Source organism: Candoia aspera, chromosome 2 (genome assembly GCF_035149785.1).
Source record: "Candoia aspera isolate rCanAsp1 chromosome 2, rCanAsp1.hap2, whole genome shotgun sequence".
In the NCBI taxonomy this organism is placed as follows: domain Eukaryota; kingdom Metazoa; phylum Chordata; class Lepidosauria; order Squamata; family Boidae; genus Candoia; species Candoia aspera.
Window position 1 is genome coordinate 169,927,256 of NC_086154.1, and position 144,179 is coordinate 170,071,434.

At 40.3% G+C, this 144,179-nt stretch overlaps 1 protein-coding gene across 1 annotated transcript; it reads right to left on the reverse strand.

Moving 5' to 3' along the window:
* Positions 1 to 13,156: 13,156 nt before the first annotated feature.
* On the reverse strand, positions 13,157 to 49,329 carry LOC134492512 (cysteine-rich protein 1-like). Its single transcript, XM_063296683.1, has 4 exons — positions 49,269 to 49,329; positions 25,689 to 25,783; positions 18,233 to 18,287; positions 13,157 to 13,487 (listed from the first exon to the last, which is right to left on the reverse strand). Exons 1-4 carry the CDS (start codon positions 49,309 to 49,311, stop codon positions 13,417 to 13,419), a joined length of 264 nt encoding a protein of 87 aa, XP_063152753.1. The 5' UTR covers positions 49,312 to 49,329; the 3' UTR covers positions 13,157 to 13,416.
* Positions 49,330 to 144,179: the final 94,850 nt, after the last annotated feature.

Here is a 144,179-nt window from a genome sequence, read left to right on the forward strand (position 1 = left end):
TCTGAATCCTACGGTATTTTTCTATTGGGTGTTTCTAATAAGAAGCATACATTGGTTTAGAAATCTATCATGTTTCCAATTAAGGCTGTTCCTATTTTTTTAAAGGTGGAGTAATATTTTCCTTTGAGAGCAATGCTACCATGCTGATCATATCATTCCTAGAACAAAGCTAAGCACTGCTGTTATGTGAAAACTCTGAGACAAACCCACAAAAACAACATAACTTGCATTTCAGAAAGAAAATTCCAGGAGTACCATTTCAAGATTTTTTTAAAAAAAGCTTTTGTTTATTGATAAGATACAGTAACCCTGCTTCATCCTGTTGGTGCATGAGGCCAGGACTGGCTATGCAAGGGTGCACAAGCTTTGAGTGACATAACAAGGACCACAGTTCCCCAGATGAACAAAGCATTAATATAATGTAATGAATGCATCAATAAAATTAAATTTAATTCATTAGCTAGAGTTAACATGATTTCACACACATGTATTTAGAACTGTCCCCCTCTATGGCATTAAAAATTACAATTCAGAAGCAAATTTTGGAAGAGCTCCAAAGCCCACTCCAAGGGATTGGAGGGCTGTATGTGGCCCTGGCCACTAGTTGCCACTGTTTAGATCCCAGCCAAAGGCCACTCTTAGTCCTCAGACATCACGTTAGCAACAAAGGCACTTTGCCCAGATTTGTGAGCAGCATATACTGTAAAGTGATTGTTGCAGTAAGTTATTATGATTTTTTCATTTTCTTCCTTGCTTCTTGTGTTTATCAAGAGGTTTATCTCATACAGCTAAAAGCACAAGTAGAAATGTATGGAACATGTTTAAATTACAAAACAGCTGCTTTCTTGCATTTAGACTTTATGATATATGGGATCATACATCCCCATCTAACTGTCATCACCGCAGCAATGCTGCAAGAAGATGCTCAGAAGCGGCTGCTCCCACTTTTTTATTATTATTAACTGGAACATTTTGGATCATCTAAACCCAATATGCTGCATTTATAAAGCTGTCACAGTTAGGCTTTGAATATGATGCTCAGAGCTGGCAAATTGAAACTGGAAGAGATTGCAAATTGAAATCTCCCATTTTTCTCCTTGCAGCTTTGCTCAAGAAGCAAATAGGATGGAATCCCAGGAAACCAACCAACAATCATAGTTTGTCATGCTTGAATACTGCCAGTGCATATTAAAGGTCATAGGCATGCCAGAGGATTGTTTCCAATGAAGGATACCCTATACTAACAGGGGTTCAACCATGTTTATTGGAAAGAAAGGTAACATGCCATAATATGATGGGGGGGGGGGGGAAGACACCACCCTCCTGTCTCTGTCAATCATATAAAAAGAAAGCAGAAAAGACATATAGTGTATCAGAAATCCTATCTGCTTTGCCACATTACAATATTAAGGTGATTTAGAAATATTTCCTTTTTTCTTGGAAAATGGCTAAGCTATCCTTGAAAGGTGCTTCTCATTATCACAGCCATCTTAGATTGTGTTTGGGGGGTGGGGGGAGGTGAGAGGAGAAAGTCAAAATTCCCAAGAAGGTTGAACTATCCATTCATACGGATCCACAACCCTAAATGCATATACTGTACACACACATGTACATACACATAGACGTCTTTCACATAATACAGCTTATCTTGGGCCGTACTTAGGTCGTTGGGAGCTAAAGGTTTTGAAAGTGAACTGAACCATAAAGTAAGTTGGATGGAAACTAGATTACAACCATCAGGAACTTTTCTTGGGGATCTATTTCAGGATTGTTGTAATGGTAAAGAGACAAGTTAGGAAATCAGTGCATAATGTTGCTCTGAATTTCTTGGAGTAAAGGGAGCATAAAAATATAATAAATGCAATGGGTCAGTTCAGCATTTTGGAAAGAGTTAAAACACTGAAACTTTTCTGCTAGATTGAGTCCATTAATACTGGATTCTACACCAGTAAAAATATATTGCCATATTATGGACTTAAAACAGAGATGTTCTGTTCTGCATGGATGAATGTGGAAAGCATATAAACAATTTAAGGGCAAGAAGGGTGAGACGATTTCTTAAGGGAACACTCTGAAAATACCCTTTTTTGATTCTAGTTGTTGACACTTCTCTGCCGAGAATTTCCTTTGCTCTGTGTTTGCTTTCATCCATCAGTCATGGATTCAACTCTCATGACTCTAGATATAGGACTCTAAGAAAAAAACCAAGAGCTTCGAGGTAGGTCAGGCCAATGGCGTCATTTTTCAAGACAAAAGTGCAGAAGGAAAAGCAAGAGGCAAAACAACAGAAGGCAAATCTATTGGCTGTCTTGCAGGGGTGATGTGGAGTTGGCCAGTTTCAAGTGGCAGCTTGAAAGAACGATGCACTGAGATTTGATCCACCCCAGCTAGAAGAAATCATAATGAAGAAACCAGTGTTTTTTTTTAAATCTGTCATAGCAGAAAAGTGGTTCTTTGTTGGGGCTCTTCAGAATACACCCCACCCCCCAGTGCACTATCTGAAAGAACTTTCTCAGAGCAAGGCAAGGACTCCAACAGGTAGATGTCATGCTCTTTAAGTGGCACCAATGTTAGCAGTGGCTTCCATCAGTGGGGAGATGGCAAGGACATAATGTGCCGTCTGAATGGAGCCTTAACTTGCCTTGTAGGTGAACTGTCTTTGCCCTTTTTACTTTAAGGTATGGAGGTTCTAGGGCATGAACAGCTTTGATTGTAAAACCCAGCTTGTTGAATTGGGCCCAGAACTGGGCCTCACTGTAGTTGGTCCTGAACAACAGATAAGCAACCTTTGGTTGGTGGGCATGTTTGGAATTTTGAGAATGTCTCATGAGGAACATGTATGCTCACAAAATAGCTACTTTAGAGGAGAAGCCATTTATTCATAAAATACCTGACAGACTGATAGACCTAGTTAGTTCCAAAATATCTATTTATCAAAAGGTAAACTTTGAGGATATTTCTGACCACTGCAGTTTGTCTTTTTTCTGGGCAAGCAGGCATATTTCCAAAGTAACCACGATCTACGAATGCCTCTGTAGATTATGTGAGGACCAGAAAACTCCCTGGAAATACAGATGATGCTAGAGGCTGGGGTTTGTTTTACAGCCTGCCTACTTCTCGCTTAATTAATTTTTTAATTAAAAGAATTTTTAAAAAAGAAAAGGAAATGGCAGTTCAGTGAGGGAATAAAGATTGGGGCCTGTCCATGGCCTGCAGCTACCATGGGTAATTACAGCCAGGAGTTGATTGAGAAATGCAGGCATATAAATACATAGCATCCCACATTAAGCAAAAAATACTCCTAGCTCATGGCTTTATTGATGAATCACTGTTAACAAAAGCTAGATCATAAAGTTTAGACTGAATTGCCAGACATTTTCTCCCCAAGGACAAAAAAAAAAAGTCTGTAGTCAGGCATCCCTTCCCTTTGGTGTGCTGAATACCTACCTGCTCTCACTTTAAAACCTACACGCACACACATGCACACACACACAAACAGACCTGTGATGACAACAGGATAGATTTTCTGTGCTTCTTCAAAATAAAATGCATTTTCAGTTCAAAGGGCTGATAAACAGTAATACTGTACCCTCCAGAGACAGTGCCCATGATCAAATCATAGTGTCAGAAAGGGTCTTATAGACCAATAAGTCCAATCTTCTGCTCCGTACTCCCGTCTGTGTTAGATTCTGAACTAAAACATTAGCAACTGGACATTCAGAATCTTTTCATGTGTGGGATAACGTACTAACACGAGTTTCAGAACAGAAACATGTTGATGGGGGAAAGCAGAATTTCACTGATCTTGACATTAATCATATAATATGTTCATTGGGGACAGGGAACAACTGCCTATTGGATAATGGGCAGGTACAACCACAAGCCAGGAGGAGCCCCATGGCCTGTGCACTGAGAGTCTGGATGAGAAGGAGCCATAGTAGGCTTCCAGGTTCAACTAGCTTTGGGGAGATGGGCGGTGATATAAATAAAATAAAATAAATAAATAAATAACTTCCCCATCTCTTCTCTATAGAAGATGTTGCTCAGTTGGTCAGTTACCGTGACATGACTGTTCAGCGGAGGGCCAAGATCGGACCAAAACAAAATGAAGAATCATTGTTGGTGGTATCAAAGTCATTTCTTTCCTCCCCTCCCCTCCCCTCCCCTCCTTCTTCAACTTTTTCTTTTTTTTTCTTTTACCTTCCCCTCCAACTTGAACACCTAGGGATTTGGATCAGGTTTGGGAAATGGCTCCAGAAAGACAATTCTTTATATATATTGCAGGTATAGCAGAGAAAAAGATGACAGTGGGGAGATGGATAGCCTTCTAGAGAAAAACAGACTTGGGGGGGAGGGTCTTTTTACTTTTTTCCTTTCTTGTACTTTTTTCTTTTTTTCCCCTTGTATTATCTTTTATTGTTGTATCTAAAACTTTTAATATAATTATAGAGAGAAGCAGACTGGCTCCTGAGTTTCTTGTACTTTGAAGAAAGAACTCCAGCCCCAAAGCTTAGACATACATTATTTAATTACAGATTCTCCATTTCTGATTTTGATTCTACCCCAAAGTCTCATCAGAAACTGTTTTGAAATTCTCTGTTCTAAAGCAGCTTATAAGTATTTTGTATGGTGGATCCAGTACAGAGGCCTTACAGAACAATTGCAATTGATGTTACTTTAGGAGAATTAACTTTTGATTTTTAATACAACATCTCATCAATTTCTGCATCCTTTATTCTTTTTTCTACTAGGCTGGAAGGCATTTGCAAGGAAGAGCAAGACTGTATAATAAATCAATGTGTTTATTAAAACTAGTTCTATACCACTTTACAAAGAATCCAGAAGTGGTTTATAATTTCTCAAAATAAAAACTAGAGGAAAAAAAACAAAATTTAACAATCCGGTATATGACAGATAAGTTAATGGCTAAGGAAGGCCAACATAAAAAGCACAGAAAGCCATCAGCATTGGGGACTTGTGTTGCACAGAGAGGAAATGTCACCTCTTTACCTCAGAATATGCAAAGGTGGAAGATGCTTTTGAAGATAATCTACAATTCTATCTTGTCATCTTAAGGGAGGTGAGGTTGGAAGGAAACATGGTGGCATGCCTGGAGTTGGACGAGTGGAAATATTCTTCATCTATTCACCCGTTCCTTGTTTTTTTTTTTTTTTAAAAAAGTCAAGCTCAATTCTGGGAGCCCTTATGAATGTGGCCATGTTATTTTCTTGACAACACCGCAAAAGGGGGTTGCCGCTGCCTTCTTCCACATTGTTTATTCAACTTCTGTAGCCTATAGCTCTGAGATTCTCTGGACTTCTCCCATTCAAAGACTAACCTGCCCCAACCCAGAATGACCAGGAAAGCCCTGGTGTTTCAGACCAAAATTTATAAGGGAGGTGGTGGTGATGGTTTCCAAAGCAGGACAGGAGATGGCAATAAACTAGACTATTAAGTTAAACAAAAATCGTGGAAAAAAAGAAATGGCAAACCACTTCTGTACTGTTGCTAATTACTTGGATGTGTTTCTGAAGTCATTAGGAATCCAGCCTGACTTTTTTTTACAATGAATGGATAAAGAACATTTCTATTTGTGGAGTCCTTGGTGCTCTCTGAGCCTTGTTGTTTTCTTGCAGACATTTCATTGCCGGAATGAACAATCTTGGCAACATCTTCAGTACAAAGAGGGAGTGGGCCTTGCTCTCAGTTTATATACTGTGGCTTGCCCTGCTTATGTTGGTGGGGGTGTTGTTCTCTCCTTTGGAGTTCTTTGATTGGGCTGTTGTTTGCTGATTGGTTGATTGACTGAGTTAATAGTTCTTTGATTAGGGTGTATTGTGCTGTTTGATGGTTCATCTGGTGTTAATCCTAGTGTTGATTTTTGCCTATCTGGGTGTTGATTGCTGGCAAGGGAATATACTGGTGTTTTGGCTTTTCTATTGTCTCTTTTGAATGGTATGTAAATGTTGTTTACCTCTATGTGTCTGTTGATGGCTGCTTTGTCTGAGTGCCAGGCTTCCAGAAATTCTCTGGCATTTTTGGATTTGGCTTGGTTTAGGATGCTGACAGTTTCCCAGTTGAAACTATGGTTGAGTCTGTCCATGTGTTGTGAGATTAAGGAGTTCTCATTGTGTCTTCTGACTGCTAGTTGGTGTTCGTGGATGCACTCTGCTAGTCTTCTGCCTGTCTGTCCTACATAGTGGCTGTTACAGTCTTTGCATTGTATGTTGTGAATAACTCCTGTTTTTTCTTCTTGGACTATTGGGTCTTTTGGGTCGCTTAATATGTTTTGAAGAGTTTTAGTTGGTTTATGTGCTACGGTGATGCCATGTGGTTGTAACAGTCTGTTGGTGGTTTCTGAGATGTTTCTGATGTATGGTAGTGTTATCCTTTTAATAGTTTCTGTTGGTTGGGTTGTAGTGGGTTGGGTGCTGAGGCACTTTTTGATAAAGTTGAGCGGGTATCCATTTTGTTGGAAGATGCTATACAGATTATCTTTTTCCTTTTTCCGGTGTTCTAGGTTGCTGCAGTGTGTAAGTGCTCATCTGAATAATGTTCTTAAACAGCTTCTCTTGTGGGAGGTTGGATTGTTACTTTGGTAGTGGAGCATTTGGGTAGCTTTCCTGTAGACTTGTGTTTCTAACTTGCCATCATTTCCTCTACTGATGAGGATGTCCAGGAATTGTAGTGTGTTGTTGTTTTCTTCCTCCCTTGTGAATTTTATTCCATTACAGATGTTGTTGATGGTTTTGTGGGTTTCTTCCAGTTGTTTCTTTTGTATTATGACAAAAGTGTCATCTACATACCAGATCCTATTTCTATTTGTCACACTTCATGCATGTCATCGTGCTCTCTTCCAACCTCCCCTCCCAGCGATGGAGTGATTATTAAGCTGCCAGGCCAGAATTATATATTACCTTTCGAAGCATCTCCACATTTGCCCATTCAGAGATAAAGAAGTGGAATCTCCTGGCTGGAAGTTATAGGGGTTGTAGTCCAGTGCATATGGAGTGTGTGCAGATTGCCTACCTCACTGAAGAATTCATAAGAAATCCCCATTCCATCTAAAAAAGTAGAATCAGTACCTTGTGCTTTCCATATAGGTCCAGGTGTATAAAAGCAATGGTTATAACCTTATTGCTTGTTCTATAAAAAACGTTGTTTATATTATTCTTCCATTGTCCCTGACTGATTTGTTAGAATGTCCTGTGGCTTGAATAGCCCCAAATCAATTCCATAATAAAATAAATTAACATCATTTAATCACTCAGCTAAATTATCCTCAGAAAATTATTGTGTCACCATAATAGAGTCTCTCCTTGAAGAATAGCACCTTAGAAGAATGCTTTCAATAATTCCTCCCATACAAGTTATATGATGTGCCATAATTTAACTAATATGGTCACAGAACAGATAACAGCAGCACTTTAATATTTCATACTGTTTTTTCAATACCTTGAAGGATCCATTGTAAAACCAATTATGACTATGTTTTTATTAGTATTTATATTCCTCAGTCCACAGCCATGTAAGTATTTTTAAGCCTCCCAAATTAAGCACCCTTCAAATCTCTCAAATAAGCACCCCACATTTATTTATTTATTTATTTATTGGTTGCACTTCTGTCTTTTCTCTTGAGAGCTCAATGTGGCATGTGGGGGGACTTTCCAAATTTTTATCCCCCAACAGCCATATGAAAGCCACCTGGAGTCACTGGCTTTCGTTTTAGGAAGGTCGCATAATGAAAAAAGAAAGTAGGATAGAGTATATCTAGCTAACCGGTTTGAAAAACAAAGAACTGATATAGGAGGAGATGCAAAATACTCTTCGTTGTCTGTTCTCTGATATTTATTGCTACCAATCATGTGATAAATAATCCTTTTCCTAGACACATGAGAAAGAGAAGAATAGGCTCTTGTTTCAGAATTTTCTTTGATATCTGTACAATCAAATTAACATGTAGGCCCTTTGTGAGCAAGAACAAACTCAGTTACCCAAGACAACCAAATCACTTCCCATGTCCAATTGTGTATATTTATTAAAGAAGCAAGCACAGGGCAGTTGTAAAATAATGCAGGCAATATGCTTAGCAAGACGTTAAGATTTGTTATTGATACACGCAAGGTCAAACAGTGAGTGACTTGGTTAGTTAGAGGTTGCAAACACAGGTAGGGAATTTCCTTCTCTTATTTAGATTTTACAGCAAAGTGCTTGGTGCCTTTGTCTCATAGTGTTAGTTCAGAGGCCTATTTCACTGTTTATAACAAGAATTAAGACCAGAATAAGGGAGGGCAAAATTTTGGTGGTCATGACAGCTGCATTCTATCTTGCATGACATGCTGAATTAAAAAAGCAATTGCAGGCAGGAAAAAGTGGGCAAGGTGTAAAAGGAGAAGGTGGGAGGAGGCCTGGTGTATGTTTAAAAGGACATGGTATTTTCAACAGGCCCAAAAGATGGGCATGAAATTAAAAAGCTTAGGAGACAAGGCTGTACATACTTGCTTAGATCTTGGTCTCCACTGCTGCCCAATATACTTTTTCTAAACTGAAGATAATTTTTTTTCAAACCAGCTACATATAATTTTTTAAAAATATAGCACATTTATTATATTGCATCTTGCTGAGGTATGAGAATATGAATTTTAAAAGCTAAGTAGATCAATTCCAAAATATTCTGAAGTTTAACAGCGTGTAAGCCTTAAATACACACAGTATTAGATAGTTTTGTTGACTTTCCCCCCCCAACCCTTAATCCTTTCAAATGTTTAGTCCTAAACATTATCTACTGTTTCCAAGTGATTTGGCACTGAAATTCAGCAACAGTTTGTTTCCAGTGACTAATGAAGGTTTTGATAGCAAATGAGGAATGGCCCCCTTCAACTGCCCCAAATCTTTGAGGAAGGAGAGGGAGACTGCATGCAGGCCATTGGTGGCCCCTCCTACATTAAGAGACTCCCCAAGAAACAGTTAGACGTGATCTGAGAAAAAAGCAAGGAACAATTTCTCTTCTCTTCCTTTTAGTGGAGAATTTGCATGGAGGGAAACTCAAATATGCAGCTCTGCAGCTCAGTAAGAAGGTACAGCATCATTCTTTGCAATATATAGAGGAGATGTAATTTTGAAATGATCTGAGAAAGCCTGTGGTAAAGCAATTTAAGGGATAGAGACTTCTAAACCTTTACTGGGCCCGGGGTCTCAGAAATGATATTGGGATAAAACTGAAAGGAGCTTGCATGCACCAAGGCTGTTGCTCCATGTAGTTTATGGAATTAGATTCAAGGAATAATTGAGCAGCTTAAAAACAAACACGAGAGCCATTTGTTAATAACCTTCTCCCACAAGTGGGCGACAATTCACACCAGCCACAACAAAGTCCCCAACCTGTGTTTATATGATTAGTAAGTCTTCTTTGGCGAGGGAGAGTACTGGGGGAGCCCAAATGCTGGATTCTCACATTTCTTTTAAGGTTATAGGAACAGACAAGCTTATTTTCCTCAAGGGAATGATGTGGATGTTATGAAATCACAGCAAATTGCTAGCTAATTGATTCATTATTTATTTGTTTAGACTTTGGCACCACCCAACTCCAGGCCAACTGTGGGTGGCCATAATATAGCAACGATACAAAAAGAACAAAATAAATAAAAAGGCAATAAGGAAAATAAACAAAAGGACAAACCAGACAACTAACATTGAAACTTATTATTATTATTATTATTATTATTATTATTATTATTACTATTATACACAACAATGTGAAATCACAGCTGCCAGTTCTTTAGCTGGCGTTGGCCTTCATTCGCATCGAGTTCTTCCCAAGAACCTAGGACGTTGTAATGTATCAGCACAGTATATGTGCGGATCCAAGCAGTGTGGCCTTATGTAAATGACAGATGGAAATTTGTCAATGCGCAGATTTTCTAAGTGCCCTCCAAGGTTTTTTGAAACAGCACTCAGTGTGCCAATAACCACTGGGACCACCACTGCTGGTTAATGCCATAATCTTTCAACTTTGATTTTTCAGATTGTGATACTTTTATTATTATGGTTGATTGCATCATCAGCCAGATGTTTAGCCTGGATTTGGCATTTTTGTCCACCTATCGAGTGCTTCACAAGGACCTGCAACAGGCAGCTGTTGTTGTTTAATAATATTAAAGGTATCATTGCAGAATGTAAGCTGTTCCAAGTAACGCTGTCTTTTGCATTGACTGATGGTGATTTTGTCAATGCCGATGGTGTTCAAGTGGTGCTCCAGATGTTTTGGAATCGCACCCAAGGTGCCTATTACTATTGGTACTATTATTATTATTGTTGTTATTGTTATGTAAGACAAACATATCTAACAAAGATATGTCCATCCTACCTCAAAGCCTGGGAGAACAGCCAGGTCTTTAAGGCCTTCTAGAATGCCATCTGGATGGGAGCCACATGGATCTCGGGGGAGAATCTCGTTCCAGAGGGCAGTTGTTGCAAGAGAGAAAGCACACTTCCTGGGTCCTCAAAGATGACACTGATTGAAGGGACTCAGAGCACACCCACCTTGTTATCTATCTATCTATCCTGCCCATCTCCTCCCATCAGGGGACTCTGGGCAGTTATTACTGGCTGGGCAGAAACCATGGGAGACAGGCATCCCTCAAGATTATTGCTGTCTCTTATTTTGCTTGAAATGTTCTTGGCCACAGGTATCAAAGTCACTTGAGCAAATCTGCAGCCATGATTTGGGAAGAAGAGGTGCCCTTTGGCTTAGGTAACAAAACGTCTTGGTCTGATCTTGGGAACCAATCATACCTGCTGAGCTTGAAAAATGGGGAAACAATTAAGGATTGCAGGTCTGATGAAAACTGAGAAGAATGCATAACTCCCTATTACTACAGAACTGGCAAGACATTCTTGAAAAACATTCCAGTGTAATGGACCTTTTAACTAGGTTCCTGTTAGAGAATGCTTTGATATTGCCACCTTCAAATGCCATATCCAATGTGGATTCATTGAAGAAGGATAAGTATAGAAAAATTATATAAGTGACAAGTCATTCATCACATTTTACTCAATGTATGTGTTTTCTTCCACTACCCTATCATCAAGCTTATTTTGGTAAAACTGGAACACAAAGTGGTCACTTTCTACTTCTTGATTATTGGTCGTTCAACAATGTGGTCCCATTCTTGTTCACCAAATTGGGACTTTGTTTTCAAGATTTCCCACCAGAATCCCATCAGTAGAGCTATCTAATGATCTCCTAACATATCTACAGTGCTGTCGTGGAAGGCAAAAAATGGCACACAACTCTGGGGAGGAAGATCACACTCTTTATTGGGATAACAATTGCTGGGTTTCTACTTGCAAAAGAGAAATGGAGAACAATGGAAAGGTAAGACCTTTTATAAGAATTTTGAATTTTGGAGTGGGAAATTCTAGGGCTCTGATTTGCTATCAAGATTTTAGGGTGATAGAAGGAAAATCAAGTAATTTTTGTCTATGTAGGGAGATCTATTTTATTGTTAAGGAAAACCATACTTTTTAGAGGTGGCAGCAGTGCTGTAAATAAGTATTGTACAGTATCCTCGCTAAGGAATGGTGGAATGTTGATGGGATTAGGCTCATGTCTCCAATTTACACAAAATGTTGCAGTTTTACTAACTGACATTGTTGATCTTTTCCTACCAGGTCTGCCTCAGACAATTAGATGGGGCTGGATCTCTGCTTCCTCTAGTCAATTTCATTCTGCTTTTGTTAAGGTGAGCAATATTCCTTTCTTTTTGGAAAGGAAAAGATTAGAGGACTTTATTCTGGGAAGGAAATAGTTTCCTTAGATACTACAAGATTATGCAAATGGGGAAGCTGGACTTGGTCTCTGTCATGTACACAGGGACAGAGGGAGATATCCTAAAAATAAATTCTCTTTTTATTTCAGCCATAGCAGCGCAAAGCTTCTTCATATTCCACTTAGACCTTTCAACTGCAAAGAATCTACCAAACAACCATTCTGATTCATTGCTGCACTTTTAAAAATCATATCTGTGGTTTTTATATGTTTGTCCTCTTCTGTTCTCATGTACTTCTGAGAGGTGTTTTTCCTTTCTGTCATTATTTGCGGTCCTGAGAAATGTCTTGGAAATATAAGAGGGAAAAAAATCCAGGGTAGTAGACTGATCCTATCACACAGAAACAAAAGTCAAGAGTTACATTTTTGGAGAAGTTTACATGCATTCATTCATTTACGTAAGATGGTCATGTAGATCTGGTCACCAGAAGTAAGTGTTCAAAATATTTATATCTATCTATCTATCTATCTATCTATCTATCTATCTATCTATCTATCTATCTATCTATCATCTATCAGCTCTAAGAAGTCACCAGAAGTAATAGTAAGTGTTCAAAATATCTATCCATCTATCTATTTATTATAAAGTTATGACTCAGCTTTCTACTTATTTAAGCACTCAAGGGGGTGAACAATAGATGGATTGATCAAAACTCACTTAAAACTCCAAAGCAATCAAACCATATTAAGCATGTTCCATATAGAAAGCACACTACTCTGTCATGGCATACCATCTTTGAACTTTGATTTGCTGATTGAGAAGCATCTTGACATAATACATGAAAACAACTGCAAAACATATGTTATTATTTGTGTTGGAAATGTGGCTTAATTGCTGTTAGTTCTTTATATTGAAATGGAGTTTCATTATATATAAATCAAGGATTATCTTACAGCATAATGCCTACGCTTTAGGATTGCAGGCATTAAACCTATGATTCCTATAACGGGTTGCTAACGACAGAATGCCAATTGTGTGAATTAGGCACACCTTTTAGGCAATGGAGAACTTGCTTTAGTATATACTTATTGCTCATTTTTACCCCAAAGCCCTAGGACAATATTGCATGAAATATTAAACATATATCAAATGTGAAAACTCAATTCATGTTTTCCATTGCTAGCACGTATATAAATATGCCCATGACTATCTGGGTTGATTGTGAAACTGGGCCAGTCCTGCTCTATCTTATCTGTATTAAAGATGTCCATTCTGCTTTTTTGTTTGATTTCTGAATACAAGATGTAATGTTTAATAAAGTGCACAAAACTGAATTGTTCATCAAAACACTGTATATTATCAATGAATACCAAATGCACATATCAAAGGATAGTTTCCATTTTCCAATGTGCACACATTTTGCAAACATCAACTATAACCTACTGAAATGTACTTATCACAGATGCTATTTGAATCAGCTCTAGCATTAACATTCTTTCGGAAACTGTCTTAACTTATTTGGACTCATATTTATATCCAAGCAATATTCTTTCCCAATTTAAAGTCCTTTAAATATGAACTTGGAATATTGTTTTATAAAATGCTACTTCTGCAGCATCACAAAAGACAGGCATCTAGCAGGTTTTCAGATTTCTGCTGGAACTCTGGAAGAAGAAGATGCACCAAAGGATGAATGGGATCTTGAAGGTCTTGCTCCTTAAAAAAATATTTTTAAATGTTAGGGATCGATGGATAGATAAAGAAAAAACTGCATTCAGCCTTCATATGTTAGGCAATTAAAATACAGGAACATGCCAAAAAAGATGGTGTACCATAAACTTCTATATCACTTCCTTTGACATTTTAATCAAAATTTCTCCTTGCTAGGAAATTATACTGGCTCAGTTTTGCAGAAGGTTTCCAAAACCTAATATAGGCAAGTACCAGGTAAAAGTGAAAAAATAATGACATAATTTCTATAATACAACCTCCTGGTCCTATAGTGCAGAGGCATGTGACTAAAGGTATCAACTCTACCCTGCCCCCATTTTTCAAAGCCAGTTCAGTCTCACAAGTGATACATAAAATCAAACTTTATTGGAAAAAATATGGATTTTATTTAGGGATAAAATGCAATTCACAGTTCATAGGGCATCCAGTAGCTGCAGTTAATTAACTGAATTAAACAAAGAAAATATAAGGCTTCCAGTAGACTATGTTACTGATCTGTTCCAAATCATCCATACTTTAAGTTTTACATAGCACAAAGACTTTTCCAAGGAAACATAATGATAATAAGAAGTCTGAAAGAAAGAGATATCCTAATGTATATGTTTTTTCTTGCAAGCTTTCATTTGCTGCATTTGCAGAGAGAAGAGTGGTAAGACAAAGCTTCAGTTCTTGGCTAAAACTGCCTGGGTTCCAAAAAGCCAAATGACCTCTACATAGAAGAGAGTCACAGGAAATGTTACTGCCATCTGCATTTTTGCAACCCAGACCTGGTATAGGTTTTGCAGCCCATATTCTTAGTAGTACTCCTATACACAAGGAAATATTTAGCACATGATACTAAATCAAAATGTAGGAAGCTTGTTTTGGATCAGTACAATGAGTGGACCCAATCCATTGTCCTATTAAACAAATCATGGTTAAATAAACTAGACAAGCCATTATTACTCAAATCATTTGAGGGGAACATCTCACACAGTTGTAAGGTTTAAAATGTTGTATTAGGATAGTTTCTCAATTTAGCCAGTTTAAGGCTCATGAAAAATATGCACACATTTGACATTTCTTGATCTCATCAGGTAAGACTTTAGAGGAAGCAGTTCAAGAAGAACGGAAATAGAAAAGTTATATGGAGACAGAAGTTATGACTCCCACTGTTTGAATCTCAAGATATTGCTGGGGAGGAGGGGAAAGAGGAGACTATAGATATTTAAGTTGAACTCAGAAAAAGGAAACAAACATTTCTTGCAGTTCTGAAAATATGAAGTCCAGCTATAATTCATTGGATTATGGGAATTTTTGCATTCTCCTTGGACATTTTCTTAAGATTGGCTTTTCTCTCTGCCCAACTGATTTTTGCAATGATTAGTCAGATGAAGACATCTGGAGATCTTGAAAGATTGCATGTTGTTGTGTGGACTCATTAAAGTATTACCCTTAAGATGGCCAACCTATTGTGGTGGTAAAAGGTACCCACCCACCCCACTGTAGACATGTAAACTGCTTAAAGCGCCCTTGTAAGAAAACATTCACAGCAAGCTGAAGTGACCCTGAGTGGCTAGAGGGAGAGGATTCAGTCAGGAACCTGTGGCCCAGTAAACCAAACTGTTTTTATTCACTGATCATATCTCAAAGATAACATGGCTAGCATGCTGACCTAGTAAAGGTAAAGGTTCCCGTTTAGTCGTGTCCGACACTAGGGGACGGTGCTCATCTCCGTTTCATGGCCAAAGAGCCAGCGTTGTCCAAAGACACTTCCGCGGTCATGTGGCCAGCATGACAGTCATGGAACGCTGTTACCTTCCCGCAGAAGCGGTAACTATTTATCTACTTGCATTTGCATGCTTTCAAATTACTAGGTTGGCAAGAGCTGGGGCGAGTGCAGGAGCTCACTCTGTCATGCGGCTCTTGGGTCTTGAACCACCGAACTTGCAACCTTCTGGTTGACAAGCCTGGCGCCTTAACCGCTGAGCCACCACACCCCCATGCTGACCTAGTAGGAAGGGATAAATAATAATAAAATCACATGGATGGGTTTATCAAAAATATTCTAACATCATGCTGTGATTTCCACTGTGTCTGCCTTTGTCTTGCCTTTGCAACGTAGTGGGCCAAAGGTACGTAAGCCCTGGTTCTGCTTTTGCTCATGAACGCTAAGCAAAGTGTCAAAGCTTTGCTGGGGGTCCAGTATATATTGTATTATTGATTGTATGCAAATAAAATTATGTTGTATCTTCAAGGTGATTTGGTTGTGCTAGATGAGCCAGATTTTGGCCACAACACTATAGACAATCTAGTGGCTATTCTTGCTTTCTGTGTGACTTGATCCTAGTGCTAATTTGAAATGTGTTACGGTTGGTAGGTGCTGTACAAAAATAATATTAAGAGAAACAAGGCAAAGCATCTAGAAGACAGTATGACAAGAAAAGGCAAAAGGTGAGCACAGAAAAATTTAGAAAGCAGAAGGTAGTTACACTTTCCTTAAATAATTAAGAACTGTTAAATAGCCACGAGGGTGGGAGCAAAGGAAGAAACAAAACAGGTAAATAGAATGATTAGGCAAACTTAAAAATCTCCAGAGAGGCCTTCCACTAGCATAGAAACAAATTATGGGTATTAATGATAGATTTACACTGAAGCATCTTTGAGCTTTTAGCTGTGCTTTTACAAAGAACAAATTGAGAGACTGCTTCTTTAATGGAGTTGCAATCTAAAAAAGATTTGGAAAAATTATAATGAACTTTGATCTTGTACTTAAGGGCATAAACTGGAATGATTTCCTAGGACTCTAGGAAAGTTGAATATAAGATCCTTATTCTCCTAAACTGGACAAGAATCTCTTTAATTCTGAGATTAAATTCAGTTTATTACAGCATAGTAAAATGACCTTGACTTGATTGATCAAATTGATCAAATGCCAAATTCTACTCTCTGGAAGAAGCTAAGAATATGTTCTGAAAAGGATCCATCATTGTTTCAAATATGCTCTCTTTGCAGCTACTAATTTGTTGGACTGTTGGAATGTAAGATATTTTTCTTCATAAAATGGATCCTAAGCAATGGAAAGAGAGGGCAAGTACTGGGCTTGCCCACCACCATAACCAGAGAGCTGCATATCTACATATCTGGAGTTTGGAGAGAGCTTGCTGAGTAAGTGGCAGGTCCATACCCTGAATGAAGAACAGTGAATCAGCAGTTCCTTCATTCTCACCTTTTCATCCCAGCTTCTATGGACAAAAGGAAGGATGGCATTGGACCATGCTAAAATAAGGATGGGAATGGTTTTTCCTAACTTCTGTGGATTAAAAAGGCTTTTTAGTTTTCATCTTTACAAGCAGAAGTGTTGCTGAAGTGAAAGAATTAGAGCTACTCAGATGCTGCAGACCTTTAAGGAAAAGTTCCAGGAAATCAGTATAGTTTGGACTAATGATGCCGAACGGTGAACTGCCGATTAATTCTCTTTCCACCCAACAGTGGGGACAAGTAATCCAGTCACCTGAAGCAGATGACACCATTCCTAATTGCCCTCCAATAAAGTCTATAAGGCAATCAAAACAATGCTTCCCTTGAGCATTGAGTTAACTTCATACTTATATTTGCCCTGATTCAACTTTCATTGGCATGCAGCTAATCATGCGTAAGGGCTGGCCACCCAGCTTGGAAGGTTCAAAAGATGCACGCCACAATTTAATGGACATGGAGAATATGTTGCCTCCTGAACTTGTTCAGCAGTGATTACTTGAGAGGGGGAGCATGATCACACCTGTCTTCATGTCTCCCACACTTGCACATTTGAGATCAGTGAAAAATGGACTTACATGTGTACAGTTGCATGTGAGTAAGGCTCTTCTTCACAATCCAGAACTCTATGATTGCAGAGAAAATTCTCTACTATGGTCTTTTCTTACTAATGTTGCCAGGATAAATATAAAGGCTGTAGGGATGATAACTACTTGGAAATCCAAGTAGTTTCCCAGTCATTTTAGCTAAGAGCAGTTCTGAGGACAAGCAAGCAACGGCAGTGGCCATTTTGGCTTGCAATGGTAAAAGTCACAAAGATTTAGTAAAGCCCTTTTGATGCACAAATAAGCCTCCTGTTTGCAACAACATCTGTTAGAAGCTAGCTGTCAATCAGCTTTTAACATTCAACAACATTTTCTCTGTCCTTCTTGCTGGAGGTTGAAACTTGGTGTCTGTGCATGTGAACATTTCTGATAATGGGAATTTGACCTGAGCAATGATAATTGAAGCAGGTTTTACTGTATAACTATAACAGAAGATTTATTTACAGGAAATGCATTATAAGGATGAGCAAAGCCCAGCACCCAGCTAGAAGAGAATCTAAGAGCATACGCTTTATGCATTTATGCCTGGGAACAAAAACAGAAAGAAGTAACCTGAGATTAGCAATCTCTTAGCCAGAGAGGAAGCAAAATAATAGACGAAGAGGTGACACAGAGGAAATCCTGAAATCTCTATTTACCCCCTACTAATAGTTTGTGGTCAGTCAGTGCTATTTAGTTTGGACCTAAAACCAGGCCGAGAACTAGGGTCTGTGTCACCCAGGGCAAACTTGGATTCTGCACCCATTTTGGTGCCCCCCCCCAGCGCGGCACCTGGGCACACGCCCCGCTTGCCCACCCCCCCAGTTGCAGCCCTGCCTAAAACACTTCTGCTTCCCCTGCCCTCCAGCATTCTATTACAAGCAACTGGTTTCCAGAACATAAGTTTACCTCTTGGTCCAAAACGCTGAAGATAGCAATGGGTGCAATAAGGCTTGTCATCATACTGTGAAAGTAGAAGAGAAACAGGATCAGTTGTTGCATATTTACTAAAGTTACCCATTGACTGTGGCACCACATGCAAATACTGCATGGTATCTGAGGATAGACAATAGGATCTTGATCATAACTGTTCCAAATCATTGGAATTTATATCACGTCCCACTGGGCTAAAAACAAAATTACCATTTGAAGGCAAAAAGGGAATATGAATCAGTCTGAATCTGAACAAAAATGTCTGTGATGTAAGAGATGCCCCTGCTGGAATTCTGGCAAGAAAGATTGGTTCTAGTATTATCCATGCACACACTTGCTATCCATCTGCTCAACCTGAGTAGGATGGATACATTTGTCAAGTCTGATCTCTTTCAGTTTCTCAGTGTTCCACTCTTTCATTCTATTTCTACATCAGTATGAAGGTTTCTCTTTTTAAAAAAAAATCTGCAAAAAACAGTGCACGTTATAATGCACATTTTTCTAGCAGACACTACTTGAACCTTTTCCTCTGAATAACTCATACACCTGCCAAAAGATGCTTGAGAGTTTAAACTGACCTCTCCTACTCCAGACACTTTGAAGTCCACCCAGGCTTCATTTTCTCCTTGAAGTCTATTTTCCTTAAATCAGGTAATTTAATTTTTCCATTAAATTAAATAATTCCATTTAATTTAATGGAAAATTAAACATATGTGCCAGTCCGACATATTTGGACTTTTTGGGGAAAAAAAACAATCAATGAATTAGCAAGACACCCCCTTCCACTATTTCTTATTATTAACATTTTCTCAGACTCCTGGAATGTATCTTGAGTCTAAAACCATTTCCATGTGGGGGATAGAGGAGATCTGCCATTATGCCTCCCCCAAATGTTCTTGTTAAGGGGATTTAAATTCTGGCAAAGATGTGGGTGTGATCATGCAGAGTAAAACACATGGCTGTTGTTACATAGGGGGAACAGGATAAAAGCTGAGAACTTAATAAGGAGTTCCATGTGGGAAGTTCAAACAGTTATGACTGAGATTGTAGTTGTACTTTAGTTTTGTATTTTATTTTCCCTTTATTAGAAGAGTTTACTCTGAACTTATCACAATGCTAAAGTCATTGTCAGTTCACTCCCACCCATTTGCCCACCCAGGATAGCCTGTTCTTCAAGGTTGAAATACACCAGAGCAACCTGACCTCTCTGTATGTTTTGCCCATTCAGAGAAATGGTGTTGGTGCTGGTAGAATATAGTGCTTAATTTATAAAATGCTGGCCAAGACTGAATCCTGAGTTAAAGTCTTACCATCATCTATACTACCTGGATGTGCTGAATGAATGAATAACTTTATTGATTAGCCAAATGACCATATCAGAGAGTTGGGCATCAGCCACTATAAAATATAAAATGTGATACCATAAAACAGCTAAAAACAGTAAAATTAACTAGAATATACTATGTTGAGATAAAATACGATAAAATACGGTAAGATAAAATAGAGATAAAAATGCAGCATGTGATAAAACAAGTGATAAAATACAGAAACAATGTGAGTTTAAATGAATTCGTCACCTTTACATGCCACCCCAATGCATTCTATAAATTGCATTCTCAGTTGGACAGCCCTAACTATAAACTTAACAGTTCTATTGACCACATACGTATTTGTGCCCTGGAGGAAGTAACATAGTCTTTTGTTACAATCCCAGTATGTGGTTCTGTCAATTAGTGTCTGAAGGTACTGAGCCCTTGCTGGGGCATCTAGCTGGCAGTTAAATAGGACATGTGCAATGTCTTCTACTTCGGGTGCTCCACAAACACATGTCCTCTCAAGGTAAGGCACTTGGTGGAATCATCCATATTTGACCATAGAATCTAGCTGCTCAAATCTTGCTCTAGTAAGAGCTCTCCTATGGTATTGAGTCAGACCCATTGTCAGGTACTTTTCTATTTGAAAGGACAGTTTATTCTTGGCCAGCCATTTCGACGACCTATTGTGTGCAAGTGACTCAATGTCTGTTTGGGCATTAACATCCAAGACTCTTTGTTTGAATATTGCCTTGGCCTGGTCTCCGGCTGAAAGTAAGTATTGTGATGAAAAGCCGAGGAATGCGATAGTTTGGAGGAGTTGGTTGATCCATGTGGAGGGTGTGGATGTGCTGAAATTTCTTAGTGATGAGGGAAAAGCACTCTTCACAATCTCAGTAGTACTGGGCTCAACTATAATGGGCTGTGAGAATAACCGTGAGGGACAGGAGGAAGAGACATACCAAGACTACAGTCAGATAAGAGAAATCTGAGTCCAAAGCAGAAATGTAATTTGAGAAAACATCTCAGACTTGACCCTCCCTAGTTCTCTTTATGATAAAGGCAGGGAGGGGGGAGGCACATTCAGATTTGCAGGGTTGATGTCAGCCCTTCGGGGTAGACAGAGAAGAAAACCAAAGTTATGAATGCTAATACTACTTTTATTATAGGGTTACAGTAACAGATCTTGCAAGTCTGAATGTGCCTCCCCACTCCCTGTCTTCATATCCTTGTAGTTCAACACCATCATTCCTCTCTGGCAACTAAGCCAATTTAGTTCCATTTTGGCTACAGTGGAAGAGGAACTGTTTCAAATTTGTTTTTCAGTTGGAAACTCTAGAGCTTTGGGGAAGATTTACTTACTGCATTGTCTCTCCCTAGTGCTATCTACCTGTCCTATTTGATCCGGCAGGAAAGGCATGCTCTGGGTCCTGTCTGCAAGGAAGTGCCATTTGGTGGAACTGAGGAAGAGTCTTTTCTATCATGGCATCCTACTTCTGGAACATCATTCCGGAAGGAACATCATTCCTCTGGATTGATGATCATCCCACCCCTGCTGGCTTTTCACAAACCTTAAAGACTTGGTTTTGCCATTGAGCCTGGAGCCCTGACAATGTGGGTGAGCCCATTTCTTGGCTGTAGTGATTGGGGATGATTGTTCCTGCTTTTGCTTACTATTTTTTATTTGCTTTTAATTGTTAGCCATCCAGAGTCATGTATTTGAGATGGGCAGCCATACAAAGGCAATAAATAAATAAATAAATAAATAAATAAATAAATGAATGAATGAATGAATGAATGAATGAATGAATGAATGAATGAATGAATAAATAAAGTGATTTTCCCATTGGGGGGTGCTTCTCACTTCATCCCTTCTCTTGGCTCCTGAGCTTAGGAGCCTTAACAGGTCTTGTAAGGAAAAGACCGCTTAGGAGCTTTGCCTCTCCTTCCCAGCAAAGCAGACAGGGATGAAAATAACAGTTTCCACCTTCTCTTCAGTGGTGGACCTCCCCTTGCAAAGTGCCAGACTGCTTTGTTTTTTCGTTTCTTCTCTCCCTCCCGCTGCCTTTATGTGGAATGAGGATGAAGAGATTCTCGTTGGTGCAAGTTGTGCAGCAGCTTAGGGCAGATGGTGATCTTCCCTCATGCTCAAGGTTTTGGATCAACAGAAGGGAATACAAGCGGACCATGTTTAAATTGCTTCTGAGGAACTGTGGGAGTTGAAATGGAGGTGCCCTTGGTTTCAAGAGCTGATCCCTGATGAATCAGTCTGATCCCAGGCCGAGAGCTGATCTGCCGGACAATCATGTTATGCAGCAATTTCTGGGCTGTACCATTGGGAAGTCAGTGTTTCGGGATATGAAACTTCATGAATTATTCCTAAACATCCAAATCATCATTGATGTTAATGCACGATTGAGAAACAGTCTGGCCCAACCCAAACAGTTCAAGAATGCGTGCTGCTCTGGACTGTATTTCCTAATCCATACCAAAGAAAATAAACGATGGGGTCACTGAACTCAGCTTCACATATCTTTTTTTTAAAATAAGGCATCACTAGAAAGTTGTTAGGAGATGCTGCTTAACAGTGGCCATACATCGTCCATAAAGTCTTATATATAAACCCCATCATAAAAATGAAACTGACAGTAACTAATAAAAATCCTTCATCTGTTTGGACTGTTGTTTTGTGTTTTAGTCACTAGATGGCATTGAGATTAACTATCTAGCCAGAGTCAGGGGTGCAAGTCTTGGAAAGAATAAAGCTCTTTGTCCAGCTTCCCATGGGTATAGGTACTTGTGTTTAAGACTTGACCACACATGACTTGGGTGTTTGCATAAGTTTACACCATTGTAGAATCCTGCCTTTTCCAATCTGATGCCTGCAGAGAAACTGAGACTGGAACTACAAAACTGCCAGCTGGCTGGGAATTCTTAGTGTGACAACTTAAGCATCTGGAGGATGCCAAGCTGGGGAAGGCTTGGAAGGAACAGTAAGAAGAAACACAGTTAATTAGCCTTCAAAGACAGGTTCCTTTCTGAACATAACTCTTCTACTCCAGGTCCTTTCTAGCAACATCTCTGCTTTGTAATTTGATCATATCTATGTTATTCCAGATGAGCCTAGGAAGCTACATTAGACCAACTCAGTACACTGTCCTCCTTCGTCCATTTCTAACTCTGATGACAGGCAGAATCTCTCCAGAGAATTTTTGCAGTCCATTTCTGAAAACTTGCTTAGATGTTTTATCTCTATCTTCAGTGTTAACTTTCTGTACATTTAAAGTGCCCTGCTAAAATGTGCAAATAACATCTCTAGCTTAAGGCTGTTAATCATTAACAGGATGTGAGTTTAACCCTTTCCTCCCTTGTTGCAATTCTAATGAATCCCTCCACTGAAACTGTTATTTGCATTGGGAGGACTCCCATCAAAGTTAGAAGTGTAAACTAATAACTTCGAAGGAGCCATTCTCTTGAGCAAATCACAAAGTTCAGGGTATGACCAGTGAAGCAACCAAGATGGCAAAAAGGCTATTCATAACCATCCCAAAATCAGCTAAATCTTGGCTGACTGTATTTCCTTGAGACAAAAATGGGACATTGGGATGGCAAAACGGGACGGGGTTAAAAACGGGACATTGGGATAGCAAAACGGTGCAGGGCTGGGCGACAGGCTGGATCGGCAGGCAGGAACGTCTCTGGTTTTCTTGGGCTGGGAATCTTCAGATTCCTTCGTTTGCAAGAGGCAAGGCTGGGCTGGAGAGTCTAGTGAACGGTTGTCCCCAACAAGCCGTTCCTCCTCTGGCCGTGCTTTTATGTTCTTTTCTTCCCACCGTTTCAAGGCAGGAGCCAATCAGCTCGCCCTTTGATCACTGCCTATCAGCTGATCCTGTTTTTTTCTTTTTAGGTTTCCCGCCAGGTTGAGCTCTGCAGCTTTTTTTTGCGTTCTGACAGGTTCAAATTTTTAAGTAAGGTTTTTAAGAAAACGGGACAAAATGGACATTTATATTAAAACGACGGGACGGTCTGGAAGTGTTAAAAAAATGGGACTGTCCCATTCAAAACGGGACGTATGGTCAGCCTAGCTAAATTCTCTTAGGGGACGTGCATGGATTCCTTGGATTTTGGTCACTGTTTACCCAAACGTGTACTAACAGAATCAACAGACTTAAATAGCCTACAGAACAAAACAATAAAGGGAACAAAAGAATGCATTTTGTGCATCTTCAGGCCTTCCCAAATAGATGTGCTATGATTCCATGAATAATAGTAGGGTTAGGCTTAACCCTAAAATTAATAGTCTTAAATTTAGAGCAGTGTTTCTCAAACTTGGCAACTATAAGGCATGTGGACTCCCAGAATTCTCCAGCCAGCCTACTGGCTGAGGAATTCTGGAGGTTAAAGTCCACATGTCTTAAAGTTGCCAAGTTTGAGAAACACTGCTTTAGAGCTTTTTAATGAAGAAAACAGACTTGAGGGAAAGTTGTGAAAAGAAAATTTCAGGAAGATGGTCTTACAATTATATATTTTTGTGCTCAGTGGGCATATTTTTACTTCTCTTCCCAAACCGTTTTAAATGTGGCTGAAATGATAGTATTTCTCCCCTTGCTGTGTCAGGGCCATTTTATACTGTATGAATTGTTTGTGTATCCCAGGCAGAAAACTTGATTTAATGCTGCCAACTGGATCAGACATTCTTGAGGAAACCACTTTACAGTGACAGTGAACTTAATTTGCTGCTTTGGGTTCACCCTAAAAGGAAGTACATTGGAATCAATTCTCCTTTCCTGTTCCCCTAACAGAAGGAGTCAGTACTTCACAGTTCCCTTTCCTGAAATGAAATGGTTTCTTGGTTCTGCTCTCTTTTCTGACCAAGCAATAAGAGATAATCTATTGTTGCTGCACTGAAATTTCTCCATCAATGCCTCCAGCTTAGCATCACTGAAAGCAACATAGTATTATCGCTAACTTGTGTCAGTTCCAATAACTATGCCATAACCCAACAAGATAATTTAAGAGGAAGACATTAAGGTTTTAATGGGTGCAAAAGCCTCTCTTGCTAGAGGCAGCTTGGATACATGGATTTAGTCCATGCACCTTTTCCATTCATTATTGTTATATTCCAATGGGGTGATGCACCAGACCAACCTTGTCTGGGTGTGGAAGCTAAGCAGGAGTGGCCTCCATTACTACTTGGATAGGGGACTACTAGGGAATCCCAGAACTGTAGGTCAGATGGGAAAGTTAAAACAACAACAACAGAAAAAGGCAAACCATGTTCCTATTGCTATCAAAAAACTGCATGGTTGTTTCCATATAGTTACCCGGAGTTGAGCTGTCTTGAAGGCATCTTTACCTGGCTTTCATGGCATTCAGATATTTGTCACGGCATCCACTGCAGTGATTGAGCAGAACTGGAGATTTCAAGCCCTCCCCTCAGCTGCCAAGCCTGGTAGGCCTTTACTGTAAATATCTCTTTCTCTATGAAATCAAGTGCTCGATAGTCCATCACAGCTGACCTGCCCACGGAAACCTAACTAAGAAACATGAATCTGGGGAGGGGGCTCCTTGAAGGAACGAGTTGGACAAAACATGTGGGAGTTGCCACAGTTCTCAAGACGTCCAGCTGGATTCCAAAAACCAAAGGAAACAGGCAGCCTGAGAGCCACCTAAGGGGGAGCAACGCTTACATCTCATCAAGCATCCCTTTACTTACTCATATACGAGTGAGGAATGAGACAAAATCTCTCCAGCAAATCCTGGCATCTTGGCCAAAACTGACTGAGCTTCTGGGTGACATACATGGGGGTTCTTTCGGTACACAGAGATGCAATGTATGCACAGATACAAACAAACCAAGGTTACCCTTGCACTATATAAACCTTCCCTCCCCCCTCTCTTGCACAGCCACATTCCATCCTGCTGGATTCAAGCCAGCTCTAACCTATGTGTTCTCCTGCCAGTGCCCCCTTCCCTCTCCCCAGCCAAAAGATTAAAGCAGCCTTTGCTGGCAAACCAGTTCCAGGCAGCCTTTGAAAATGGAGCCCTCTGTCAGGAGAGACTGCTGTCAGGGTGTGACGAATTACAGGAGGCGGCAGATGGGATGGTTTGCTCTGTACCTCAGCATGCTGGCCAGGACTGAGTTGCCGTTTGCACTGGTGGCACTTCAGGCAGAGGGGGTGGTAGTCTTTGCCCAGAGATCGCTTCCGCTCAGCTGTTAAGAGAGGGAAAAGGTAAGAGCAATTGTACAACTCCAGGCACCTCTTCAAGAGGAGAAGGTACGTGGGTTGCAGCCTTGATCTGCAAAGCTCCTTGCCGGAATTTCAGAGTAAACGGAGTTGTAGAATCTTTTAACACAGGGGCAATTGGCCTTTTTTCCTCTTTGTCTAACCCCACACGTTTCTGTTTTATCATTCTTTTCTTCAGCTCTACAGACATATTAAAATCGTATCTGTTTAATGTGTCATCTGTGTTGTCCAATTAAGGGCCCGTAAACTTTTGAGGCTTTCGAGGATACTTCTCTACATGCTGCAGGAGAAAAATAGCTTTCTTTACAGAAGGAAAGAAAATTCATAGGCAACATTAAAATTTTAAAAGGAAGGCTGTATTTTACACCTTTGCCATTCCATGTGTGCAGCCCAGCTGTGATAGCCCACCACCAACTGACGCTGCTGAGCAAAACAGACCCGATCTGCAGCAGGAGGAAAGGGGCTGTTTGCCACAGATCATGGACCCAAAGCCTCATTCCAAGAAGTCATAAGAATATGGGAAGGTCCCTGCTGGCTCGGTCCATCTGGGTCACATGGTTGCCAATTTTGTGCATTCAGGGTAAGCACAGACCGAAGGAATAATCTTCTCTCATAGTGGGCTAGAAAGCCCCCCAAAGGGCCTACGCTGCTTGGATGATATAGCCAAAAAATAAAAGGCAACCAGGCAGATGGACTGGACAGAATCAGGACCCAACTGATCAAAAGCCACTGTTGCCATTCTGCCTCCCTCTTTGTGGAGCATGGACTGGCCAAGTTGGGGCCACGTCATACAGTTCCAGCAAAATACTTGGCATATTTATATGTAAGTATTGGTTTTCAGGTAATGCTACCTTCCCATCCTGGTGTTACCCAGAAGCATTAGGCTACTAATCTCATGCTTTCCATGCATGCTTCTTGCCATTCTATGGCAGATGAATCTCAGAGTAAAGCCTTTGAATTTGGCTTTGAAGCTTCTTTCCACCACTACCACAAAAATCTGCAATAACACTTTTAATGTAGTTGTTAGCTGACTGTAGAAGCTGAGATTCAAACTACTGCTTGGCTAGAAGGCTCATGAGTAACCACAGAAATGTGGTTTATGTGATACACAGTACTTTCAATTTAGGAACAGATTCTGACAATACGGTTCATGTATCGTATCATTTCTGAAGTTCACAGAAATGTCTTTTGAACATGTACACCAGGGTTTCTCAACCAGGGTTCCATGGAAGCCTAGGGTTCTGTGAGAGGTCACTAGGGGTTCCCTGGGAGATCACAATTTATTTAAAAATTATTTCAAATTCAGGCAAGTTCACATTAAAGAGGTAAGTTTCATTCTTTATTTTTAGCTTAAGAACACCGTTGATGCATATATACAGGCCTACACATGAAATGAATATAATCATTTTGTAACTTCTGGCCTATATTTGAGCTTGAATATGCAGGGGTTTCCTGAGGCCTGAAAAATATTTCAAGGGTTCCTCCAGGGTCAAAAAGTTGAGAAAGGCTGATATACATAATACTTTTTGAATATACTGTACATTTTGATTACACAAGTTTAAGCATGCTTCATAATCTTTTTTTAATAGAAAAGAGGATAATCTTGTATGCAGTCCCTATGAATGGCTGCACTTTGAAGTCTTTGAACTGGCCAAGCCACTCTGGCACTACAATGCTTCGACTCTACCCAGTTGATCTCTGAAACTCTGAAATGGGTGACTGTCTCCAAATCCAGGTTTAAGGATAGCTGGAGACCACTGGTGTAATCTGAAAGGAAAGCCCTGATTCACACATGCAAAGAAGGCACCGAGGCCATCATAGCAGCCATTTCCAATTCTGTGCAGTGTTCATTAGGATGTTCAATAGATGAAGGTGAGAGGAGTGACTGAGAGAAAGCATGAAAAGCACCACCAAATCAGGAGCCATTGCAAGAGCCAAGAGTGCTTGTGTGCCTTGCTCGCAGAGGGCTTTAAGCATCAAGCAAGAAGAGTCAACTGTCACTGCAACAGACTAAGTCCCAACCTCAGCCCACTGTGCTATTGTGTTGACCACTGTGCTATGTATGTGCAACTGCTTGCAAGCAATGAGAGGTTTGTGGGACAACTGTGCCACCCACACCAAGGATAAAAGGGTCTACATCCTAAGCAATGCAAGCAATTCTTGGTCTTCATAAAAGATGTCTAGGGGATCCTTACTGCCTTAGGACCATGTTCTGGACCCAGTGCCCTCCAGATGTGCTGGACATCAACTCAGGCCAGCTGTTCTACAATTTTTTGCAAAGCAATGTAGTCGGGACTATTATACCCTTGCAGTTTATCGTAACTCAGAGGGTTTATGTTCTTTGCCTCGCTGAGCCTCTGGGGGCAATAAATGTAATACATCCCTTCTATGGGATAAGTTATATACTAAGGTTAATGGGGTTGAAAGAAAAGTAGGATTGCCCCAGTGGTTGGGAAGGAGATTAAAAGGTGGTGCGTGATTGCTCTCTGCCTATCACACCCAGCACCAAGACCTGCAGCACAGATTACCTGCCTTTAGCCAATGCATTAAAGGATACATTCAAAACATAGGCAAGCTGTGTTATCGACAATTATTTTTCATAGAATTTAAAACCTTAAAGAAAAGGGTGAAAGAAATTCCATCTGTTTCCTTCCAAGTTATTTTTATCTTTCAGCTTGTGCCTTCCCTTGGTAGGTACTGCCTCTGATTAATAATGGAGCCATCTGATACTAGAAATAAATCTGTCAGCGTTTTGTCCCATCACCTTCCTTCCAGCAGGATGCACTGGGACTTATTAAATGCATGATGCATCAGTCACACTTTAAAACCACATTCCCTCCGTTCGTTCAATTGCAGGGAATGCTGCAGTCCTCTATATTCAGCACAGTCTGTTCTCGCCTTTGGGAAAAGGCTGTTCTGCACAAGCTAAATGTTGCACTGCCCTTGTCGAGGTGAAGCATTAGTAAGCATGTGAGCATATGCCCTGGAGAGAAGCTCTTTTGCATCAAGAGTCTGTAGAGGGCTCCACTTCCTATCAAATAAAATCTAACTCAGCGAGCCGCGCAGGAGCTTCACTTCCACCATACCCATGAGCACCACAGCTTGATCTAAACCCGTCTGCTCCTGCAACAGGGAAGGAGGATGATCTGGGATTGTAAAACTATTTTCAAGTCTGACCGTGATATTTTTAAAAACTGAAGTTGCAATGCAGTTGAAAAGAGCAATCCTTTGAGGGAGGGCATGTGTGTGAGGGTGGGGAACCAGCTAGTTGTGTAGGACAGTGAAAGCCTATCAAATACTGCCTTATTTATCATATACCTGATCACTGGAACTACGAAATTCCTAGATTATAATGTAGCAGAGTAGAAAATAATCCAGTAAGAGGAACTGAAATTGCTCTCATCAGCCTTTTCAAGAGAAAGGGGAAGACAGGATTCAGAGCATTATTTCTGTACCTTTAATCGCTGATGGGTATATTTTCTCCTCGCTTTACCAGCTCATGCCAGCTAGTTTATTTTAATGCATCTACTGCCCTTCCTGAATTTGGTTAAGTGCCACAAATTTTAGCACAGCCCTTCTGAAACTAGTATCCTCCAGATGTGTTGGAATTTAACATACAGAATTCTCTCTCCTGACCATTTATTTCAAAAGCAAGAGATAGATATAGATAGATAGATAGATAGATAGATAGATAGATAGATAGATAGATAGATAGATAGATAGATGATAGATAGATGATATATAGGTAGAGGTGAGAGAGGGATTCTCTCATAAGGCACGTATACACATACTATACACATACACACAGACACAGACACAGACACATATATGTGTGTGGGTATATATATATGTTTGTGTATGTGTACATAGACTGTATGTATATGTTTATTTATATACACACACACACTATATAGATACTATATGTGCTATATATACTATATATAACATAACATAACATAAATATAATATACAGTGTGTATGTATATACACACACACACATACATACTGTATATACAGTATGTGTGTGTATGTATGTATGTATATATATGTGTGGGGGTATGTGTATGTATGTATGTGTGTGCGTATGTATGCATGTATGTATATGTATATATATATATATATATATGGAAGAATTCAAGCTGCTGTACCCTAAGACAGGAGAACTGCACCACAGTGAAGGCCCTTGAGACTGCTTAATGTAGCATTGCAATCAATACCGCTGGACTGCATCTGGCTTGGCAGACACTGAACTGTACAGGATTATTGCAATCTATCTCAGGCCAGGCAATGAGCTACAGAGAGGATCCCTTGGTGTGGTGTGAAATGGTATTGTGTTAAACCTGGAAATGCGGAAAAACTGCTTACTGCATGGATCTACCTAGCATCACCTAACAGATACAGTAGTTGTGGCAAAGAAGATAATTCACCGAAGAAACAGCTCCAGAGGCAGGCTGAGGTTTGCAGTCTTAGTAGAAGAATGGTGCCAGATGGCAACAATGATGGAATGTGTGGATGGGTTTACAAAAGGCCTGGCTAACAATTATGCACAGGTGGCCCATTCACCTTGGTCTTGCTGTGAACCGGACCCTGAATGAACAGCCATTTCGATTCTGAATTTAAATGTATAGTTAAATGCCTGTTTCTGCAAATCCAAACTGGAAGCCATGTTAAGTTTGGGTAACACAGTAACCCTAAACATTTAGTTAAGGAACTATATATTACATACTTATTAATGAGTTTTATTTTTCAGTGTATTGGATGAACACAACACATGGAGGAGTCAAAAAAAAGCACGGGGCACCCAGAAACACAATGGTGCAACCTGGACCATACCCTGCTTCACATTCTTGCTGCATCTACAAATATTGCCACTACAAGGACTCATAAGAGTTGCTTGTTTGATCAGCTTTTTCCAGGATATACTGGTCTACAAAAAAATAAAATCTTGCGACTGAAACAGGCAGGCAGAGATTGTTCTATTAGCACTATACCAAGCTGCTGTCCCTTTTGATGCATTATAACTAGATACGCTTAAGACACAAGAGAGTCAGTGTGACATAGTCACTGATACAAAGTGAAACTGTCGCAGATCACTGATTCCTTTAATTCATGATGGTCCATCCAACTTTCCAGGATCTTGGGCAGATGCTCCTCTTTTTTGATTCTGCTACTTGAGCTTCAACTAGCTTGCCAAAGTCTAATTAGGGCTACAGTCCTAAAACTTAACTAGTAGGGCTTGTGGTTTTGATCTGGAGATTCAGCGTGAAGGCGAATGATCAAAGTTTCAAAGCATCTTCTGAAGCAATATTTAGAGCTGTCCAATCAAATCAGACACCTTCAAATTGATTTGATTTGAATGTCTTTCACAAGTGAATTTGCTCGAATCCAATCAACCCAATGAAGATCAATTCAAAGTGTCAAATCAAATCAATTTGATGCTTTGAATCAACCCAGTGATCCCAGATCTGAGCGCAGAGGACCCCCAGCTGACAAAACATCATAGTCCAAGGGACAAAAGTGTCAATATTCCTTTATAAATGGCAGTGAAGCTGGACTTGTGAATTTGGAATCTTTATGAGGAGGTTGGGATGTTCAAGACTCTTTTTTTCTGATACTTGAAAGAACTTAAAAGAGCCAGTTTGGGCTAGTGGTTGAGGAACCAGGCTAGAAACCAGGAGACTGTGAGTTCTAGTCCCACCTTAGGCATGAAAGCCAGCTGGGTGACTTTGGGCCAGTCACTCTCTTTCAGCCCAACCCACCTCACAAGGTTGTTGTGGGGAAAATAGGGGGAGGAAGAACTGACTATCTGACTGTATATATCTCATTTGTTCGAGTGTATTTCGATGGACAGCCAAGTTTTTTTTTTAGTTTTCTATCATGACTTTAGGTATGTTCGCCACTTTGAGTTATTTTAAAAATAATAAAGGCAGGATAGAAAATTAAAAAAAAACTTGACTGTTCATCAAAATGTTGTTGTTGTTTATTCGTTTAGTCGCTTCCGACTCTTCGTGACTTCATGGACCAGCCCATGCCAGAGCTTCCTGTCAGTTGTCAACACCCCCAGTTCCCCCAGGGACGAGTCCGTCACCTCCAGAATATCCTCCATCCATCTTGCCCTTGGTCGGCCCCTCTTCCTTTTGCCTTCCACTCTCCCTAGCATCAGCATCTTCTCCAGGGTGTCCTGTCTTCTCATTATGTGGCCAAAGTACTTCAGTTTTGCCTTTAATATCATTCCCTCAAGTGAGCAGTCTGGCTTTATTTCCTGGAGTATGGACTGGTTTGATCTTCTTGCAGTCCAAGGCACTCTCTGAATTTTCCTCCAACACCACAGTTCAAAAGCATCGATCTGCCTTCTCTCAGCCTTCCTTATGGTCCAGCTCTCGCAGCCATATGTTACTACGGGGAACACCATTGCTTTAACTATGCAGACCTTTGTTGTCAGTGTGATGTCTCTGCTCTTAACTATTTTATTGAGATTTTTCATTGCTCTTCTTCCAAGGATTAAGCGTCTTCTGATTTCCTGACTGCAGTCAGCATCTGCAGTAATCTTCGCACCTAGAAATACAAAGTCTTTCACTGTTTCTACATTTTCTCCCTCTATTTGCCAGTTATCAATCAAGCTGGTTGCCATAATCTTGGTTTTTTTCAGGTTTAGCTGCAAGCCAGGTTTTGCACTTTCTTCTTTCACCTTCATCATAAGGCTCCTCAGTTCCTCTTCGCTTTCAGCCATCAAAGTGGTATCATCTGCATATCTGAGATTGTTAGTGTTTCTTCCAGCTATTTTAACTCCAGCCTTGGATTCCTCAAGCTCAGCACGTCGCATGAGGTGTTCTGCATACAAGTTGAATAGGTAGGGTGGGAGTATAAAGCCCTGCCGTACTCCTTCCCCAATCTTAAACCAGTCCGTTGTTCCGTGGTCTGTTCTTACTGTTGCTACTTGGTCATTATACAGATTCTTCAGGAGGCATGCAAGATGACTTGGTATCCCCATACCACTAAGAACTTGCCACAATTTGTTATGGTCCACACAGTCAAAGCCTTTAGAATAGTCAATAAAACAGAAATAGATGTTTTTCTGAAACTCCCTGGCTTTTTCCATTATCCAGCGGATATTGGCAATTTGGTCCCTAGTTCCTTTGCCTTTTCTAAACCCAGCTTGTACATCTGGCAATTCTCGCTCCATGAATTGCTGAAGTCTACCTTGCAGGATCTTGAGCATTACCTTACTGGCATGTGAAATGAGTGCCACTGTTCGATAGTTTGAACATCCTTTAGTGTTCCCCTTTTTTGGTATGGGGATATAAGTTGATTTTTTCCAATCTGATGGCTATTCTTGTGTTTTCCAAATTTGCTGGCATATAGCATGCATTACCTTGACAGCATCATCTTGCAAGATTTTGAACAGTTCAGCTGGGATGCCATCATCTCCTGCTGCCTTGTTATTTGCAATGCTTCTTAAGGCCCATTCAACCTCACTCTTCAGGATGTCTGGCTCTAGCTCACTGACCACACCGTCAAAGCTATCCCCGATATTGTTATCCTTCCTATACAGGTCTTCTGTATATTCTTGCCACCTTTTCTTGATCTCTTCTTCTTCTGTTAGGTCCTTGCCATCTTTGTTTTTGATCATGCCCATTTTTGCCTGGAATTTACCTCCAATGTTTCTAATTTTCTGGAAGAGGTCTCTTGTCCTTCCTATTCTATTGTCTTCTTCCACTTCCGCGCATTGCTTGTTTAAAAATAATTCCTTATCTCTTCTGGCTAACCTCTGGAATTTTGCATGTAATTGGGCATATCTCCCCCTATCACTGTTGCCTTTTGCTTTCCTTCTTTCTTGGGCTACTTCTAGTGTCTCAGCAGACAGCCATTTTGCCTTCTTGGTTTTCTCTTTCTTTGGGATGTATTTTGTTGCCGCCTCCTGAACAATGTTGCGAACTTCTGTCCATAGTTCTTCCGGGACCCTATCTACTAAGTCCAGTCAGTTAGAATTCAGGGCAAGCCATCTAACATCACAGTGATCCAAATATACGCCCCAAGCACAGATGCTGAAGAAACTGAAGTAGAGCAGTTCTATGAGGATCTGCAGCACCTACTGGACAACACGCCTAAAAGAGATCTTATTTTCATCACGGGAGACTGGAATGCTAAGGTGGGCAGTCAAATGACACCTGGAATTACAGGTAAGCATGGCCTGGGAGAACAAAATGAAGCAGGACATAGGCTGATAGAATTTTGCCAAGACAACTCACTCTGCATAACAAACACTCTCTTCCAACAGCCTAAGAGATAGCTTTATACATGGACTTTACCAGATGGACAACACCGAAATCAGATTGACTACATCCTTTGCAGCCAAAGGTGGCGGACATCTGTACAGTCGGTAAAAACAAGGCCTGGAGCTGACTGTAGTTCAGATCACGAACTTCTTATTGCACAAGTTAGGATCAGACTAAAGAGATTAGGGAAGACCCACAGATCAGCTAGTTCATCAAAATACACTCGAACAAATGAGATATATACAGTCAGATAGCCAGTAGGGGTATGAAGGCTATTCAGTATATTATACTAAAGGCAGAGGTCATAGGTATGCAATCAATGTAATGAGCTCCTGCGTCTCAAGAACTAAACTCCTTTCCTTAAGGCCAAGATAGCTGATTTGGAGAAAGCTGGGAGAGGCAGAGAGGTTGGTGACGGGGGCTTTTGGAGGTCAGCGAGTAGCATCCCACTCACTTGTAATGCCTTGACAGACCTGGAGAATGAAGCTGATGATGTTTAGGAAGCTATTCTCCCAGGCTCTGGGACAGAGTGAAAGCTGAGCTCCTGCTGGATTCAGATATATATTGTTTTGGAGGCCATTCATGAGTCTTCTTTGTGTTTCATTTTTTTTTTAACTTGTAATTGTAAACCACCCAGGGTCTTTGGGAGTTGGGCATATAAATAAATAAAACCCTTGAGATAGAAGAATGCCACAGAAGGAAGAGGGAAAGGGTCTTGTAGGAGGCACAAAGTCTTTGGGGGATAAACAAATATCCTTTTATACTAAAGATATACCTCTGGGTGGAGAGATGCTCCTAGTATTGGGGGATTTGATTATTCAAAGCATATACAGATGGGTGTGTGACAGGTATACTGAGCGCCTGGTGACTTGCTTGCATGATGTAAAGGTTGCACACATCGCAGGGTGTCTAGACAGTCTGGTAGAAAATGCTGGGAATAAGCCAATGCATGTTGGCATCAATGTTGTAAGGAAAATAATCAGGTTGTTCTGAAAGGAAATGTTAGGTTGCTGATTAGGGTGCTGAAATCCAGGGCTACCGAGGTGGTTTTCTTGCAAAGATACCTGTGCAATGTGCATACCTGGGAAAAATGGTTACCTCTATAAGGCATTGGGAGGGACCTTTTGGGGCAAGTTAGGTTTGTACAAAAAAAAAAAATGGGTTGCATTTGAATCAGGAAGATACTAGACTGCTGGTGTATAATATTTAAAAGGGAGGGCAGGAATCAGTTTAAATCAGGATGTAAGCAGAAAAAAGAGGGTTAATATATATTTTTTTCTAACTGTTCAGGATGAGGCAGTGTAGATCTAAGAAGTAAGCTGCCCAGAGTCCCCCTGTGAGGGGGAGATGGGCGGTGAATAAATTCATAAAAAAATAAAAAAATAAAGTAAGTATAGCTGAGCAAGAAAACCACAAAGTCACAAGGGCAAAAGTGCACGTCACACATCTAGCAACCACTGCAGAAACTGGATGAATAGAAATCACCAACTGGTCTAGAGTTATCTCTGGAAATAAGCTGTATAGGAAAGACTGGGAAAGGAGTATTAGGGATGGAATATGTCAAAGAGAACACAGAATCTCATGAAGGAAAAATTACAAATGGAAGGAATTCTTCCACTGAATCATTGCAGGTGCCCATATTCATCCTCCATAAGCAAGTCCATATTAGAGACAGTGCTTTCACCAGTCTGGCCAAAAAGGTAACACTGACCGACAGGTGGAAAATGAATTTATCTGACAAAGAAACAGTAATAGTCCTGGGTGATGCCAATCAGCCTCACAGGCTGGAAAAATGAATGTTCTGGATGGGACAAAGGTACCAAATGTCTACATAGCCTACGAGCCAAAAATGGGAGATGTACGATGAGATTTAAGTAATATCCAGAATCCTAACTAATGCCCAGAATCTTGTTCAAGACTAAAAGGTGGAAATGGTAACCAGTATTCTATATCCCTTAACAAATCCCAGTAGTCACGGTTTACTTCAGAAGAGGAAACACCCTCCCTCCCCCCCTCCCCCAGAAAAGAGTGGATTGAGGAAAAGGAAAGTTGAAAGGGGGATCTGAGAAGGTCCATTTGTTCCATAATGGTTGAAGGTTATTCAAAAACACAGTAAGAGAATCTCAGTTAGAAAGTATATCTCAAATCAGTAAATATTCACCAAGGTCCAAGAAAACACCAGAGACCAAAAAAACACCAGAGTGATTAATGAACAAGATCAGAGAAGTATGCTCAAACAAGAACGGAAATGACCATATGTTCTGGCAAGGAAGATATGCAAGCAATACTAAAAGGTGCAAAAAAAGCAAAAACAAAAACAAAATCTATGAGGAGACCATAACAGAGTCCATTAAGAGAAACAATAAAAAAAAATATTCAAATATATTCGGAATAAGGAGTGGGGTCCAGAGAGGTCATTTGGCCACTGCACATTATGGGCACTTAAAGAAGAATAAGGAAATACTCAAGAAACTGAATTCTTTGCCTTAGGCTTCCTGCTGAGGTTGTAGGATAGATGGGTGTATCTGAGTTGGCTTTTTCAGAGGAGGTCAGATGAACTGAGACAAATGAAGGCAACAAGAGATGAAGTTCTAAGCCAAATTGACAAACTAAAAATAAATAAAACCCTGGGTCCAGGCAGTTTCCGCCCAAGAATTTTTGAAGAACTTGGATATGAAATTGCTGATCTTTTCATAAAAACATGCAATCTCTTTTGAACCTTGGAATCTGTTCCCAAGGGCTGGAAAATAGCCACGGTGATTCTGATTTTTTTTACAAAGAGATCAAGGGATGAATAACAAAGGAAACTATAGGTCAATTCTCTTCTGGAGAAAATGATTGAAAGTATTATTAAAGAAAAAATAAACAAGTGTAAAAGAATAAGCCTTACTAGAAAGGACCAACATAGCTTCTGCAAAGATAAGTCTTGCTTACTGATCCTGAAATTTTATTGAGAACGTCAACAAGCAAGGAGACAAAGGTGAACCAACAGATATTGTACACTTGGACTTTCTAAAAGCCTGTGGCAAAGTCCTTCATCAAAGGCTCCTGAGGAAACTCAGTTTTCATGGATTTATTTATTTATTTACTGCATTTCTCCACCTCCCATCTCATGCAACGACAACTATGGGCGGTTTACAATGAAAAGAATAAGGATCCATTATAAAATATAAATATGGGTAAATGCAGTATAAAAATATAGAATATAAAAAATATGAAGTCCAAGACGGTCTTAATGAAATTTACCGGAGCCGCATCATGGTACCAGCCACCTCCACGACTGACTCTATGTGCTCTGATGGATTTGGCAGCTGATTAAAAAACACAGGAAACACAAAGTAGAAATAAATGGGCAATCCTCACACTGGAAAGATATGAAAAGTGGGGTCCACAAGGGATCATCATTCAGACCAGTGCTTTTAAATGTATATACAGCATAAATGATCTAGAGTTAAAGCTGAGCAGTGAGAGGCCATGTTTTTTGATGATACCAACCTGTTCAGGATGGTAATCTCAAAAAGAAATTGTGAAGAGTTCCAAAAGGATCCCTCCAAACTCAGTGATAGAGCTTCAAAATGGCAAATGCGGTTTAACTGAAAGGGTGTAAAGAAATACATGCTGACACAAGAAAATCCAGCATTCACCTATATATTAATGGATTCTGATTTTGACCAAAAGGAAACTTAAAGTCATAGTGAACAATTCAATGAAAATGTCAGTCCAGAATGCAACTGCTATAAAAAGGCAAATTCCATGCCTGGAATCCTTAGGACATTTTGCACACTAAAAATAAATACACCAATATAACAATCCTCATACAGCTCTACGGTGAGATCAGACTTGGAATGCTATGTACAATTCTGGTCACTTCACCTTAAGAAGGATATATAATAGAGACAGAAAAGGTGCAAAAGTGGGCAACCAAAATAATTAGGAGGCTGAAACAGTTCCCCTAGAAGGTAAGAGTACCACAACTGGAACTCTTTAGGTTTGGGGAAAAGATAAAGAAAAATCTGCTACAATTATGCATGGCACAGATAATGTGGATTGTGAGTTCTCTCTTTCGCTCAAGTTAGATCTCAAGACTCATCTATTGAAAAGAAATTCAGGGAGATGCAAGACCAACAAAAGGAATACTTTTTTACATAGTGCATAGTTAAACAGTGCAATTTGCTGCCAGCCGTTGTGGCACTGGCAGTCACTTTCAATGGTTTTGAAAGGGCACAGGACAGATTCATGGAGAATCAAGCTATCAGTGGCTATTAATAGTGATGGCTGTTTATTATCCCCTGAAAAATAAGCTGGATTGTTCCAACAGTGGAATGGGGCAATCATTCTCTAGCCCAGACCTCTGAACTTCCCAAATACATCTAGCTGCCCACCACGTGACACTAAATTCTGAATTAGATGGGCCAATGGCCTGATTCAGGAGAACACTTATAATTTTATAATGATTCCAATTGGAAAAAGCCCAATTTGCGTTGGTCTACTAAACACACTAATTAGGAGGTATGTCTCACTACTGAATACATGAGCATAGGATTGCACAGTGCTCCCTAACATCAGTATTCTGTCAGCCTTCATCATGTTCTCTCTCTCTCGACAGTGTGGAACATCATGTTGTAAGGATTATTGAGATTATTGAGACATTTTTGAACGCTTGAAATACTTGGTAAGTTATTATGTGTGATAACTTATCCTCAATAACAGTACGTTCAGACACCAAATTTACATATTCCCAATAGATGCTTTTTAACACACAAGTAAGAAAATTTGAAAGCTGCAATTCTCTACAAACTGATCTGCCAACTGGTCCTATTAAATGTAATGGGGTTACTCCTGAGAATTTATTTATTTATACATACATACATACATATACAATTTAGGTGCTGACTGACTCCAAATTACTCTGGGTGGCTTACCCTTAAAAAAACAAGAACAATAAAAAATAAAGAAACCGGTCATTTGCATCCAGAAGGTGAACTCCCTTTAACAAACAAGACATCCTACAGGGACTCAGCCACCATCCTGCCCCAAGGCCTGGGAGAACCACCAAGTCTTCAGTGACTTTCTGAATATTATGAGGAAGCCATACAGATCTCTGGAGGGACGCTGTTCTGACATATAGGATTATGCTGGAGGTCTTCTTAATTATACTATGATGTTTTAAATCAGGATTATTACTTAGGAATACAAATCATACAGACCATTCAGGAATTAGAATGGACTGAATCCCTGTCAGGATTATGAGGGACAAGAAGTTGTAAAAGTAGTTTCTTGTGCCATTATAACCAAATGTTATTCCTCACTGTACGTCTCCTATACCATCCTACTTACGTTCAATATACGCATCCCTAAACTAGAGATTATTTATGTGCTTGCCTGTTCCAGAACCCTTCAGACATCACACTGGTTTTAATAATATATCCTGTGCTAAATCATGTTAATTGACAATGTTGGTTTTTAAATTTCAGATTTGGCTTGGTCTCTGCAGTATAGGCTGAAGCAAACTTGGCTGAAGATTGTAACAAAGAAGCTATGTTCACTGCTCAGCTTTTCACTTGCTAATCACTTTTCTTTTAATGACATTGTAAACTTGGTATCCTATGAAAAAAGTGCCCATAGTCATAAAATACTGAAATGTGAAACAGACAAAATAATAAAGGAAACAAGTTGACATTTACAAATGATGAAAATAAAGTGTTCCCTGAGTGCATTTTCCTTTGTTCAAATGGCTAATATCAACGGTCAGTTTAGTTAATTTCTTCTTCCTTTCACTCCTCTTGTCACCCTAAATATTCTCCTGTCACTTTCCTCCTTGTAAAGTCAAAATATTGGCAAGCCCACAAACTTCTTAAGGTCATGTTGTGCCCATAAGCACTTATTAATGGAAGGGATTTCACAGCCAGGGCTCATACCCACACAATCATTTCTGACAGCATTTAGAATACCATTAGTAGGCCGTCAGTATTAATTACCTGCTCAGAGTGTTTACTTGACCAAACAACATAGCAGTTATTAACAGAGGTAATAACTACTGCAATGGTAGGGAACCCATGTGTGTGGTTAGTGATATGAAAATACTGCCAGTGGTAGCCATTTTGGTAACCATCAAGACTTAATTACGGCCAGTGATTTAGGAACTGGGCCATTAATTTCCATACCTGCAAACAGGTTACTGTAATTCTATCCGTTGTTACCCTGGCTACATTTCTTACTGTGCTGCACTTTCAAAACTTTGTGAGTTTGCTCTCAAGACCTCTGTTTTAAACAAAAAGAAGGATTTGAAAACTTGAAATGCAATTGCTAGAAAGAATCTTCCTGAAGGCTCCATCAAGAGCACCATGATATCTCAACTGGGAAACGGCTCATCCACCAGGAGCATATAAGGATTCAGTGACATATAATTTAAACGCATATCGTCATCATACAGCCTGTGTGCAAATCTGTGTCCGGTGAGTCTTCTTCCATCACCCCTATGTAGCCTTCTCCAGTCCAGTGCCCTCCATCATTCTTGATAAGAATTCAATATATCTGAAGGACACCAGGATAGGAAAATGGATGTACTGTAATTCTTTACCAATACAGTTTCCACAACATCACAATAGATTCTCCATGTGGCATGTTGAATTATGGCTCCCACCATTGCTAGTCAGAGATTATAGGATATGTGTGGTCCAATAACATCTGGAAACCAAGATGGTGAACCTTAGATCTAAAGGCAGCAGCTCTTCCTTTCCAGGTACCTCAGCAGGACCTCAGGGTTAGTAACAGAGATGACAGAAAATGCACCACAAGACCAAAAATTCAGTATATGGCCAGAGTGCTACTCTGTTTATTGCTGACTACTAAGAAGATATCATTTTCTCTACAGCAACACTTAAGGCAGGAATGGAGAATGGGGTCAGTCCTGCCGTATGGGTCAGTCCTGCCATATGGCAGAGAGAGGCTGATTTTGCCTGTCATAAAAGGGCAGGAAATTGTTCATTATTTAATGTATTAATCCTCCAAATTTATGGCAAGGAAAAGAAGATGTGGGATGTTCTTCTGCAAGTACCAAAATCTATCTGGTTTTGAGTAGATGGCACTCCATTGCCTGCTCTAGTTCAGATAGCAAATGTCTTAAGATATTCCCAGGAGTGGGCCACCAGGTGTTATTGGACTACAATTCCCTAGTTAACGTGGCCAATAGTCAATAATGATAGGAGTAGTACAACAGCCAAATATAATTGACAGAGACAGGCTTCCATCCTGAATTTAAGTAAAGGGTTTAGTTCAGGATGGGCAATCAAGCAATATGAAAAATGGGCAGGGTTGGCATACATGAAGGCAAGGCCAAGGATTTCTATATGTTCCTGGAGTTCTGAATGGGGGTCCTTGCTTAGTTAACTATGTTAAGACAATTTAGGGGTTACATTACAATTTCTGTATCTTTCATTTCTCAAAAAAGCAAGAAACCATGTGGTTGATTTTAAGCAATTGTGGTTCACGGTTATTATTTTCCAAGGGGTCATAAAAAGGTGATTCAAGAATCCATAGTTGCCTGTTGCTGGCCTTATTCTTGACTTTTGTTGATTAGCTACTTAGGAAAATGCTTGAAAAGAAAAAAAAAGTGTTTTGTTTCAAACACAAAACAAAGCATCTCATCTGGAGTGACCCAGTCAAACATTCAAGCTGGCTATCTTCCAACAGAAAGAAACTCTAATCAGTTTATGTGTTATGTTTCATTGAAACAAGACTCAAAACATTTTGAGCATTGGCCATAAGAAACCATGGAAACACAGAAGAAGTATCTTGTTCCCTTCTTTTCTCTCCAGAATTACAAGAATAGATATGGTAGCAGTTCAGCCTGGGTGCTACCACCAAGCCAGCATGCAGAAGAATTGGCAGAGAAAAAGAAATAAAATATTTTTGAAACCTCCCATCACGAAAGCATTTTTTTTTCAATCTCCCATCTTGTTTTCCTTGAATCCAGATACAAGGATATCTTTCTTCCTGTGTCCCATGGGTACTATACTAATTGAAAGAAACATGTAGAGAGATTACTAAACTGGTTCACTTTAAAAAAAGAGAAAGAACACACAGAAACTACAATTTCTCTCACACACCTTTCAAATCAATTTCCTCCTCCAAGGCAGGAGATGGATTCCAGTCAGTCCATTGACACAGACAGGATTTCTTTAAAAAATAAACAAAAAATCAAAGCATCCATGGTGTGTAGAAAAATATAAAACAAAACTTCATAACAGTTAAATAAGAACAAAGCAAAAATAAAACAAAACATTAACCCTGAACAGATTAAAAGGCTCTGGAATAGCTTTGTCTTCAACATTGTTCTGAACACACTTACGAGGGATCATTCCGGAAGATCGGTGTTGCCACCCAAAAGAAGCACCTCCTTGCTTCAGCTTCCTCTAGTTCCTGATGGTGGAGGGCTAGGAATAGGTTTCCCAAGATGATGGAATACTTGGCCCAATTCGGACTGGAGCAGGTGGTCCTGTAGATACCCAGATGCCCAGATTTCCCATAATAGAAATAAAGCAAACCTCTTCTTAACCAAAGCTGGGTAAGCCTAAAGCTATCTTTGCTGACAGCAGGACCATGATCTCATTGCAATATTTAAAGGTTCACCTGCAAACTTAGTTTTGAGGGGGTTCCCCCCTTTTTGGCAGTTTGGTACTGGCTGGCTGCCAAAAAAAGAATGCAATTTCTGCCTGGTAGAAAAGAAAGCTGCTGCCCAGAAGAGAGGCCCCATTCCAGGAAACAGAAATAGTAAAATAAAATAAATAAATAAAATAAAATTAAATTAAATAAATAAAAAAACAATCCTCCCTACCAGCTTTTATATCTTAAATGTAAATTACATTTTCATCCTCAGCAGCATGCAGAACACAAAAGTAATCATGGGTCACGTACAAACTCTTACTCAGCAAAACAACTCTTCTTTTAACATGCTGAGTGGTTCACATGCAAACAGGTCAAATCAACAAATTCGAACATGCCCTTGCAAGCAAAATGCACCATATCAACAGCATGCAAGAGTGCACAGTCATTTTACTTAGCAAGCCAACTAGCACAGAGTCTTTTACACTCTGAAGTTTCCCCAGATAAAAAGCCATGAGAGAATACACAGTGCAGTGATGGATGAAACTAAGCAACCCTTTCCCAAGCCAAACAGAGTCTGCTTTTTCAAACACACCCAAAGTATAAAACTCCAAAAGAATCAATGTTTAAGCAGCTGACTGAAGTCAAGCAACTACGCAAACAAAAATACTACATTGCTGGCTTGCTTAGCTAAGGTATTTGTGTGTACTCTGTGCATGTTTTTGTTCTGCTGATTGTGGCAGTTTCATAGTATCTTTGAAAATGTCGACTCACTGCATTTATGAAGCCATCTTGAATCTCAAAATCAACAGGAGTCTGGAGCATGCATGGAACGTGAGCAGACAGACCTAAAGCCAGTTTTACATTTACTTTCCATTTATTTTTCATCTGAAGGCCACGTTTGTTTGTTTTTTTGGATGCCTTTGAGTCAAGTTTTGATTCTTGATGACTGCCTGGACTAGTCCCTGAAGTTTTCTTGGCAAGATTTTCAGAAGTGGCTTGCCATTGCCTCCTTCCCAGGGCTGAGAAGGAGTGACTGGCCCAAGGTCAACCAGCTGGCTTTGTGTCTAAGGCTGGATTCCTGGTTTCTAGCCTGGTGCCTTAACCACTACCATACATACATATATAACTTCACACACAAGAAGTCCAACTTCCCCATATGAATCTTTATGAAAAACCAGCAGTTTGGACTTGTTGGTTCCAAAATGGCTCCCTTATTGTGCCATGTGTTTTTCAGGGGCTTGCTGGTTTGCTCCAAAACTCCACCCCTTTCAAGCTTAAGCCAATAGGAATACGGACACAGCCATTCTTCTGGCCATATTGGCCCAGGCAGGAAAATTCAATTCAATTCAAAGCTGCCCAGACTCACTTTTTTAATAAGATGGGAGGTATATAAATTTAATAATAAATTAATTAATACATAAATAAATAAATAAATTTAACACTCCAATTACAAGAAAAAATAAAACTTCTAATGAAACATTCAAAACACTTCTACTTGAAACAATTATGATTTCTTTCAAACAGTTCAACCTGCCTTGTTATATTTGAATCAAATCTTTTTCCCACACATGAAGTCACTTGAAGCAGCTATTTTAAGCTTGAAACGTTTCAAGTTTGAATTGTTTTGCACATTCCTTTTGACTGCCATGCTCCATGTGCTGATGGCTTGCTTTTCTCTACTCTCCAGACAACACTCATTTTATGTCATCTTCAGATTACCTATCAGCAGCAAGAGGTGGTCAAATAAATATTGATATATTTGTCTAAGTTCTATTTTTCTAACCATTTTTAAGTGAACCTGGACCCTGGGAATAATTAGAAGATGAAGGACCATTCACAACTTCTAATTGGAAATCAGTCTCATAACTCTCCTCAACCATTTTCTGTTTTACTGCCTAAGACGATATTCACTCTACACAGAAATTATACTAAACAATATAGGTGTTAGCTGTGAAAATTCTAGCTTGTGCAATAATTGCAATTGATTTCATCAAGCACAGTGGAAGGAAGGAAGAAGGGAAGGAAGAAAGCTTGGAAAGCTTGTTGCATATCTATAATTCGGAAAGAATTTGAAACAGAATTAAAATACACAAAATGCCAGTAAGAAAATCTGCTGTAGACAGCATATCTATATGGCATTGCATTGCTCTGGAAGGGGAGCCCAACAGTTGGGATGCGCATGCCCTGAACCTGAGGCAGGCCTAAGCATACATTAAAAATGAAAACTGGTTAATACAGATGCAAACCAGATTTTCTGGAATGGTGATGTGCAGGGCCGCAACTAGGGTCTGTGTCATCTGGGGCAAACATGGATTCCACACCCATTTTGGCGCCCCCCTAGCACTCATTTTGGCACCCCACCAGTGCTCATTTTGGCACCCGCCCCACCAGGGCGGCGCCTGGGGCACATGCCCCAGTTGCCCCCCCACCCAGTTGCGGCCCTGGTGACGTGCGCTACCTGCTTCATTAACTTCCCTGCAGGTATTAAAATAGGGAAGAGTAAGACTCTGAGTGACTCTCTGCTAGGAAAATCTGCACAAAATGGATAGCATAATGAAAGAACAACTGCAAGTTGGTCATCCCCAAATTCATTTCTCCCTTATCTTTTAATCTGTATTCCTGTTGCTCATTTTCAAGCATGTTTGCTTCTTGCTTCCTGAGCTGTGCAAGACTCTAGGCAAGAAATTTCCTTTCTGGATCTGTACTTCTCTTTATGTTGCATTTGTTATGTTTTAAATGCTGTGGCTTCCTCGCTTAAACTCCAATGGTGTGGTTGCCTTTAACGCCCGATATAGTCCTCAAGCAAGCAGGCGACCAATCCCAGAAGCAAGCAGATATTTTTTTAGAGCATTATTTAATTATATAACACTCTAGTATTATTTAATGGTGGGGGGAAATGGGTGACGGCAAGCTTGTATAAAGGGAGATTATAATTAATAATTCAAGAAACAGAATGAAACGATCATCTGCAGAAGTTTTTAACCAGGAATGGGCAAGGGTGTCCTTAAAGGTATATGCAAGTGTTGAAGAAATTCAAGTCTATGCTTTGTTTATGTGCTTTGGCAATGAGTTTCTTTGTTTGTTTGTTTGTTTGTTTGTTTGTTTGAAAACAAATTGGTGGCAGGGAACAGGGACATGCCGAAGTTGGGAAAGTCCCCAATGCTCAACAGATTAGGGCAGTATTTCTATGGAATCTGTCAAAAGATTTTGCAAGCTTCAGCAAAGCCTGAACATATTTTTATTATACTACTCCCTTCTTTATCAGGGCACAAACTGGTTTTACCTTCCCTCTCCCGGGACGTGTAATTTGCTAAGCTCATCACATAGTCACATTCCTTCTCAAGAACTTCAGAGAACTCAGCATGTTTTAGGATATTCATCTGGACAGAGAAAAATGGCTCCACTCAACTCACTTCCCCACAGGCCTTGAATTGATCTCAGAAGTCCTGTGCAAGAAAACAGCTGAGAACTGAAGAGTGATCACCTTCTCGGGAGAGGACCAGATGTTTAAGGAAGTATCAGAAAAAAACAAGAGCACACATGTTCAGGAAAAAGGGTGATCAGGAAGAAAGAGAGGGGTGCTGGCTCCACTGAAGGCTCCAACAACTGCATTTGAGGGATTGAAGATGAGAGAGGAGAGGTTTCCCCATGTGGTTTAAAAATTCTGAGATGCGCTTTCATTGTATGGGGTGCATCCCCCAAGAAAGGTAGCAGCCCAGAATTCCAGTTTCTAGAGGTAGTTCTGGGACAACAATGTTGTCAGTGGGATCATGGTTGTAGAGTATTTGTTAGTGGAACACTTTGCTTCTTAGTCTAGGCCTCTGGCAGGAGGAAGACAGTAATGCAGAACTCCCTTTGACCCTCCTTGCTGGAAAGAACTTGTTTTGAGAGTGGTGAGCTGAAGGACAGCAACCTCTGGCCCCATCCATCAGCCAGGAATCCAGTTGCTCCTGAAAAACTGCATGCCATGCCTCCCAGGAAGTGTACCATGGCAACAGGGAGACCAGCCTGGGTCCCCTCATTGGCAAGCCAGGGAGCAATGGCTCCAATGCTTGTTCTCCTCTTCCCTCCACATTCACTTCCCTTTTGTGCCATTTTATTTAGTTATTTATTTACTAATTTATATGGCTGCCTATCTTAATGGAATAATTCTAGGCAGCTAGTAGACCATGAGCTAACTGTCTGTTGCACTGTCTGGAGATATGGGAGATGAAGACTAACGCTTCTGGAAGGCACTAGATAAGAGAAGGTTGTTCTATAGTGGCTGTCCAATATTAACACAATGATTTCCCCAGGGACAAAAGAATTGCGGTTTCAAACAGAATAAATGTGACACCTTCAAAACTAGGCTTGAAGCAAAAAATCAGGGTATTGTAAAGGCTTCCACTTGAAAGAAACATCCATGAAATTTTGAAGGGGGCAAACTGGCTTTACACTGACCTTTAAAGTTACTTTTAGCGTGCTTTTTCATGATGTTAATATTTCAACCATGTTTTCTGCTGTTGTGGCTTTATTGTTTTGCTTTCGGGGAAGAACTGCATTGCCTTCATGGCTTTTGCAGCTGTCATGCTCATAAATAGATAATAATAATAAAAAAGTATCATGAGACAAGAGGAAGAGTGGAGGGGATGTGCATTCCTTCTGAAAACAGAAAAGACACGGTTGCCTGTTTTGGAGGGAATGTGTAGACCCCCTGCAAATTTGGAACCCCTGCAACAGTGGCAGCTGTGCTTCTATGAAGCCAAAAATGATCATCTGGAGTCCATGAAGCACATGGACAGACTTTTCCCAGATTTGTTGGAAATGGATCCAGATCCATGTGGAGATACCTCTTCTGCTGCCATCAGTGGGAGAAAAAGAAGGGGCAGGGACTATTTTGTCTCCCAAAATGAATATCCATTGTTCAGGCAGAAAAGGAAGAATACAGTAAAGAATACAGCATGTAATGAAACCACCACAGGTTCTACAATGGAGTGCAGAATGTCAGATATCTCAGTCCAGGTTGGAAATGGAACTAAGCCATTTCTAGTATGTCCTGGGGGCATCTTAACACTGTAGACCAGGCCTGTCTACAAAGGCTTAGCACAACCTGCCTAGCTTTGGAAGATTAATAGCCATCTCTCAAAAAGTCTGCCTTAAAACATATGAAGTCAGATTTGGAAGGTCCGCCCATCCCAATGTGTAGTTCTTTCCTTGGAAAAGTTAAAGTTCACTACAAACATTGTAGCTGAGGAAAACTATAAATTGGAAAGAGGGAATTGTGTTTCCATAGAGCAGGACCTATTTAAAATGGGGATGAAAGCGACAATTGACCCAAGTCCCAAACACGGAAGAAATCCTACCCAAGGTATGTTTCAGGACTTCAAACCTTTAAATGAATCAAGGTTTTTCATATAAGGCAGGAAAATAAATCACTTAAAACTGAATTCCAAGGGTTATTTCATTATTTTGGGTTTCAGTACTAGGATGCTTCAATAGACATAAAAATAGTGGAAGAAAAATCACATTAACACAGAATGCAGTAGAAAGAAAGAGGGAGGGAGGGATAGGCTCAAATGAACTTCCTGCTCCCAGGCAGCTTCCAAAAATCTTGCCATTGAGGGAGAGCAAAAGTTTCCCTCCATGCCTCTTCTCTGTCTCCACTGAGCCCTCTTCCAGTCCTTGCTGAAATATCTACAAAACGTCACCCTAGGAGAAGGTAATGCAGCACAGAGTCTTTAGCTAGTCCCATCACAAACACTGGCTTCAGCGTGGAGAGTCCAACAGAAGGCAGCCCCATTTTGTTCACCATCATGACAGGGAATGATGGGAGCCACAGCTCATCTGGAAGACACTAGGTTGGGGAAGACTGTTTTATGCAATTCAATTTCAATGATAGCTAACTTTCATTTAATTTCCTGAAGGTATAAAAAAGTTCTCCCATGGCTTAAGTTTCTTTTGATGTAAAGGGGACAGCTCTAGGGAACAGTTTTTAAAGAAATCATTTTCAAACATACAGTAAAGGGGGAAGAAGGGGAACCCTATGATGACAAAGCTGACCAAAATTAAGGTCAGATGTTAAAGGAACATAAGAGTCAAACAACCGGGTAATTGGGATGAAACTGTGTATAATTATTTTGAGGGACAGTCGTCTGTAGCTGTTTTCTTGTTCAGACCCCCTTCATGCAACGTGTCTAATTTCAAGCTCCAGAAACAGTACAGGCAGAGTGGCTCTGGCCATCGTGACGCAGGCCTCAGAAGAAAAAGGTGAATATTTCCTGAATTAGAAGAAGGCATCTCAAATATTTTTGGATCCCTCTTTTATGAGAACATTTGTGGCAGATCCTTTTGTAGTACATTTTAGGCCTGTACAGTTGACGTCCCAGACCAGCACATCTGGAAGCCAGTTTCTATGAAAGCTTATGCTTTCCTAGCCGTTCAAATAAAATAGTTTCTTCTGTGAGCAAAGTTTTTAAAATGGGATCTTCAGGCTATTCACCATTGCTAGAGCATTCTCAGCATCCAGTGTACCCACCTGAATGGATGAGATCTGAATTTTGGAAGAGTTACGAGGTAAAAAAAGACTTACCAAAGTAGACAGGCTTTCCACACGTGGGGCAGTAGGAAATCATTGTCCGCCTTCCTTCAGGCCCCACTCTCCAACTAACACTTCTTAAATAAACAGCATTTTGTTCATGTGAACAGACAGGAAAAGCATGGTTGGGTGAACAGGGTGGTGCTACATTCCGCTTTTTCAAAGAGGATGTTGTGGTTGCTGGTAAATGTTGCATGTGCCAGTGTGGTGTGGGAGGAGGGGATCAAGTACTTCTTATTTAAAGCATGATTTTGCTACAGCTTTATGGTCTGGTCTGGCAATCTTGGGCCTTTCTCCCACTGCTTATTTTTTATCTATCTATCTATCTATCTATCTATCTAAATTTATTTATTTAAATTAAAATAATATTAAAATATTAAAATATTTTATTTTATTTTATTTTTTTATTAGCACTCTGCCCCCTGAAGGAAACTTGTGTGGTGTCCAAAACAAAACAAACCAACAAACCAAACCTGAAGATACCTTCCTTAAAGCAAGAAAATAAAAAAAGTTAAAATATGATAATTAAAACACATCTCTTTTAGAAACACTCTTCTGAGAGGAATTGTGCTATCAACCCATCCTTACCCATCCTTTACCTCTTATTTCAGGGCACTGGCCACAGAACTATGTCCTTTTCAGGTGTCAAACGAATCAAGATGGCCACGACTGCTTAGTTGAAGCCCCACTCCTTTTTATGTGCATCATGTGTACGATCACACATTAAAAAGGGGTGAAGTTTTGATCACGGCATCATGGCTGTCATCTGGACTTTTTTTTAACCCATCCACCCACCCTGCAAATGTCCCTTGTCTCTTTCTTCTCCTCTTCTTCTAGTTTCTTCTCTCCCTGTGAGGCACATTCTAAACCAAGTTCTTTTAAGCTCTGGTCCAGCCTAAAAGAACAGAACGAGACAGGGTGTCAGGCAGTATGTGAGAGGAAGAAACAAGACTTCAGCCTTAACCAGTGAAATCTGAAAATGGTGTGACCTTTCTTGACCTAGTTCTGGTTTCTTTGAAAACCACCTTGACTTGTATGTCCCAGTGCAACTTATGCAAACATTCTCATCTTCTAGACCAGGGTGGGCAACTTCTGGCCCATGCAGCTCCCACACCCTCCAGATGATGGTAACAAAATGTGGTTGCTTCACATTCTTTCTTTTCCTCATCATCCCCCTCCCATTAATGTGAGAATCTACTGGAAATCCACCTTCTTTTAAGCTCTCAGTATGGCTGATGTACATCTGATAGTTCCCTATATAGAATGAAACTGGTCATGTGTTGCCTCCTGAAGGTCAATATGACTAAAAATGCCATTACATGAGGTCACATGGTCATTGTCCTGCACCCTCACCAGAAGCATCCATCCATTCAGAACTCCATTCTCGAATGGGGGTGGCTGGAATGTCCCCCTGTCAACATCACCTACAGCCTATGTATTTACAAGTTCAGCCAGTTGTCTGCAATAGTGCCTCCCTCTCTGCATCCTATGTTATCACTGTAGCTGAAAGAACCCTTCTGTAGGACCTTTCCCCATCTTTCTGGGACATGGAAGCTGGGAGGCTATAAGACTGTGGCTAATTACAGAATCTCTTTCCATCTCATAATTGTTCTTTTTTTTATGTATGAAGGGATTCTAAGTTACCACAGAACATATCAAGCACCACGGGAGCCCAATTAAAGCTTTTCTTCATCACTGATTTACCAGAACAGCCTGACAACCTGGATTTCATACCCTGTCCCCATGAAGCTACCCTTGACTCATTCCAGGCCCTGAGTTACACAGCCTTATCCTGCTGTTTTCCATACTGCAAAACACAGAGTGAAAGCAGTCAGGGCAATGCATAATGATGCCAGCAGTTCTTTATGGTGCTACGGCAACGGCTGGATTCCAGCAAGGTTTGCTGCTGTGAAAAGGTTCTTCATATGTCACAGCAGAAACAACCAGGTGTCTTTAGCCCCTTAAAGGTCATTAAATCAAATACGGAACAAACTTTATGGACTAAAGTCCACTTTGCCAGAAACACTCAGACTGAGTGATTTTTATAACAGATTCACCAGGGGGTTGCCCATAAATGTCATCATGCCCAACACTTAGTTTGGTGAAGAATATAATTCTCCTCCATGCCACAGAACTCTATGAGCAGCTATACTCCACTTGATCAATAATCAGCTGTAGCCACCCTACTTGTAAGTGGCAACCAGACAAAAGGTAAAACTGGCAAATGCTAGCCCCTGCAAGGAGCCAATAAAACACCCAAACAAAGTCCTGTGATTTGCATATGCTGCAATGAGAGGAAAGCAGCAGCTGGTTACAAAGCTAATGAGCCATAGTTAGATAATGAAAATCCGTTTGCTCTCTCAGACAGTATAGCTGAAGTCAAAGTAAACTTGCCACCTTACGTGATTTTTTTTTCTTCCTTTAGGTCTTGGCCAAACGTTTATTTTTCCAGATAAAAGGCTGCTAGAAAAGCCAAAGGAGATCAGGCATCAGAGAATGGTGACCAGCTGCTTCCTCTGATGTGATGGGACCTAGCAGCAGAACCATGATCCTAACAGGTAGATTAACCTCTGCCCCCAACGACATGATTTTCATGATCTTAATACAAATATTTACTCCTTACTGTTTGCTCCATTAAGAAAAACTGGCTGGTTGTCTGGAAGAGGATAATAGCAGATTTGTGGGGAAAGGAAACATTTCATTTTGGGGGGAAGAGAAAGTTAAGACAGGCAGAGACCCCTGAGGCATGATTCAATTTCCTTCTCCCCCATGCTCACTGGGAAGGCCTGATCACTGATTTTCCGTATCAAATTAATTGGTTCTTTGCCCTGCTATATATGTTGCTATATAATTTCCAATTTTGTCATATTTTATGCAAAACTCTTGCTTCACTTGGACCAGAGGATGGAGTAGCATGACCCTGCTTTCCTTCAATCTTTTATACTGTAGTTTGCAGAAAATTACCTTCTACTCTGGATTTTTTTTTCTTTTTGATTCTTTCTCATTTCGTACAATGTACATGTAAAAATATGTTTCTGATGGTGTGCTCACTAATCTCTTACTTTAGTTAGTGAGTGATAGAAATGGGGCATCCAAAATATTCCATGCTTTTCTAGGTCTTTTATGTTACCTCCATGTTAAGAGTTTGCCCACCCACCTTAGCAGATATCACACAGATTGACATGAAATTGCTGGGCCATAGGGACGTTTCACACTTTATGCAAAGGCAACTTTTGATTTGCTACCGCATATACAGTCTTGAAAAACATCACTCAATCATGGCTTCTTGAAGGATACCTGGTGTTTCACAGAGACTTTTTTTTTCATTCAGACCTGGTTGTTTCATTGGTTTCTTTGTCTGTTTTGCAGGTTTCTTTTTTTAAAAAAATCCTAGCTAGCAGTTTAAACATTTCAGAAATGCTTTGATACTTTCTAGTTGAATGGTATAAGACTAAGAGTCTCCCTAATTCTAGCACAGTGCTGTAACTAGTAAACCACAGTAATGCCCCCCAAAAGTGAATTATCTTGCTAAGTTCATGGACAACCTAGTCTAGTTTCTAACTTCTGGAAATGACTATCTTAGCACATTTGGAAGGTCACATCCAAGAAAGAAACCAGGGGTTGATGCCTGCTGGATCAGACCAAGGGCTTCTCTAGTCCAGCATTCTGTGACATTTGATGTTGGCTTGATTGATGTATGCAGCTGAATTCCCTGTAGTAATTGGGAATGGCCTTGAAGGACAGGAGGAGGAGCCGCTACCAAAGCAATAGTCAGATAAGCATAGCTTGAGCCCGGTCCAAGAAAATAACTTGAGGAAACATCTCAGACAAGACCCTCCCTAGTTCACACAAAGTGGGAGGGAGGGGAGGAAGCACATTCAGACTTGCAAGATTCCATTAATATAACTGTTCTAGTAAAACTAGCCCTGACTTGAACAGCATTGGTTTCTTAGTCTGATCTGCCTTGTAGGGCTGACATGCAGCATTCAACCAGTTGCCTTAGCTACTCACATTCCTAGGAGCTGTGTCTCTCAGACACACCCTGCTTTGGCACTGCAGGTCATCTATGGCCATGATGCTCCCTAACCTCTTATAATCTTGGGCCTCGCTTTTCTTTTCTTTTCTCCTATAAGAAATATTCCAGAACTGGGCAGAAGCGATGTTGCGCACTGGTCCTTCCGGAGCCCAACCAGGCAGAAGGCCTGCCTCTGTGGCAAGTCTAGCTCTGAGTAGAGCGAGGCCAAGTCAGACCCCTGTGGGCTGGAGATCAAAGAGGAAGGTGACATTTTAGCAGGTAAATATTTTGCCAGGGAGAAACACTGAATATACATGGGCTGCCCCTAGCTTCGACCCTCCTGGGAGGATGGCTTGATTGATATATGCAGCTGAGCAGAAAAGGCTAATAGCCTATTGCTTCACAATTTATGGTTGCCTAGAAACCTGCCCTTTGTTGTTTTTCCTTCCTGGCAATGCTCAGCTCTAGGACTCTTGAGCAGCCTACCGGATACATGGTTCAGGGACAACCTGACAGCCTCTGAAGTGGCCCTCTTTATTTCTGCTGCCCCCAGTTTCGGCCTCTCCAGTCTCTTGAGCGGTGGTGAAACTGGGCATTTGGAATATTGTTAAATATTTGCTTCAGCTGCTATAGTGGAGTATAAGGAAGGCATTTCTCTCTACTTTGCTCCCTCCTCTTGTAAACCAAGTGCCTCCTATATTAATTTTAGATGAGGAGGTTAGGGGTGTTGCATTCTCTTCCCTCTCCAAGACTAACTCACTACATAATTCAACTGGGCTCAAATCAGAGGCCTCTCAGGTGATGGCAACTTATGTACTAAATTTAGGAGACATGCCAATTCCTGCCTAAGTAGAATATGCATGTAGGTTTTACTTTCCATTCATGAAAGACCTTCCCAGCTGTGAGTGAACAGTTGGTCCAACAATACAGAGAGAGCCTCCCTGTTTTATTTCCTCTCCCAGATCCCCTCCATGCCTTGTTTGGTTCTTTGCCCAAGGGAATTTCTAACTCCCAAAGCTAAGAAAGGAGTAAGTTGTTGTCCTCCTCCTCCTCCTCCTCCTCCTCCAAGATGAGCCTGCATAAGCTTCTTAAATAAATACTTAAATAAGGGATCTGCATCTGCTCAGAAAAGCTGATTAACAGTTGACTGAGGCTAGATTAAAGGAAGCCCAACATCCTACAAGTCATTGCTGCAAGTTCTTGTCAGGTTGAAGCCTTATACAAACCAAATCCCAAATCTTCATCTATCCTTTTTTATTTATGTATTTATTTATTTATCCATCCTATTTTTATCACCGCCCATCTCCCTCATATGGGGACTCTGGGCAGTTCACAATAAAACAGTTTAAAATTCAATAGAATCATAAATATCATTCATCCATAAATATCAATATCAATAAATATAAATATAAAATGTAATGAGATTCAAGTAATGGCAGATCTAATTCCACCCAAAGGGGAACAAGACCGGCCTCGGCAGGACTAGGGAGCCAACCAACCCCAAGAGTGGCTCTTCCTCTCCCCACTCCAGGCATGCTGACAAAACCAGGTCTTCAGTCATTTCCTGAAATCCTTCCTTAGCATACAGTAATTGTTCAGAAATATTTGATTTATTGAAACAAACAACTAAACAAAAATTATGGACTGACAATCCTGAATTACTGTATTAATTGAAGCAGCCAACACAACAAGAAAAAAGTGGATTCCTATCTCTGGGTCTTCCCTGTTTATGACCATAGTTGAAGTTTCTGGCCAACTATCCATGAGGCAGAAGGCACAGTCCAATACCGTGTGGGCTTCCCCCCACCCACTGTAGCAAAGTCTGGCGGTGCTCAGGGAGGGTGCTACCGGGAAGATTACTTGGCATCATACTCCTAGATTCCACCAGCATGTAATCATTTTGAAATTTTAATAACAAGAACAAGCTTTGAAGGATCCTGGGTGAGATACTGTCTTAATACCTTCCACTTCGCCTGGTGAGCTATACCATCAACTTCTATCAATTCTGCAAGCTTATTACTCATCCTTGCAATCTTGGTGGGTTCTTTATTCCTTTTGGCACTCTCCCATTTCAAATGAATTAACCTTGCATTGGTGAGCAATATTATCATTTTCTCTTTCCCCACCTCTTGTCAATATTTTCTTCCATAAAATAGTATAGACATGGCAGGACTGAGAAGCATACTGCGGAAAAGATTATGGTAGATGACTGAAGCTTTGCCACTTCTTTTGAAGGCACACCTGTTGTTCTATTGAAAAAAGAAAGAAAGAAAAAGGATTTCTTTCCCAAAGCTCAAGGGCTCCAGCACCTTTTTAACCATGCAGTGGCTGATATCAGGCTGGGCAAAAAGAACAGAAAATCCTGTGCAATAAATTTATTGCAACATGAGCATTTGAAAATAAACACCCATTTCTTCATAAAGATCTCATGAAACAGGTCCCTCAGTTGGTAATTTACGGGTTTTTTTTAAAGGCATACTTTCATGTTAGCAAATTATTAGCTCCATTCATTGGCTGATTCAGCTTGGGCTGAGACATAGGTAAAAAGGTTCTTTGATCTTCTCTTTTCCAGTATGAGCAATATAGAGACAAAGTCACCCTTTATGCCCAAGCACAGCTCTGTAGCTGAGATGCATATGGAAAGAACTTCGCCAAACGTCCTGCTGCATCAAGTTGGCAGGTTAAAAAGAAAAAAAAGTTGAGGCAAATAATAGCATGCTACTGGGAAGCTCACCCTTGGTTATTATGAGAAATAGTCAGTCCAATTATTGCAAGGGGTGCTGTTCTAAACATTATTTTTCCTTCCATGATAAATGATAAAATAATACCTCTGTACTTCAGCTACCACCATTCTTGAATTAAATTTCCCCAGTCTGTTGAAATTTGCAGTGTTCTAAATGTACACCACCCCTCTGCAAAAGTTCTCAATATTTCCAGGCTTGTCAAAGACATGTGCATGTATGTGCATATGAGTTTGCACACAAGCTGGCTGAGAACATTTGGCAAAGGAATGAAGGCCTCAGAGCAGAAGCCAGATGGGAACCACAGCATTGGGTACAAGACAGTGCCCCAGGGTAATCAGATTCCTCCTTATGTATGTGGATCTTCAAGATGCCACAGACCTCTTGGTACTTGTTGAAAACAATATTTGCAGAAGGGTCCACTCATTTGAGTCGAGTTATATCAAGTTACAGCAGCTCACTAGAGTAACCTCTTCACCCTGCACTGGCTGGAAATGTAGGTTCGCCCACTAATGATGTCAGCCATGGGTGCCTATCAGTCAGTTAGAACTGCAGGTGTGTCTGGCAAGGGTTTAGGAGTATAGCTAGATAGCAGTGCAGGCTACTTAAATGCCCCATAAAGGATGGATGAGAAAGGAGGAAAAAATATAGGAAGAGAAGAAACCGCAGAGTAGCAACAAGAAAAGTAGACAGTCAATCTAAAACAGGTCTGGAGGCTAGGCATAAGGCAGGCCTGACCTGGGATTTTTGGAAGTCCAATCGAAGTACAACATGGCAGACTTTCATCATTATGAGCTTTATTCTATTCTTTCTACTAAAAGGCCCCCAAAGCCAAATCTAAAATGAAATTTTTTAAAAAAACTGTCAGTGAAATGTAAAACACAATAATGACAATAATGGTACAATGTAAAAATGAAATCTTTTTTTCTAACAGCCAAGAAAATAAGGCCTGGTTGTAATGGTGAAGAGGAAGCATTTTACATTTCGGGAACAATGTAAGAGAAATCCCTTTCCCAGGTGCTCTCAAAAGGGCCTTTCCTGCAGAACTGAATAACCAGATACAAAATCCTAATGCACCTGTAGCACAGACCCTTATGTTCCTGCATCTTCCATGGTAGCCACAGAAACCCTCTCTAGGTTGTACTAAGAAATATAAGGGTAACTCAAGAAGAACTTTAAGAGGAATTGAGTCCAGGGGTCATGATTACCTTCCACATTGTGACATCAAGAGACTTCAAAAATACTTTCAACTTGACCACTTCAGTGTAATATTTATACTATAGATCATCCAATAATGCAGCTGGAGAGCTAATAAGGTTTCTTAAGGACAGACTTGTTTTTCTACTCCTTTTAAATTGTGGATATGGGTGAAGGGGATTCTGATGTACTCTTCTGCAAATTATACCAGCAAAGAGCCACTGGGATCTCTCTCACTACCGCATCAAATATGATGTATGTAATGTTGAATTTCTCCAATATGCATCAACCAGACAACAATGAGTGTTTGCAAATCATGTCTGTGTGTAATATTTATTTTAAGGAAGTTAAGGCTATTATCACCAAATATAGAAACAACAGGACAGCACAGATTGCCAGATCTTTACGAAGCTATTTTCTCACAGCATACAGTCAGTAAACATTCTTGTTAGCAAAAGGTTGAATGTTTCAAGCCAGCTTGCTTACCTTACTCTGCATTCTTGGCTTTTACTGTTTCTTCAGGGCAGACAACATGGATGTCACAGCTAATATTTACTGTATCTCCTGTGGCATCACTGGCACAAGGGGGAAATGTGAATTCTGTGATATATGAACGAACCCTTTCCCTACTTAGGTTATCCACTTGCAAGCATGCATTAAAGTACCTGATTATATTCACACAACACACTTAACCTAGTTACAGAATTAATGCATTTCAGGGCTTGCACATACACTGAGCAGTAAATCAACCAAAGAGCTGGGTTTGCATAACACAGTAAGCTGCAAAAGAACAAACCAAGGTTAACATTAAGCAAGCCAGTATGTTGTGTGAATTTCAGCCACTGGGTCTTTAACTGATATGGTTAACCACACTGTGTGAACACAGTCATAGCATTCCTCCAATTCTATAGTTCAGATTGTACTAAGAGATTTATAATTCATTCCTACTAAATTTTAATAAAGATGCTTAGGATTCAGTCAGTTTCCCTGGTTTTGCACCACCAAAGTAAAGGTAGTTGTAAATTGTTAGCTGCCAATATAGGAACTGCTTTATGGTGGCTGGTCTATGCCTCACATTAATCCATTATTTCTTTTAACTACAGTTTGTTGAACAAGCCATAGTGATTGGTTCTCCATCATATCAAACCATAAGTCATGTACTGTTCTTTCAGAGGAATCACTGTTCTTGGGAAACCAGTAAGTTTTCCTCCTAGCCAAAAAACATTCATCACAAAACTTATCAACAGCCAGGAATCTACAGGAATAGCAAAAGTGCATCACATACAAGATGCAGGAGATAAAAAAAGTCTTGGTCCAAGTAGTCAGTCCTTCTAGGTGGAGTCATGGTTCCAATAGAAGAGAATATCTGTAGCTCAGGGCTGAACTGTGGAGTCCTTGGTGCTCTCTGAGCTTGGTGGTTTGCTTGCAGACGTTTCATTACCAAACCAGGTAACATAATCAATGCACAGTGCACAGTCAAGGTTTCTAGTAGCTGGTTACAGAAGCACACAGGGTGAATACTTTGTTTCCAGCACTTTGTTTCCATCTTTTACTATGTATTCCAGGCTTCAAGCCTATGTCTGAACTAGCTGGACTACTCAAGCTGAGATGAGAGTGTTGGTCTACTTGGGTATAATAGTGATTCCAAGTAGATCTTTACTCTCTTGATCCTTTCCTTGCATTCTTGCATTTCTGTGCTTTTCAACACTCTAGCTTTTGACTCATTGTCACACTCAGGAAATTAGAGGATCCTTAGGGAGTCCTAACTGAAATCTAGGGCTGCAGGTACCCCAATAACAGGGGCCAAGCTTTCACATTTGTCCTGCTGGCCCTTGGCTACTGGATCCTCTTAATCTTCAAGGCCTACACTAGCGAATTCTCATCCTTTGAGGATCTCTCCTCAATGGGGATCATAACAAATGCTTTCCTCACCACAATGTCTGGGCTCAAACAATATATTAAACCAAACTCCAGATGTGAACACAACATCTGAATCAGATCATTGGTCTAGTACTGCATCTGTACTTCTGTCTTTCTCAGTGAAAGTGATACTTAGATAGATAGATATGGTTCATGCAGGACCTATCTAGCTTAATTTAAGTTAGTCTCTGCAGAGCTGGTGGCGAGCAATCTAGTGTTTTCCTTTGGCAAGTCACCAAAGTAGCAGAAGTCAGCCTTTTGCTACATTATAGGACTTGAATATTTAGGCCCATAGCTCCAGAGTCAGATGCTGTTTTTCTACATTGCATACTAAGTGATCCTTTGAAGTAAAGATGCTACAGTTTGAACATTTTAATTTTTTTTCCCCATTCAATTGTGTCTGATTCTTGGAGACTGCCTGGACAAGTCCCTGCAGTTTTCTTGGCAAGATTTTTTGAAAGTGGTTTGCCGTTGCCTCCTTCCCAAGGCTGAGAAAGAGGGACTGGCCCAAGGTCACCCAGTTGGCTTCATGCCCAAGGCAGAACTAGAACTCAACTCACAGTCTCCCAGTTTCTGGCCTGATGCTTTAACCCCTACACCAGACTGGCTCTTTACAGTTTGAACATACCAATCGAAGCAAATATTTGTAGCTCAGGGTTGAACTGTGGAGTCCTTGGTGCTCTCTGAGCCTTGTTGTTTTCTTGCAGACGTTTCATTGCCAGACCAGGCAACATCTTCAGTGCAAAGAGGGAGTGGGCCTTGCTCTCAGTTTATAAAGTTGAGCGGGTGTCCATTTTTTGGAAGATGCTGTGCAGATGTTCTTTTTCTTTTTTCCTGGTGTTCATAGCTAAAGAACTTACAAAGAAACTCAGATACCTCACAGAGGAGAGTGAACATTCAATCAACTCCCCACTACAGTGCCTCCAGAAAATCAAAACCATAAATATAGAAGAAGATGAGATCATGGTATCATTCAACCTTATAGCTCTCTTCACATCCATAGACACAGCACTAGCGAAAGAATCCATGGCTGCAGTTCTGCGCAACACACCGGACCTAGCCAAATACACCAAAATAGAAATACCCAGGATAATGGACCTCATCAGCCTCTGCCTTACAACCTACTTCCAGTTTGATGGAGAAATATACCAACAGATCAAAAGAACACCCATGGGATCACCAATTTCAGGACTTATAGCAGAGAACGTAATGCAGCGTCTGGAAAGGATAGCACTCCCACACATACAACCCAAAGTATGGATCCGGTATGTAGATGACACTTTTGTCATAATACAAAAGAAACAACTGGAAGAAACCCACAAAACCATCAACAACATCTGTAATGGAATAAAATTCACAAGGGAGGAAGAAAACAACAACTCACTACCATTCCTGGACATCCTCATCAGTAGAGGAAATGATGGCAAGTTAGAAACACAAGTCTACAGGAAAGCTACCCACACCAACCAAGTGTTCCACTACCAAAGTAACAATCCAACCTCCCACAAGAGAAGCTGTTTAGGAACATTATTCAGATGAGCACTTACACACTGCAGCAACCCAGAACACCAGAAAAAAGAAAAAACTTCTGCACAGCATCTTCCAACAAAATGGATACCTGCTCAACTTTATCAAAAAGTGCCTCACCACCCAACCCACTACAACCCAACCAATGGAAACTATGAAAAGGCTAACACTGCCATACATCAGAAACGTCTCAGAAACCACCAACAGACTGTTACAACCTGTAATATGGCATCACCGTAGCACATAAACCAACTAAAACTCTTCAAAACATATTAAGTGACCCAAAAGACCCAATAGCCCAAGAAGAAAAAACAGGAGTTATTTACAACATACAATGCAAAGACTGTAACAGCCACTATGTAGGACAGATAGGCAGAAGACTAGCAGAGCACATCCATGAACACCAACTAGCAGTCAGAAGACACGATGAGAACTCCTTAATCTCACAACACATGGACAGACTCAACCATAGTTTCAACTGGGAAACTGAGCATCCTAAATCAAGCCAAATCCAAAAATGCCAGAGAATTCCTGGAAGCCTGGCACTCAGACAAAGCAGCCATCAACAGACACATAGAGGTAAACAATGTTTTACATACCATTCAAAAGAGACAATAGAAAAGCCAAAACACCAGTATATTCCCTTGCCAGCAATCAACACCCAGATAGGCAAAAATCAACACTAGGATTAACACCAGATGAACCATCAAACAGCACAATACACCCTAATCAAAGAACTATTAACTCAGGCAATCAACCAAGCAGCAAACAACAGTCCAATCAAAGAACTCCGAAGGAGAGAACAACACCCCCACCAACACAAGCAGGGCAAGCCATGGTATATAAACTGAGAGCAAGGCCCACTCCCTCTTCGCACTGAAGATGTTGCCTAGTCTGGCAATGAAACATCTGCAAGAAAACAACAAGGCTCAGAGAGCACCAAGGACTCCACAGTTTGAACATACTCTCCTTCTAATAGATACCTATTTCCCAGCAAGTAAATCAACTGGTTCTATAGACAACATTTAATATTCTTAGTATTTTTCTGGTTCAAATGCCAGTATTTGAACCCAGGGAGATTTATTCTATTCCCAAAAGCTCTGTTCCAGCTTTTTGGTTCCCAGCGTAACAAGGACAAGGGATTTGACCAACTTAAAACAATACCCAGACAACTCATCCACACAGTGTAAACAAAGAAGGACATATCAAAGGCTGTAGGTTGGAAGATGTATCATTTCATTCCCCTGTTAGCTCTGGCAGTGTATGAAGCTGATAATAAATCACTAGTAATTGGTGTTTTCATAAGGGCATTTCTGGTTGCATTCATTAAATATGGATGTGTTGCAAACTGCATATGAACAACCCCAGTTCCCTTCCTGTCAACAGCAAACTTCATCCAAATAAAAAGACCAATTGGTATCTATTTAGAGTATAACCCCCTGGAATTGTTGGTAGAGGTTACTGTTGTTTGACTCTTATTTCTTGCAAGTCGTAAACCATTTATTGAATAAAAGGTCAAGCACAATTGCAAATTAATCATTCCCTTTTTGTTTAGTGAATATTGGGATGCTCACATTGTTATTGAATTGTTGCAAATGTTCCTTTAAGACAACATTTAAACAGTGAGAATTGCCTTACTGGAACAGACCAATGTCTATCTAATCATGTCTCTGTAAGGAATTCACAAATATGTAAGTTTTAAGTAGTAATGAGTCCAGGGCTTCCCCTTCTCACAAGAAGGGAGATTTTTACAGGTGAGGAGGTTCAAACCCATGAATGTTATACTTGAGTTTTTGCATTGGGAGCTATTGGTTATTTTCCTTCTGGACATTGAATTTGTCCAGCTGAATATTATTTTAAAAAAATATAAGATATTACTATTATACTATAATATTACTGAGTTATTGTAAGGCACTAAAAATGATTATTGCTCACAACATTAATGAAAATCATCTGCTTTCAGTTTGGGCAACAGAATCAAACACCGCTGCCCCCTTTGTGTCCACAAACTCTGAAGCCTTCTGTCATTAAGTCATTTTTTCCCACAGAGAAACTTAATGCACTGAATTCAAGGCCTCCATTCCAAATGGGTCTCTCTCATTCCAAGTCTCTTTCAAGAACTACAAAATATAATCTGTGTTTGCCAACAGTTTAGCCAGTCACTCTATTTCTAAAATGAGGAATGGAACAGAAACCATTGTGATGGAGGTAGCCAGCACACAAAGGAACCCTGTTCAAATATTAGACTTGCTGGACAGGCACCAAGGGTTTATCATTTTTGTTCCTTTTCATCATGGGAGAAAACACACATCCACAATATTTCATTGAAAAAATATCCTCAGTCCGATGTTGTGTCGAAAAATCAAATGGTTGTGAAATGAAGCCTCAATACCTGTAATTGAATTTGCTCATAGATCCCTTTAATTTTACTCCCTTGCACTATCTCCCCTTGGTTATTTAAATCCACCTTACCTAAATTGGTGCTCTCCAAATGTGTTGGATTGGCTGGAGATGATAGGAATCGTAGCACTACATTTCTGAAGGGCATCAGACTGGGAAAGTGGATTTAGACTGTAAGCTCTTCAGTGGTGGAAACTGTCTTTCTTCTCTTCTTCCACTTTTGTCCACATTAACATTACTTTATAAAATTCCATAGACCTAATGAATTCATGTTATTGAAGCCAGGTAAATTCTCCATACAACTTCTTAAAAACTGGTCAGGGATGAGGGGTCAACACATCCTGTCACTGATGGAAGTCTCCAGTATTTCTTAGTCAGGAATCATCTTTACCCCAATATTGAAGGCAAATGATATCCATTTGATGGCTTCCCTGCCACAGGAGACCTCAGTTCAGTCTTGACTGTGATCTGGAATCGCTTTCCACACAGTGGGCATCTAGGACCAGATTCTAAGCTGCATCTCAGAAATATAATTTCAAGGAAGTAAGTGGCCTAATTAATGGGCACATTTGTAAACACTTGCAAGATTTGAATCTTACAGAGAAGTAACAACAGCAAATTGCTCCTCTGTCATGCTATTCTCTTATTTAACTATATCCTTTATAAAAAAAAAAAATAATCTACACCTTGCCTTTCTCTGATGAAAGACTAGATTGCACAAAAGGTGTTCCCAGGGGATCTTCCATAGAGGCACCAAGAGATCCAGTGTTATTTAGCTTCAGCTTGGCTGCTGCATCAATTCCCACTGCCTGGCTTGCATTCCAAGCCTAATGATCACGAGCAGAGCCTGGAGTGCAAATTTTAGGGCCTGACTGCTTAGAGAAGAGTAACCTTTTTCTGCTTTCCCATGATCCAAATGGAAATGCATCTCTGGAAAAAGCAGTTTGCATAGTGATAGACTTCCCCATTGGTGCTCCAGATTTTCTTCCAATGTTAGTAGCATCTGCAGAGATACAACACTGCAAAGGGTTTAATTTTCCACCTGGTATTTATTAGACTCCATTTAGGGGATGGTATTTGCAAGCATTACAAACACAGTTGCATTTAAAAGTCACGCTGGCTTCAAGCAGCTAATGAAAACTATCACGCACAGGGAAAACATTTCTTTGGGGCCTGGAGATAGACAGACCAGGTGGCCTCACACTGATATTGGTAGCATGTTAGGAAAAAAATTGATTGCTCAACACATGTTGGAAATCGGGTTTTTAAACTATATACCTCTGCTTTGGAAGGGATGCTCATTTGGGTACATGTTTTCCAACCTTTGTTTTCCAATTGGAGAGGTTGACTCTGCAACATACTCCCTATGCTTCAGACCTAGGCCATAGATTGAACCTGCAGCAATATGATTTATAGGAAGGACCAGCCAACTAGATTTGCTCTCCATTGGTGACCCATTGACTTCAGCTGTGATAAGGCCCAATGGTACAGAATATTGCCTCTTGCATATCATGGGTTTTCCTCACACAGTGAGAAACCCAAATCTTGCCCTTTCAATTCAGCATCTTAAAAGGATTGGGGATCCCATTGTTTTCAGGAAAAAAAAGTCTGGTTTTATATCCCCTGAATAAAGATATTATGGGAGAAATCCAATCATGTCAGCCATTTGGTGAAATGGCCATCAGCCAGGGAAATAAATTTCTGGTCCTCTCTAGCCACCATGTGCATCCCAACATTTCTCTGTAGAGCTGAGGGACACTTCAGACCAGATTTTCTGTGTGAGTAGAAGCCTGGATCAACAGTAAAGGAACAAGCAGTCAGGAAATACACCAGAAACTAGCACTTGGTAGAGTAGAAATGAAGGCCTTGAAAAAATGAAAGCAATGAAAAAATGTCCAGATGCTGTGATGTGTCTATATGTACAAAGATCAGTATAATGCAGGCAGTGGTATTCCCTATGACACTCTACAGAAGTGGGACTCTGAAGAAGTAGGATAGAAAGGGTATTGATGCTTTTGAAACTTAGTGTTGGAGAAGACTCCTGAGAATACCATGGACAGCCAAGAAAACAAACAAATGGATCATTGAACAAATCATCCCAGAGTTCTCACTGGAGGCACAAAAGACTGGGCTCAAATTATCCTACTTTGGACATATCATGCAAGGACCAATTCTCTGAAGAAGGCTCTAATGCTGGGAAAGGTGGAAGGAAAGAGAAGAAGAGGATGATCTGCAGCAAGGTGGATTGGCTCAGTTACAGTGACAATGGGTGCCCTTAGAAGACCTGAAGGACCAGGTTAGGGACAGATCATCATGTAGAAAATCTATTTAAGAATTGACACCAACTTGATAGCACATAATCATTCAGAAATCTGGCACTGGACATTGTCTTTATTAGTCGGGAAGGATTCGTTCAATAAGCACACAGCTTAATCTGTTAATAGGAATCCAAGAAAATCTGGGATTCCCCACAACACTGTTATATCTACTGCATTAAAACCAGAACTTAAAATATATTGCAGTTGCAACAATAAAGCAACTTCTCCTTGGATTCCACCTGGCCAGGATATGAAAGACACCTGTGCTGAACCTTCAGTTTTAACCTCTGTATCCAGTTTGAAGGGAACAAGAAAATATACTGGAGTATGATATTTGACTGGAGGATTGAAAAGTGACAGTGAAACAATTGAAAACTGACAGATCACAATGAAATCAATTCACAGATTGAATTTCACATCTGTTTAACCCCCACTTAACATCTGCACATCTATTTTAATTGCAGGGGTGCCAGGGGAATGCAATCGATAGATGAATAACAACTACTACTATAAAAAGAAGCTGTTCCAGGATTTTTTTTCTCTTGGGAAAGAACATTAAAATACATTATTTGAATAAAGGCTGTTATTGGAGTATCTGTTTTTGTTGTTTATAATATAATTTTTGGTCCTCTATTTTTTTTGTGTGTGTGTGTGCTTTGTATAGGTAAAGGTAAAGGTTTCCTTTGGCATTAAGTCCAGTCGTGTCCGACTCTAGGGGGCGGTGCTCATCTCCGTTTCAAAGCCGAAGAGCCGGTGTTTGTCCGTAGACACTTCCTCCGTGGTCATGTGGCCGGCATGACTACACAGAACACCGTTACCTGCCCGCCGAAGCGGTACCTATTAATCTACTCACATTTGCATGCTTTAGAACTGCTAGGTTGGCAGGAGCTGGGACTAGCTTTGCCAATGGAGTTACCAGAATGTCAGATACCAGTTCAAGACACTATTACTTTTGAATAGGCTGAAGTTGAAAACAGCTTTACAGTTACTTCCAAGAGCATTAGGGCTTCTTAAAAAGCCTGTAAAAATCAGCAGCAACAGAATTCCAAAGAAAGAGATTCTCTGTTTATTAAAAACATGCACTAATGTCTCTAAGAGCCAGTTTGGTGCAGGGTTAAGACACCAGGCTAGAAACCAGGAAACTGGGAGATCTAGTCCTGCCTTAGGCACAAAGCCATATGGGTGACCTTGGGCCAGTCCCCCTCTCTCAGCCCTGGGAAGCAGGCAATGGGAAGCCACTTCCAAATCCTTGCCAAGAAAACTGCAGGGACTTGTCCAGCCAGTTGCCAGGAATCAACACTGACTTGAAAGCAGCAAAAAAAAACAAGTCTCTAAAACTCCTGTAAAGCAGGTTCTAGTGTTATATCTTTTTCTTCTGCTCACATGAACTTATAAATCTCCTGAAGACCTCCATGCAGTAACGGAGCTTGGTGTGTGGAAGGCTATAACCCCCAGAATTTACCATCAACTTGATGACTAACCCTACTATGGGAGGGAATGGTATCAGGTTGGGGAGGGCCATCCTAATGCAATATAGTGTTAAGGTCTACAAGTTCATCTGACCCCCCAAGAGGAGAATCAGGCAATATGCTGAACCTGCTTTTCAGGTTTCTCTGCAGGCATTTGACTCAAGGTTGCAATGTCCCTGAGTTCAGTAAGGTTTGCGGGGCAGGCCTATAGCTGCATTTGAGAAACCAGCAGGGAGAATTTGGCTGAGAGGCCATCTGCAACAGAAAATAGAGCAAGAACAGGCTGCGGGAAGCTGAGCAAGTCAAAGGTGCTTCTGTCTGGAGGGAACATAAATAGCAGGCACAGTCCCCGTGGTAGGGCCAAGAGGAGAAAGAATGCACAAAAAGGCCAGCAGAGTCAGATTATTAGAGCCAGTTGGCAATGGCAGTCTATGGAGATCTTTAAAAGATTAGGGAGTCTTCCTCTGAAGGGTTTTCCTTTTTCTCTGACTCAGATGAAATGTAAAAGTCTATGTCTGTTCTCCTGGCTGCAGAGCTTAGATGCCTTCAGAAGATGCAGCCCAATAAAGAAGACATTCTGAGCATTTGATTTGATATAAAAGATGTTTTGCCCTTGTCCCACTGAACTCCCCAGAAAGAAAAGACTGATGCAGATTGAATTAAATTATGTCTAATCTAAAAAATATATATGAAACAATAGAGATAGAAGGCAATCCTGTACGATCAAGGAAAATTTATGCATAGGGGACCATCAAGAATTGTAGATGATTGGTTGGTTTTGGGTTGGGGAATCATGAAAGACGTAGAACTCATTTTGGAGTATAATAGGCAAAATACCATAGCTAGGAAAGTACTGATACATTTCCAACAGCCATGGGTGAGGCTGCACTACGGTGTGCCTAATGGTTTTGTTTTTCTATGTTTAAAAATGTTATTAACAGCTTTGAGCACTTGCTAAATCAAGCAAATGAATGAATGGCCAAGATCTTCCCAACCAGCTCTTAGAAGGAGCCAATTAATGCATTCTCTAAATTCCAACTTTGTAAACGGATTGTGCCTGTCAAACGTTGACTATTCCGTAGGATTAAGACCTCTGGCTGTAATCCAGAGAATTGCAAGAAGTGTTTGGTTCATGCAATGCAGTTTTCTTGACTTTGCTTCTCACAGCAAGCTTTCATCTGTTTTATCCCTGAAGTGGGACATAGTGTAGAAAGCTGCAACTGGAGGCAAAATTGGCAGAAATCTGACACAGCTTGATGAGGAGAAGTATGGTCTCTGCTCTAAGAACTCTAAGACATGCAGTCTCTGCTATAAGAACAAACCTTTGTTTAATTTGTTTTGCAGACACCTAACAGCTAGTGTTGTGAGCCAGTTTGGTGTAGTGGTTAAGGCATCAGGCTAGGAACTGTGAGACCGGGAGTTCTAGTCCCACCTGAGGCACGAGGCCAGCTGGGTGGCCGTGAGCCAGTCGCTCTCAGCCCTAGGAGGCAGGCAAGGGCAAACCACTTCTGAAAAACCTTGCCAAGAAAACTGCAGAGACTTGTCCAAGCAGTTGATAGGAGTCAAGACTGACTCAAAAATACATACATGCATACAGTTGCTTTAAGCATGTAACTGCATTCTGGCTCACATATTTGTAGGAAAAGTAAGAATATGGTCACTTTGCATTTACTAAAGGAACAATAGGTTCAAATAACAAGGAAGCAAGTTTTGACCCTTCAGGAAGAATGTCCTAACGCTAAAAGCTGTCCAACAGTTAAAGAGATGGTCTCAGGAAGTGGTGGACTCTTTTTTCATTAGAGGCATTTCAACCAAAGCAGGATGGCCATCTGTTGGGGGTGCTGCTCTGGCCAGGGGGTTGAACTACATTACACCCACAATCCCTCCCAGTCCAGACATTCCTTCAGAGACCCAGATGGCTCCCACTCTGATGATGTTCAGGAAGCTATTAAAGACCTGGCTATTCTCCCAGGCTTTGGGGCAGAGTAAAGGTTGAGCCCCTGCTGGCTATATGTTGTTTTTAGGGCCATTCATGATTTTTTTTTAGGTTTTGTATTCTATTTTAAATTGTAAATTGTAAAACTTCCAGAGCAGTTGAGGATTGGTTGGCCTGTAAATTGTACATATAAATAAATAAATACATTCTTTAATTCTACAGTTGTGTGAACTGAAGAAATTGCTCCCCCATCCATCCTTGAAGAAGACAGAGTATTTGACAAGGGGCTTGTGTGAAAGATCTGTACACAACAACTGCTGGCCATTTTTTATCCCCATCTCAAATGTCATTCAAACGTGGGGTGACTGTCAACTGGACTGAACTGGATATTCTGAATCCCTAGTCATAAGACCAGCTGGTACTATTTAAAACCAAGAAGTACTATGAATAGAAACTATAGCTTGATCTATACTAAAAGAAGTGTAGGTTACATGGGTGGTAACTAAAGGAGCACCTTCTGAAAGATCATGCAGCTAAGGAAAAGTCTTTTCAAGAAGCCTGGATGCATTGGATTATTTAATATAACAGGCTTGGGATAATAGGAAAACTAAACTCCAATTAGTAAGTAATATACTGAAAGGATGACAGGGAGGCCTTGCAGTGGGGTTGGAGGACAGGCCTCAAAATTCAATTAATGATAAAGGTTGAGGTAACTAGGAAAATAGGTCACACCGCTAGTGATTGAAAGAAGGCCGTGACATGGTTTTTCCAAGCTCTCAAGATTCTTGTCCTCTCTATAACAAGTTTAATATGAAAGGTTGGGAGGGTTAAGGGTCACAAGTTTGCAAATGATTGTCAAAAGTTTAGATTAAAAAGAAAGACACTTGATTTAAAGGAAATCAAAGGAAAACTTCCTTCAGTGTAGCTTGACATTTGCCAGAGAGTGCCACGTTTGCCCTTCAGTTTCTATAAAACCTTCATCTATTCATTCTCAGTAAAGAAATTAGAAAAATACACCCCTATAGAATGGTGCACACACTCATGCATGTACGTGTGCACCCACCCTTCATAAAAGATGGTGAAAAGGGAGAGTTTAAGATTAATCTAAAACAAGGTGAAATCATTTGTTGGTGAAATCAGAAGCTTGAAAAACACACCAGCAATAAAGCCTGAGCAAAGAGTCTCCCCAATGAGAATAAAACAGACCCAAAACACTTCCTCATGGGGGAAATCATATGTGGTCATTAGGAGTCGAAAATGACTTCATGGCACATAATCAAAACACTTCCAGCTTCCTCAGGGCCACTTGGAAAAACGATGTAATGATATTATCTAGGAAGAAGCCATTTTGAGGCCCAAGAAATGATTCTCTCGCATGGTCTGCACTGAACAAGTATCAGAGTCAATAACTTGTGTCAGAAGAGGAGGATAAGCCAGTATCTGCTGAGAGGTCATTCTAGGCCTGAAGAAGAATATCAGAGCTTTTAATGAACAAGGAAGGTTTGTTTTATATAGAGAAATGGTGACACCCTTGTTCGATTGCTTTTGATGGACAGTATAAAGCAGGGTTTCTCAGCCAGGGTTCCATGGCATCCCAGGGTTCTGCAAGAGGTCACTAGGGGTTCCCTTGGAGATCACAACTGATTTAAAAATATATTTCAAATTTGGACAACTTCACATTAAAGAGGCAAGTTTCATTCTTTATTTTTAGTTTAAGAACACTGTAAATGCATAGATGCCGGCTGTGTCCGGATTTGTCAAGCAGTCAGAAAGCAAGAGACACAAGCAGCTCATGTCCCAAGCTATATTACTTGGTTGTAGCAGTTACCTACTTTCAGACAGAAATCTCTATGCCCAAAGATATCGCTAGTTTGCCTTTACTTAGCTGATGCTCATTAAGTTTGATCTAACTGCAAAGCTCTCCCATACACTGAATTAAGGGAACTTAATTCAACTGGTGCTCAGCTGATCTGGATAGAAGGTCGTCTAGTCCTGGACTTCTCTCTAGAGTCCCAAGGCCCTCTTCTGGTAATCAGGTCTTTGACCTTTTCCTACCTTTGATATTCACCTAATTGGAGACCCTATTCGCATAGGCTGTTCTGCTGAATCTAATAAAGAGGCCTGGGCTGAGTTACAGGCTACTGTAGACTGGTTCTGTTGCCGGTCTTGCAGAAGCAGTTCCCAGCCCGGCAGTTTTCCAAACTGGTTATTTAAGCAAGCTGTTTAAATAAATACATACCTACATAAAAACAGTGCGGTGGATTGTCATCACTTGCAGTAGATTCTCTGGAGCTAACACTTGTCTCACAATGCTGGCTTATGCCAAATCAATTTATATTATGATATGATATGATGTAATTTTATTTCAGTCATTGACCATCAAATATTATTTATATTATTATATTATATTATATTATATTATATTATATTATATTATATTATATTATATTATATTATATTATAACATTATTATATTACCTCAGTTGCAGTGGGTTCTCTGGAGCTAACACTAGTCTCACAATGCTGGCTCATACCAAGCCAATTTATATTAAATGTTACATATTACACACTACTTTATTTATATTCTGTTCTGTTCTCGACCTGGGGCCAAACGTTATCTCTGAACTTAATTTATCCCTAATGGACCCTTATGAGGACAAAATGGATAGGGGAAGGCATGACCATATGAACTATTTTTTCACACCCAAGGTAAAAATGCAAATATGAAATGATTAGTATGTTTAAAAGTATCGATTTGCCCAAGGCCAGTCAGTTTCACAGCTGAACAGAGATTTAAAACCTGATCTTCCCTGTTCCAGTTGTCCATCAGATTTTCCCTCATGGGCCAAGTGCATCAAGCAGCTACAGAAATGAGAGAAGCCGTTGGAACATTCCAGGCGATGGTCCTGTTTTGCATCTTCTGATGCATCAGCATCAGGGTGACTATTGCTTGGCCCCCCTCCATAAAGAACCAGTTCTTTCCCAGTCTTACCGTGTTATCATTTCACACCATGTTTTCACCCTTTCGTTCGAATATTAGCACAGTCCTTGAAAGAGGACATTTTGGCAAACCGCGTCACATGAACAGCTGCTTCATCACTCTCAACTCACAGCATTTTAAACAAGTAACTTGTGCTTTACCATGTAATTTAAAATGTCACATCCTTAAACATAATCCGAGTGATTATCAGTTGTTCCTTGGGTGAACCTTATTCTTACTGTTTTAATCTTTATTAGAAGAATATTCCATCTTACACAATAAACCAGAGCATAATGAATGCAGAACAGAGCTTCCTTAATTGGATTTTATGTTGCATATAAAGCTAGGTGGGATCATCATGAATTCTTTAAAATAATAATGAAAGTAGGTTCTCGGCGCATAAAAATAACATATTTATTAAGGGCTGCAATTATTCTGTACAGAATCTACAATGTATTATCATACTTGAGCTTAGGGAACTAGTAAAACCTCCAAACATTCACAGAGGACATAATTTCCTATGAGTCAGCCCATGAATAAGTTGTTGTATGTAAGTTGTATAAGTTGTCATTACTCATTTGAGGTTGTTACCAATTAAATACCTCTGGCAAACCATCTTATATCACCTTAGATGAGTGTTTCTCAACCTTGGCAACTTTAAGATGTGTGGACTTCAACTCCCAGAATTCCCCCAACCAGCTGGCTGAGGGAATTCTGGGAGTTGAAGTCCACACATCTTAAAGTTGCCAAGGTTGAGAAACACTGCCTTAGATGTATCTCTCCAACATTCCTCGATCTGCTGCCCCTTAGATGTATTGGACCACAAATTCCATCCTGTGCTGGGATGCCAGTTGTATCCAGCACATCTGGAAGGTATCACATCCGGTTTGGGATGGCTATGTTAGACAGTGTTTTTCAGTGCAGTAAATGGCTCCCTGTGTACATGCTAGCACTGTGACCTACATACCCACATAACTTGGCATCTGAGGAAGTGTTAAAAGGAATGTGAGTAAGAACATCATCAATTTTTTTCTCCCAGCTGCATATTCCACATAAGGTTTAAATATGGAACATCATCTTATTATTGCCCCTTAATAAACTATTTATAAGTTGCATGCCATCGATTTTTTAAAACCAACCCCAGGTCCCAGTTCAAATGGCAGGTAACATTGTCCAGCCACATAATGAGACAAATGAATGAATAAACACAAAATGGAAAATGAGTTCCAAACCAACACAGCAGGTACAAAAACAAAGGCTGAGGCTCAAAGGCTCATTGGGGCAGGGAACAGAAAGAGTGGCAAAACGGGGAGAGGAAGGCCGAGCTTAAATTATTCATTGGCTGTGTGTCTTAACTGCCCCCTTTTGAGAAGGGCCTTGTTGTTGCTTGTACAGCTCTGTCGGTCCGCAGAAGAACCACATGGATAGGCTCAGCAATCTTTTTTTCTCTTCCAATGTGAGGGGTGAAGCCAGACTGAGATAGCTTCATTATTCAAAATTGCTGGGTATTCCTAAAATAGGTATGGTTGTAGCTGCTGAAATAAAATTCACCTAGAAAATAAAAAACAACTCTGTAAGAAGGTAGGGTATAAATATTTTAAAAAGCAATTTACTTATGCATCTATTTTCTTTCAAGACATTCAAGGCTGCCTCCCCAGCCCTGTTGCATTTAATCCAGAAAACAAACCATTAAAGTGGGCTAAGCTAAGCGAGGTTTGCCCCTTTCTTCCATGCAGCTCTTAGCAACTATAGGGCTAAGAGTTCATTAAGTTTAATGAAAGGACAGAAGAAATGGAGAATCTTCATTTTTCCACTGAAGATGGATGTAACTGAACCAAGAATAAAGTCAGTAAGACTATTTTTACTTATTTTAAACCTACTATGTCTAAGCGTGTGATTCTTTATGCTTGGGAGGGCTAAGTGTGTAAGATCAATAACCTGTGTTTCTCTAACGTGCTCATTAAAACTATTTAAGATAATATTCTTTTTCTGCGCATACCTTCTCTGCTGTGCTAAGCTCTGCTCCATTCAATGGTCCTAGCTGTCTACTAATGGCTTCATATGAACCCCATTCCTGCTTCAGGACTCTACGCCCTTAAATCTCTGGCAAAACAAACTAACTCTCAAATCTTAAATGATTTAAATACCATTTAAATCATTTATCTGGGCCCAATTTCAATACCATATATTATAACTGAGCACAGGATTTTTACTTTTAGGCAAAAGTTCCATTCCCCCAAGATTTGGATAACATCTGGTAGTTGTCTGGATTTTTGCAGCCCAGATCCAGTAGTTCCAGATAACACTATGTGCCTTTTCAGTATGAGTCCTACTAGCTATTTATTATAAAAACTATAGAGAATAGAATTGACCAAGGTATGCTTCTGTTAGTATAAGATAGTTCCCACTGGTGGAATGGAGGGAATGCCCTTATGCCCCCCCCCTTCATGCCACCTCAAAGGGGGTCCCCAAAATTCCAGACTAGTTTTTGAATGTCTGCAGAGGAGAGAAAGTCCACTGTAACAGATGAAATTACCTGGTATAGTATTGTTATAATGTGTTTCATAATCTGATGTAAACAGATAATCTGAAACAATAGGTACATTATAATTAAATGTTGTGTCAATATTAGATCACAGACAAAATACAGCAGCAATTATAGAAAATAAATAAGTAAAATCCATTTAAAGAAACTTTCTAGTATTTATTGAAGAAAAAAAGGAAACGTCTTAACCAGGTATTTCTTAGCTGTTTCAAAAGTGGAAAAGAAGACAGATGCTCTTATCCTGAAATCTCCCAGCTCTGTTCCTAATATTTAGAGAAGTGTTTCTCAACCTCAGGAAATTTAAGATGGGTGGACTTCAACTCCCCATGCTGGCTGGGGAATTCTGGGAGCTGTGGTCTACCCATCTTAAAGTCATTGAGATTGAGAAACACTAATTTAGAGGGCTCTCAAGGAAGTGGTACGTAATACCTAACAAAGAAAGGATCAACCTCTGCACATTTAAATAATGTTGCCAAAATGTCCCTTTAGGTCTTGGGAATAATATATTTAATGTCATTTCTTTTGAGCCTAAATCTCAGAAAAATAAGTATAGGAAATTTGAATCTGGGCTCTTTTCAATTTCAATTAAAATCCCTTATGGGCATATTATTTTGTTTTGTTCTGGAATGGAATGGAATTGAGTGGCATCTGCAGGAGTAGCCGTCCCTTCTATGGCAGTCAAGCCAGCACAATTCTATACCAAAGAGACATTTCTGGAGGTAGAGGAACAAGGTTTAATTTATCCCTTTCAATTGGCTGGTCGACAATCTCCATGAAACCTGCATATGCTGAAGAGATGCCTATAAGCCAAGAAAGCTGCTAGTGAAAAGGAATCAGTCTGTGCTGGGATCGATAAAAGCTGGTTTGTAAGCATGTTGGGGGATCCTAAGAGATTTTGATCTTGTATATCCAAAACCTCTTCTGGCATTCCCAAGGGCTATCGATTCCTCTGTCCTATTTTCCTCTTTCCATCTTTGGAGCTGCTCATTATACAATCAAGGAGAGGGTTTCTGAGATTTGGTCTCTCCTTCCGGGGTTGAAACACTTCCTCAGCAACTGGAGGGGAAGATCCAAGTTATGGTATGACCCTGGCCCCTGGCACATCCTGCCAGAACCTATAGGATTGCATGCTACATTTTTCACACTTTAAAACCTCTTCTTTCTGACACAAGTCTTGGCTTGCAGTCAGGTGACCTTGTAAGATGTGGTGGTGATTCCTACACCTTTAGCAATCCTAAAGCAAACGTTGGTTCTGCCGGTTTTGCTGTAGATGTGCACAGACAAAAAGAAGGACCTATCTATGTGCTGAGCTTCTCAAGTAACTGAAATATGATTTATTGGACTTCAGAGCCCATTAAATATACCGAGCATATGCAATATAAACCAGGCTATTCAGGTTGGAAACTCATGATTTAAATACACATAAACACTTTAAATCCCATCAAACCAGGAGCCTGGGAGATTAATGTTGAGCAACCAGTTTGTAAGGCAATAGAAATAAAGTGATTTAAAATCCATGTGTTTGACGGCATTGCCATGGCTGACATTTGAGGGAATAAACAGAACAATCACTTTTTTGCCTTTGCAATTTCTTTACTGGCATTCTTCAAAGGAATATTTAAAGCCAAGATTACCGTAAGACTTGGTGACAAAGAAGTTACAGCTGAAGAGACTGCTGAAGAACAGAAACAACATTATGGATTTGAAGATTTATCCTTGGAACCACTTGCAGTGACATTTGCACGGAACCTTTTTTTTTAAAATGCACGGAGAATGCACCGAACTATAAGTAGCTTTTATTCTCTACATTACATTGGTATTGCCATTGTAAGACAAGGGGGACAGTTCGGAAATACATTTGGCCTGCAGTACTACATATGTATTAATTTCATTTAGATGCAGAAATCAGAGTTGGAAGGAACCAGGAGGATATCTAGCCCTTGCTCAGTCAGGGTGCTGGGCTTACATATTCCTAGGGAAAGCCAACTCACCACTTCCAATCTGTTCCACTGCCAAACTGCTCTTCATAGAGTATGAAGCTTCTGCTAATATTTATCTGAAATATGGTTCCCTCGAGTTTCCATCTAACGGTTCTATTTTGAATCTTGTCCTCTTGAGCAAGAGAGGACTCTCCTCTCTTGCTCCTGTCTTCTATTTGGCAACTTTTCAAATTGATTCACTATTGATGAATCTTTCACTCATCTTCTCTTCTTCCAACTTAACATGCCCATGTTTTTCACCCCTTCCTCATAGGACTTGCTTTCTAGCCTGATAGTCCTTCATCATCCTTAAGTTCCTCCATCGATATACTTCAGCTTGCCAATATGCTTCTTATCACACAGTGCCTAGGATTGACACAATGTTCCCTGCTGGCTGGGGAAGTCTGGGAGTTGAAGTCCACACATTTTAAACTCCCAGAGATTGAGAAATACTGGCCTAACTAATGCACATGGAGTAAAGCTATTGCTTTCTGTGACTTGGACCAAGATTTAGATTGGTGCTCTTAGTATATATGCCTAGTAGATAGGCTTGCATCAGTGAATCCCCCCAATGCCCCCAAACGTATGGTACTTCACATTATACATAGCCTAGACCAGTATTGTGGTCTAATACATCAGGAACACACCAAGTTGAGAAAGGCTGGGATATAACAATGACCAATACCCAACTCTAATGAAATTTAATAGAGATGAATATAAAGAATAAAGGATATTTCTCAAAAGAATGTGAAGAAGAAAGGATGTTTCTCAAAAGAGATCCAAGGTGGGGAGATTTTATGGTGACACGGCATAAACTCCATGAAGGCAGGCTTCAGCTTTGTGTCCAGAATAATTTTGCTTCTATGGAAATATAAATAAATAAGCATTGGCCTTGAACATCAAAGGAGAAAGCATCAAAACTTAACCTTTAAATACACATGCTACACCCATGTTTTGATAAAAATCATTGCTATATGAAATGCCCAGTATAAAACAGTAGGTGTAATAGAACTTCTCAATGAATACAGTAAACCAGATTAAAGGGCAGGAATCTCAGTGATATTCACATCAAAATAAAAATTAGATTCAGAGTTGAATGAGACAATTAGCAAAACTACATGAGAGAACTGTACAGTCGTGGATGCTAGCAGAGCAGGTCACATATGATTGCTCCCCCAGTTTGAGAAAAACTCCCTGAATTAAAAAAAACCCGATGTGTCAGGAAGAAGGCTGGGTATGATTGTCCTTCCTAGTGTAGTTTTTATTATCTTAACAATTAGTTTCTATCCTGCCTTTCTTCAAGAGCTTAAAGTGGAATACATAGCAGCCCTGCTTCTAATTTTTCCCTAAATAAGACCACTCTGGCTTAATTTGGACTGAGAGATACTGCAGGGTGCTGGCCTTACATATTTCTGGTGAAGGATAACTTCACCACTTCTATACAGTCCATTGCACTGCTAAACTGCTCACCCTGTAAGCTTCCATAAAGGTCCATCGCATCAATTTCTAGATAAGGACTCTTCAGTGAGGGAACATTTAACATGCAATTACTCATTTCCTGACTGAAAATAGGAAGATCTCTAATATTCTTTAGCTGAAAGTACGTCATAGATTGGCTTTATTCACAAAGAGTTGGGGGCAGGGAGCTGGATATATAGCTCCATTTGCACACTTCACACATAAAGGCCAAAACACTCGGACAGAAAGTACTGCTAGCAGAGGCCTCTGAAGTTAGTATGTTGAGTGAATATCTGAGGAAGAATAGTTGTATATAGGGGGTCCTGTAATGGTGTGTGGGAATGACCTTGGGAGACTGGGCCCAGAGATGCTGCCTAGGGAAAGGTCAGGTAAGAGACAGAATAGTCCGCAGCTGGACAGCGGGTGGGGCAGGAGGCTCAGAAGAGACCCTCCCTAACTTCTCGGAGGTGAAGAAGTTGTGAGGAGATTTGTACTTTCAGACTTGCAAGAATCTGTTAATGTAACCTTACACTAAAGTAGAAATAGCTGATCTGGTTGTGTTTCCTGTTTGATCTACCTGGTAAGGCTGACAGGTCCTTTCCAAGCATTGACACTCAATGCATAAGCATCGGGGTGGGACCATATTGGCCATGTGACATTGGGGGCATGGTTACAATGCAACTTCTCTCTTTTTTCCACTCATTGACCCTCTCCATGTGTGTAAAATGGAAGTAAAATTATTTAATCAATAATCAGAACATGTGTGTAAAGTGTGACAGAAGCGTCTTTATTTTTTGAACTGAGTAATCAGTGGCAAGTGTTCTAACTATTTAATGATGCTCAGTTTCCTGTGATTAAAAAAGGGGAAAACATATGTTTCTACTGCATCCTATCAAGTACCTTCTGTTTCTGAGATGAAGCTTGTGAAGGATAGGAACAGGTTTATTCAACTTCGAAGCAAATGTATTGCTGTTTTTGAGAAGGTAACAATTTTGTTTGAGGACCATTTGATCAGAATAAATGATCTTAGCTACATGTTTTTCTGACATAATCGTCAGGAGAATATTCTGATCAACAGTCAGCTTTGCAATAAAGCAATGGGAATCCTTTTTTCTTAAATATTTCAATCATCTTCTTGCAGGATTAAATTAGTAAAAAAAAAGCTGAATTAGAAACGGATTCCGAGACTTCCAACTTCTTTAGCTTAGCTATGGTACCATAGTACCCACCAATCTCTTATAACATGTAAGCTGTAGGTGGCCTTGGGTTTTTTTTTTAACTTTTTAAAATGTGACTAAAATTACATTTTCATTTCATACCCGTGCATATCCTATATGCAATTTTATCCTCACAAGAGCATTTTCCAGTTAATTCGGTTAAGAGATAGCAATAGATCTAGATCACCCTGTGAGTTTCATGGTTGGCTGGGGACTTGAACTGAGACCTTCCTCAGCTGTGGTCCGCAACTCTAACCTCTGTATTGTATTGCATTAATGCAAAAACATGAGAATTATATTGCCGGATCAGATTGACTCCCCTGTCCAAGACATCCCTGTTGGATGCCTCTGAAAGCTCCAAGGAAGTCATGTAAAGCCTGATGGATCAGACCTTCCTAAGACCATGCTGTATTGCTTCAGCATTTCAGACATGGTTTATCCCTTTTTGTGGCTTTCATAGACTTTAAGTTTGCATTCAGTTTGGTCCCCAGGAGCAAACTACTGTGGTGTGAACTTAATGATTCTTCAGTTGATAAATGTCTTCTCCTACTCCTATATTTAAAATACATGAGGACACAAGAATAAAAGAGGTGATGCTCAAGGACATCTAACCAAAGAAATACCAGTGAGTAAAGGGTAAGACAAGCTGTGTGTTAGCTCTAGCACTATTTAATTCTTATATAAAACCACTGGTGCCCAGCTTAAGCAGCCTAGATTTCCATCCTCCTAAACATATTCATTCACTTCTGTACGTTGACAACATGATAGTCTTTGGTAGGCCTTAAAAGAGCTTTGTATACTCTTTCATTTCACTGCAGTAACAAGGACTTCATCGCAAATTATTCCAAGATCCTTGTATTTTCCAAAAGTCCCAAGCTATGGAACTGGCAAATAGAAGGGCAGATCATCAAGCAAGTTAAGACCTTTAAATATTTAGGACTGGTTTTCCAAGTCTCTGGAGCCTGAAATATCTACTGGGACTATGTATCCCAAAGGGCACAGAGAACAGCCTCAGCTATACAGTGCCAGCTTTCTGTTTAATTGAGACCACAGTTCATCCCAGCTGTTGTTGTAATGTATAGCTAAGGTTCGTGCCCATTTACTGTATGGGACTCTATAGCAAGATGGCAATGTTAAAGGAAGTTCTTCATTCTTGAGCAATATTTTCCAAGTCCCTCTCTGTGTCCCAAATATGGTGCTTCAGCAAGAAGCAGGAATCACTACAGTTGAAACTGGCCTTTGGATTATTATCTATAATTTTTGGTTGCAATTATTACATAGCTCATCTGGATTGGCCCCTTTAATTATAGGAGATGATTTTGATTCCTCCTAGAAAAAAAGCCATTCCCAGGAAATTACATCTGTATAGCTTTTCCCAGAATGCTCTTCTGTCATTTGGGCAAAAGCAAGCCAACTCAGTCTTGAAACGAAGATTCTAGTTATAGAAGGCCAACTGGATTGTGCAGCCCATCCTTGTGATCCATTCCTTAACAACCAGTTTCTAAAATTTAAGTCAGCCAGTTACCTGAACAAAATCACTGTTTTGGAATTCAGAACAGCCTCATCCTGGCCTATTTGAATGCTCTCCCCACAGCAGCATCGAAAATAAAATAGAGGAACACACACACAAACATCTTTTGCAAAACGGTGGTGTCCCTGCGATGCAGATGTGGTAGAAATTTACTGCTGGTTCTAGAGGGACACTATTTTGCAGTTAATTTCCTTCTCCTTTCTAAATTTGCATGGCCTTCTGACCTATTTTATGTTCATTATTTATTGGATAACAAACACAATTCTGTATCCTTAATGTAGCCAAGTTTTGTTACACTGTATATAAATTCTATCCTACTATCACTAATCATTATGTTATGTTTTATTTTGTTTCTTTTTTCTTTTGGCCTATCACCATATTCCATCTAAGCATTTTAAAAAGCTGTTCAATTTGGTAAGCATCAATACATCTTTTGAAGGTCAATCTCCCAAATTATATGTGAAAAATGACTTCATTTTGTCTGCCCAGAATCTTTCTGATGATAACATGCATTAAAATCCCTGAGTCCTTCCCAGTATTATCTACCAAGCCAGAGGTGCACAACATATTTTCAGCCACAGGCTTCGACTTCCAAGGTCCTGCTCCAAAAAATAGTTGAGAGAACAAGATGGAGCCTAAGCTTGATTTCATTTTCATTTTCATTGCATTGCAACTAAATATAGTTATTATGCTTACTCCCTAGTCATTCACTTAATAATTTCACCTTCCTACCACATTAAACATGATAGCTTAACAAGTTTGTAGGAGTTTTAGAGTTGTACCCAAAACTTTGCAGAGTTACATGCAGCCCCATGTCTCAGTTGTGCACCTCTATATTAGGTATCTAGGCAAAGGACAACATCTACAACCTTCACAGCTGTGAAAGCCTTGAGGTATTTAGCTGCTGTGAATGATGGGGCAATCCAGCTTATTTCCATCCACATCTCCTTGGGAAAGGCTAGATAAAAGCAGTAAAGGTTTCTGAGGAAGTTAGATAGGAAATGGAGCAATTATCCCAACCAATTTAGAGGTTTAAACATTGAGTCCAATCAGAGCTGACTTTGACATGCTACCTTCATTGGAATCTGACTTTAGCCTATTCTTTCCCATTGTTTTGTCCTGTCCTTGGCTAAATTTACCTCACATTGTTGACAAGGATCTCAGATAATTCATCAGCTAGCCACAAAGCCATTTTTCTGCTTTGTTTATGCATGACAATCTCATTCATATATACGCGCACTGCTTTTAGAGCTCATTCCAGACATAGTGGGACATATGAATGATGTCAACTTCTTCTTTTACCACCCCAAAATAGGCCCAGATTAGTTTGAGCTGAAGAGGATAATGTAGGTGCCGGGTGAGTGATTTGTTAATGTTTATATGGGGTGTTTCTATAGTTGCTCTCTATAATCCAAGGAAAGGAACAGTGTGCCAGCACTGAAGTGAAGATATTATTTCATACCAGTGGAGGGCCACCATACAGTCTCAGCTCAACCAACAGAGTTTAAAACTTTTTAAAAAGCTGGCAACTGTAGTCAAGCCAAACTCACAGCACCCATATCAGGAGCTGATTCTCTGACTCTCAGTTACTATAATGAAAAAGAGCTAATGGTTGCAGACCTGACTTTGTCTTTAAGAGGCCATCAGGGCTGGTATCTACTCTGGCATCCTGGAGCCAACTGCTGAGACCTTGCTACCCTAGCTTGAGCCATTGCTGATGCTTCCCCTGAGCCGCCTTAATGTTTTTCTTTCCAACTCTAAGCAGATCTCAGCAGTTGTGCCTAGCTACCCAGACTAGTTTCTCACAAGATCCTCTACAAGACAATGCTAGAAATTAAAATGGTGGCATGACTCCAGATCAATTCTTTTTTTGAGCACAGCTGTCCACCACCAGGTAAGGTGCCAGAGCATCCCAGAGGAGAGAGGACCCATCAAAGGCCCCCTCCCATGACAGTCCATGAGAACCAACACTTCATCTATATAATTCTCTCTCTGTTGGGGATAGTAACTAGTAGATCTGAGTGGTTTTATGTTATTTTTTCCCCCATTTCTTCTTCTCTGCTCAGCATCATTACAGGTGGGTTACCAGTGACAGCGTTGCTAATTAAAATCTTGGCACAGCATATCAAATAGGGAGCTCTCCAATAAGGTTAGGAAAATGCAGCGATTGAAAAAAATTAATCTGATTTATCCTGAACAATGGATCAAAGAGACCTTTCAGGAAAAACAAGGCAAAGGAGATGTGCCTGCTGGGGACCAGGTTAAAATGTACTAGCTGCTCTCTGATCTATTTATCAGAAAAGTGCCCTTGCAAAAAATTGTGTCAGTCCAATTAAAAAGGATGTGTCTGGCTCATCCCTCTCCCAAGCTGTTTGACCTGTTTTGCATTTAAAGCTGCAGAGTCCTCATAAAGAATATGCCTGTCTCTTTGAACCTCTGTTCTGTTATCATTCTTTACTAATATGATGAATTCCTCTAATTCCCACTTGAGAAACCAAATTAAATATTGTTGATGCATAATGGAAATCAATATTATTCCACTGACGACCCCAGCATTCAGCTTGTTCACCACCACATCTTCACTTCAAGGGGTCTTCTTGCTGAAGAAACAAGATTCTTTTGTATCAGGCTGCAAACACAGAATCCATGGTGGATTGGCTGTCCAACACCCCTGTGACAATCTAGACAAGAGTGCAGATCAAGCCAAGGGCCCTTCAATGTTTATTCTTGTTATTTAGATTTTGACCATTCCTCTGCAGTTGACACTGAGAATGTAATAGATGGCACTATCCAGTTACCTCACCAAATAAAGCCTTTCCCCAGAGTGTAATTTTGCCAATTAAAAATCCCAGCTAAAACTCTTTGGTCCCATAAGGCAAAACGTATCAGCTGCAGCACTAGTTGGTCTTGCCTGGGTTTGCAAGCTAAGTGGAGTGAAGTATTTGGACTGAACACCAACAGGAAGTGACAGAGCTGTGGCCTAGACTAGTTGAAAAAAAAATCCCAGAAGGAGGCAATTATAACCCCTTCCCATACTGTGTTGCCCAGAAAACTACATAGTTGAGCCTAGAAGGTCCCTATAAGTTGAGTTCATCTTGAAGGAGATTTGATTTATGTTTGTTTAGCAATCCAGACTAAATCTGGCTACAGTTAAGATAGAACCAACTTCTATTTTCCAAACACATCTTTGGCGGAGGATCATTTGGTGGGGGAAGAGTTGAAGCCCTTTTTTCATCCAGCAGTTCTCCCTTGCAAATGATCTTCCCACGTTAGGACTTAACTCTCTCTTCCTATATCACTTTGGAAGCCATCTGTTTGCCCAGAATCACCACAACAATATTGCTATTGGGAGCAGTACAGGTGAGCCATCGGGGCACAAAAGGCAGCACAGTGGCAGTTTGTGTCAATGAGTGTCACCTGATGCATTAGTGAGTTAGGATGTATTTTTCCCTACTGCCCGCCCCAACATTAATTTGATGGGGGAAAGAAATCCAACATATTTTCAAAAAAGGCATCCTAAAGCTTTTCCCAAATACAAAATGAAGTCAGAATAGGTGTTGTGATTTATCTGCGAGAGACACCAGAAATAAATCAGAGTTAAACACAGGCATCTAATTTAAATTAATTTTCACCAAAGCTAATCAAACACAGCAGCTGAATCATATTTATGGTTTCTTCTTGAAGCAAATATTTTAACAGGTTAAAAATCTTTCTTTGTAGCTCTAATTTTTCACAGTACCGAGCCGACCAATCCTCCCCTCCCCTTCATTTGCAGAATTAGTCCTGTCGCACCACTGCAGCCATTTTCATTCACGCACCATCAAATAAGGTGTTAATTTTAAAAATACCGCCAAGGACTAGATTTAAGCATCAATGGTGTGAATTTCATTTTGTGCACTACAAGACTTGTTGCCAGACGTTGATAATGAGTTCAAGGCTTGTACAATTACTTCTGCAGAGTAAAATATTTCCTTTCCTGCAGGTAAGAACCATGTTGCCCTTCCACAAAGACACAGACAAGTCAAAGGACCTGCTTCTCCTCCATCTCAACGTAGGCAGTGAGACAGACATCCACACCGAGGCAGGATTTGGAGCTCCATATGGCAGAATGAGCAGGAGAGGACTTACCACTTCTTTGAAATAAGGGAAGTGATTCAAAACACCATCTATAGGAAGAGAGCTTTAGAGCATAAATTCCCCAGCTAAAATCATTTAGCTGCTCCACTGCCCATTGCCACAAAATATGTTCACTAGCAGACTCTAATAACATCTAGGAATTATAGTCTTCCCAGTTTGCAGGGCAAGTGGTGGCCATGTAGCTGTTGGACTGCAACACCCATCAACTCAGACCAAACTAACTCTACTGGGTGGGGCTGAGGGGAGTTGGCCTCCCACCGACCTGGAGGGTCACGCGTTCCCCGACTCTGACATAAAGCTTTTCATTCATTGGCAGCATGAAGAATGTTTAGAGTTCCATATTAGAATTTCAAAGGTTTTATTCTTGGAATCTTTTACTCAGAATTCTGACTGAAGAATCCTAGAACCTGCCACTGGGTTTTCAAATAATACTATGACATGATGTGGTCTGTGTGGATTTAACTCAATGCATTACATGAGTATAGCCATTGTGGTTTACAAACCATAATTTATGATGTAGCATATTGGGCAAATCCCATCCAATGGTGGTTTATTCAATTAATAATGATTGAAGAAACTATGGCTTAATGCAATGGGGAATCAGCTACATGGCACGCTATGTAACAGCCCTACTAATTAAATAGGTGCAGTTGGACTGTGTTTGTATACAGCCCTGCAACATTTTCACTATGAGAGGCAGGTTTATCATCCTAAGGATATGATAAATAAAAGTCTCCTTTGAACATTTACTCTTTTGCAGCTAAGCAGCTGATAGATTAATCAGCAGGGCTATGCTAGAGAGTAAGGAATAGGCATTCCATACAATCTCTAAGATCAACAGCACTTTCCATTTTCAGAAGGCTTCTAATCAATTGTTAATCAATTAACAGCATTGAGATGGCAGCCTTAATTCAAGCATGTGCATTGTTGCTTAAAGCTTGCCTATAGAAGCCATTCTGGACCACCGTTAAACTTTATGCCAACCTTCTCCAAACTGGTAGTGGTACCATCCAGATATGCCGGGACTTATCTACATAGGTGGAGAGCACACACTGATGTCTTGTATCTGATTGCATCCCCTGTCTTCCCCAATGCATTCAAAGTTCAAAATGCAGAGTGCCAACTTGTCCCAGGACATTAATACAGACTCAGACCCAAAATGGAGAGAAAATGGAAAATGTTCAAGGCCCGCCTTGTATTTGCCTTGGCTAAGTCAACCATTGGCCAATATGACTCTACAACCTCTTCCCCCATAAGTATGTCCGTCTATGAAAAGAATCCTGCTAAATCATCATAGGTCCATCTAACCAAGCATTGGGTTCACAGTGGTCAGCCAGATGACACTGAGAAACCAACATGCAGGACATGGGTACAATCAGGTCTTCTAAGAAATCCAAGGTCCCCTTCTAGCTTTTGAAACCCTTAGGTGTGCTAAAAATTAAAAGATAACAAATGAAGGCAAAATGTACACACATGCAGAAGTCCCAAATGAGAAAAAATTGCATATAAACAAACAACAGAGAAATTAGCAGATTTCTATATTCGAGACCCTTTTAAATTTCAGGTCCAGGACAAAAGACGCTCCTGCCCCTCCCTTCCTCTGACTGGCCCTGAATGCAAAAGCACTCATGTGCCAAAATCTCTCAGCATCTGGTATTAAGGTAAATTGTCTTTATTACTAGAGATAACAACCATTTTCAATTATTAGTAGCCCTCAATAGCACTATTTAGACCCCCAATAATTTGAGTTGCCCTTTTCTGCATCCTTTCCCCCCTCTTCTCCCCCCCACCTCCATATTAAGAGGGATAAGTATATTCACATATTGGCACAAAACTTAAGCTTCTACCCTTATGCACAAATTTCTTCCTAAACAGGATGGAGATGAGGGAATCTTGAGCACAAGAAGTATGGGGAGATTCAGTTCTTAGTGTTTCAAAAACAGATTTGAACTTCCATGTATAATCAGCTATGCCCAGGCTGTTAAATTGGATTACCCCCTCTCTTTTTCTTTGTCAGATAACTCATCTTCCAGAGTTCCATGACAGCATCAGGTTGGTTTTCAATAAAACCTCATCTAAATGGGCACAACTCTTCAAGGAGCTAACAGAAGAAAGCTGAGTTTTAGGAAGTTCTGCCAGTGTAAAATGCAACCGTTTGTCCCTATTCCCGCTACCTCATTTCTACAAATGCCTCTGCATCCTTGTTTCAAATTGTCCTAGGTGAACAGGAGGAAGATTCTGACAGGAGGATCCTGCTAACTTGCTACACCTAATTTTGGTACAGTTCAAGAGGGAATCAACTGCCCAAGTCCTAACTGGCAGCAGGAAGAAAAGCAACAGTTAGATGAGGACTCCTTTCACATCTTACTAATTAAATATCACACTGAAAAGCCTAGAATGTGACTCTCGCTCTAAACTTGAAAATTAATCTGACAATGGCTCAGTCTACATGTGCAGGAGAGTAAGTGAAGTGTGATGAGTCCTGGAGGGATAGGCTGGGGAGATTTATGTATGTATGTATGTATGTTTGGATCTCTAACCCACCTAAGCAGTGAAGGCCCTGGGGCACATCACAGTGCAAGTTCAGAATAATAGCCTTGAGTGCTCCCCTTATTTTTTACCGTTGTTCTAAACTTTCAGAGAGGGGAAGGGTATGAATAATAAGTTGGCTGAGAAATGGTTTTCTGGCTTTCACGTTTTTAAGTTTCAATTATAGGATTTTTTTTTTTTAACATTCCCATGTGTCCCTGGAAATGGGACAACCCTTTCTGTTGCCTCATTATGCTTAGGGGGTAGACCAACCTTCTCTCTCCAGTGTTCAGGAAAGTTACAGACTGGCCACCAAAGGAATATGCATGATTGATTAATTAATTAATTAATTAATTAATTAATGTGGTTTATTTTATTAATTAAACAACTAAATAAACATTCATTGGCTTTCCATGAAATTGGTGTGCATTGGCCTGCCCTCTTGGACACAGCCACAAGCCTTGCCATCTGAGAAAACTTAGCCAGCAACAAGGTTCATAACCACCTGGAAGCTCCAATTATATCCATGGAAAACTCTAAAGATATAAATCTATCACTGGTGCAGCCAGTACAGAAATACATGTCAGCCCAGCACCTGCTTATTGGCAGTCTTTTCAACATTGCCATCCAACCTCTGTTAGGAATGTATGTTAGAAGTCAGCCACATAAATAGAGTAAAAGAAAAGTCAGATATCAGCTTGCTCATGGGCTTAGGAAGAGCAGCTGGCCATGCAGAAAAGCAATAAAAGCTGATCAGTTCTTTCTTCTATTAGCATATTTCCCTCTCCCCAGTTACTTGCAAGCATACATGCATCAGTGTGACTTTCCCCCAGAGGAAGACTATCTCACAAGGTGAGTAAAGGCAATTCCATCTAGCGTCTGATCTAGGATCAGCAATAGTCCAGGGTGATTTCACATCATATTCTAGGTTTGGCAGCTAAGACAGCTGAAGTCACACCCATCTTTCTCTTCGCAATGCTGAAGCTCCGTAAAGTTGTGGGTGGGCCATTTTCTCATCATTGAGAATTTTTGCTCAATACATCTCACCCCTTCCCTGTAGAGATTTAGCCACTGTGGCATCATGGCACAGCATTACTGCTGTGTTCATCTTTAATGCAATAGATAAATGGTGCTTCCTCTTTGCTTAGATTTTTTGCAAACCACAAACAACATGGACTCAAAATATGGATGGGAGAGGCACTAACTGAATGCTATTTCTTGTCCTTTCCCATTGGGCACCAATTAGCTCTTGTGTGTTCTCAGCATTTCGACATCAACAGTAATAATCATGGGTCAGCTTCATCATGCTTTTGAGGGATTGGGGAGCAGAAAATGTCAGGGTGCAGAAGTATCCCATAGCACAGGTCTTCCCTAGAGCAGGATTGAGCAATCTTCCTTGTGTGTAGCTCTAGGACATGGGAGTATGGGGGGTGGGGGGAATGGAGGGCAGAAGGCTCCTGTTCTGATATTATATGGTGTATTTCCTGTCTACTTTAGGGATTTACACATAGAGATAATAGAGACACAGGACTTCATTATAGAAGGCAATATTAAATGTAAACTATGTAACACTTAAAAAAAAAACCCTGGGAAGCGCAAATGAAAAAAGTGTGTGTGTAAGAGGGCAGGGAGAATTTTCTTAGGAAAGGTGGCAATTGTTCGTAGAGCAATCAAACAACGCTATCTTCATTCTCAGCAGTTTTGCTCTGATATGCTTCCTTTCTAGCATACTTTCACCTGTACTAGTATCTTTTTTTCAAGATGCAGTGCATCCTTTGTCACCCAGCACGTAACAAATTCCACTGGGCATGTTTTATTATTAGGTGTTACAGACTGTGCAATAGAAATATGGACTCTGATGCACAGATTCTGCTCGGCCATAGCAGACGCAAAATCTATACTATACTTGACACATTGGATCTCTGCTACAAGGAAAATGTGACTATTGACATTTCATTTAGTGACCATCACAAGTTTTTAAAAATCAATACTCTTTGTGATTGCCACCCATCATTTGACTGCAATCAAATTCAACCCAGATAAAAACTGCTGGGGTCCCAATTGGACTGCACCTGAATTGAAATCAGTGGCATTTTCTAGGTTGTATCTCAGTGCATACCATTAGATTATGTAATGCAAGCATTTTCCCCAGTATATCACTCAAAAGGAGTAGCCAGCAGCTGTTGTGAAGTTAAGATAGACTTCTCATTGGAGTAACTTGAATAGCACTTTGGAAATGTCAAACAATTAAAATTGAATTAGGGATGGAGAACATATTTGTGGGCCCCACCTCTTTCATTGTGTCTTCCTCACCCAGCCTTCCAGCCCTTTATGTGTGGGAAAAAGACGTACTGCAGCAGGAATCTATTCAGTGACCATAGGCTGCCCATACAATTCCAAACCTTGAATAATTAGAGCCTTAATCTGCACAGGAAGTATTGTATATATACATATAGTACAGATTCCCTCCTTGAACATAATCCTACTTCCCCATATGAAGGGAAGCAGGCTTACTAAGTTCGCCTCTGCTCTTCTTCCTCACTTCATGTCTGAAGAGGGTAACTGTACAATGCAACAAAATAGTTTGTGTTCTCTCACGATAAGAGCCTTGCCATCAAAATCATCCCCCCAAGTGGAGAATGTTTCACCATAAATCAGATGTAGATGTTGTATGGCAATGTAGGTGGTTCACACATACATTCTATGGAGTCTCTTACTGAATCTTCACCAGGTCTTGCTCATTCTGGTCAGCCACCTCCAGCCAAGTCATTTGTTGCTCAGAAAAAATATCCACCTGGGATAAGTGAATAAATAAGTTTTAATTGCTGAGTTTTTTTAATTGTTAGTTTTTTTATTATTGCTTTTTATTGTACACCACCCAAAGTCACAAATCCATGAGATGGGTGGCTATATAAAGATAGATAGATAGATAGATAGATAGATAGATAGACAGACAGACAGACAGACAGACAGACAGACAGACAAATAGATAGAGATAGAACACTGTATTTGGTATGCAGGTAAAAAGAAGGATGTGGTTCCTAACGTTCCATACATTTGGAGCTACTTAAGAGAAAGTTACTTAAAATTCCCTCACCAAATGTCTTTCTTGCATCACAACTCCCAGAATTCCTAGTTGCTGATCATGCTGTCTGGGAAAGCTGCAAAGTGAAGCCCAATACATCTAGAAGTCATCAGGCTAGGGAAGGCTGAGTTAAGCTAAGCATTCACTTCCACACAATGTGGAGATGTTCACCTGCATAGGGAATTAAATCAATACATAGATAATAGCCACCATGAGCTACTTGCAGACATCTGACTGGCCTCTCAAGGAAACTGAATGTTGGATAAGCTTAGCTTCATGTGGACCCACCAAGGACTTTCTTCTGTGTAGCTTTTCTCACCCCTGCATCATGAGATGAGTCTGCTGAAATCCTTAGTCCCCCTTTATTATCCAGTTATAATGATTTGCTGGCCCCTTTTGTTCTATTGTGTCCTCTAGACAGTGTGGTGTGTACTTAATACAAGGAGCAGAAAATTTTGTGTGAGATGGGCGACCATATAAATGTGAACAATAAATAAATAAATAAAATGTTTAAGCAAGCCAAACTGTATGCCAAGAAATGCTAAATTTTTGCATTTGGTGCAGATTAAACCAAGAAGGATGACAACTCTTGTTCGTATGCCACAGCTTTGCTATTGGGTATAACTTGTTCTGGTTTTACTTATCCCAGTCCCATCCTTAATTCCCAGCACATTTCTTCAGGTTTCCCACTGGTATTCCTTTTCAGGTAAGTATCTGCAGCCACGAAGATTAGCAATTTTTTAAAGATGAATCCTGGATTTTGTAGCTAGTGCTCTGCAATTTCTCTCCACTGATGCAAGATCAAAGTATTCATGAATGGCAACAGTCAATCAATTCATTAGTTAGAATACTTGATTCAACATTTTGATCTATTAAAAGATTATTGGTCAGCAGATTTAAAATAGATATTTTTAACCTAGGTATTCATTAAAAAGGACAAGTGAAAGGGCATACCCTTTCACTTTACCCACCAAGTTCCTTATCTAAAACAGTACCAAGGGCAATCCATGCATACTCCCAAAACACACTTTTTCCTTCAATACTGTTGATTTTAATCCATTAAATTAAATTAAAACACATATAATTGTGGTTCCTTCCCAGTTCTTCTGGATCTAGAATTTTTCTCTACCTGCTTCCCATTTAGTTTTCATAATAATTCAGTGGAAATATAAACCTATTCTGATGTACCTTGGGGATATTAGATTTTGGGGGAGCACAGCAATGCTGAAGATTCTACTACACTGATTGTATCACAAGTGACTCCACAGATTAAACAATTTTGTACGCTTCTCTATGCAATCGAAGGGGAGAGTAGGAAGGAATTATGTAATAGGATCTTGCAGAGGTTTGTAAGGCCACACTTTGCACAAAGGCTCTTTCCCCCATTGCAGATTAATTATTTGAAACATGTATTTAAAACATTGCAGAACATGATTACAAAGTTGGTTAAAATATTTGATAAAAATATAACACTAGAACTGGGAGGGAAAAGGAAAGATGTCACCAGATCAATCTGAATAGCTTTAGGACAGAAAAAAAGATCTACTTTATATAGCATATAATTAACTTTTGGAACTTTCAGCCTCAAGACATTAGGCTCACTTGCTCAGATGCTTATACAGATTTGTGAGGGGTGTGATCAACTGCAATTTGTATTGTTAGTTAACTGAAGTCTATATGTACACAGGCAGTACACATCTGCATAGGAAGCGACAATAGGAAAATAAACAACAGCAAATGGCTTTTGCCTTCTTGCCTTGGTTTTAAGATTCATGGGGATAACTCTCTTTTCTCTCTTGGATGGAAATAAAATGCAGAAGTGAGTGGACCCTTAATGTGATGTACTAAGACTCTATTGAACCAGCCAACAATTATATTAATCTGCATCATCCTGTACTGTGTATTTGTATATACACACAGATGCCTGTGTGAACGTGGGTATGTGTATATATATATTAAAAAAATGCATTTGACTCTATGAATCATCCCTTGGAAAATATGTTGTCTCTTATCATATACATGGGATTTTTAAACTAGCGTTTATATACAAAGGCAAGGAAAGAGAGAGGGCGAAATAGATATTTATGTTCACATTTACAGAATCTGGGGATGGCCACTATATTATGTAATAATTATTAAAAGATTCTCAAATTGCTGCTGAGTGATCTGTAGCTCTATTACTTTTATATGTAAAAAAGCCTTCTATTTTTCATGCATGAAATGGAGCTATCAGAGCGTAGTTAGAGAAAGATGACTGACTTGGGTTATTGATATAATTTTTGACTACAGGATAGGGAATCCAGGGGAAAAATATGAGTATTTGTATCAGTTTGATAGGGCATAAATCTGTACAGCCAATAATGGTTTATAAATATTCCCCCCAGATGGGTCATGGAGTGAAGACAATCAGGGAAATTGTGTTCCTTTTCACCAGTTCACTGTGAAAGTTCGCAATTACAATACATCCAATCAAGGATCTTGTTCCAAATATCTATGCAAATGTATTCCTGAAGTAAGATAAAAATGGTAAGGTACTTTTTTTTTTTAATCTTACAGTTAAATATAGGGAGAATGCAGCTGCAGACTAGCTACTCCTTTTTCCCATTAGGAAAAAAGAAATTACCCATCTCCAATCTGTGTGTGCATAATTTAATTTTCTCTCTTCGATTTTCCTCTTAAGAAATCTTTTCCTCTGTCATGCCAGGTACATCTCAAGAATCCAATGTGAAACTCTAAAAGACAGGCCATGTTCCTAAGTATCCCATCACATTCAGCTTCTTTTCAAACACCAGCTTTTTCTCTGCCTCTCACTTCTGAAGAGCTCTTATTCTTCTTTAGTGTTACTAGTACCTGGAGACTGTAGGAAATCTATCTCCCTTCAAATTACTATCGGGATATATCAAAAGCATGAATAGATAATTATACATGCAAGCCATCAGGTGTTTGGGAGGCTCTCGTGTTCTAGTGTTCAGAAAGAGGCTGCTGAAAAGTTCTGAATTCCTGTGGTGCAAGGTTTATATTTGCATGTATATGCAGTCTGGCCATATGTCCATCATGAACCCTGAAGAGAATTTATAGCATGAACATTATAACTGTGAAGGAATGTAGGCCTTGGAAAGAGGGGAGGGATGAGTGCACTGTAAAGGGGGACTTTCAGGAAAGATTACTCAGTCCTGAGAAAAAAGATCAACATAGCCCTGCCTTGATTTTGATTGGTATAAAATGGAGTAGAGAGAAATGTGGACAGGCTTTCAAGATTGTTATTCTACCCTACAACAATAAAGAACATTCCTGGAATACCTGCAGTGACTGTATTTTGATCTGGCCTCTCCTGGAGGGTTGAAAATAACTGATACCTGTCCCAGTCAGTTTTCTAAGGAAGCCCAGAGTGGCCTAAGACAAGGATGGGCCACATTTTTGCAAATGGGAGATGACACTTTCTTTTACTTATTGAATTTACAGAACCTATGTGGCTGCCGATCTCATACAATGATTTTAGGCAGTGCACAACAAGTAATAAAAACAAGATAAAAACAAAACTACCCTTCCCCCCGGTCGCCAGACCAACAGACTCCCAGCAAAATATCTCTTCCAAAATGTACACAGGACATGGCAAGGAGGGATGCTGTGATATCCACAAAGGGAGTATGGCTGGGTTTTTCAATTGTCTTTGCTACAGAGGAAGTGTCCTGCAAGATCCCACAAGTTGGCATTGCTTTCCTGATGGGACCTGGTGTGAGCCAACTCTGCCAGATTTTACTAGATGAGCCGAAATAAGCGGGGAAAGGTAGTCCTGTATGTATCCAGGCCCTCAACGATCTTCTCTTGTTGACTGAAGACCAAGTGATGAGCCTGTCCACCCTCTATTCCTCCCTGAGCCAACCTATCTCCCAGTGAAGCAATTCAACAGGATACTGCTCTTTCTGTTCTTAGCAGACATTGTCATGGGAGATTGCACACTGATGGCTTAGGGCTTTTGTGAGTCCAGCTAGGAGCAGTGTAGCTGGATGGGTATCATGGTCCCTGTTCCAATGTTCCTGGAAAACATCGTAATGGGTTCCCATGCCATGGTGCTGACACACGTTGCTGTACAGGAGGGGGCTGCTCCTGTTCCTTGTACCAGGCTGCGATGCGAGGAGTAAAGAGTGCATGTTTGGGTTATCTCGCCTTGTCAAGGACGTTTCCTGCAGACCGACAGGAACCGTTAGGGGCACCTGTGGGCATGGAATTGTGCTGACTTTGGGGGGAGGGACTGGAAGCCGTTTGGGGTTTTATTGGGAGGCATCCCGCGCTTCTACTATTCTCAGCTTTATGTAATGATTGCCTATTGCCTTGTGTGAGTCTGATAGTGATTTTGAATAGGCAATCATTACAGGGATCCTCAGATCATCCTCAATGGCTCGCAAGCCCATTAAAACACCAACAGTTTTGTACAATATGAACAGTTCAAGGGTCTGAATGGTTTATCTGTCACTGTGCCCATAACATACATACATACATACATACATACATACATGACTTTGGGAAGAGGAGAACAGCTAGGCCCCAACTTTGGGTACCCAATCTGTTTCTAGGAAGAGAGACCTTTTCTGGAGGGCTGTAGAAGGAGCAGTCTATTTACTATATTTCTCATGCAATAAAGGAACAATCTTTGGGCCTGCATGCAATGTGGGTGGGAGGGAAGGTAGCAAAGCAGGAACCAAATGGATGGGCCATCTGCTGTGCCGCCTTTCAGCTCCTATCTTTCTCCACACATACCGGAGACTCTGCAGCTGTCTTACTGCCTCCTTGGCTCCCCAGAGGTAAGTGCAGGCTGATGGCGTTTTTCTTCCAGGCCAGGATGCTGCAGAATTAAGCGTATTAATCGCTGTAACATGAACACACATGACCCAAGAAGGGGGACAGAAAAGCAAAGCTCCTTAGGGCAGAGAGTGCTGAGTCAGATGATGGTGGGGCTGCTGCAGCTGGCAGGACACAGCTCTTATTCAGCTGATGGAGCAGGACAGCTTTCAAAAGTTCCCCACAGGGCTCTTGCTGGGGGTTTCTCTCCACAGGAAAGGAAAACAGCCTCAGCAAAAGACAGGAGGATTTGCTTTTGTCCTCAAAGCCTGGCCTTTCTTCACTGAAAGCCCCATTTGGGTAAGGCTTTCTACCTAATGAATAAATGGCTTGCCAAGTTTGATGAATTGGGAGAAAGAGCCAGTTTGGTGTGGTGGTGAAGGCGCCAGGCTAGAAACTAGGCGATCGGGAGTGCTAGTCCTGCCTTGGGCACAAAGCCAGCTGGGTGACCTTGGACCAGTCCCTCTCTCTCAGCCCTGGGAAGGAGGCAAGGGCAAACCACTTCTGAAAAACCTTGCCAAGAAAACTGCAGGGACTTGTCCAAGCAGTCACCAGGAGTCAAGATTGATTCAAAGCATCCTCCCCCCCACAAAAAATTGAAAATTAGGTTCATTTCCAGACCCCTCCACCTCCAGTGGTTATGCGTGAGACTCCTGAAGTGAGCTAGACCATATTTGCATAGCCCCACCCTTCATTTGCATAGCACACCCACACCCACACCCAGACATACAAGGTCTTCTGCAGCTGGTATAGTGGATGGAATGACGGGAAATCTACCCAAACTTTGGGAGGGAGTAACAAAGAGGGGAAACAGGAACCAGGGGCTAAATATAGAGACCAACCAATTGCCAGTGCCATGCAAATTCAACAGCAGGCCAACAACAGTTTCTGGGTCCTAGCATCATCTTTCTCACGCAGGGACTAGTGCTTCCTGGCAATGCTGTTGCTGCTTCCTCCCCTGCTGCTTCAGGTTTCAATTAAAACGACGTCCCCCCTCTCAGCACTGGAGGCAATTTCACATTTAATACAACATGTGCTTGCTTAAAAAAAAAAAAAAAGCAAGCAGCAGCTATGTTAGCATGGATGTGGCTCTGCCCTCATCTGCAAGCAAATGTCTATTTATTGTTACACAAACAGACTCCTTACGTAGAGAATATGACAACCAGCTGCATGCGGCAACTGTTGAATGGTAACGGATTTCCTCCTGCGAGTGCTCTCTATTCAGCTGGGGGATAAGGCAATTCATGCCTGAATACTGTGTCTTTCTGGCTGTAGTAAAGAGTTCATTCTTTACATTTTTTTAAAGGTTAAGTGGGAAGCAAGCTTTTTGTATGATTCTTCCTCCTCAAAAAATGGGGAGGGAAAACTCCCGTGAGCTCAGATTTATTTAGTTAAGGCTGCTCAAGGGTAAGAAACTTGGAAAATATCAGCTAGTAATTCTGAGAATGGTCACCCAACACATCTAGAGATCACCAGGTTCTCAAATGCTGTTGCAGATAGTCCTCGCTTAACAACTACAACTGAGACTGGAATTTTGGTTCCTAAGCAAAGCAATCATTAAGCAAATCTGACCTTTTTATGACCTTTTTTGCAGCAGTTGTTAAGAGAATCACTGTGGGCATTAAGCGAACCACGTGGTCGTTAAATGAATCACACAGTTCCTGGTTGATTTTGCTTGCCAGAAGCCAGCCGGGAAGGTCAAAAATGGTGATCTTGTGACCACAGGACGCTGCAATGGTCATAAATGTGAACCAGTTGCCAACCGCCCAAATTATGATCACGTGACTGCGGGGACACTCCAACAGTCATAAGTGTGAGAACTGGTTATAAGTCAGTTTTTTCAGCACTGACATACTTCTGAACCATCACTAAATGAATGGTTGTTAAGTGAGGACTACCTGTATAGAGACACCTGTTTGAGTGGGGATGGAACTATCTGACATCTTACTTTGTTTATGCTTTAATACTCTGGTTATCTTGAAATTAAAACAGGCCCCCATGATTTTCATGAGAGAACACCGATAAGTCACCTCTCAGAAAAAGCATTATTCCCCAGGGGGCTAAGTCACATCCCTTCCCTTATCCACATTTCTGATATTACAGACATGCCATCTATTTGGCAATTGTCCCGTTAGATACAGTCAATGAAAGAATTACTCCCCTTAATAGATGATAATCACTCCTGTGTTTAATAATTTGAGAGAACTAACAATATTGCTAATTCCTCCATTTTCCTGAACTTAATTCTGGCAAGAACTCCCAAATATATATACAGTATATATAGATATCTAAATCTAGATAGGTCCCAAACAACTTGATGTTGCCCCACATTTCTTCCTTTTCAATGATAAATCAAAGTATGATAATAGATACGTAGTGTTCTGCCTGAAAACTGATCCAGATGTTGTAAAATATACAGTGCCACTGGCATAGTCCTTAAGTTGATCTTGGACATTTCTTTAATGATCAGAGTGCAGAAATCATTGTGTTTGCAAAGTAGCTTCTTCTATCTTTGGATAAATGCCTAGAAAATGTCTCTCATGCATAATGGAGCAAGGAGGCATCCTCTTGCGAGTAAACTTTACATGCTGCTTTTACATTCTACCATTCAATTGGATTCCTTGTACTATAACTTTACATAAGGATAGTAAGTGATGGATGGATAATGTTGGCAGGTGAATTTTGCTCCCTTTGTTTGGCATTAATTCACTATGATTCTTAGACAAATGATACTGAAAACTAATTGGTTACAGCAACTAACACTGATCATGCACAAAACATTGAACTCGGGTTGCATAATCACATAAACTGCATAGGTCCACTTGACATTATTTAGCTCCAAATCGGTCTTTGTTCATTATAAAAATACTTTGTCAACTGGATTTGGATCTCTCTACATAATAAGATTGATGAAATAAATTAGAAAGGAAGAAACTCATTTGGGGTTGATAGTCAGAATGCATGACATGTAGTCCTCGCTTAATGATCACAACCGAGACTGGAATTTCAGTTGCTAAGTGAAACAGTCTTTAAGCAAATCTGATTTTACAGCCTTTTTTGTGGCGGTCGTTAAGCAAATCACCACAGGTGTTAAGCAAACTACGTGGTTGTTGAGCAAATCATGCAGTTCCCTACTGATTTTGCTTGCCAGAAGCTGGCTGGGGAGACCAAAAGTGGCAATCACATGACCATGGGACGCTGCAATGGTCATAAATGCAAACCAGTTGCCAAGAGCCCAAATTGTGATCATGTGACATGGGGATGCTCCTACAGTTGTAAGTGTGAGGACCAGTCACAAGTCGTTTTTTTCAGCACCATTCTAAGTCCGAACCATCACTAAACGAATGGTCATTAAACAAGGACTACCTGTACATCTGTGTAAAATGTGGTGCTTGAACCCACTAAGATTACAACCATTACAGAGGGTCAAGGTCTAAATTAAAATTATTCTCATAGAAACAGTGAATCAATGGAAGGCTGGATAACCAAAATGCTTCTTGAGGTATCACCTCACTTGGTGATGTAACCCCTGCTCCTTATTACCTCAAAGTTAGATAGATAGATTTTGTGCCTTTGAGTCAGTGTTGACTCCTGGCAACTGCCTAGACAGTCTTGGCAAGATTTCGGGTTTGCCCTTGTCTCCTTCCTAGAGTTGAGAGAGGGTGACTGGCCCAAGGTTACACAGCTGACTTTGTGCCTAAGGTGGGCCTAGAACTCACGGTCTCTGGCATGATGCCTTGCCCACTGCACTAAACTGGCTCTCTCAAGTTAGACAACTGCAATGTGCTATACATGTGGCTGCCTTTCAAGACTGTTGGAAACTGCAGTTGGTGCAAATTGTGTTGGCTTGTTTACTGGCTGGTGAGAGCTGTTAAATCCATACTACACTGGTGTTGCTTGAATTACCTTAGTTTCTGACAGGTTTCAGAATATAGTTCAAAGGGCTGTTCTTAATTTACATGGATTGGCTCCCAGGAATCTGCAGGATTATCTACTTCAGACTGACCTAGCCCATCCAGTTCATCCATCTCAGGAAGGGATACTTAAAATACCCCAAGGATGTGTTTTGCCATTGCTGTTCCTTTCCTTTGAAATTGGAGGCTTAGTTGACTCCTGGTGGCAGTCAGGAAGACTGTAAAACTGTCATGTTTCACCAAGCATCTGATATTTAATTGTCATCATTAGGTTAGGTTTAAGTTGGACACTGGAGGCTATTATTAATATGTTGTTTTTATTAATTAATGGCCACATGCTTACTGTTTTATTATTTTATGTTTCAGTTGTAAATCACTCAGATACCTACTGAAATATGGTAGTATATAACAATTCTCAATAAATAAATAACTTGGCCATTGCTTTTCCAGCATTTACATGGGATGACATAAGAAGATAATGTTCTCCAAACTGGTCCCTTCTAGATATGATTCACTAGAGCACCAATCCTTCTCAATCAAGCACCACCACTGATTGTGAATGGTGTGAACTCTAGTCGAAGACATATGGGGAGCACAGGCTGGAAGAGTGTGCAGCACAAGACACATGCAAACTACTCTGGAAAACATATTGCTTCTCAGTCAATATCCCATCAGGCAGCTGGGAACCAAGCAGTTTGTGGGCTGAATCTCATCTTAAGCCTACCAATCTCACTTTCTTGTTAAGTCGTGTCCAACTCTTCGTGACTCCATGGACCATAGCACACCCGGCCTTCCTGTCCTCTTCCTGTCCAATCTCACTACCCTACTATAAAACTGTCAAGAGATGTACATTTGGGCTCTTGGGAAGCTGAGGGAAAAGGCCTTCTATCTCAGGAGACTGGAAAACTGGTGACACACTAGAACTGCACTAATTTTAAAAAAAAAAAAGTCAGGCAGAAGCTCAGAAAGGAAAACAATAATTAAAAAATGAAAGTTCCCACTGGGATTCAAACCAGCAATGTCTAGATTACAACAGAAGAGCTTAACTAACTATACTATAACAGCTGAGATAAAAATGGATCAAACTCTCTTAGGAGCAAATGTGGGAGCAAGAAAGGATTTTTAAAAATAAAATCATTTTGTTGTACCTATATTTGAAGCTTTAACCTTGTAAATATAAATGCCATTGAACTTTGTATATATAAATCTGATTTTACATGATGGATAAATGGATAGACGGATAGACGGGTAGATGTTTTATAAGTTATACATGCAGAAATACGTATGCCCAAGAAGACCTCTCCCCTCCCAGAAGAAAGTGATTGGCCATTGTTTTCTTTGCACTGAAAGATGGGAGGGTGCAAAAAAGGGGGAATTGTCCAATCAGAGGATGTGGTAGTGTCGGGATATTGAGTGAAGAACCACACTGAGTCAAGAATTGAACTCTAGTGTTTATTGTTCTACTCTACTTGACAGAATCCTGCTAAACTGAGAACAGAACTAGTAAACTCTACTGTAAAAACCCTGGCATGCTAAGGTGGTCCTTTTCTGATTTTCTTGGCTGGGAGCCCAAGGGATTCTACACTGCACGTGCATTTTCCCCCCCAGGTAAGGCCCCCACCTTCTTCGCCAGCAACTTCCATAACAGGTAGCCAGTAGTCTGGACCGAATAACTTGCCAGTTGTTGCAGAAATGTCTGTCCAAAAAGGATTTTCTTACACTAGCTTAAAGTCAAGCTAGCACGAGCACAGGACAGGAGTAGCTTAAATGGTAAGGGTGGATATACCCTAGGAATATGGTTAAAGTAACCTGAATTATGAGTTCTTGTTTTAAGTTTATTTACTTAATTTTGTGCCTCTGTATGGTATGTGAATCAGGACACAAAGAGATCAATGTGGCTAACTCTCTCTTTGAGTATTCAATAATAGAGCCAGTGGCAAGAGCCATTCCTGCAGCAGGATCTTCAGGGTGGGTGGTGAATGGTCATTTTATTGAAACAAAGGTGGGACTCCAGAAAGTAATTTGAAGGCCATAGCTTTCCCTCTAAATTGGATTTTGAATGGACAGCTTTTCAAACAGAAGATGCCTTCACATGGAGAACTCACGGTCACCCTGAAGATATCTCAACCCTTTGATTATTGTAATTGCTGTTTCCTGGCCCTTTATGATTAATTAAAGCATGACAGTCTGTATTGTCAAATTAACATGCCAACCATTATATGAGAGTTCTCACACTGTCTGAGAAAACCAACATGTTAACAGATCCAACCATTGCCAAAACAAGGGACAAATGGAAACTGGGTCTCCCTCCGCAAAGCGGAGGCTAGGCCACCTGTTATGTAGGGTGAGTAAAAGAAAAAGGCACCAAAGGGGTTATATTGACTATATAAAGAGTCCTTGCTCTTAAACTGCAGCAGTTGCTGGAATTCTTTCATTATGGCTTCCTAACAAAAGCCAGAATGAAAGCCTTCCTCCCATAAAACTACTTAGCAGAAGTTCTTGGATTGTCGTGAGCTTCGACTAATTGGTTCTAGTCATACCTGCTGGTTAAAGCCTGGCATATTATGCCCCAAATATAGCCTATGCATTTGGCTCTGTGTGCATCTAAGTTAATTTAAGACGAGGTTGTAGGAAAATGCCTGGAATTTGGGGCAACATTTAACACAACAGGCAATTTCACAGAATGCTTTGTATGGATAATTCTCATGATTCAGTAATGCATTGTTGAAATCAGGTGTCAACAGTCCCATTGCATTTTACTATATTTGCATTCTGAATTTCTATTGATAAGGATGCTATAAAAGTTGGGGTAATAGTCAATTTATGTATGTAATACTTTATATTATGCCCCTGTTAATTAGTATTATTAATGGTTTTCTTTATGTCTATTAAAATGTATGTTGTGCAGCACACGAGAATTTAATGATATTTATGTTGCTGTAGCTTGGTCCATGGAGACAGCAGAACAAATGATCTCAACATAAATAGCATTTTTTATTTTAACAGCAATAAAAAGCCATACTTTTTTCTGTGGTAGGGAGAGGGATGGAATCCAAGTTCTGTGTTTTATTTAAGATTATTTAATTCTACTTTCTAGTTGTATAATAATGCCATAAACCCATCGGCTGAGCTACCCATTGGGCAATGAGGATGGAGCTGTTCCCATGCTTGTTTTTCTTTTCTTTTCTTTTCTGCTGCCATTCTTTTTTCTTATTAAATCATGTCCGAAAGATGATTGTCTGAAAGCAATTTCTGCCTTATCTTCTAAAAGCTTAGAATATGTTAGGAGAAGTCAAAGCAGCCATATGAGGTGAGGTGGGTGGCGGTCATGGCTTGATCCAGCTGAACGTTACAAAATAGTATTGGGCAAATGTCTGAGTTTTCAAGGACAATGTCAGGTATACAAAGCAAGCAGATTAATTGTTACGTGTCTACTGCCTGGAAAGGTTACAGCGGGCTGGACAACCAGATGCTGCTGCAGCCTCAGTCAGCATAACCATTGTTAGATGTTAGGAAATGTTATTTAGGATCCTGTAAAGAAGTACATTTTACTTACTTCAAGAATTTAACTTGATTTTGGGGCCAGGATTTGGATTTGCTTCTCACCCATCCTGGCAACACCTAAGATCATTGGGGTGTCTTGTGCTAAATTATTGGCTCTGTGTGTGTGTGTGTGTGTGTGTGTGTGTGTGTCTGGTTTGCTGAAATAGGTAATTCTGCATCTGCTCAGTTAAGATGTAGTTGGAAATGTCCATTGTTGCGTGTGTGAATCCAATTTTTTTCTTCAAAGTCTTACAGCCAAATTAAGGGGAAAAAAACTTCCTCCCTTAGTTTGCTGGTTCCTTTTGTTAGAGTAAAGTTGAAAACCCTCGTCCACTGAAATAATATCAGCTTTGATGAGAGTTAATGTCAGGCATAACCTCAGCAGATGGCAGCATCTGGCTAAGCTTACTTGGGCTCAGAAGCTAATACTAAATATTTTGATGCAAGACTACCGGGACCACCAGGGTTGTGTAGGCTAGACTAGGAAGTTGAAAAATCATCCCAGAAAAAGGCAGGATCAAATACTTCTGAACTGTGGCCAAAAAAAACTGCAAGGACACATCTGTGAAGTCCCAAGAATTGAACTCAACTATAAAAAGAACTTAAACTTCTTTTTAACTGTCATGGGCAACCTTCTGCTTTTACTCAGAAGTAAGTTGCATTTACTTCAAGGGACTTACTTATTTAGAAGCGTGACCATGGAGGAAGTGTCTACGGACAAACGCTGGCTCTTAGGCTTTGAAACGGAGATGAGTACCGCCCCCTAGAGTCGGACACGACTGGACTTAATGTCAAGGGAAACCTTTACCTTTACCTTACATAGCTGTAAACACCAAAACTGTTCTCTCAGAACTGTGACAGAGAGTTCTTGTCACCAATAATCAGAAGCTCTGCGTAATGTTTCAAACTACAAGGCAGGCAGAATCAAGACGTCTATTACATCAGTCCATAACCTCAGCTGGTTGGTTGTGTGGCAAGCCCTGGTCACAGAATGCATGTTAAGACAATATGGTCTAGAGCAGTGTTTTCAAACTTGGCAACTTTAAGATGTGTGGACTTCAATTCCCAGAATTCCCCAGCCAGCATCTGAAAGTTGCCAAGTTTGAAAAGTGCTGCTCTAGACCATATTGTCTTAATTAAGGCATTAGCTGCATGTAAAATTCCTGATTTATCATTATTGTCATGTATTTTCATTACATGCAAACCTACATCAAAATGTCTATAAACAACTAAAAGTTATTACTTAGATGGGCATTAGTTACTTTAAGAACTAACTTTAAGCTAGAATACCCCATTCTTAGTGAGTTAATAGGAAAGCTTCTTAAAAAGATTAAGTCTATCTCCTACCGAATTTTATAAGAACACTATTCAGTGATAGTTTCTTTTCCACATTTAGTGGACTCCTCGGTATCTTGAAATTTAGATGGGAAAACCCTCCTATGATATAATATTGTTCAATTAATATTCCAGTATGCTTTGATATTCACAAAATTGTTAACACTGTCTTACAGAAAACACTGTTGTTTAAGGATGTGAATGTGGTTTTGAATCTACAGTAATTCCAAATTTTAGGTCTATATAATGATAGCTGTATCATGCATGGGGGTGGCAAAATTTTATTCATTGTGAAGAGTTACTATGGATTTGCAGATTTGGATTATTGTCCTCTGCTCACTAGGCATTTTTGAACTGACTTTCTATCAACTCATTGGAAAGGCTAATAAAATAATAATTTAAGTGGTCAAGTTTCATTGATTTATTTTTAAAAACATTTATTTTTTAACTCATAATTTTTAAAAAACCCGAATAGCCAAAGTTCTCTGGCAGTTTACAACAAAACACACTAAAAACTCCAAATAAAAATGTATATGATAAAATCAAATAAAATACAAAGCAAAACACCGTATAAACTAAGCAGCAGCCTGGCAGTCATTCAAAAACTAAGGATTAAAATACAGTTAAAAGTCCATTTAGGGGGACGCGGTGGCGCTGCGGGTTAAACCGCTGAGCTGCCGATCGGAAGGTCGGCGGTTCGAAACCGCGCGGCGGGGTGAGCTCCCGTTGCTCGTCCCAGCTCCTGCTCACCTAGCAGTTCGAAAACATGCAAATGTGAGTAGATCAATAGGTACTGCTTCGGCGGGAAGGTAACGGCGTTCCGAGTCGTCATGCTGGCCACATGACCCAGAAGTGTCTATGACAACGCCAGCTCTAAGGCTTAGAAATGGAGATGAGCACCGCCCCCTAGAGTCGGACACGACTGGACTTTACGTCAAGGGAAACCTTTACCTTTACCTTTAAAAGTCCATTAGAAGCCTGGGAAAATAGGAAGGTCTTCACCTGGTGCCAAAATGATGCTAGTGTGAGCACCAGTTGGGGGGGGGGGTAGTTCCATAAATGTGTGCCCCTACAGGAGAAACTCTTCTGCTTGTAGAGGCCTACCTCACTTCCTTTGGTGGGGGAACTTAGAGGAGAGCCTCATTAGATGATCTTCAACTCCAAGTAGGAAAATACGGGAGAAGGTACGTTCTCAGGTAACCTACTTGGAAGCCATTTAGGGCTTTAAAGGTCAAAACCAGCACTTTGAACTGGGTCCAGACATGGACCGTCAACCAGTATACAGTAGATGGTGAAGAACTAGCATAATATGTCCTAATGGGTGGTCTAGCCACTCTATTTTGAATTAACTGAACTTTCCAGACCATTTTCAAAGGCAGCCCCTGGACAATGCATTGCAATAATACAAATGTGAATAACTGTTGCAAGGCTGTTTCTGTCCAGGTAAGGTCACAGTAGGTAAATCAGCTGAATCGGATGAAAGTCATTCCATGCCACCAAGGGCATCTGGGCCCCCAGTAATGGATTTAGGAGCACCCCCAAACTGCAAACCTGCTCCTTTAGGATGAGTACAGACCTCTCCAGAACAAGCAAGGCCCCACTCAGCTGGACAAGATGCACTATCCACAGCCAGTATTTCCATCTCATTTGGATTGAGTCTCGGTTTATTGGCCCTCAACCCATCAGGACACCAACTGCCTCACCTGTGTTGAATGGAAAGGACAGGTAGAGCAGGGTATCATCAGCATACTGTCAGCCCCCATTCCTGTGTGACCTCTCCCAGTAAAAATCAAGCTAAATGATACTTTCTGTGTACTGTATAATATAATATACTTTTGTATATTTTCTCTTTTTTTCTTGTTTCATTTCTTTTTCATATATAAAGTAAATAATAATGAAAAAGATACCAGTTAGGGATACCAAATCTAGATCCAAAGAGCTAGATGACTGCAGGATGGCAGCAAATATATCCTGAAAACTCTAATTCTCTACTGGTACTTAATGGTTATCCAGTATTTTGTAATCCAGGCCTAACCTTTGCCCTCATTTTTCCCCACTTCAGGTACTATGAATATCCAAAACTTTATTGGAGAATGATGGCTTTATCCAATCAGGGTTGGGGTGGGTGGGTTATGTTTTGTTTTTGTTGTGGTTCTTGCTTTTGTTTTTTCATGAAACAATGGTAGATTAGCTGCCATGTTCATTTATCTCATGCTTTCTTCCATCATGGAACTCAGCATTGTCTACATTCTAAGATGCTCTCCTATTTTGAACTAACCAGGCCCACACTTACTTAACTTCACTGTGATGTCTCAGTCCATGTCTTGGGTTCACTTGACAAGTGATGCAAGAAATGCATGGTTAAGGTAAGTTATGAGACACTCATGATGATGTCCTCAGTCTGGATTGGATTGAACATGTTCTATGAACCCATGTATTACAATTTGTAAACCCTGCTCATGGCTTAGCTTGATGTCTGTCAGCCCACTGACACTCATTCAACAAAAGCATGGCAAAGCAAACCACGATGTAATGCAATGTGTAAACCTAATCCACGGAGCTTTACTTAGTCCTATACATTTCCAGTTTTGACCTAAGTCTTCAATCCCATTTTTGGTTAATGAAAGGAAAATCCCGCTAAATAGATGAGGTTTGCTGATTATACACAGCAGGCTGATTAAAGGGTAATTGGCCAGGTTGGTCTTACCACATTTTCTGTGCATTGGAATTACTGTAAAGTTTCTCAGTTCTTTAGGAATCTGCAGGGGATTCTTAATGTGGGTGAATAGGGAAGCCAAAATAGAAACCCACAATTTGGGGCTTAGCTTTAACAGCTGTTAGTTAAACATCTAGTGTGTATATATACAGTCAGTTTTGCCATCACCTGAGAGTGAAAGTCATTGCTACCACTTGCAGCTTTGTGCACCGCAATCACTGAGGCCTTGGCATGGACCCACTTTCTGTGAAATCAGGATTTGGAGAGCAGATACAGGTGGGCTTTCAGCATTTCTCCCCTGAACTGATAATGTCCTGGAGAATATCTAGGGCAGTCAGCATCTCCCTCACATTGTTCCCTTTTAAACTGTAAAGCTTTATATGTATGTAAGGACTGAAGCATACACTCACTGACTTAGTATGAAAAAGTTTCTTGGACATCACATCTCCTGAGGCATTAGGGATCAGTATACCAGCCTCCAGGAAGAAACTAAAAGACCATATTCAATCTCCTTATTGTTATATGCTGCTGTCCTCTTTGCATCCAAAGTGGGGCTGCAATAAAGTCTTGGTGAACTAGCGCTATTGCGTCAGACTGATACACTGAAAATCAATCCTGCAAAGACCAAAAAGGTTGCATTTATTAGGTCTCATATCAAGCACCCACATACCTGGAAAATAAATATCCAAACTGAGTGAAAGCCTTCAAGCTGCTCAGTAGTAGTAGCTACCTGAGGGACTGCCTCTCCCTGTTACATCAACCCATCCCACACAACCATGCAGAGAGGGCATGCTGAGGACCCTGTCAGTAAGAGAATTCCGTCTGGCGGGGTCCAGGAGATGGGCCTTCTCTGCAGTAACTCCTGCCCTCTGGAACATCTTACCCCCGGAGGTGAGGCTACCCCATTGCTCCTGGCCTTCCGGAGGAATTTGAAGACCTGGCTCTGCCACCTGGCTTGGGGCGGGGTAGGGAATGGTCATGCCTGGGGATGGCTAGTGCCCTAAAGTGCTCCTCCCATGCAAGGACTGAATGAGATCATAGCCATCTGGACTTTATTTTTATCTATATTTATTAGTTATTTGTAATTGTATTTTATATAGTATATTTTTATATATTGTAATTGTATTGTATAATTTATTGTTTTACTGATTATTTTGTTGTAAACCTCCCAGAGTCCCTCTGGTGGGAGGAGATGGGTGGTGACAAATTCGATAAATAAACAAACAAATAAATAAAAATTTTCAGTCACCTACTTCTAGAAATCTCAACTTTCAAACTTCAGTTGCACTGATAAATAGACGTAACTTGGGGGTCCTCCTGGACTCACGGCTCCTGCTCAAAGAGCAGGTGGCAGCCGTGGCTAGGAGGGCCTTTGTGCAACTTCGTGTTGTGCTCCAGTTACGCCACTTCCTGGAGAGAGAGGCCCTTCAAACGGTCACTCATGCCCTGGTTATCTCCCATATAGACTACTGCAATGCAGTCTACATGGGGCTACCCTTGAAGAGTATCTGGAAGCTACAGCTGGTGCAAAATGCAGTCACGCAGGCTATCTTGGGTTTCCCAAGATCAGCACATGTCACCCCTTTGCTCCACGAGCTGCACTGGTTGCCAGTATGCTTCCAGGTCCAATCAAGGTGTTGGTTATCACCTTTAAAGCCCTACATGGCATGGGTCCAGGTTACCTAAGGGACCATCTCCTCCCCATCATATCAACCCGTCACTCCCGGTCATGCAGAGAGGGCATGCTACGGACCCCGTCTGCAAGAGAACTCCATCTGGTGGGGTCCAGGAGGCAGGCTTTCTCTGCAACAGCCCCTGCCCTTTGGAATATCCTTCCCCTGGAAGTGAGATTGGCTCCCTCCCTCCTGGACTTTAGGAAACAACTAAAGACCTGGTTCTGTAATTATGCCTGGGGCGGGAGAGAGAGTAGTCATTCCTGGGGATGGTTAGTTTCTTAGAAGGACCCTGCTCTGCTTGCAAATCACAGAGAACTTCCAGCCATCAGGGTTTTTATCATATATATTTTATTATGTATTATAGTATTTTACAGTTTTATATTTTTCTTATTTATGTTTTATTGTAAACCGTCCAGAGTCCCTTTTGGGAGATGGGCAGTGATAAATTTGATAAATAAATAAATAGACACTTTTGCCTGTAGAAGCACCAAAATAAGTCTGATCAGGATTACTGAGAATTTACTTTGCAGTCCATATCTATGCTGTGTTTAGAAATAGCCTGGGGTGAAGTCCAGCAGAGTGCAAACGGATAGAAATTATACCTCACACCTTTGCTACAATGAGCTTATGTATCCCATTCTTACCAAATCCAAACCCTTCTATCACATTTTTGTGCCTGCTCACAGAACGGTGCTTCCACTAACAAGCCTACATGCCCTGCCCTCCATGGTGTTGATGGGGAGATTCAATAATACTCCACACAAATATTGTTTGTGCATTTGCTTAAATATCAAAATTGAATCAGTTGCACATGTACTTTGGAATTATCCAATCTATCATTCTTGATCCTGAAGACTGGAACTTATATCTCTAATCAAAAACCATTTGATTACAGGCAACTGTGAACTTTTTGCTACACAATCAGTATTCCAAATTTTCTAGGAAACTGGCTTAATTCTGTACTCTAACAATTGCTGTTAAAAGTCACCGAACAAAATTCAATTATGCTTAGTTTCTATTATAAACAGAGCTTTTTTACTGCATACTTTGTATTTTAACCATATTTTAAATCTAGGATGGTGCATAAATAATCAAATAAACAGGAGAGATTTGTTGGGGTTGGTGGAAAAAATCAGGAAACCAGGTGATAAATATTCAATCAATATCAATTTTAGCATCATCATCCTTCTGGTAGTATAGGGTGGCTTCGGATCAGAGGCATCCAGGAGAGGAAGAGGGAGGTCAAAAAGGTCAAGATGGTGGCTGCTGCCATGTGATTAAAACCCCACACCTTTTATCTTGTCACAACACATTTTAAAAGGGTGGGCCTTCAATTGGGCAGTAGTCTTTTAGCCCTCTTTCCACAGATGCTCTGCTCCAGATTGTATCTGGAATAAAGATTTTTGTTCAGACACAATACATTATCCTTCCAGCTTTTCCCACAAAAGTCTGTGGAATGTAAAAGCATGTGGAATGCCATTTTGGCTGAATCTATGTTCAATATGGAGTAATGGAAGCTTTGCCTATGGGCAAAAACATTTCTCCTGAACTGGTATGCAAAGTGATAGCAGGGAAATAGGTTTATCAGACCATTTTAATCAGCCACTAGGTGTGTCACTTTAGAACGGTGTTTCTCAACCTCAGCAACTTTAAGATGTGTGGACTTCAACTGCCAGAATTCAATTCAATTCCCCAGCCTGGCTGGGGAATTCTGGGAGTTGAAGTCCACACATCTTAAAGTTGCTGAGGTTGAGAAACACTGCTTTAGATCCTTGAATTCTTACCTGACCCTACCAAGACGAAAAAGTAGGTTGAAGTGTTGGTTTGATTGTGGGCATAAAGCTGAAATCATTATGCTCAGCATGAAATATTTGTAATAGAGAACCTAAGAACTGGTTAGCCATAATTGGATATCAACATTAACCCTAGCTAAAAAGCAGCTAAAAGGCAAGAAATCAAAAAAAGCAAAGATCAGACAATAGGGTGAAAGAGTAAAATGACAGAGGAATCATAAATAACAGAGAATTCATTTCTAGTTAATAGCCATTTCAAAATGACCCATTATCCTCTGGAGTATCTGTGGCACAGTAAATCTATGCAGCCTGAATAGCCTCTCTGTACAAGGGATTATATTCTGTTATTTAATTTAAATTTACACATCATTAGATCCCCCTGAATAAAGCCATAATTTTCATAATAACAGAAGTTATGAAGAGAAAAGACTGATTAACCTCTACAGCTCCTGGCTTAGCCTTTAAATAAATCCATAAAAGCAGTTCAACCAATAGTGCTTTTCATTTTCTCCAAGGTATTACTCTGAAAAGGCAGAGGGTACAATTCTTGACATATATTCCAACTTCTCTCCTAGTTGATTGGTTTTTTAAAAAAGAAAAACAAGTAAAATTGTTCCTGTCTTCCATCTCCATTGTTCTGGCCCATTATTGCAAAGGTAAGGCAATGATTTACAGCATCTTACAGTTTTTGGTTTCTGCTGTTTTACAATGAGTCACATTACAAACCCAGCACTCCATTTGCCAATCAGAAAGATTTAGATAATTGATGTACTGAATTATCTGTTAAACTATATGATTGCACATACATTTCTTAACTCCTAGAATTATTACAAGAGGCTTTTAAAAAATTCAGGAAGGGAAACTTGTTCCCTCCGATCCTAGAGTCGCACCGGCACCTGTTTTTCTCTTTAAATAGCTTGTTTGGAATCTTCTGCACAGGAAGCATTCAGTTCAGATTCTCTTGAATGTAGCCAATTTTCTATCACTCGATCAAGAGTTCTGGATAATATATTTTAACTAACGGGTTCCATGGCCTGAAAAAGTTTGAAAAGCCCTGATCTAGGGTTTTGCAAGCACAGAAGTAGCATTTTAGCTAGTGAGAGATGAACATTGCGTCTGTAAAAAGTTCTTTTTTACAGAATCAGCTACGACTTACAGAATCATAGAGTTGTAGAATTAGAAGGGACCACAAGTATGATCTTGCCTACCCCTGTGCAATGTGCAGAAAAACCAATCAAGCCCTCCATGAGAGGCTCAGCCTCTTCTTAAAAGCTCCAGAGCTTATGAATCCATAACCTCCAGAGGTAGATTGTTCCACTGTTGTACAAATCAGTAAGTTCTTCCTTATATTTAAATGAATTCTAAGTAGCTCCAATTTATACCCCTTACTTCTGTTCCTAGTTTCTATGGCCTCGGAAAACAGTTCTGTGGTTTCCCTTTACATCCTGGAACATCTCTATCATGTTCTCATGTCTCCCCTCAATCTTCTTTTCTCCAGGAGGGCATCACATCTAATTTTCTTTAATTAAATCTATATCTATCTATCTATTTATCTACCTACCTATCTACCTATCATCACAGGCTTTTAACAATTGCCTACAATAATATGTCCAAGGATTGGAACAGGGAAGCAATAACCTGGGGGAAAAGATTCTGTATTGATATTTTGAATCCTGTATTTTCCCACACAGACCTAAATTTGGAGGTTTAATTGCTCCCTGAACTCTAAATCTAATTCTCATGGTTATTAAAGATTTATGCAAGATAATTCAATATATATAGCATTACAAAATATGTTTTATTTTCACATCCGGTCATTAATAATTTACTACCAGATCTTCAGCTGGCGTGAATTATTGATGTCAATGGAGCTACAGTGATTCACACCAGCAGATTAACTAGATGTTAATGCCATATTAGTGCATGTGCATGCACACAGGGGCACACACACACACTTGGGCTTCAGACATAGAAGCTATATTAATCTCTGTTGATGGAGATCCATCCCTAAAGTTACTTCCCATTTTAAAAATGTCATTATAAATGAAGTCCAGCATCGGAATAAACAACTAGAGGTGTCACATTTGGGATGAAGAGATCACATTTCAGAGAAGCCATTTCTTAGGTGCAAAGCCCTGTTTACTTGTCCCATGGAATGTGGTTTTAACTTCAGAGTAAGTTCAGTGCGTTTGTCTGCCATTCTTCACCACTATCAAGCTGGTCCCTCAGCTTCCCCAACACCACCACCCCCAGTATAAGTGCCCAACTTATCTAGTGGCAGAGCACAGTAAGCAGTCCTGAGAGCAGAGCTGTGAGGCAGCTATTCTGGTCCAGCAATCTTTTTATTCCCCATGTCCATGAGCTCATTTAAAAGGAGAAAAGTCTCACTCATCCATTTACTTCATTGATTGCTCAGTGCTGGTGCTAAGAGGCTCTGGGCAACTGCACTGACCAAACCAGTTGATTCTTGATTCATTTCCCAGAGCTTTTCAAAGTAGCATTGCTACAACTGGAGGCATGTTGAAGAGGGGAATAAGGAGAGGTCCCCAGGGCCACAACTGGCGGGGGCAAGAGGGGCACATGCCCTGGGTGCTGCACTGGGGCGGGGTGCCAAAATGAGTGCTGGGGGGCGCCAAAATGGGCATGGAATCTACATTTGCCCTGAGCGACACAGACTCTACTTGCGGGCCTGGTGGTCCCACTCACTCACTGCAGCTCGCTGGTGCCTTTCAGCACTAGCCAGCTGCAAAACAATGAGCTGTCATTTTATAGTGTACTGCACCCTCAGCATATCGGTTTTCCAACATCACTGACATTGGGAGGAGAATAAAAAATGGATCACTCACTTGCTCAGTGAAGCCAGCCAGCACACATCCCAGCATAGGGCAGAAAAGGGAAGAAATATCTTAAAGAGGCCCACCAGCTGTCTGCATGGATGAATTTCTTCCCTGTTTTTCCTTTTTGCCCAGCACTGAGCGATACATTAGCAGCTTCACTAAAAGACTGCATCAGTGTAATTTCAGTTCCTCCCCCATTGCACAGCCCCACTCCTGCAGAGTTGGCGTGTTTCAAGAATTGACCTGGAGGTTTTGTCCACCTTTTTAAAATCCCCAGGGAAAGGAATAAAAGTTGTGAATGCTTATTTTGCCATCATTCTCTTCAATTTTCTGATTGTTGCCATGGGAGGGGACACTGCATGGGCATCTATAAGAACCATTGCAGTAGACAGTGAAGTGGCTTAAGAAATTGCTGTCTGGATTTTGATCTATTCTTCAGCAGTGGCACTGGCCAGATATCAATCACCATAGACCCCTTGGAGGATTACCCTGCTTCTTTACTCCTCCCACCCATTCCAGCTATGAAGTCCAAATTACTTTCTTTTCAAAGGGCAAATCTTTGAGGACATGTCGCTTCCATAAATACATCTTTGCATGAGCCCTCCTATTTGGATTTCCCTTCATACAGTATTTGACACCATCCCATTTTTGTCAATTTCACACAGTAGGAAGGAAGGAAGTTCTAAAAAAAATTAGCTGTCCCTTGTCCTAATCATTGGTGCATGGTTGCATGTATGGATAGCTTCTGGAGAACTTGTGCTTCAGAGTTCTGCTTAACAAAGACATAGGAAGAACCTACATAATGCCTGAAACCTGCCTCAGAGAGGACAGTGTGGTTCAAGTTTTATGTGGGTCTACCAGCAGTTTGATTGTTTCAGACTTCCTGAAACAATTAGAGACCAGAGAGGTAGGGGTCTACCAGCAGCTCTATATAGTGACCAGTAGGAACACAGACATCACCTAGATTGATTTAAAATGCAGCAGACAAGCAGCACAGGTCAGAAAACACCCCTTCTGAAGTGAAGCAGGAAAGCATGATTGCAGGCTGTCCCCACATCAAAACAGGAGCAAGCTGAGGATGACTCTGTTCAAGGCATGGCCTACTCATCATGCAGAAGAGCCCAGAGACTGATAATAAAGAGGGATCAGAGCCTTGGGACCTTATTTTGCATCTGATTTAGTCATCTGCTGAACACTGCTTCCTATTTACATAAAACTTCTACGCTCTACTATTATTAAATATTACAAGATTGGCATTGGTTTTCTATTTTGCAGAGAGAAGTAGTAGTCCACAGAAATATTAATTCACATACAAGGGGGCTGAGGGCTCTTCAGTTTCACTTTAAAAAATAATAAATATCTTCCTCATTCTTGCCACAAGGCAAGGCTCTCCAATGGCTTGCAGATGTTTTTCAAAAAGGCCCATCAGAAATGGATTGCACATTTTAGCCCTGCCAGTGGAACCTCCTAGAGACATACAGGAAGCTGCTTACTTCAACTTCTGGCCACATGGAAGGGCACACAGCTTGCTCTTAGATACCAGACCTTGCACAGCTGTTCAATGATGATTCGTGTCAACAGGTTCTGTGGAGCATTTATGACTGAGCCGATGAAAGCTCACTTTATGTACATATTCTCACCTTGCAGCTTTCCAGGAAAATTTTGATTCAGAAGAAAAGGCTATACAAGTAGATATACTTACAAGAAAAATTTCTAAAACCCTGCAAAAAACAGGAGTGTTATAATAATAGGATCAGCCCAGCTATGGAACGCGGCCCATAATAATGTAAATGATGGGATCGTATGGTTAAAATGGCAAATGCTTTCAGTGTTTAAATAAGGAGAAATCCCCCAAGGGTGGTTGCTAGAATGTGACTATTTTTCATGCTGCAAGGCACTGAGGATTAGTTCAGTTGTCTTAACTTTGACTCTACTTCATGCCCTCTGGTCATCATGAACATGTTGTGAGAAAAACTGGCATTCTGGGAACTATAGTCAGAGGAAAGGATGGTGGGAGAAATGGGAGCGTTCCAAAAAGAGAACTGATAACTCTCCTTTTAATAAATCAGAGAAAGCTTGCTGTACAGAGGACATAATTTTTTAAAAAGTAGGTTCTTTGTGTGTAGGTGTAGGAAATGGAGGGTTGTCATACCTTCAGCTTCATTCCTTATTCTCCAAGAAAGTTGCACAGTTAAAAAGATGATATTGTGAACAAAATTTCCCAGTGTTTCCAGGATATTAAGTAGCAAAATCCAGATGTTATAAAATAACTTATTTTGAATCATGATGTGCTTCTCCTTAAATCCCATTTATGGTTTAGTAGGTACTGCTCTAGGGACTGTAAGCTAGGAAGCCCAGGGGAGGGATGGGATCAGTCAATTATTTTCTTTATTATGACAAATGTGCTTAAGAGAAATGAAGTGTGCCATTCTTAAATGAGATTATTTAATGAGATGTGCTTACCTATAAAAAAAGGGTAAGAAAATCTGAGATATCCTTTAAATAAATATTACCTTAGTTATACGACTATTATTCAGTTGCATTACAATGCATTAAATGAAGGTGTGTAGCTTTTTAATTATATGTTGATTTCTTTGGCCAAGATTATGCAGTTATTTGGAGATATTTATATCTGTTGAAATTAATGGGCTTCAGCATGTATTTGTTCCTTTCTTTATGGTCATTTTGCATGTATAGCATTTAATCTAGGTTTAAAAAATGGTTTATATAAACTTGTGAAAAAAACAACTCTCACCCAGTCAAGTACCTGATTTAAACCACATATAACACACTGATGAGGCGGCCCAATCAAAATAGAGCTAGCACCATTCCCAACCACCAATCAACTGATACTTCCCAAGAAACCTCCAATCACCAACCAACCCCACAGAATTTAATTCCTACACAGACTATAAATACTGCCAAGGCAATCCTCACTTCTGAACTGCTACGCTGAGGAAACCTGTCTGGAACACAAGGAGAAATGTTTGCAAAAAAGTGATCTCTGCTTTGGTACTGATCTCCCAAAGCCTGGAGCACCCCAGCTAAAAGTCTGTACAATGAATCTGGGTTACTGTTATCCCAAGAAATATCCCAGATATTTTCCTGTATTATATCTGCACAAGCTTGTTACATGGGTTAAGTTGAGATATGATTTGTCCAAAGCTACTAGGGAGTTTCACAGTAGCTTAGAAGTTGCCCATCAGCATTATCATCTGGGCAGCAAGCATGCAGTTCCCCAAGTCACAGTGTGGGGTGCAATGCAGCCTTTTCTATTTTAAAATTACAAGAACTAGGTCCAAACATGCATTCTTACACCTAAATGATCTATCCTCTTGTTTGTCTTCTTTTTTAAACGGCATGTTTCCCTTCCTTCCTCCTTCCCTCCCTTCCTCCTTCCCTCCCTCCCTCGCTCCCTCCCTCCCTTTATATTTTATGCTTACCATCTTCATTTTTTGAGGCTTTGTAAGGATTTTTATAATGAAGCTTTTTTCTGGATTTGTTAAATTGATAGTTTGTCCCAGGAAATCCTGGGGTTCATTAGCTAATCATGGGTTCATTGATGAAAAGATCAATCATGCTAGATAACACTACCCACCCAGATTGTCTCTCAGCCACCCACAGCCATATTTCACAGGCATTCCAAATGCAAATTCCATTCATGGGAGTCACTCTAACAAGTGCTCTTTGTGAAATATATGCACATCCTAGAATACACCTCTCACATCTTTTCATAAGCATGAACATTTGGTAAACAATTGATGTGGAAAGAAGTCCTTAAAGAAGACAGTTCTGAAGCTGTTCAGAACAAAAGTAGGTCATCTGCAAGCTGCTCTCATATTGGATTCCAAGACTAGATTGTGCCTTCCTACTTTTCAATGGGTGTTCTTGGAATTAATCAATGACTGTATCTCATCTAATCTTGAATATGATTGGAATATTAACACCCATAAGAAAATGTGAAGTCTGCAGCTTGTGTACTTTATTATGCATGCTGACTCCTAAAATCAATAGCTGGCAAAGGTAAATTGTCAGAATGGGAAGACACATCTGAATGAACAGAAGAACAATTGGTTTAATCAGAGTTGTGTCCACAGCATTTCTCTGCAGGAATTTCAAGCCTCGGTCAACAGTCCACATGAGCAGCATCCCATAATGAGGCAAGAGAAATAAGACAGTCCTGTTTGCTGAAAGAACACCTTGGGAAGAACAGGAAAAAGATAGTTATTTGTGCATTTCAAACTAGTTCTGTCAGATGCAGCACTGGTACAGTGCAGATAGAAAAGCCCTTTACTGACAGACTCTCCCAATAATGACCTGTGCAGATATGGTGGGTTAAAACTTGCCAATGTTGGTTTGAGAGTATGGGAGTTGTAGTCCAGCACATATGGGAGGCACCAAATTTGTAAATGCTAATTTACAGTCAGCAGTAAAAAGAGAAGACGGAGGTAATCTTCTTATGTTGGAGGTGGATATTGGAAAAGTAGAGTTTCTGCCTGAGAATTCAGGGCTACTATATTTGACAGGCCTACTTGTTTGCAGATTATTGTTTTAGAGTTCCTTAGAGAATTCTTCAGTTTTTGGATGAGATGAGTAAGATTCCTTGAAATGCTACTGGTTCTACCTTGTTGAAGGGCTTTGATTTGTGGCCACAGGACAGCACTGGCTAGTGATATCAATACATTTTTGCTTACAGATCTTGGATACAGCATTTTAGTACCAGGAAAGTATAGCTCCTGAGAATAAAATGGCTCTGAATCATCTTGGTAAATAAAAGGGAAAGGATACTCATCTAACCTCATGGCTATGCTTGACAAAATCACCTCCACCCTGACTGAGTTCACTCATTGTGTTATGCTGTATGTTTAGAAAGACATTGATTGATTTGGTTTGGTTTGATTCAGTATGCTGCATTAACCTGAAGTAACTATTACAAACTTTGGAATTACTTCTTGGTTTTGAAGTGTCTTAAAATTCCCATGGCATTTTAAAAGGCTGATTTTTTTTTAATCTTTTCAATTGTGTCCAATTTTCAGATACCACCTGGACAATTTCCTGCGGTTTTCTTGGCAAGGTTTTTCAGAAGTGGTTGGCCCTTGCCTCCCTCCCAGGGCTGAGAGAGAGGGACTGGCCCAAGGGCACCCAGCTGGCTTTGTGCCCTAAGTGGGACTAGAACTCCCGGTCTCCCAGTTTCTAGCTTGGTGCCTTAACCGCTACACCAAACGGGCTCAATTAAAACATAACACCTTCCTAAATCAAGCACCAGTAATTCACTGAATGCTTCATGTATTTCCCAACCCTCCAACCCCCAAACTAACTGGGTTCACCCAATATATTAAGCCAAAGCCAAATCAATCACATTATGGCTAATTGTGATGCATCAGTCCCAGCCACTTCATAATCGTGAATTACTGCAGGTCTTAGAATAGCATCAACCATGGGACAAGTCAAGCATTGTATATGGAAGCCATTGCTTTGCTAGGGATTAAAGTATTCTGTGTGTGCCTGTAAGTATTTCTGACAGCAGGAACCTAATGTGAGCAAGGAGTTTTTGTTATTTATTCATTCAGTAGCTTCTGACTTCGTGACTTCATGGACCAGCCCATGCCAGAGCTTCCTGTTGGTAGTTGCCACCCCCAGCTTCCCCAAGGTCGAGTCTGTCACCTCTAGAATATCATCCATCCATCTTGCCCTTGGTTGGCCCCTCTTCCTTTTGCCCTCCACTCTCCCTAGCATCAGCATCTTCTCCAGGGTATTGTGTCTTCTCATTATGTGGCCAAAGTACTTCAGTTTTGCCTTTACTATCATTCCCTCAAGTGAGAAGTCTAGTTTTATTTCTTGGAGTATGGACCTTGGATCTTCTTGCACTCCAAGGCACTCTCAGAATTTTCCTCCAGCACCACAGTTCAAAAGCATCTATCTTCCTTCTCTCAGCCTTCCTTCTGGTCCAGCTCTCGCAGCCATATGTTACTACGGGGAACATCATTGCTTTAACTATGCAGACCTTTGTTGTCAGTGTGATGTCTCTGCTCTTAACTATTTTATTGAGATTTTTCATTGCTCTCCTCCCAAGAATTAAACATCTTCTGATTTTCTGGCTGCAGTCAGCATCTGCAGTAATCTTTGCACCTAGAAATACAAAGTCTTTCACTGCTTCTACATTTTCTCCCTCTATTTGCCAGTTATCAATCAAGCTGGTTGCCATAATCTTGGCTTTTTTGAGGTTTAGCTGCAAGCCAGCTTTTGCACTTCCTTCTTTCACCTTCATCATAAGGCTCCTCAGTTCCTCCTTACTTTCAGCCATCAAAGTGGTATCATCTGCATATCTGAGATTGTTAATGTTTCTTCCAGCGATTTTAACCCCAGCCTTGGATTCCTCAAGCCCAGCATGTTGCATGATGTGTTCTGTGTACAAGTTGAGTAGGTAGGGTGAGAGTATACAACCCTGTCGTACTCCTTTCCCAATCTTAAACCAGTCCGTTGTTCTGTGGTCTGTTCTTACCATTGCTACTTGGTCATTATACAGATTCCTCAGGAGGCAGACAAGATTACTTGGTATCTCCATACTACCAAGAACTTGCCACAATTTGTTATGGTCCACACAAGCAAGGAGTAGTCTATTATTATTATTATTATTATTGGTGAAATATAACAATTATAACAATAACAGAATATACTAGGGATTATACAATATTAAAAGAAACCTATATAAACAAAAAGAAACAGAAAAAAGGAATAAAAATAAAATATAAGTGAATAAGCAAGGGATTTGCAAATATGGAGTTTTCCAATATGTCTTTCATTAATTGTGAGTATTGGAATATATTATATCTTTTTTAAAGGCTAAAAATTGTTTTTAAGTTCTAAACAAACATGAACATCAGTAACCATGATCAAAACAGTATAAATCATTGAGTGAGCTTATAAACTACAATAAATTCTATACATATTACTCCAAGTTTCTTCTGATTTGGAAATCTTGTAAAACTGATATATAGTTTCTAAATATAGAGATAGCCAAATTTTGAATTTGGCACAAATTAATGTGTTAAATTGTAGTTTAGGAATGTTTCCAATTTGAGTTTAAATTCTGCATCAGATTTATTTTTAAGTTACTAAGTTATTCTAGACATCAAAGCATGCTCCCACAACTTAGTTAGCCATTCTTCCAATGTGGGGAATCAAATGCCTTTCCAGTAAAAAGTGGATAATATCCTTGTAGCGGTTAGCATGTACAAAGCTAATTCAGTACACTTTGAGGGAATATATGGTTTAGCAAAGTTTAAAAAATATTGCACATTGAAATGGGAATTCAACTTTTAAAATGTGTTTCATTCTTCTATGAATCATTGTTAGAAGCATTATAAGAGAAAGAAGATATATCCACAGGAAATACATTCTAGGGATAAGCAAAGCTAGCACCTAGTTAGTTACATCCTTGTAGGGGGAAAGTCAAAGAACATGTGGTCCGTGTGTGTGTGTGTGTGTGTGTGTGTGTGTGTGTGCGCCTAGGAAAAAAGACAGGAGGAAATGGCCTCGATTAGCAATCACTTAGACAAAGATCAGGCAGAGGGACCAAGAGCGGGCACAGTCAATCCTTCACTCTCTATCTACACTCCACTGCCTCCTGGTGGTCAGTAGGTCATGAATGTTGAAGGGTAAATACCACTGGATTTGGACCTCCAACACATTTACTATATAATGACTAGACAATTAAGCAGTGATTTTTTCAGGATTTCAATACCTATTGGCCTGTCTCCATTATATGGTTAAATAGATCAAAGGGAGGGTTCGCTTTAAACGTCAACCTGAAAACCCAGTCAGCATTGTTAGAAAACATTGATTTTAATCACAAAGAACTCCAGATTGTTTAAATTAACCTCCACTGTTCCATCGTAGTATATGAACAGAACAAAAGATTAAGAGGGTTAATCTTTTCCTTCTGTTGCTGGACACTGAGATGAAAGAGTAGAATGACTCCATATAATAGGACTTCCCTACACATACTTCTGTCTCCAGCTTATTTTATTTTATATTTTCACACACTCCTGGGATTTGTTTTAAATTAGCCAAGGGTAATCAATGTAGTTCTAGATTTAGTCAACTCTGCCCCTACTTCACCAGGTAAATCATTTACCCAGTGGACTAGATGTGAACCCACTCATGCAGCTATTATTATCAGAGACCTGCAAAGGTTTTGCTGATGGATTTAGAAGGCCTGCTCAAACATTCTTAACAGTTCTGGTGGTAAAGCTGTTGCCACTTCTGTTGTTAGGGAAATTACAAGTGAATGATCCAGAATGTCTTCAAGATGCAGAACACTAAGAACAATTTTGCTACAAATGATCCATATCTCTCTGCTAGCTGAGGAGCAGGGCTACAAGAGAAGTCAGAATAGGTAGAGAAGAACAGAAGCTGCTTGTAGGACACCCGGAAGAAGATGAACTAGTTCCGACTGCTCAAAAACTGATATGGGTCAGTGAAATGCTATCTGGAAGCAGCTACCTTAAGACATCCAGTGAGGCATGGGCTATTTCCAGCTTTTGAACCCCCAGCCATAATAAAAGTAAAAAAATGAGAATATGTGAAAATGAAAAGGTTTATATACCAAGTGGGGAGGAAGAATTAAGCAAGATACGATATGGATACTTTTAATTTTTTTTTTAAAGGAAGTGTTTAATTTCAAGGCCCATTTTGAACCTGAGACCCCGAGCGGATTACTCACTTATTCCCCACTCATCTGTATGTTTATAGATAAAATCAGATATTATGGAATATCTTACATCTCCAGGGATCATTCCTATCAATGAAAGTAATCTGATTCGTGTTGCCCTTAGAAATCACTCCTTGGAAAAATGGGCTTCAGGCACAATATTACATACAGTTTGCATTTCTTGAAACACATTATATGATTAGGAAAAGCATTTTATTTGGAATCCAGAGGCAATACTCAGACTGGTTTGGATGGATTTTGTGGCTCCAAAAGGAAAAGTAATGATCCCAACTGAACCTGTAGGCTTGGAGTTCAGTTTGGTGCTTCTGAATATGAAAACTCCCCAAAAACAAGCAAAGGAAGGTGAATCAGAAACTATGTCTGCAGAAGCACTTGATTTAGCTTTTATTTCTCTGTAAAGGCCAAAAGGAAGGAAGGGAAGGGTAGTGACAAAAGCATCATCAGGGTTTTTGTTGGCGGAGAAAGTTGCCTTATCCTTTGCCTGCAAATGAATTTTAATTCTGTCCCCAAATAATGAAATTACAGTCTTATTCCTTCTGGGGGGAAAAAATTAAAATTAAAAAATTGAATTGAATTTAAAATTAAATTAAATTAAAATTAAATAAATTAAATAATTTTAATTAAAAATTAAAAAAATTAAAAATAAAGTTGCCTGGCTCGAAATCTTCTGCCTCTTTTTCTCTGAGACTGTCTTATAAGATTTTACTCTGCCTGCAAATACCATCTGGTTAAAAAGGTAACTTGGTTATTAACTGGTTAACAGCTATTTGTGTTTTCCTTTCCTGGTTCAGTGAGAGAAATCATTTTCACTTTTGATCTGTCATCTGACAAAAATTGTGTAGTCACTGATATGGTTCAAACTGGACTGAAGTTTCCACACACATACAGACACACCCCACCAAAAATTACTAACTTGGGCCCCAACCAACTTTAGTTACTACCCTAACATTTATCAATGATAAGAATATTCTATCTTGGACTAGCATTTTCCAAGGTTTCTATTATAGAGCAAGTTGCCTATAATGGGTAATAGAGTGGATAAAATCTCTGAATAGTAGAACATCAATAGCAGAAGGAGCAGACCTAGCCAATAGACTTCACAGGTATTTATAGTACAAAGTAACAGACAAAGAAATGAATCTTAAAGGACATATCACAAGACAAAGTTTGTTAAAAATTTAGAGCTGTGAGAAGTTACAAATATGTAATGCTTTATCTAAATTTGGTTTCTTTGGGAGGAGTGCAGTGAGGAATCAGGGTATTTTATTACATATGGGCTTGTTTACAAATATACAACTTAATCTTAGCTCAAAAGATTCCACTTTTACATTAAATTATGAAAGAAAGACATGGCACTGCTATTAGCTTCTTCCAGAATGCCCAAACCATGTCTCACTGGGACTTTCTTCCTCCATCTTCTACTCCAGAAACTGCAGTCTGGTTTTTTCCTATTTCCTCCATAGCAACTCCTGGCTCAGGCAGATGGGGATTGCAGTGATGGGCAGACTCATAGAAAGGATAGTTTTCTTAATAGGAAAGACATTTGCTAAGTTTGCTCTGACTGTTCAAAGGGTCTCCAGCAGTAATTCTGCCTCTGTTAACTGTGTCTCAGTTTTACAATATAAGAGACACCATATTCCACCAAGTGACAACCAGACCCCTCCTTTCCTTCCTTCCTTCCTTCCTTCCTTCCTTCCTTCCTTCCTTCCTTCCTTCCTTCCTTCCTTCCTTCCTTCCTTCCTCATGGCTCCAAAGCAGGCAAGTTTGCTTCCTGTGCTCCATGACCAGAGGCAACGAGAGATTGTCAAAACTGTGAGTGTGGAGGGCAACCAAAAATTAATCCTCGCTTCAGAAAGAGTCCCAAAGTTATAGACGAAATGGGGAAAGGCAGAAGGCCCTTAAAACATGGTTCTGTCAACTAGCTTGGGGACCCCATGATAGATTGGAGCCTATACGATAGTTAGCTGAATGCACTTTTTTGATGATTTTCTGCCATTTTGTTTTTTGTTTTTAATCTTGTTTTAATCTTTTGTAATTTAAATTGATTGTTTTTAATGGTTTTTAAATGTATTTTGATTGTTTTCTTATGTACGCCGCCCAGAGTCACTATGCGAGATGGCGGCTGTACAGATGTGATAGAGATAGATAGATAGATAGATAGATAGATAGATAGATAGATAATACCAAAGGTTTCTAGTAACATGTTGACTATTTCAGTGATCCTCCATCCATACCTTTGACACGTTAAAGAAGACATGTTTTTGAACTCTACGGGATTTAGATGTAGCTCAGATCAAAAATATACTGATGTTGCCACTGAAGGGTGGAGCTGTTCATGTGCATTCCGTCCAATGCCATCCATAATAGCTCAAGAGAAGAATATGTGCAGCTTTCTTATTCACTTATTTTCTCCTTCAAGCACTCCTAATTCTTCCCTACCCATTCCTTTTTACAAGAATGCCCCTTGGCTGTTTTAACATTTTCTCTCATCCAGACTCCTGTCCAGGTATTTTCTAGGTAGGATAGGACAGAAGAATACAACTGTTCCCCCAACCCAGCCATTCTTCTCTGCAATTGTCTCCTTATTCTGCATTCATGTTATCTTAGAAATGTGGGCTAGAGAATGAGTTTTGCCAAGATGTCATTCTGCACTATTTTGTATTAGTGAATTGGAGATAATTGCCTGGGCGGTATTATTGGACTCGGCAGTTATTTTTAGATATGCCCTTCAGGGAATGGCTGCAGCCCAAGAGAGCCTTGTTTGTTGAGCTCAAGGATAGCCATTTTATACATTCCTCTACTAACATGCAGACAGGTCGATTTAATTTCCAAAGAGCCCCTATCTTTGGGGAGCCCAAAGCATTTTGATCCCCAAAGAACCTCAGGGAATAGCTATAAATTAATTCAATTAAGTAGTCCAAATTGCTAAAACTGTTCCATTAAATTCAAATGTGTGATTCAAATGACTATACACGTTTCTATTCTTTTTAAAGAACATGCCTTTCTCTTCCAGTATCCTGCAATAACTGTCTCCCTCCCTGATCAGCCTCTCCCTTGGATTTGTCTTTCTTTTCACCCAGTGTGCAAGTGTCCAAAAGAAGCAGCCTCCTCCTTTTGTTATTTAGAAGGAATCCTCTTGTGGAACAACTCTCTTCCACAGAACACCCACCCTGAATTTTTTCTCCATACACTTATTTATCTTTGATACTGTCAGCAGTGCTTACTCTTACAAATGCATTAAACGTAGTCCATAAATATTGAGAGTATAATAGATCTGGATGGGGAAAAATAACATCATTGTAAGAAGTATTACACAGTAGTAATTTAGAAGGGGAGCTACGGTCCTTTAACAGACCATTTTTAACTGTTACTTGTCTTCTTTTGGTTGCTAGGTAACATTCTCTCCACCTCTAGGGAACCCCAATAGTAGAAGCGTGCAAAACATTTTGTAGTTGAAACACTCCATCCCAAAACGTTTCATTCCAACCACCACAGCGGAAGGATTCAGATGGTCAGCCTTACTGTAAATAGTCCAGCCTTGAAATGGGTTGTTGGAACACTTTGACTACAAAACATTATGTAAACTTCTGCCATATAGTTACAACATCAGAGCCCCATTAGGGCATTTTTCTGAATGTGTGGAGAGTTCAGCATGGAGTAAGAATGGATGAACGGCAGCACAGCTCCCCTTCAGATCTCCTGACTGAACGGATGGAGGTGGAGCAGAGCAGCATGTGTGACCACACTCTGATTAACCCTTTTTGTGGAACTTAACCTAGAAATTTCTTGAAGAGAGATGTCTTCCCCCCTCCCGCCCCACATCATACCTCCTTGCAAACTTGTCAGTTAAGCATTGCATTGCCTTTTGTCTGGGCCAGAATGGGATTAACTCAGTGGCCCCAAAATGTTCAGAAGATATCATAGAAAGTTGAGGTTCACATTAAAAAAAAAAAGGTAAAACCTAACCCATCCTTAGATGAGTCCACACTCTGCAGTAGATGGGTGGAGAGGGGGAGAACAGCTCAAGGCCTGTCTTGCAAACTCCATTCTCACTGTAAAAGACAGTGGGTTTTATTTTTTGGAAATTTTCCCGCCAACCTGAAATGGACCCTACCTTGTGAGAGAAGCTGTAACAGTCCTGGGTGGGGGTGGGGAGTTCTTTATAGCATTTTCTCAAAATGGTCAACCAACCCAATCAAGTGATATTATGGTGAAAGCAATATAGGAGAAATATGTTCAATCAGATATATCAAACACACAATGGTTATCTATCTCTGAGCTCTTCTATATAGCAGCACTCAAGTGCTGTTATCCAATACGGGAGTGGGCAGAAACATTTGCCAGCTTAAAGAAGTGCTGGCTGCACTTCCACCCCCAATTTTTCCTTGGCAGCAAACAACTGGGGTCTTCAGTCCAGATGAGAAGTAGGGGAAGAAGAGAAGCAGGGACACTGTTCCTTTAGTGCCAGGAACTGGCAGCAGAAAACCCACAGGTCTTCTGCTGCCAGTCCTCCAATTCCATGCAGTGATCTCTAATGGGATCAGAAGACTAGAGCAAAAGGAGCTTTCTCCTCATTTGTTCCTTAGTAAGTAGGAGAAGCAGTGGGGAGAGAAACAGACCTGGGCCCTCCCCCTTCTCAGCCTCTGCTTCTCTTGATATGGGTGGTAGGAGAAGCAGGGGAGAGAAGGAGAGGAAGCAGCTCTTCTGTTGTCAATCCTCTAATTCAAGAGGAGCTGATCTTCTCTGCTTCTCCCTTGCACATTTCTCTCCTCCCTGCTTCTTCTGCAACTGGTGGCAGCAGCAATAGAGGACCTGGTCATCCCTTCTCTCCCCCACTTCTCCTGAATAGAAAGAAGAGTCACTTTCCCTAGTCCCTTTCCCACATGGTAAAGGAAGTGGGGGAAAGGAGTTCATCAAATGGACTGCTTGACTGTGGGAATGCTGGCTGAAGAGACATTCCCACCCATCCCACATATTATTCCCCACATGGCTTAGATACTACTGTCCCAAAATGTTGGCCTTGCAGGGTAAACCAGACAGGAATCACAACCAGATGAGCTAATTCTACTTTATTGCAAAGCTACATTGACAGAATCTTGCAAGTTTGAAAGTACATCTCTCCCACCCACCCTGCCTCCTTTACAGCCCAAGAAACTAGGAAGGGTCCCTTCTGAGCCTCTTGCCCTGCTACAGGCTATGCTGTCTGTTATCTGACCATTCTCCTGGCAGCATCTCGTGGCCCATTCTCCCAAGGTCTTTCCCACGTACCATCACATCAAGCCACAGGGGAACTTTTTACACAAGTGTCCAGCTGTCTTCTGGAAGACAGCTAGACATATGTCAAGAATGCCCTACGTGGATTAACCAGAGGGAAATGACTCTGCAGCTGGCACTTTATACCATGGGAGTGCCCCTTGCACTCACTTCCCTTCCTTTGTGGGAAGTGGGGAAAGCAACTTTTCAGCCAACATTCCATGAGGGAAAGTAGTATCAAACAGGCTTTCTTCCCCTCCTTCTCTTCCCACTTCTACTGCTGCCCATGGGTCGGCAAGAGAAGTAGGAAAGATGGCTCTTTGGCTCAGCCCTATTTCTCCTGCTGCCAAAGAGCAAATAGCCATGAAAAGCAGGGACTAGAGAGCAGGGGGTTCTGTGCCTACAGCAGCCTTAGGTGTCCCTTAGGAGCACAACTGCCCCACCTCCCAATCCACATAACTTTACTTCTATATGATGTGCTTGAGCCAGGCCAGAAGCTGGAAAATACTGCTTGACAGATGAGTCTGGAAAAGCCAAGTTCAGGTTGTCTTCTCAGCAGATGAGGGCTAAGTTGACCTTGACATCATCTGTTTATGTCCTCTAAACCAGCAGTTCTCAACCTTTTTGGCAGCAGAAACTGGTTTCGTGGAAGACAATTTTTTCCTGGGCCAGGGGAGGGGGGATGGTTTTGGGATGATTCAAGCGCTTCCTCTTTTTCCCGACCTTTTATTCTTTTTTCTTCATGCCGTTTGGAGATAGCAGCCAATGGGCTTGCTTTCTCTGACAGGAGGCAGAGCTCAGGCGGTAAGGCGAGCGATGGGGAGCAGCTGCAAATTCTCAGGCTGTAAATTCACTCGCTTGCCCACTGCTCACCTCCTGCTGTGTGGCCCGGTTCCTAACAGGCCACGGCCCGGGGGTTGGGGACCCCTGCTCTAAACTATTTGTTAGGTTCATCTCCAATCCAATTAGCAGGTTGTGTGGAAGAGCTCTCTCACACCTATATGAGAGAATATCAAAACCAGTGGAGACATCAGATACACAATGTATTTATGTGCATGCATGAACATTGTGTGGGAAAGAATATCATTATGAACTTTGCCCAGAAGTTTAAAACAAGTCCCATAATCACTTGCTACAGGCAATGCTGACAGAGGTGGTGGGAAGTTTAGGCAAACAACATCTGGTATGACCTGCATTGGGGGACCCTGTTTCATTCAATTTTTTTTCTTTTTGTTAAGAGACTTATATTTCTACCCATCTTACGTACCATAAATCTAAGCGTTGTACATTACAATAAGCGTCAGAAGTCTGAATATTTATTTATTTATGTATTTATGTATTTATTTATTTATTTATTTGTCAAATTTTATTACCACCCATCTCCCCCCGAAAGGAGGGACTCTGGGAGGTTATCTGGGAATATCTATGATGGCAAATACCAAATGCCAAACTTCTTTGTCTCATTCAGCTAGTTTTTGGCATTTACCCCATAGCATATTATTGTTTGAAAATAACAACCAATGAGCCTTGAACATTTACCAAACTCACTTGTTAGCAATTGGGAAAAGAGAATGTTCTTTCCCTATTCATAGATGCTTCTTTCCCAAGGCTTCCCCAACAGGAAAATAATCACAGCAACTGCTATCCCAACACATCCTCGCTTGTCCTACTGGAGTGTTCTGAGCGTATGTTCCAGCCATCCTTGCTTTAACCACCGCTAGGGAAAAAGTGGTTTTCTTGTCCAAAGTGTAGAGATACATCACTTAGAAAAAGTTGTTAAAACCATGGACTGTTGGCACAGCTGATTACATAGTATACTTCTCTCTAAAGTCAGAGGTTGAATTAGTATATCAGAAAAATGAATCTACCTTCCGGAACATTCCTACACTTGACTAAAGAAGGAAATGACAGCTCTATCTAAATAAACTATTGTCTGAAAAAGCTTATGACTAGGAAGCATACTGGGCAGGAAAAAATGAGCTCTGACCCACAAGAAATTCCCAGGGGAGGCCAATTCAGCTGATGCTCTATGGGATCAAAATACAGGGTATTTACTTCTTAGGCTTTTCCCTTCACAGGTACATGTCACAGTTTGCTGGTATTTGCTTTGAGATTATTCAAATCTTTAAATGTCAGCATTCTCCCAATTTTCTGACATTGGCCTTAAAATATCTATTCCAAGTGTTATGAACTGTCAGGTGGATAATTTAAAGCCTTACCAGCAGATCTCTTCTCCCAAGAGATTTGCAGTGAAAGATCATTACTATAGGCTGCCCCCAGTTGGTCTAAACCTCCTGCTATACCCTAAGTCTGGCTAGCCAGGAAGTTTCTAGGCTTTCTCCCAAGGAATTCTCCCTTTAGTCTACTCCTCGGAAAAATACAAAAGAAGGTGCTTTGCATCTTCCTGTGCAAAGCCCAGAAAAGTAGAGTTTAACAAACCTTGTGAACTTCCTGAAAACAAGAAAGCAACACAACCACGCAGCCGTGCTCACGGGGAAGTATTAATGAGAAATACCCTTTTTCAACCCATGAAGCTAAATCTGCATATGAACATGGGAATTTACTACTGGGAAAGGAGAAATAAAGGAAAGACAAGAGATTCAACCATCATAGACATAGAATTCCATGAAATATTGAATGCAGTCTACCTGCTTACAGAAGATCATAGGTTTCAACAGATCTTCAGCAGAAGATAATAGGTTTCAACATTCAACATGCTCAACATTCAACATTTTCTGCAGAGAAAATGATTTGAGAAAAATCATCTAAGTGTCCTGATTAAATGTTGCAAGGCAGGTCCTACTTGATTTTCCCTCTTGAGTGCTGTGAGGCTTCACACCAGGCCTTGGCAGTAAATCTCAGTTCTCCAGGCACTTACCCCTTTATGGAGCAATTGGCTTAACTTCACCCGACTCAGCTAGATTAGAATCTACTGTATTACAAGCAAAGAACAAGAAAATGTGGCAGTATTATTTCAAAGTTCTTTGAATATTGTTGAATATCTGGGGATTCTCCAGGATGTCTTGCCCACTGAAGACACCTTTTGAGGTGGAGAGGAAAGGATAAAAGCAGTGTCCCTAAATTATATTGGTGGGGACCATGTTACATGGAAATCTTGGTTGGATCCTCTGGATATTGGGAACTAAAATGGAGAGTTTAGAGAGTCAGAGATGGATGCCCTGGGGAAAGGAGGAGAGTGGGAATGGTACCAGTGAACTGAAATAAGGCAAATGGAGAATTTAAGATAGAAACTGAATATGGAATGTGATGAAGGAAGAAGGGGAAAAGGTGAAATAGTAAAGTAAAAAAAGTGAAAGTGAGCAGTCATTGCAGAAAAGCTGGAAGTCACCTGAATATGGATTGTGGATAGGGAAAATTTGTAGATTTGTGGATAGGGAGTTTATAGTGCAGAGAATGAAGAAGGAGGTAGCTTGGAAGAGAAAGGAGGAATATGGTTGAAATTAAGTGATTACTGGTGTGAAGTCTCAGTTTGCAGGGCTACTGGAGTGATAATCACAGAGATGCGCAATCTGTGTTGGCTGCACTGTTGATGTTGAAGGACAGAGATGGAACTGGTTGGTGCCTTTGTTGTCACCATTGCCTCCAATGCTTTTCATGCTGTCACTGCTGGAGGTGGGAAGGCCACATAGGAATAGATAGAATTGAAAGTATAGAGGGAACAGAGAGAAATGGGAGTGAATGAAATGGGGGAGGTCCCCCACAGATAAAGAGGAAGGGGGAAGTATATTATTCCACTCTTAGAGCCTAGTAGGAGAAGGGTCACCAGAGAGTGGAATGCTAGATGGGGTGATTGTACCTGGACAGCTCCAAAAGAGATGGTTGGGGCAACATCTGGCATTCATCTGAGCTGACAGACTCTGAGGAAGTGGGCAGGGCTCTTTGTAACATGAGTTTTGTGACCTGCGAATTTGATCTGTGCCCTACCTTGCTTCTTCAAAAAGCTAAGTGGGGATGTGTGCAGCTGGATCCCAGAGATGATTAATGATTTTTTGAAGACAGGAGATCATACTTTTGACTTGATGGAGGCTTTGGTGGACTCCTCTCCCCCAAGAAGCTTGATCTTGATCAGTGTGTATTAGACAATTGTCACACAGACTGCAACCTTTTCTGTCAAGGAAAAACCTTGAGAAAATAATGGTTATGGAGGATTCCAAATGAAATGTGTTATCTTAATCCCTTTCTATCAGGTTTCAAGCCTGGGTATGGGGTGGAAACTGTAGTGGTTGTTTGAGTGGATGAACTTTTTCAGGGTCTTGTTGGAGAGAGTATGGCTTTCTTGGTTATATTAGATCACTCAGAGGCATTTGATGCTATTGTCTATGACATCCTTCAGGACTGCTTGCAAAAATTGGGAATAGGATACACTGCGTTGTAGTGTTTCCACTCCTTCCTAAATGGGCAGTTCCAGTCAGTGGTCATGACTGCTCTAGTAAGAATTGCCAGAGAGCTTGGTCCTCTTGCCTTTGTTATTTAATCTCTACATGAAACCATTAGAAGAGGTCATATTTTGGGTGATGACACCCAGTTATACATCTCCAACTTCCTCCAACCTCCTCCAACCTCCTCCTTAGCACTTACCCAGTGCTTGTAATAGACTGGATGAGATGAAACAAGTTCAGGATGAATCCTAGCAAGGTGGAGTCATTGTTCAGAAACCATCTGGCTTGCTGTTGGAATGGGGTCCCAGTTTCTCAGAAGGGGCAAGTCCATCATCTGGGAGTTCAGCTAGACTCCTGGATCCTGCTAAATGTCAGATCTTTCAGCCCAATACTCAGAGTAGAAGGCTTGCAGGCAGAGTTAAGGACCCAGCTCTTGATAAGCTGATTTTATTACAGATACTAGAAAAGCCATAATAAAAGAAGAAAAGCAGCAATTGCGAGCTATAAGATTTAAGAGATGCAGACAGACAGACAGACAGACACACACACACACACACACATATATATATATATATAGAGAGAGAGATGAAATAGCTCCAAAATTCAAATCTTATGTCTCTTCCTCTCATCTCTGTGTTGTAACAGACAGAGCTGGTCATTTCTCTGGGGGAGGAGGAGTTGACATTTGTGCATTATTATTGCAACAAAGTTGCCTGGTCACAGATTCTGACCTTGTACATTCTAACTCTCACACCAGATCAGCAAGTAGAGGCTATGACCAGGAGAAGATTTATCCAGCTTCAGCTGATGTACCAGTTGCAACCCTTCATGGAGCGGGAGGCCCTGGTAATAGTAACTCATGCTTTCATCAACTCTAGAGTGGCTTACTATAATATGCTCTACTTTCCAGATTCGATGCAAAGTGCTGAATTTGGCCAAGAGAGTCCTACATGACCTGGACTCAGACTACCTTCAAGACTGTCTTCTCCAAGTGGCATCTGCCTGCCCTGTGCAGTGAGCTTGGGAAAGGATACTGTAGATCCCTCCACCTCATAGTATTAGAGGGGCAGGAACCAGGAAGCAGGCCTTTTCCATGGCTGTCCTGGCTCTTTGGAAAGCTTCCCCCCGCCCCCAAAGTACAGGTGTTTCCCTAACTTTTGGCTTCTAGGAGGGCAGCAGATGATTTGCCCACTGCAGTGCAAAGCTTTTATATAGGTTTATGCACCAGAATTTAAACTCCAAGCTTTTTTCTCCTGCTTTTCCAAGCTGATACATGACTGTTCTCTTGGTAGTCTTGGTAAACAGCTGAGATAGAGGGAGGGAGGGAGGGAGGGAGGGAGGGAGGGAGGGATATAGATTTACATTATGATCCTCTCTAGCCTGAGAACTTCTGGTTCCTGCCTCAACAGATTCAGCCCCTATACTATCTCAGTTTGACAGACTGTGGAAGAAACACAAAACCAGCACTTGGGAAAGACTGACTATTCTTTGCCCAATCAAGGACATCCATTTCTGATGCCATGGCGTTCACACAGAAGTGTCTTCAGGCGGCAGCACTTTCATCCAAACCATCAAAGCAGTGCTGAACAATTGGGATACAAGAATTCTGCCTTTTTGTACATGTGGGAGGTGTCATGACTTAGGTACAAAAGGGGCAGACTATGCATCATGTCAGCACATTGCTTTTATCATTTAATACCTCCTACCTCAACATTTCTGGTTTTGCAGCAAATCAGAAAGTTATCTAGCAGCTGAATCCAGTTCCTAATAACCCTGCAACCAAGACAGTGAGTGGTTTTCGCCAATTGTGCCATTGGGGGAGGGGAAAGGATTATATGGGAGAGGCTTTTGTTGGGAGGAGGGAGAATTAAAAAATGAATTCTGTCTATTCAGGCATGGGATCAATATACTAGATATTTTATTGGGCTTTCTCGTGCTAGAACAAAAAGTAGAGTTTTGTCACACTAGAAATATTGGGTATCTGAATAAGTCCATCCCCAAGCTTCAAGGCAAGTTTTGCTCCTTCTGTCTATCAGTGAAAGAGCTGAATTTTCAACCAAGAAAATGCAATTCTTTGTGATACTTGATAAATGTCTTCACATTCCTCCTCTAAATGCTTGAGGAGAAGGACCAGACCAAGGTGCTGAGCCTTTTCTTACTTCTGCCTATACCAGGGAACTTGTATATACTGGGCAACAATGGTTCTGATGATAATTCACCATTTTGCCCCTTCAAAATGAGAAATATCAGACTATTTACTAATCTTCTCCCATTCTTTTTCTTCCCCCCACCCCAAGTACAGCAATCCAATTGTACTGCTGCTTCATAATGGGAATGAAAGCTCTTCTGCAACCCAGGAGAGGCATGATAACAGGAGGTGTGCTGGCCTCCTGTCATGAGTCATCTTTCTTCTGTAAAAGGAGTAGAGGGAGAGGGATACAGCACTCAGGTTGCCTGAAGTGGGCACATAGGATTGCTGCCAGGTTCCAGGCAGTTTGCATGGACAGGACCAACCTAGCTAAATAGCATCCCTGCCACTAGAACTAACATCTTGGCATATAGACATATCAGACCATGCATCCAGGTCAGTACTTATATAGGGAGACTGTATGCATGCAGGCTCAAACATTGGATTAAAAGTACTAAATGGGCTGAGAGCAGAGGCACAGATGATACGCTAGAGCAAGTTTATTTATTTCGTTATTTAAGACATTTTTATGGCTGCCCCACTCAAGCAATGCAACTCTGGGTGGCATATAATAAACCCAAAACAGAAGTGCCCAAGACAAAATAAACAATACCAATTAAAACAAATACAAAGAATAGGCAATTGGGTACTCAAATTTAGTGCACTCTTCCAGACAGAAAGAGTCATCCTGACCCAAATGCCCAAGGAAAGAGTCAGGTTTTCACTGCCTTTCTAAAGGCCTGCAGGGTTGGGGCCAACCATATGTTGGGTAGATCATTCCAGAGGATAGGCACCACTGTGGAGAAAAGACTTATCCTGGGTCCCATAAAATGGCATTGTTTCAAGGAGGGGACCCACAGCACGCCCACCCTCTTAGTGTATTTGGGGCAGGCAGATACCATATATGTGATAACCAGCACCTTGAATTACACCGAGTAGTCTATAGGAAGCCAATGCAGCTGTGAAGTAGTCATGTTATGTGAGTTTATTGAGGGGCACTCACTACTATCCGTGGCACTGCATTCTGGACTAATTGTAGTTTCCAAATGGTTTGTGCAACCCTCTTCTCTTCCTCCTTCACACATAACAATGCATTTCTTGGAACACTCCACTGTTGGAGTGCTCAACAAGGCCCATACCAATCACCCACTGGAAGGGTAGAAGTCAGAGAAGAGAAATATTGCCTTTTTCCCTCCACTCCTGACCATTTTATCCTCTGCAGTTGGTTGGTTTATCTGAACCTGTATTGACTTTGTGCCACTGACGTTATCTGCAATATTTTCTTTTTTAAAATCTTTCAAATTAGTTTTCTTGGACATTCTAAAATAGTGCAGGAGTCTCGTATCTCTATACAACCAGCCAGCCTCAGACCCCTTTGACCCAGCCCAAAATTCAATATTAAAACATGCGTAAAGTACCCCGGTGAGGCACAGAAAGGGACCCAGAAATTCCCAAATAGCCCTGCTGACAGTGGGTAAAATCTAGAGTTAGTGAGATTCAAAGCAGACCCTTTGAAATCCATGGGACTAAATTAGTGGCTAACTCAAGTCTCTTTGATTTCAAGAGCTGTTCTTTTAATTCTTTTAACACCAGAATTTTGCCTAATAAATCCACCCAGAAAAAATCAGTACGTTATGTGAATTTCTGGTTCACGTTCAAATACATTTTGAGTTCAAAAAAAGCTTTTTATTAAACTATAAACTTTGTTTCCATTTCCTCTGAGTCAGAACAGAATTCAATAATCTAGACTGCATGTTGTAGCCTATGGCACATTGCTGGTTTTTCTAAAGAGCTTTCTTAGTGCACTGATTTGCCTTCCTTGGTTATGAGTTACTGGCCACAGCTGTATAAAAGATTTGAGGAGGGATGAATCAAGACCTTTCCCCACCCAGGCATTCATTATCATATGTGTGAAAGTGAAATACATTGAGATTCCACTGTCTTTGAGGTTCCACAGTATCTTTTCTGGTGACCCCTTTTAATCTCTGGTCACTCCCATTCTAAATCTCTCTCTTTTTTATTTTCAGTAAGCATCTTCATCTTTCAGTACTTCATCAGGGGAGGAAAGCTGGTTTTAAAAACCAATAACAGTTTCTCCATTTCCCTGCTTGGTATTCCCTGAAGAGCTGGTAATGGATTCCTCCGCAGAGGCCAAAGACCATGACAGCAGTAATCCATTCTGTTCATAGTCCCGGCCCTTAGTTACGGCAAATGACTTGGCAACCATTCGAAAGGCAGCTGATGATGACTACAAAGCCAGACAGTTACAACAGCCCAAACAGTATCCAGTTACATCACTACAAAAGGGCAGTGAGTGATTCGAAAAAGGACGACTTTCAGATGGGAAATCTCCAGGGACCCAAATGAGATCAAAGTGAACCAGCCAGAGGAAAAGAACAGGCTTGAAAAAGCAACAGTTTAAGAAAATCCCTTGAGAGAATGGCTGATCCTATTTTCCAAGGGAAAGTCTTTTTGTGCAAAAATTAAACAACTTATTTCCTACTTTAACATTGTTTAAGTCATACGCTATTTAAAAAATAACATAAAAGGACAATGAAAGAGATTGCAGGAATGACCCGAGGTAAAGAACAGTTTTTAGAATAATACGGTTTGGGAAGAGTATTTAGTGACAAACATGCTTATACCTTTTAAAAGAGTTTTGATAAGGGAAAAAACATTGTAGATAGGTAAGTAGGTAGAAGGACAATAGGTAGGTAGGTAGGTAGGTAGGTAGGTAGATAGATAGATAGATAGATATCTGTGCAAATGTTTTTTTTTCTTTTCTTTTTCTTTTTTTTAAGTTCAGATTTGCAAAGACTGAAGACCTGCTTTTAGTGCAGCAGGGTAATATTGACTTCCCAGAATTGAAACATCTCATACTGGCATTTTTATCCTGAATGAGCTATTGATGGATTTAGTCAGCATGGAGTATGGAAAGCTGTGGTATGGGATGAGGATAGTTGTAGTCTAATACTACTGGACCCATAGAGTGCAGAAGGGTGATGCCAAAGTATACAAAACTATAGTGTCAGCACTTTAGTAGCTGCAAATAGAAAACAAGCTGGCAACTAGGCTTCCATTGTTCAGTGCAGAGAATTCCTATGCCAATTGTTGTTCCACCTAATGCAAGTGACAAAATAGTGACAATTATTGATGAAAGAATATGCAGGGCATCTTTTGCATTTTAAGCCACTGTATAGTACACAGTGAAGACACTGTGGTATACTCAAGGTACTTTAAGGATCCTGTAAAGAAACAATCCCATCTCTTTTCAGACACTTTCTTGGTTGTGTTGGGTAATACTTACTCATTTATTCAATTCATGTCTAGCTTTTCTCCCCTTCAGGCTTTCATTTGTTCCATTTTCCTAGGAGAGACCCAGCATAAGGTGAGCTAACTTCTGCTTGCATAATAGACTTCTCCCTTCTCTCCTCTGCTGCTCTCCTTGCCAGGCTTGAACATTTACCTCTGGGTTCCTAATTTTATGGGGCAAATTTTGAAAGGGCAGTGGAAGGACAGATTCTCTTCATTATTCAACTGTCAGAAGACATTCCATTGGCATGAAGAACTAATTAGAGACCTTTTTAGGTGAATATGTTACGCAACATGAAGAGTTGCATTAGATACTTTGATACCGCACCAGGATCTACAGAGAAGCTTGCCTGGTAAGTAAGCTAACTGTTTCAGCCATAGCTGTTTTCCAAACCACAGTTGCTGGCACACAATAAGCACTGCAGCCTAATAATATCCCCTCAGTTTATAATGTAAGCATGAAACATATATCCTGTAACTGTGGGAGAAATAGGAGAAGTGGGAAAGTCTACAGGTGAGAATAGTATGGCAGTGGTAGTTCCAGCTGTTGCCATGTACTAGAGGAAAGTACAAGCTATACCCACTGAAAATCAAATTAGGCAACCCTTCTTGTACTCTCCACTGCCACATTGTGTGCTCACTATTCATATCAGAAGCTTATCTTCACAGCAAACCTGATCTTTATCCCATCTAGTCAATTTCATTCTTTTCTAGTAAGTTTCATAATGCCCACAAAAAATTGCCTGATTTGATTTTTAGTGAGTATAGCTTGTACTTTCCTCTAGTATTATCTCACAAATGAAACTAATTACACCAGACCTTTTGAATATGGTATACTTTTTGCTGAAGAAGAGCTGTGGTCAGGGTTGCCTAAGCCATAAGATAAAAGGACTCAGTTAAATTGATATCCTGAGGGAAAATATCAGAAAGACTAGTTGGAGCGTGACTTATGTGTCTATGAATGAGAGTGTTGACACACAGAAGGCCTGTAGCATTCATGAAGGTTTGGTCCATCTTCTGTCGGTCTTAACAAAACAGAAGCTATTCATTAACTTATCTCAACCCTGAATAAAAATGCTGCTACCAGGATCTACTGACATAGAGAGGATATTATACGGTAGAAAATGTCCTGTTTCTTTGGTCTGCAGTGTCAGACGTCCTGCTGCTTTGGCTTGCAATACTACTAAGGATAAACAAAGAATGCTGCCTGCAGAAGCTTTGGGGTGAAGCTTCATTGGTCAAAGAGAAGAATAAGAGCTACAGAAGGAATCCATGGAAACTTTTTATCCTGAAATCAGTAGAGGAAAATGGCAAACTTACACATCTCCAAAGAGTAGAGATGATGCTGAGGTGAATATTGGTGACTGGGCAGCAAGCCCAGTTCAGTGCAGCCTCTCCAGACAAGGAGAAGACAAGAGATCACCCACATGTGCTCTGAAAGGGAGTTGCTTGCAAGGAAATCTGAAGGGAACCCGCGGGCAACCCACAGGTAAGAGTGCTGGGAGTCACGGAAGAAACATCAAGCTCACAGCCTCAAGCAGGGCCTACTAAAGTTTGCCCAAACTCCACTTTCTAAAGTACCTTCGGATTACAAATAATTTAAAAACTACAGAGATCTTCTAAGCAGCAGAGCAACTAGACCACTTGGGCCCAGGGTGTGATTAAAGTGGAAGCAAAGAAACAACTATAAGGATTTTAAAATAATTAAAAGCAAAAAGCTTACCAAGAGTTTGAACTATGAAAATTTAAAACAGATAAAGGGATAAGTTGAATTTGGAATATTGTTTATTTTAAAGTACTTTTGAATTGATTAAATACATATCTCTGTGGCAAAGAGGACTGATTAAATTTTCCAAGAGAAATGATTGGTTGTCTTTCTTAAACAAAGAGAAGAAAAATTGTGAAAGATATACACTATAGAGCTACGGAGTGCTGAAGGAGACCGAAGAGTTAGGGGTACAGAGAAAGGGGGGGAAAGAAAAATAAAGGCTCTCTTTTGTTTGTTGCTTTTCCATTCTAGATTATAAATTAAAGGGAGAAATGGCTATTACTAGGAAAACAGTGAAAGAACGGAGGAGAGGATCGTTAATGGAGCAAATAACAGGGATTATACCAGAGATTCTACAAAGGATGTTTGAAGAATTGGGGAAGAGTGTTACAGCATCAGGGACAGCATCAGGGACTGAATCTGTTAAGAGAGACATACTTACACTTGAAGGAAGAATGGAGGAAATATTTGCAAATATTGAAAAAAAATGAATAAAAATATTAATTTTGTTAATATTTAATTTTGTTAAATTAAGGGAAAAATAGAAATTTTGGAAGCTAAGACAGAAATAATAAGTCAAGAGATGGAAAAAGAACAAGCTGGTGATATTAAGGAAAGGGTTGTTGAAGTCTTAATGTAATTTTTGGAATGGGACAAAGAAGACATAGATGCAGAAGTGGACAAGATGTACAGAATTAATAAAAGATATGTAAAGTCAAGAAATGTACTAAGAGTCATTGTGCTCTTTGACAAGAAGAAGACAAATGATCAAGCTTTACAACAACTCTGTGAGAGAAAAGAACACACCTTCCTGATGGATAAGCTCAAGCAGAAAAAGATACCATTCTGATGGAACAAATGGGAAGGACTGGTTACATTTAAACAAAAAAAAAGGTACTATTCCAAAGGATTGGATATGGGAAGAAGGGAATTATATATGTAATCTTAAAGGGGGAGGAGGGAATTATATATGTAATCTTAAAGGGGAAGGAGAGACAATAAGTTTGTTTGTAACTGCTATAAAGGAGATCGGAAGTCATTTCTTTACCAGCATGGTAGACTTATACTAAGTTATTAACCTTTGCTGAAGGAGAACCTAAGTTAAAAACAAGAGAAGAATTGGAAATGGAGGGTTACACTTGTCATTAGTTTATTTACGCACAACTGAAAGAATGATTTAATTTGGATAAGAAGATTTATAATTTTGTAAATGAAAAAAAACCCAGTTCGAAGTGTGTTTATGTATTAATGATGAGCATGTTATTGTTAAGATGTATAAAGTTTATTGCAAATGAACTTGGAGGATGAATATGTTAAAGACTGTATGATTAAATGGGCAAAGAATCGTGGATATATCATGCTTGATCAATGCGAGAATATGTGGAACAAAGGCTTGAAATTTACATTGAATTATAATCAAAAATAGAATTTTTATAAGATGGTGCATTACTGGTATTTAACTCCCGATAAATTGTCAAAGATGTATAAGGGAATATGAAATGTATGCTGGAAAAGTTCTCAAGGTGAAGGCACTTTTTATCATCTCTGGTGGACATGCAAGAAACCTAAGATATATTGGGAGCAGATAATAAGTACTTTTAATTCAAAAGATTTTAAAGATGAAAGTACAATTGAAACAAGAAGTTTTCCTTTTAGGTTTGAGGGGCAAAAAGCTTGAAACAAAATTTGTGACTTTGTTTTTATATATGGTAACAGTGGCAAGATTTTTGTACGCACAAAGGTGGAGGGACTTACAAATTCCTACAGTGGAAGAATGGATGATAAAATTAATGGAACTGGCAGAGATGGCAAAACTGATTATATAGATTAGAGAAAATAATTTGTCTGTTTTTCTACTTGGAAACCACTTTTGCTCGTAACTGAAAAAGATGAAGTTTTGATTTTGGGATTTGATTATTAGGTTGGTATAAGATTATAGAAATAATGTATATTACAGTTAAAATTAGAGTAAGAGGTTAATGTATTTTTTATTTGTATCTGTGCTGGAAAAGATTGGAAGTCACTGTTTTTGCTGTATTTCTTTCTGCACTTTTTAGTTTGTCTCTCTTTTCTATACTCTTTCTTTAATTTTTTTCTAACTTTTTATATTTTATCTGTATGTTGAAAATTTAATAAAGTTTCTCTTTTTTTTAAAAAAAGGAAGTCATTTCTTTAAATATTTTTTTTCTTTTTCTACCTGTACTGTATTGTTTTCGGCACTTCTTCCTTTTTTTCCTTTCTTACTCTTTCTTTATATATGTTTTCATGTTTTTCTTTGGTTAGAATCATTGCAATATGAAATGGGTGGCAAAGAAATATGATAATTAAATAATTAAATAATTACATCTTTTATCTACATAAAAATTTCTAATAAAAATTATATTAAAAAAAGATTTTTTTTTTCTCCTGAAACCTCAGAACTAGCCAAGGATTCATAGGCAAAATCAGTATCTTCTTTGTCTCCAGGCACTGGTTCCTGAGATATCCCACAACCTCCCAAGCCTTGAAATGGCATAATAGCCAAGTGATAGAAACAGACTAGAGTGATGCAGAACTGGTCTTTCTGTCTCCATACCACCTGCATGGATTGGCAGTAGCTTCTTAAGATTTCAAATAGGACTTATTTTTTCTACCTTATTGGTGCTGGGGATTTACATGCAAATTTCATGTTCTGCCCCAAAGTTGTTCCTCACTGTGATATGATAGGATTCTATACATCTGTATCAAAATACACAGTATTTTCATAGATACCAGTTTAAACTGTTACAATTTATATAGGATGAGGTTGCAAAAACAGATTATTTTATCCCAGGAAAGAAAGAAAAAGGTACTGCATGTTTAGTCCTTCTGAGGACATTATTCTCAGGGACAAGATTGTCCTGAAAATCCCTCTCTCAACATTGCTTAGGCTGTTGAGATCCACCAGAGGAATAATCATAAAAGTAGTGCAAATGTCATATTGCAGATAGTTGAGTAAAACTAAAAGTACCCAAGCTGCTTGCAAAAACAATGCAATTCTCCAACAAAATCTGCCCACAAGAGGGCTATTCTCTTAGTAAAAGCAGTGATTGCAACAGAATTGGAAACACAACACAAGCCTTTTGTGTTTCCAGCTTTGGAATAGCTTGAAGTTCTTGTCAGAAGTTCTCAGGAATAAGCTACTTAAAAGAAGGGAGGACAAAACTAGAAATGTGAGGGGCATATAATTATAAGATTATTATATTATATTATATTTAAATTATAAGACCTGTGTAAATTGTTCTATGCATTGCTTTGTTCCCTTCTGGATTTTCTCCTTGAAGTTGGAAAGTAGCAATTTGGAGATCTTCCCTGAGGTCTTCTGGTAGAAAATGGGATAGCTGGAGAAGCAAAGCAGTTATCATTTTGCAAGCCCAGGAGACTTCAGGAGGACCAGAGGATGCTTCAGTCATGAGTAAAGCATGTCATCAAAGAGCTGGACACAGCTCTATTGCATGTTAAACACAATGTCTGCTAAGCAGCTTGAAGGGAATAAAGTCAATTCAAATACATGACATAGCTTAGTAACAATAGTTGGCTAATAATTCAGCTCTTTTACCTGGAAGAGTAGTACAGAAGCAAACAGAACTCCCTAAGAACAGAAGGTTGGGTAGCCAAACACTGTTTGCTTCTGAAAGTGCATATCCCAAGCCAAATTGTGCAATTCTTGAACAGTGCAAGGCTGATCTGCAGAGACTGATTTTGACTTTTTATGTGACTATTATGATCCACAGTTTCTTGGGAGAAAGGTAAATGTAGCTTTGGGCCTAAAGCACTGTGTGAATTGCTTTAAGTAAGAGACAATCTTCCTCAAAAACTTCATAGAAGTTTGTAAAAACTGGGATAATTGCTCCCTCCATATCATCGTGGACTTCAGTTCTCCATGGATATAGAAGATTTTCTATTTAAGTTTCCTAAAGTAAATGTCCATGTATGAAAACTGAGTGCTAAAGAGATTACATTAGTGCAAAAACACTGTGTTCAGTGTCTTGATTTAGCAGTCAAGTGACTGTTCTGAAGAATAATGGAATACAACGGCTTGTGTAACCTCAACAAGGAGTTTCTCCATCCCCCCATAGTGGAAGCAAGAAAGAACTTACCAGGGAAAAACTGTCCACAATGCTTGTTGAACAAAAGTAGCTATTGTCTGGTTATGGTAGATGAAGAATCATTATGCACTTTTACCATTTGCTCACCCCATAAAGCAGAATGCAAAACCTACTTCAAGTAAAAGATGTACAGTACAGTAGATTTTCCCACAACAAAGTCCCTAATAAACTACAGTGACATCAAAATGATGACATGCATGCAATGACATCATCCTGCAAATGCCACAATTATGTACTTGCTTCACATCATCTGACTCAAGTACCTATGTTGCAGCATTTGCATGACAATGTAATGTGCATGTCATCATTTGCCACCCCAATTCCTGGCATTTTCCTACTCCCAAAATTCACAGCCAGTGGTTGCTACATTCATCTTCTTGTCTGGCACTATGGAATGCTACCAGCTGGCCAATGTCTCACCTTGAAGCCCCTTGTGCCATAGCACTGTGTCTTTCTCAGGAGAAAGACCCATCCAAGAAATATAGAGAAGTTTATCTATATAGCTGTCACATTAAAAAGAAAAACAAAACAGGAAAAGGTTTATTTCACATAGCTGATTAAGTCACATCTTCACCATCTGCTCCTGTCATTTCACTGTAGATATACTAATGGCTGAGGTGAAGGTCTAATTGGAAGCCTTAGGCTGCAGATGACATTGGAGGCACCACCCACTTTTGTTACCCACTTTCCTATTGGCCTCTGTAACCACCTTTCTTGGCAGGTTGATCCGCAGTCCCAGACAGGTGATAGCATTTATCCTCATATTCTAAGGCCAGTTTCAGCTAGCACAGTATTTAGTTGGGGGGCCCTCTGGATGCGTTCCGAAAGCTCCTGCTCAGGATGGCCACAATTGGTTTAGGATTTATAATCACTGAATCCCAGCACATCTGCATACTCTCAATTTGAGAAGGCTCTGCTAAACAGTGGTAAGGTACAATGAGTAAAACATGAAAAAACAATTTAACTAGTATTTTTTCCCCTTTTCAATATGGAATTTTTTTTCTTTTGCTTCAAAATTGAGCTGCCCTATCATTCTGCATATTATGCAACAGTTTGTTCTCACACAGACTCCTTCCTCCCTGCTGGTGTTCTATAGGGCTGTAAATACTTGGCTATTCAGTAAGGCCTTTGAGGGATGTTAGTTTGGGCTTGCCCCTTATGAATGGCACTTTTATTATAGTATTGTTTGAGTAACTTGTTTCTTTCTACATTTTTAATGCATTGTCTTTTTTGTAAGTCATTCAGAGCCAAAGCGGAATAAAGCAGCATAGAAATCAGGAAGGAAGGGAGGGAGAGAGGGAGGGGGGATGGATGGATGGATGGATGGATGGAAGGAAGGAAGGAAGGAAGGAAGGAAGGAAGGAAGGAAGGAAGGAAGTTATTTGGTTCCTGAGTCTTAGCGGTTTGTCAATGAAGGAGGTTGCTAAAGTATATTCTCAGTAAGGTAAAGGTAAAGGTTTCCCTTGACGTAAAGTCCAGTCGAGTC

What these genes read in the sequence shown, in the direction of transcription:
- LOC134492512 (XM_063296683.1), bottom strand. Translation starts at nt 49,311, where the DNA reads ATGATTTCCTACTGCCCCACGTGTGGAAAGCCTGTCTACTTTG. An exon ending in TGGAAAGCCTGTCTACTTTG is followed by an intron (nt 25,784 to 49,268) that starts GTAAGTCTTTTT and finishes CTCTCTTAACAG; the next exon opens with CTGAGCGGAAGCGATCTCTG. An exon ending in GTCCTGGCCAGCATGCTGAG is followed by an intron (nt 18,288 to 25,688) that starts GTACAGAGCAAA and finishes CTACTTTCACAG; the next exon opens with TATGATGACAAGCCTTATTG.